This window comes from Cyprinodon tularosa, unplaced genomic scaffold (assembly GCF_016077235.1).
Source record: "Cyprinodon tularosa strain WSP-4 unplaced genomic scaffold, ASM1607723v1 ctg97, whole genome shotgun sequence".
In the NCBI taxonomy this organism is placed as follows: Eukaryota; Metazoa; Chordata; class Actinopteri; order Cyprinodontiformes; family Cyprinodontidae; genus Cyprinodon; species Cyprinodon tularosa.
Genome location: NW_024039751.1, coordinates 241573 through 385751, shown reverse-complemented (window position 1 = coordinate 385751; position 144179 = coordinate 241573). Strand labels below are relative to the sequence as shown.

Genomic DNA, 144179 nt, shown 5'->3' with positions numbered 1-144179 from the left:
ATCACATGGGAAGAGCAATGAAGAAAGTGAGACGAGTAGGCAGAGGCAGGTATAAGCAGGCTGGTGAACAGATGAGCTGAGAAACTAATTAGTGGGACCAGGTGGAGATAATCTAGAATGGGGTGGTGTGGCTGGAGGGATAGATAGATAGATAGATAGATAGATAGATAGATAGATAGATAGATAGATAGATAGATAGATAGATAGATAGATAGATAGATAGATAGATAGATAGATAGATAGATAGATAGATAGATAGATAGATAGATAGATAGATAGATAGATAGATAGATAGATAGATAGATAGATAGATAGATAGATGCAACAGCTGAGGTGTCAGTCTGCTCATGAAACGATGTTTAGTGATAAAGTATCAAATGAAAAGCCTATTTTAGAGATATTTTTCATTCAAAACGTACATAGTCTCTTTAAAGTGTGAGGTGTTAAACTCAGGGTAGAGTATACAGTAGGTTACAAGGCCCTTGATGTCTTTGAGTCTAGTACTTAATTTATCTGCTGTTTTGTAAAATCCACATCACATTTTTTTTCAATATGCTTTTTTGAGTGACATTGTAAATGATAAAGCACTTTTATTGAGGAGGGCTTTCAAATAATACTGAGTGTATCTTGAGAAGTACAATCCATCGGCCTTTTAATAATAATAATAATAATACATACAGTTACTGCTTTTCTAGGGATGGCATTTTCTAACTGTGTAGGTTTGTCAAAATCAGTGTGTTTTTTTAACATTTTAAAGTGTATATGTTTGTACTGCATTTTAAGAACCAAGCAGCATATAGACACTGCATGCTTATTACATGGTAGTTAACCAGATGCTGTGTTTTGAGTGTTTTTGATAAAGTTATGGCAAACTTTATTCAAATAAGGGTTAAAACAAATATAAATAAACAAATGTAAATCCCTTTATAGTCCCACAATGGGGAAATTCAGGATCTGCATTTGACCCATCCCCTTGGGGAGCAGTGGGCTGCCATTGTGTGGCACCTGTGGAACAGTGTGGGGTCAACGGTTTTGCTCAGGAACCCAGAGTGGAGGCTGAGGGGATTGAACCAGGTAATTGCAACCTTCTCAGAGTACAAGCGCACTGCTCTAAACCCATAGGCCAACACTCCCTTGTTACCATTGCTACAATATGTCAAAAGAGTCATTTAAAACAATTCTCATCATTTGCTTTGCTAGATCGGGTTTGCACATGCTATCAAGTTTGCACGTGTTTTTATACACTAACAGCTTTGAAGAATTAACCTTTACAAAAGCCAAAGGTCACCTGCTTGAAATATATGTGTTGGTTCTTGTATTTCCTACATTGTGGGGCCCATTTATTGGAAAATAGCATATTGAGGTGACCAACTGCTCATTGTTGGGCCAGATGTCTGGACCCCACAGGGAAATTGCTGTTTCAGGGGCCATGGTTAGGACTAACATGGTGAATTGAGTTTAGGTTGGGGTAAGGTTTAGGGTAAGGGTCATGGTTAGGCTGTAGAGATGGGTTAGAAATTATTGGAAGTCAACAGAACGGCCCCACAAAGATACTGAGGCAGATTTGTGTGTATGCTCCTGTATTTAATACATTGTTGGACCTCTTACAGGGAGAATGGCAAGTTTTGGGGAAGGACTGCTCCTTGTGGGGCCCAATGCCTGGACCCCACACTGGGAAATGCTGGTTTAGGGTCAGGGGTCACGTTTAGGACTATGGTGGGAATTGAGTTTAAGTTAGGTTTAGGTATCAACCTGTAATGGTTATCTACCATATTTGGTGCAGGTGCAGACCTTTTTGTTTTTACAGGGTTAAAATTGATGTTCATCATTCTGTAACACCAAATCAATGCAATAACACAGAATTTTAACTGCAGACATGAACTTCCTCTCTTTTGTCGTTGTCTCACCCAGCACATCTTCGCTACCTCTTCCCTGTGCAAATTGGCAATCTCCTGAAAGGAAGCTAATGACAAGTGCCCTACCACATTACTCTTTAGATTCTCATTATAAGTCTCAATCACTTGCAAAGCTGACAGGACTGAAATTGTGCTTGTCTGTCGTGCTACAATTTTCTGAAGTTATCCTTGCCCCGAGGACATCAATCAGTTGTCTTGATCATTTTGTCAAGATGTCAAGCAATCAACGTCCCTGCTGTAAACATAAATATTTTACTGGCTCCTGATTGCCTAACACAACATTGTGAAGAGAGTAAAAGACCACAGTGATTAGGATTTCCTGTAAATATGCAGAATGCTGTTACCATGATGATTTAAGTTCTTTTTAAAACCACTGTTCTGCACTGTTCATTTCTCTTCATTTATATTTATCATGCATTTTTAAAGATGTGTTTGCAAAGGAGAGTGAGCTGGTAGTTTGGGGAATGTGAGGCGACTTACCTACCTTCCGTACCTATACATGAATGAAGGTGAAATATGATTTATACAAAAATAAAATTTTATAGATTTTTATATGCGATTATTTTTTTTTTTTATGAATATTATTGAATATTAATACATAGTATGATCATAGTGGTATAAACCCTAATCACTCTTCATCAGCAGTTTATGCGACTATAACCAGAAATGTAAGGATAATTATAAAGTAATACAAATACGTTTTAGAGAAACATTTTACTTAATCAATACTTTGTAGCAAAACATCTTCATGGAACAATAGGTATTTGGGTTGTTGAAGATCAAATGTGAATGACGAAGTTAGAGTGACTCCCCCTTATGTCATATCTCTGCGACAGAGATTATTTAATTAGCCAATGTCCAGAGTGGTGTCTAAGCAGCACAGCTCACCGCTTGCTCTCCCGGCTGCATGAGCTTAAGTTTGCCTTGATATGATGTTTCAGCTTTAGGTCACGCGTTATTGGATGGCAGGATGAATGTTGCTAGTCTGATCAGGAAGTTACCACTGACAAATTCAGAGTCACAGTGGTAATCTCAGCATACTTTTCAGGGTTTTCTGCAATAATTTGGAGAGACCAGCAGAGTTGAAACTAGGCAATAGTCTTGATGGTTCACAAAGAGAAGGTGATTTATGGTCCTCCTTGGGCTTCTCTCCTCAATCCTCTTCTGTGTTCTTATTAACATGTCCTCTGCAATTAGACTAAGCCCCATTCTGCTTGACTTGTATCCTTAAATATTCTTCTGCTCAATGAAGCGCCTGCTGACTGCATGTAATCTGTCACATACACTAGTGTTTCCAAATCTTTTTTGACTTGAGTAACCCTTCGGGCATTTTGTCGTACCGTGAGTCTCCCTCTCAGTCTAAAGTATTGATGATTGCCCAAAAGTGGAATGTACAATTACTTATTATAAAATAAAAAGTACTTTATTTAATCTTTTCAACTTAAGCATTTAATTCTTTGGCATTCATTCCAATATAAATAGTTGCCCGGAAGTTAGTAAGGAATTAAAATAAAAACAAAATAAAATCATTTTATAATTCTGCTCTTGTAAAACTGGAGCTCATCTGAATAACTGCCTTATAACACACATTTAAACTCCAGGAATTGGGAACAAAATACATAACAAACATTATTGTCAGACTGACTCCATTGATTTTACATTGTTTTATCATTGATGACACCTCAACTGCTTTGATGAGCTTAGGTGTGGAAAAACACCTAATCCCAGGCTGCTCTCTACATCCAGTCTGTTCCTCTGCTTGGTTTTGTGTCAGGAACCGAGGACAGATGGGCCCAGTATTCAAGGAGAGACAGTCAGTAGGAAAGTTCAAAAAGGTTTATTAAATTAACAAAACAACACAAAAGCGGAGCTGTGGCTCACGGATACTGCAGGTGGGGGGGCGGGGCACCACCCAATCTCAGACATTCTGGTTTAACAGTCCAGACCAAGAATGTCCCCAAGTGCTGCAGTCCCAGAGGTCATGCTGGAAGCCGATCCTGGTCAGGGATCCAGAACAGACAGGAACAGGCAGGATCCAGATCAGGCAGGAACAGAAACATGTGGCAGGATCCAGACTTCCAGGAATCCACAGGCTCCCAGGAGGGTTCAGAGTCTGACTGGGACCAGAAGCATGACCAAGTGGTCATCCACAGGAGCAGACAGGATCAGGTGCAGACATGCAGGCTCAGTGGAAGAGGGTAGCCGAGACAGGACGTGGAACCGGAACTTGAAGCAGGACTTTAAACTGGTCTCCTCCCTGGAGCCAGGCTTACTGGATAAAACTGAACCTCCCCACATATTGAGCCAAAACCAAGAGGACTCAGCGGGGGAGGAACAGTGGACGATCAGGAGACGAGACAAACACAAAAACCCTCTTTCCACTGGCTGCTAGGATCCAGGACATGAACCATGAACTAAAACTGAACAGACAGACTAACAGAAAAACAGTTAAAGCTACAGTGTGTAATAATTACAGGGATATACAGTCAGAAATGTAATATATTATACATAACTATGTTATTTAGCATCATCTACGAGCTTAGCCTCTTAACCTTAATATTTGCGTTGCCTTAGAATTCGTTATTTATAATTACATAGGAGCGGGTCTCGCAGCCATGGGGGCAGGCATCTTTGCGCTATGGCAGCGCAGAGCCAACAAACTAGCGATTGCAAGATCGCCCATTACGCTCGATATTTATTATCTTAAAGCTGAAGTCTGTAAGTTTTTAAAAATCACTTTTTTGTCATATTGGCTAAAACTGTCCCTATGCCCAGACAGCAGTACATGTGATATGTAACCTGTGAAAAAAACTGCTTCAATTGGTACCGCCTACTGCCTGTATTTCAATCTGGAAAGAATAATTCGGGACGAGTCAAAACAACCAATCACAGCCAGAGGAGCGTCTGATGGAGTGTCAATCACAGCTCACACACGCTGAATCCCGCCCCCCTTCTGGTCGCGTGCGGTAGCCGCGCAGATGCTGTGAGAGGGGTGGAGCTTGGAGGTGGGGCATGAGTGAAGCAGAGAGGGTGGGGGAGTGGCATGAAACCTGTTTTTCTTCAAATTTTCAGTCGAAGTCTGCTCTCTTCTCAATGTTACAGACTGCAGCTTTAAGTCTACATGAAATCTATACCCTACACAGACTAATTAAATACTATCTGTAAAATTATCTATGTAAACAAACCTCATCACTTGAGAAGGTAGGTGATGCATATGTCATGGAAGACATTTTGTCCCGTAACGCTCGCCGTACTGTTGGGGGGGAGAAGCGGTGGGGGGGAGATGTTCATGTTGCTGCGGTCTGCAGTCTGGACGTTATATGTCGCTGAAAATTACACACTGTAGCTTTAATGATCTGGCACTGAATGCTCAGGCTGAACTGAATATAAACCAGAGGAAACAGGTGAGAGGAATAAATTATAATTGAGGCAGGGAGGGAAAACGACAGGTGAAAGGAATTACTAATTAAGGAGAAGCAAACAGGCCAGATCATGACAGACATACACCTTCTCATTACACAGACTTGAGCAAATAATAGATATTCAAAGGTCCAATCATTACATCTATGCTGCTATTCCAGATATATCACAGATAATTCTCATTTCATTACTTTGTTACTGTCTTGGCATTTTACAAAAACAGACGTACTTAGACATACTTCCTTTAACTGTATCAGTAAATGAAATTTAGATTTCTTTTCTATTCATACAACAACAACAACAAGTAGAGATCATTCACTCTTATTTTAATTTATGTATTTACATTAAATGAGCAAGTTTTTAAATAATTACTCATGTGTAATGAAACATGGCTTGATTGCAACTCGTATAGTTTGGTGATACCTCGACATACCATTCGTTCATGACTACATAAATGACTTGAGTGTAATTCAACGTTTTTTGGAGTCTCAGCTTAAAAAAGTGCCCCAATAGAGAATTTAGCATATTGTTGCATTTTTATTAGAAGAAACTGTTCTTTTTGCCCTCTATAGCAGGCATCCCCAACCTCGGTCCTGGAGGCCCGCTGTCCTGCAGGTTTTAGAGGTTTCCTTGCTTTAGCACAGCTGGTTATAACGATTGCAGTAGACAAAAACCCTGTTAATCAGCTTTCAATTAAAATCAGCTGTGCTGGAGCAAGGAAACCTCTAAAACCTGCAGGACGGCGGGCCTCAAGGACCGAGGTTGGGGATGCCTGCTCTATAGGTTGGCAAACATATTGACCAGTGCCAATGTTCTTATTTTTAATCAGCAGATTCTTTAGTTTGTGTATTTCTGGACAACTTTATCGAGAGTGCCATCTCCTTGGCTATGATGAACAGGCAATGCATTCTACTGTAAAAGAACAAATGTCATGTTTTTGTGTGCTACTGATAAATCTTAGAGCTAAAGCATTTTTGCATCTTGGTGTTGTGTAGGTTACTGTCAAAATTACCCAAGGACAATACAGTATTTATATCTGTTTTTATACAGTTTTCATGGGAAGCTAAATACAGGTAGAATATTTCTTTTTCTGATGCTGGGGTCAATTTAAATTAAACTGGAACAAATATGATTTAGGCTTTTTTTCTGCTTTTAAGCTCTGTTTCAAGTCATTATGACCCAAAGGGAACAGGGTTAGGGTTACAAGCTAAAAAAGTGCAACTTGGATGGCATGTCCCCTTTAAATGCAGAGTAAAGTGAAATGTGTGGATTTCAGTATTATGGTGTCTCAGTTTTTCTTTCTTGCAAATGACACTAGCAGTGCAGTGAATATAAAGCGTCCTTTAGGACATCTCAGGGGGACAGATTCACGTTTCAGTGATCCACACTCTGTGGCACCTAAATGATTTCTGTCTGTCTAGTATTCAAAGAATCAAGGCAAAGATCTGGCAGCTTTCAGAGGCAGATTCCTCAAGGGGTGGAGGATGTGACAAATGCACATTCAGAATTCCTAGAGAGTGAATTCCTCTATATCCATCAGGTCCGCATAGGGACTTTCTGTTGCATTCATCTGTCCTCTGACTTTTTGTTTGGTCAAACTAAGGAAAACCTACTTATTAGGGTATTTTACATTTTATAGAGACCAGACAGTGTTTCTAGCTTTTACAATCTTTGTCAATTGTGTATTTAGGAGGCTAATGCTGTCTTATTGACATATTGATATTAGGAAAACAAAAAGAGGAAATTACACATTGAAATGTGGAGAATAGATATGGATTAATGTATACTAGTCATTATATCAGTTTTTCTCTAAAGCTTTCCGTTTCCACTGCCTTTCTGAAGGCCAAATTCTAAGAAAACAAAGTATTCTTAAACAGAGTTTTAGCTGCAATCAGTAATGTCTTTATCTAAATCTTTAACATTTAAAGAATTTGGGAACCTTATTTAATTTGTTTTGCTTTGCATTACATGGGTTTCTCAGTTATTCTAAAATTGACATCAAATACCCAGATATCAAAGTCTGTCATTTAACAGTCAAAGGTTTTCAAATGATCAACAACTTGAGTGCTTTCCTCAGAAGAGCTCCTTGGACAGTTTCCAACCGAAAATGACTCTAAACATTATTTGGTGACCAGTTCACTTTGTAATCGCTACAGTTGCTTGGCAACAGACATCTAATGAGGCTTTTATTGGTGGGTAATAAGACAAGCAGCACCTGAAGTGACAGCTGGATGCGTGGTTTCTGCTCTGCTGCATAGCAGCAAGAATGTCCCAATCAGGTGGGTTGTTGTTTTTTTCAGTCTATCAGTTTCATTTAAGTTTAGCATCTCGTTGTCAGTTGCAATAATTTTTTTCTGATAACCTCCTTATTCTAGACAACTTAAATGCAAAACTAATTGTTTATGTAAACAAAAAATCATAAATGTAAAGTTAATCAAATAAACATTAGCTTCTGCCCATTTTAAACAATTAACCAACTACAGCAGTTATAGCCTCTTAGTCAAGTGAGGCATTCTGGTAAAAGGACTGAGATCTTATTAAAAACCAATTCTATATTATATTGTCCTGTTTTAAACTATAAATCTTAGTAAAGGGAACCTTGCTCCACTGATTTATGGATGTAACCTTCCATAGATCAAAGATGATTCTCGGGTTTATCAATGCCCTTGGCAGAGATTCACGGCAAACTCCATCAACCAGCATCATCAGATATTTTCTGATGAAAGCCCTATTAAGTCTGAATTTACAAAAGCTTTAATCACTCTTTTGTAATAGAGGATAGGATACAGTAAACATAATTAGATAATTTTACATATGATGTCAGTAATACCATTCCTAAGACCATGTTTTTACAGCATTAAATTCTTCAAACACAGCTTTGGCAATCTGTGTTAGCCTAAACGTTTTATGTTTTTCAGTATTGTTGAACAGCAGAAAAGCAATTAAATATGTTTCCAAAACAGATGGTACAACATTTTTTCTGGTAAAAAAAAAAAAAAAGATTAAGAATCACTTACTTATGGCATTTAGAAACAGGGTAGAAAGTAAACACCATTTACAGTAATTTCTATTCTTGCACTTAGTTGTTCATTGTCCAGATTTCTTGAAATACATAACTTGGCTGGACCCAGATGTGATAAATACAAAGATACATTAAAGAATCTCTTTTGTCAGATAGGTAAGTCCCAAGATGGCGGCGTCAGAAGAGGCATTGGCTGCAGAAGCTCTTCAAAATATGATGCATAGCACGCTACAAGCTATGCATCAATCCTGTATCTATGAACGCCAGTGCCTGCTCAACGGTCAAGTTCAAGCTACAGTCATCAAGTGTCTTTTTTGGCCTCATAAATACAGCCAAGCTGAATTAGCACTTTGCACTCCGAAGCTTTTTGAGTGCTATGGGCAGACACCAACAGAGCAGCAAAACCAGCGAGCAGACCACGCCGGGAAAAGAGCAAGCGGAAGCTGTGTGCAAGGCTATGAAAGCGAGGCTGCAGAGGCTGGCTAACAGTGAAGTTAAAAACAAATCGCCACAGACCAGCACTCCCTTCAATCCTGCTCTCTAATGTATGTTCACTAAAGAACAAAATGGATATTCTTCAACTCAAACTTTCTTCAAAGAAGGAGATTCGTAAATTCTGCGCCATCATCCTGGCTGAGTCATGGCTTAACTCATCAATACCAAATGCCGTTATGCGCTCTGTGTATACAAAATGGCAATAAAGTTTGTCTAAGTCTAATCCTAAGTTTTATTTTTTTCATATTTATTCAGCCTGCTACCTGATTAAACCAGTCAGTTTTAGGTGTCCTTACTGTGGCCCAGAGAATTTGCCTGGTATGGACCTGTTTCCAAGCAGTGCCTATGTCCATCACAGTGATTTACATTCTTTCAGCCCTATACCATGATCATATTTGTTAACATCGTTTCTTATAAGGAATATCGACTTTATTTTATATTAACAGTATTATCTTGATGTTAAGCACCAGATGGGTTGCATTGCACAGGCACTAATGCCTTGGGGATTGTTGTAGAAATAGAAAATTTAAAAAATGACAGAAACGTCTAATTTTGAGCACCAATAATTTTGTTCCTGTGTTAGCTACTGAAATATTTCATCCTTACCAACAAATCATCCCTTATTTTCATTGTCTTACTGTCATAATAGCATGTCTGTACCTCTGCTATGCTAACAAGCCACAAACATCAAAAGTGGTAGACACAGTTTCCTATGACAGCTGGGTAGCTGCTGGTGGAAACGAGCAGAAAGAAGAAACATAATTTTTGAAATATTTCTCTATCTGCACAAACATGGATGTAGTTGCAACTATGTAAAGTTTTTATAAGAAAAAGTACTTAGGGAGATGTAAAAGGCAGCAGGAATGGAATGCCTTTTATAAACAAATTAGTGGCTTCATGTTAACATTAAGATCTCACATATTTAACATCATTATGTTTTGATTTTGGTGTTATTTTTACGTTGTTTTGTGGCTGCAATGTGGCTTGCCACCGCCACTTTGGCAAATGTGTGGGTGAATGGGTGAATGACTGAATGTAGTGGAAATCTCTTTGGTCAAGTCCTCTGACTTGAAAAAGGGCTATATATGTGCAGGTTATTTACAATTTACCATTTCTTTAGTCTACTTGCAGTTCCAGCCAAAATTGCTAATAATGTTAGCCAGCGGCATAGGAAGCGGGGGGGGACGGGGGGGACATGTCCCCCCCAATATAAAAGCCAGGTGGATATGTCCCCCCCAAAAATTGTACCGCAAAATATTAGATTTTGACAATTTTTTAACTATCGTGCTTTTATTTTGAAGGCGCAGCATAGCGTTACGTCACTGTACTCCCCCTCCCCTCTGTGAACTGTTGAGTGTTTGAGCAATCAGAAAGGAGGGAAACAGCGATACAGAAAGTCAGAAACTTGTGAATGAGGTAAAATGGTCTGTCGGGAATGCTGCTATGAATATTGCTTATTTATAACGTCTTGTTGTCAGTTCACTTTCATATATAGAAACAATCTTTTTGGTTTAGTCATCTTAGTCTTGTAGGAAGAGGATTAGGGCCACTGAAAAAAGTTAACTGATTTTTAATTTTTTTTAGTTTAACATGGGGGAAAAAGTCAGAATTCTGACTTTTCTCAGAATTCTGACTTTAATCTCAGAATTCTGACTTTTTTCTCAGAAATCTGACAGATGATTAATGTTTCTAATCAATTTACAGTTTTTTTTTGGTGGTGGTGGTGGTGGTGGTGGGGGGGGGGGGGGGGGGGACGGGGGGGGGGGGGGGTACTATACAGATATATAAAAACAAGAAGGTCTAACTAAAAAATAACCAGAATATATGTTTAGAGTAAAGATTGACTACTTGTGTTTACACAAGCACACAATTTCAAATCTGCTGAGCTTGCTGTGCAAGAAAATGTAAAATATACGTATAAAGAAATATAACAGGAAGTACTGCTAAAACAAACTAAATGTGAAATTTTTTTTCTTAGCTCTAACTTTAACGTGTAATCAATCACCTGCATCCAAGGCCAGCTCTGTGGATGCCTGCCTAGACACATTACAGGTGGTTAAAGAAACGATTCCTTCACTTAACGACTACTTACACCTCATCTGCGCAAAGGGGCACTACCACAGATCCTTCCAAATTTTCAATAACTCCATTATTTACACAGTTTTTATCTGATCCAAAGTGATTTCTGAATTCAAGCTGTTTATTACATGGCATTTTTTCTGTAAATTAGTTGCGTTTTTTCTTTTAAAAATGTGTATTTATCAATAAATTAGACTATGTCAATGTTTTAATAAATGTACCATGTTTTATTATTTTGAGTTGGGTTTTCTTCCCTTTGTTCTAAAGTGTATTGTAATCTTAGATTTTAGATCTCATTTATAATTTTCTCTGCCAGGTTTACTGAAGCCTCATTGGATGTCATATGCTGAATCACTGATGCAATAATTTCTCCAAAGCCTTTGGTTATGCCTGTATTGTTTAGTCAACGGGAATATAGCCTACAATATAGCTCACACGTGTTGCGTTTATTGTATATCGGATACAGAGTAGTTATACACATTGTTGCTGGATGAGTGTGTTTGTGTGAGCACACGTTTAAGTTAGAGAATGTGTATAAACAGGAACACAGAGCCAGACCGAATGCTGCTTTCAGAAAAACGGTTCCTTATAATCTCCTTTTGTATTTGCAGCAGCAGGAAGCAAGATCAAAAATACAACAAAGCAAAGAGCCGCAACCGGAAAAGTGAAACTAATTTCTGAGGTTAAAAATAAATCTGAGGCACATTAACACATACACTTACAGTAACGTACGATACAATGGCCCCGTGTTTAATATTAACACAGTGGCAGATATGATTATCAGCGTTTAAATTTTATGGAAAGTGCTGGTTACTATATAGTATAATATGAGATTAATGTCATGTTAAAACCCATCTACAAGTCCACAGTAATATCATCTGTATATATTCTAAAGTTTTTGTCTGAAAAAAAATTGATAATCAGTTTAAACTCAAAAGCAGGGAAAAAAGTCAAATCAAAACTTTTTCAATTCTAGGATTTTGCACTTGTGGATCTAATAAAATACATACTGTCAGTAAAAAACAAAAAGGGGAAAGCTTGGAGTGTAAAAATCAAAGTAAACCCTGTGATTCAGAAGGTAATTGAGCCACATTTAGCAGCAATTATTTGAAGTAGCCACTTTCTGAAATCATTATAGAAGAATCACAGCCCACTTCATGTAGCAGTGTTACTTCAGTTAATTAAAGTTTACAAAGCTTGTTTTCGCAGACCTCTCTTCTAGTACGGTCTCTGCATTTCATTTTGGTTAAGATGTGAACTTTACCAGGTTATTGCTAAGCCTGGATTTTTTTTCTAATTGGACTACTGTTGCAGATCTGCTGCAGCCTTTGGATCTTTTTAGTGTTGCTGACCTGGCTATATAAAGATACATAAATGTATAAAATGTTCTGTGTCAGAAGATTTAACAACTGCAATCTATGTCAATGGGCAACCCTCCTTACACTGCATTGAAGCCCCAAAGATGCAAGAACAAGTGAATGAGAGAAACACTGACCTGGGAAATAAGACCATGGCTTAGATGAGAATCTTTCAACGCAAACACTGGCTAGCAAAGTTAAGTAAGGTGCTTCCAGATGATGTAAATACAGAACTAAGTAAGATACCTACAGCGTTCATCACAGAAACCAATGAGCCAATGGATATACAGTAGAGCAGAGGTCACGGATTAGCGGACCACAAACAAGCTCCTGTGAAGACACGGCATACCTCAAACAAAGACTCTCAGATATGAAGAACTGGAGAGCAACAGGCCCAGATACGACCCACACCTACTAGCTTAAAAAGCTTACCTCTATCCATGAACACCTCGCAGCACAATGACCAGGCATGTTTAAAAAGGGGACCTGGAATTGCTGGGTGAGGACCAAACAGTCCTGTTAAAGAAATACCCCAAGAAGGGGACACTCCCCACTAAGTATCACCCAAAAACCTCTCTTCACAACATGTAAGCTCCTGTCAGGCATCATAGCAGCAAATATAAATGGGCACATGGATCAGCACTTGAAAATGCACAGAAAGGCATTGGTAAAAACACCAGAGGTTTTGCAGTTGCCCAAAACTGCAAAACTAGACAAACAAACCTGTACAGGGCCTGGGCAATTAGAAGAAAGCCTATTACTCACATGGATCCTGGAATGCCTGAAGCTGTAGAAGATCAACATCACTCTAAGAGCCTTCTTTGAAAGTTCCATGGGGGTTTGGAAAACTACACTTCCGGCGAACTGCAAACATCTCTATAAAATGTGGAGGGAGGTTGATATTAATACGTCTGTATTGCCAAATACCAAGGAGATGATCTGCCCCCCCGCTGTTAGGCCTCAACTTATCAACCAAATAGTCAACAAGACTGGTAACAGATACCAACTCAGAAATGGGGCCACTATCAGCTGCATAGTATGTGGATGACATCAAGCTGTACGCTAAGAGTGAAGGAGACATCGACTTGCAGATCCACGCCACCAGGATCCACAGCATCTACAAACATCAGAATATCTTTCAGGCTGTAGAAATGTAGCCGGACGGTGACAAGGAGATGGAAGATCCACACAGACAGGATCGCACTCCCAGAAGGTTTAATATCAGATGCGGAAGAGAGCTAGAAGTACCTTTGAAAACCACATGCAAGATGTAACCACAAAGATGTCAAAAGGAAAGCAGCAACAGCCAAATACCTGCAGTCGAGTTCTGAGAAGTCAGCTCAATGGTAAGAACATTCTTTTTGATTAAAGTCGTAGGGAAGTGGCTGTTCCAACCATTGCATTTCCGAAATCTCCCGAGTGGTGCACGACTTTAAACGAGTGAATAAAGTGAATGTGATTGGTCGTTTATCAAAAGGGCGGGATTTTTGTGGCAGAAGGTTCGCAAGCCTTTTGGTTGTGGCCGGTGTCTGGGAAAAATCTTGCTACCCGGTTAGCAACTTAGTGCTAGTAGGTTCTCAATTACATTGGGACCGAGTAGCACTGAATTGGTGACTTACGCTATGGACAGTAGAAACATGCAAGAGGAGGAGAGTTTTGTGGATGAGTCTCCTCCGTATTGTTGTGAAAGATGGGCGGCAGAAGCTTGGTTTGATGGAGAAGGCTTTACAGCCGTACATGTTTGAGCCCTTACCTCACAGCGCTGCCAGTTCTGTTAGCTCTATGCCTGCCGAAGACACAGACGTCCATTCCCGTGAACACTTGGACGTAACTCAATAGTAAAGTAAATTATTCTTATTTCTTATTTCAACCGTTGCATATAAGATGTGACATTTGAATCAAGATGCTATGACCGAAAAAATTAGATTGACAGATGACCGTTGATATATGATTGGCCGAATTTAGGTGCACAAGCTAACATATAACTAGCTGGCCTGCATAAGATAATGCAAAAGAAAAAAACACAGATTATAAGACACTACTTTTTTTTATATATACATTTTCGAAATTTTGGGACTATATCGTCTGATAAAGAGGAAATTTATATACATGTTTAAGACAGAATGATTCGATAGGTATATATGATTTCCCTACGACTTTAACATTTATATAGAAGGAGACAAATATTCTAATTGAAATCAATGATTCATAATTCAGCTTGAATTATAAACCAAGTTCTTGACACTTACAGATGGTAAAGACATCTTAAAATTTTAACAGCCAGTTCAAGACTTCCAGCCACAAAAGTAAGCGGTTAATAACATCTGCAAATTGATTTATAATCTTGCTCCCACATACCTACCCCCTCCCTAATGATCTTCTTCTTCCATCCACCTTGTTGAGCCTCTGGCCAGCCTGATCACTATGGGATTCACTCCGACTTTGACACTCATCTGTTAAATACTGCATACCTCACCTGAATACCTCTAGTGTTTATAATACTGTGTATTTATTTAAAACTGTGAATTGTTGATTTTTTCTGTTGTACATTCCATTGGGTGTCCTGAAATGGGCTTTAAATAAATTGCCTTACTAAACATCAATCAAAGTACATTTTTTTCATTGTTTAGCTTAAGTCTTTGCTTGCAGAAAGATTACACACATCAAAATAATCTTATTGTGCAAATGTGTTAGTCATGAGAAGAAATAAAGAACAACAAATCTAAATGTAACTGTTGAAACTCCTAAGGTTGTCTGTGTTTGAGGAAAACAAGCAAATTACACCATTAAATTAGTTAGTGTATACAACTGAGACCATTTTATTTCTAAATGTGGGATCACAGAAAATAATTTTTCTCTATGGTAAAATGCAAGTCACTGTAAGAAAAACACAAACTAAACTAATTGTATTCCTCAGTCATATCCTATGGGAAAAAAAACTTCAATATCTTTGGGTGTGTTAAACCCACACATAGATTTGCCAGCAATACATAACTTTGCTGCTTATGTAAATGTGCTGAGTCATGGATGAGCTGCTCACACATATTAATGCCCATTTTCCTTCATTTCCTTCTGCACTAGAGGAAACTGAAAGCTTCCCCCGCAGCTTGGATTATAGTTTTCAGCAGCAGGATGTACATACACAGCTGAGTACCAACAGGGAAGAAGTAACAAGATCAAAAGTTGTAAATGTGTCGGAAGAATCTAACGAGATTTTCCCCAAAACTGAAAAATTTTCTGAATCCTTCATCCTTCTCATGTCCATCAGGAGGTTGTTAATATTCACTGCTCATCACAACAATGACCCAGTTCTTCGTAGGAACTCATCAACAAAATGAGAAAAGATTAAGCTTTTCTCATATACAGAGGTTACAAGGTTTTTCAATCTTCAACTGGGATTAATCAACAACTTATTTCATTTTTCTAAAATCCTTTTAGAGCTCTGCACCTAAATATTGCTCTCAAAAATGCACATATTTCATCAAACACAAAGTCTTCAGTTGAAAACTTTTTTTTTTTATTTCAACTTCCCCCTAAATTTAGCATTCTAAATCCTTCAACTCTGTAGGCATTAAAATGAAACCGGCTGATCACAGACTCTACACCTTCCCTCATTTGTGCAGTTCTCTTTTGACATCATTCTGACCACACTCATCTACTCACTCTACCTTCTTCCCAGCCTAAATTGTCCTTTCTTTTTCAAGACATCATTTACCTTGTATGCCATTCTGTATGAAGGGTGACATTCAAAGCCAAAATTCCCACTTTTCTTTGTGTTTCAGTGTTATTGAAAGAATTTGAGAACTATAATCTGAATTAAGACAGGAATAAAAGTACCAGCTTTCTGTAGCTTATTAAACAATTGCTTAACAGGCAGGGTTTTTTTTTTTTTTGTTGTTGTTGTCTGTTTTTGTGTTTTTCTTCTTTGCTTGTCCTGTCCTGCTGAACCTCCTATCAACGGTTTATAATAAACTGAGTTCCAGTGGCATAAAAGTGATTGGTTCTTTTCCATCCACCAGATAGTTGTCAAAGACAATGACTTTACAAACTGCACCTCACTGTAACTAGGATCTGATAGCTGGGTACATCATTTTGCTAGGCACTCCCTGCGAACAAAATATCCACACGGAGCATCTAGGAAAATTTGTATGCAGATGGATCCGTGTAGAAAACATTACAAGCAAGCAGAAGCTCCTGCTGGTGAGCAGTTTCTGTAAACATGTTGGGACATCCCATTATTTAGCTCATAAATATCACCAATATCAATAGATGTTGGAAAACCCCAAGTATGAAATTACTGAGACTCTAGAACAGCATGAAGAGTTGTGAGAGAGTATGTTTACATTTGATCACCATGTTTACAATTTATCACTGCTGCAATTTAGAAATGGAAATGTCTTTGGAGCTGCACTTAACAAAATTAGATTTTGTATACCCTCTTTGTATACAAAGGGGCAGCCAAAACTCAACAGTCCAGGGGCAGAAACAGGTCAAGGTCAGGCAGAACAAACACACACAGAAAACGCTAGAATTAGACTCGCTGGAAGCTCGAATAATCTGGCACCATGGGCTTGGAACAGGTGGCATAAATAGAAGAAACAGGTATATCTGATAAGAGATAATTGGGCCAGGGAGGAGCAAATCAGATAAGAGGACAACGGGTAAAAAACAGCCTATGGTGCCAAGATCATGACAGTTTGTGCTGATTATGCCAAATGTCATAGTCAGAAGTGTCAAAGACAATGCCTGGTCAAGAAGTATAAGTTTAAATGGTTAGTAACCCTACGAACTGTAGTAAAAAGTGTTACTCTGGGCAACAAAATGGCTCACATACTGTTCAAATCCAAGGATGGTTAAGGTAACTCCAACCTTCATCTGTCATACGTGAGCACAGGTAGTTTCTTTATAGGCACTGCATCTAGTTTTAATTGCCTATTCTTTATTGTATTGTGTCATATTGGTAACTTTTCGTTGTTGTTTTGTGTTGTTTTTACCTCCACTTAGGGAGTTGTTTTTTTTGTGGGTGTGTCAGGTTATTTTTTTGTCTTTGTGTCCGTCTCTGTACAGGATAACTTGAAAACTTATCAAAAGGATTTAAAAAAAAAAATTTCCTAACCTGCACCTCAGTACAAGGAACAATGCTTTCTGTTTTGGTGATGATCCATGTCATAATCCGGATGCAAGAATTTTTTAACGATTCTTTAACATTATTTTACAGAACAAGTAGTTCCTTCTAAACCAGGAGTGACTATTCACAGCTTCATCAACAGACTCAAAAAGTTCAGGAGTATTGTCCTGAAGACAAAAACTAAGGAAAGATGAGCCCTGCCTCGCTCAAAGTCTCAATCTACTGATCAAAGAAGTGAATGAAGATGAGAGCAGAACAAACACTAGAGGCTGCAGGCACACTCTGTGTCTTAGGAATTAACTTATGAAAGGATTTTGAGGAAATGTTGCACCAAGGAGAAATTAATTAGAATTGTCCCAATTTTAGCTATAGGTGCAAGTCCCAATATGGGGCAAAATTTTCTGCTTGGCAGAGGTCTGCTCTCTAAGAGTGCTTTTCTAGTTATAGATGTATTTACTACTTATCCCTGGGATTCTCCCTCTTCTGTTATGGTTGGTGTGTTGTCTATATTATTCCTTTTTTCTCCTCTTTCTTCTGGTGTAGAAGCAGACTTTTAGATATTTTTTGTGTTTTATTTCTTCTCATCTTTATTCATTCTCTGTTTCTCCTTCTCTATCCCTCTCTCTCTCTCTTTCCCTTAATTCGTATCCTCTTTTCCATCCTCACCTCTGTTTCCGTCTCTGTGTGTATTGGATATGTTTCTTTTATTTTATCTTCCCAAAGGCACTTCAAATAAATTCTGATACAAAATTATCCGGTGAAACCATATGGCAGCAGCAATGATGGTCCACTTCTGACAGCAAATCTGTTGGGCTGTTATCCAGAACTGGGGCATCACTTCATAGTCCTATTTTGGCAAGCAGGAAAAAGAAAGGAAAAATAAACTTGAAAACTAATGAATCCACCCCCCAAACACTAGACATTATTTAGTCGTCGGTTTTCAGGCTAAATCTGGTCGGTCCATCATAGTTTTGATTTACCGTATTTTCATGACCATAAGGCGCACCGGACTAAAAGGCGCAGTCTCAGTTATGTGTGCCATTTCTGTATTTAACACTATAGGGCGCGTTTTTTATATACAGGTACATGTCCTCTCAGGTGGATTTTCCCACTTAAAAACATATTAAAACTACTTTATTCCCACTGATCACAGCAAACAAAGCTGCAAGGTGTATTTATTACAAAGTATTATTCAAACCTGGGAACCTGCCGTGAGAGACACATCGCTGATGACACAGGGCTGTGATTACTCCTCTGATACAGTTTATTGACGCATAAATTAACTTAAAACATAGGCAGGATAATAATCTGGATGAACTGACTGCAATGATTAAATTTTCAGGTGGACTTTCTCACTTAAAAAGATTTAGATTATTTAGATGAAAAACACCTGCGGAGGTGAGCCCGGATGCGCCGCGGCCCAGAGGCTGCTGTTGAATTAAGTTTTCAGGTAGAAAAATAGAGCGGGAGCAAAACTGAGTATGATTGTGCTTTATTCAAGTATTTATTACAGAGTATTAATCAAACCCATCAAAGTCATCATCCTCTGTTTCTGAATTAAACAGCTGCGCTAAATCAGACATGCCAGTTTCCCCTTCTTCGTTTATTGACGCATAAATTAACTTAAAACATAGGCAGGATAATAATCTGGATGAACTGGCTGCAATGATTAAATTTTCAGGTGGACTTTCTCACTTAAAAAGATTTAGATTATTTAGATGAAAAAACACCTGCCGAGGTGAGCCCAGATGCGCCGCGGCCCAGAGGCTGCTGTTGAATTAAGTTTTCAGGTAGAAAAATAGAGCGGGAGCAAAACTGAGTATGATTGTGCTTTATTCAAGTATTTATTTCAGAGTCTTAATCAAACCCCTCAAAGTCCTCATCCTCTGTTTCTGAATTAAACAGCTGCGCTAAATCCGACATGCCAGTTTCACAGCCAAGCACAACAGTAAACGACGCCTTTTCATACCCCGTTGTGTGTATCGCTACAGTGCTGGTCCCCTTCTTCTCCACGGTGTGATTCACCGGGATGTCGAAAGTGAGCGGCACCTCGTCCATGTTGGTGATGTGGCTTGGCTGGATGACTTTGTCAGCGATGTGTTTGCTGCAGAAGGAGTGGAAGCTCGCCAGCTTTTCATCATAATCCGCCGGACGTCGCTGAGCAACTGTAGTCCTGGTCCGGATGGAAAAATTGCACCGTTTCATAAAACGGAAGCACCACGATGGACCTCCTTGAAAATTTTCAATTTTCATTTCTTCCGCCAGCTTTACTGCTTTTAGTCGAACAGTGACCGTTGAAATGCTGGCCCCACTCGTTCTTTGCTCCACGATCCACCGCTCGAGTCTTTCCTCCAACTCGGGCCACCTCGCCTTATGTCCGCGGAAACTCAGCTGCGTCTTCTTCAACAGTCGGAGTTCGTTTTCCAGCTTCCTCCACTTGCGAACCATCGATTCATTTATATTGAATTCTCTCGCAGCTGCTCGATTTCCATGTTCCTCTGCATAGCTGATAGCCTTCAGTTTAAACTGGGCTTCATAGGCGTGTCTCTTTGCCATTTCCAGGGTTGTTAAGACAACAATGTTCTGCATAAAGCACATACCTGTTCTTTTATACACAAGCCACGCCCACACTTCCCCCTTTAAGGTTCTCACATACTCATGGTGGTCTCAACAACGTCCGCAGATAGGGCGCACCACACCATAGGGCGCACCCCACATTTTGAGGGAAAAAAAAGACGTTTAGGTGCGCCTTATAGTCGTGAAAATACGGTAGTCCAGAAAAAGTTGTTTAAAATTTCGGCTGCGTTTGGTCGGTCTGATTTTGTCCCAATAATAGACGTTAAAACGATGTTGCAAACCCAGTTTTCCATGACCTTTTTATGATCTGAAAATTACAGCTTTTCACCTTTCACTTTTCATCAAATGTACACATTGTCTGGACGTAAATCATGTCATCTTTTCAATGTATTTTCAACCCATTTTTGCTCTGTGAGAAGGCTATTGCACAGCACAGAACTACATGACATTGCATCTTCAAACCTCTGGACATTTTGATATTGCATTAGAGCCTGAAGAAAACTGGCATCCAATTCTCTAACAGACCAAAAATGTCAAAACCTCCCACTCCTTTTTGCATAATTGTGAAATTCAAATGTTGCAAAAGTGCCTTGTTACACAGACTTCAAGCCTTTTGGTACTGCATTCTAAAAAGGGAAGTTTTTTCGAAAGGCGCAAGATCTCATAGCGATTCCTCTTGCCAAGCTGCCTGATCCGGTTGTGTTTGAGGGAGGAGGATAGACAGACTCAAGCTGTGTGGTGAACTTGCCAGAGGCAGGGGAGTCCAGCTAAACAGGGGCACAGGGATCACTGGGGGAAAGGAGAATGAAGAAGGAGGGGGTGGAAGAGAACGGAAAACAGCAGGAAGGTGAAGGCAAGAGAGGGGATTAGAGCAGGATGTAAGAAAGTGTCAACAAAGGAGGGATGAGTGAATTGTGAAATAAAGACTTCAGGAGAACAAAGCCATAGTCTGAAATACTTATCAAAACATCTGTCCTTCTTTGGCATAAAAAGGGTATTGGAGAAATCACTCTGTCATTTTAGATATTCACAATTTCCTCTTCTACATCTGTATAATTGAAAAAAAACAATACAGTAGATTATTTCCTGTAGCTCAATTTTCAGCATCATTTACATTTTGGTCGAGGAGTTTTAATTTCTGCATTAAAATCTCTAGTCACACTGAGGTGAGATAGGCACTTCCTGTTGCCTGTTGTCATGTCAAATCGGAGCTCTACTGATGATGGCTTTTTAAACTGCAGAGATAAAGGTGTAGTAGGAGATCTTTTCAGATACATTTTCTTCCATGTAGCTTGAAGATCTCCCCAGAGCCACGTAGCAAGCAGTGAAATAGAAGGTCTGGAATTGAAACGGGGGAAAAAAATGGTTCCCACTACAGTGTGAAATCAATGAGTAATGCCCACCAATCACAAAACACGGTCCGTTGTACACTATTGGTCCGTTGTACACTATTGGTTCCACTAGTCCCTGGCCTGCACGAACATGCAGGCCAGGGACTAGTGACGTAACGTGAACTCAGTCACGTTACCTAGTTCAAAGCCACAGTCGGTCTGCAAGTTACTTAGCTAATCAATTAGGAGAGTTACTTAGTTACTTAATCTTAACGTAGACGGAGAAGAGGAAGCAAAGGCTGGAAGCTAGCCATGTTGGTGTTACCTCGTGTCACGAGGACTAAGTCTCGGCTTGTTTCGTTCTCGATCTCGGAAACATCCAAACACCTCGACTAACAGCATGCACGTTCATGTGTAGTGAAGGCGTGGTTTCGAGGGTTGGTCTGAAGGAAGAGGCATGGCTGTGTATTTTCAGAAATATAGCTTGGTGGAACCGTTTTTCCAAGATCTCCTACGGCATCTTTAAAAGCATGTGCTTAACTCTGAGGACCTGCTTAGAGTTTATTGACTAACTAATAGCAGCTTTAGTGAAGCTGAAAACTCCCAACTTTAGGCTAGATCTATTTAGAGTTGCCTGCATGCAGTAACAGTGGAGAAGAAAAACTCCCCTTTAACAGGAAGAAATCTCCAGCAGAACCAGGCTCAGTGTGAGCGACCTTATTGAGATGACATTTTTGTTTCATGTTTATAATAAAAAAAACATAAGGCAAATCAGGTGTTTTAGAGACGTGTTTTAGAAATGTGTTTTAGAACTTAATGTTTATGCACGTTTACATTCTTTAACTCATCATTCCGAAAAAGTAAAAAAAAAAAAACACTTGCCTTTGCTTTCCAAGTTTGAAGATGTTTCGCTTCCCATCCAGGAAGCTTTTTCAATTCAAAATGTCTGGATTAGCGTTGAGTTCCAAGCTTTATAGAGTAGCCAAACAAAGTCTTGTTATGGCTTAAAAAAACATGCAAATTAAACCAAAAACCAAGTCCACCCCTCAGTAATGGGGAGTCATTGAGGTAGTTATTGGCCTGTGTCCTGGATGACTGACAATCTTCACCAGCATTCTTTAACTGGCTAAAATAAGTTAGGTACGATGCTGAAAAGTTATGCCTTCCAATTATTTGACAACAATAAAATCTACTTTTTTATAAAATTCAACAGAAGTCAAAAGGCAAAGCTATACATATAGTATTTCTTTAAAAATATATATTTTTAAAAAGGTGTATTATGCAGGTAGCAAATCAAAGTAACATTTAGCCTTTCAGTGAGTACTTGCACTTTAGGAACGCTTTCACTGGAATGCATCCCCACAGTATTATACTGCCACCACCTTGTTGCACAGAGAGTGGGAGCAGGTTGAGTTGTTTTATGGACTTCCTGCCTCACAGAGCATTTTGCAAATGTTTTAAAAAAGTTGTATATGGATATTATCTGACCGCTTGCTTGGCAAAACGGACCACTGCCAACATGCAGCAAATTGTGCCCCATGTTGTGACTTCCACCTACAAAAAATTCACTAAACATGCATGTTAGCTGAACTGACAACTTTAAATTAAAGCGGAAGTGTGTTGGTTTATTTTATCTTTAGTAGAATGTTTAATTTGTACTACAGCAGCTCACAGAATCACTGACTAAGATAAAATAAGATAGGGTGATATCAGAAACACTGACGTTAGTCGCTGTACAACTGTGGTTTATAAAGAGGCACTACGTAGTCCACAAGTACCCATAGAGAGTTGGAGTCAGTCTGAATGCAAACTGTAGATATTAGTGTTTGATCTAGAAAGAACATATAATTTAAAACATTAACACCAACTTAGCACCAAGAAACTGTCCTCATTCTATACTCAGCTGACCCACGAGATGGGGCTGCACCAGTATCCTCAGGTCTCTCTAGGGCTGATCCAGCTCAGGGCTGCTGTCCTCCTCCACAGAACGTTCCTCTCTTCCCCTCATTTCCTCTGTCTATGGTGAAGATGATGGAGAGATCCTCCATACCATACCATGGCTGTCAATCACAGCCAAGACCACAACCAGTTACCCATGCTACCCCCATAACCCCCGCCCCCAAGAAACACGCCTCACCTCACCGTAACCCTAACCCATTGACAGCTTAGCCCTAAACCAATTAGCAAAATAGCATGTGAGGACCGGCAAAATGTCCTCACTTTGCAACAACTGGTCCTCAATTTGATGGTGAAATCGAGGCACAGACACACCATTTATAATACTTTAGGCACTTATACAAGTAAGGATTCATTAGAAATGTCAACAATCTGGTCTTGATTTACTGGAAGTGGAGAGATGGCTTATATTAGTTTACATTAGTAAGACATGACTCCAAGTTATTACAGTAATTCCCAGACATCAAAATAAATGTTAAAAATCTTTAGAAAACATATAAAGTGTTTAATAATATCTAAGATACAAGCATTCATGTTTTTATTTATCTCATAATCCATAAAAGTAAGTGACGACACGGATAAGGAAGATAAACTCCTTCTATCCCAACCAGGAGAGGATTATTCCCATGACTACTGATAGGTAACAGTAAAATAGTTGGTCACATGACATTTAAAACATAAGCCTGGAAGGAGATATTTACGATGACAGAGAAAGGGAGTGGGAACTCTGGTGGGTGAAAGATTGAGAGGATGTCCTGTTTGGGTAATGCCCTTCAGTGCTTTTTACTGTGGGAAACTTCATGTGTGAGTGCCCATGTGTGTGCGTGTGTGTGTGTGTGTGTGTGTGTGTGTGTGTGTGTGTGTGTGTGTGTGTGTGTGTGTGTGTGTGTGTGTGTGTGTGTGTGTGTGTGTGTGTGTGTGTGAGAGAGAGAGAGTGTGGTCCAGTTTAGCTACTTCTGAGAATTGACTTCAGAACGCTTAATGCTCTTGTAAGGAGATATTGGATCATTTGTAGTACAGTAACTTGTGGAGAGGTTACTGTGGTTGTCCGTCAAACAACTTTCAGGAAACCCTGGTAAGTTGCGGCACATCAGTCTGATGTCTTCCCAGAGGCTGTCTGCTGTCAGTCTATTCGAGGATTGTTTGTTTTGAGTGGGTGGAGAAAAACCTCCCACCCTTTGGGCCTCTTTGGAAAAACAGAAACATTCACGAACATTATGATAAATCATGAAATTAAAACATGTTGCATTAACCCCTGCAAAGATCAGTCATGTGGTTTACTTTAAGTGAAAACTAGGAGCATAACTTCTTTTTGTTTATTTCATAGAACAGTTCAAATCCTGCATGGAGCATATACATTTCACTGCAAAAATGGTCTAGACATAAGTAAAAATGTCTTAAATCAAGTGTATTTACCCTTCATTTAGTAGGTAAATAGGATGATTTGCCAATGGAATGAGTATTTTTACTCTTAAAATAAGATTATTAGATAATATGCACTTGAAATAAGACAATGCGGTGGCTTTTTCTTATTTTAAATGTAAATTATCTTGTTCCATTGGCAAAGTATCTCACTTAACTCCTCAATTCAAGAACAAATGCACTTATTTTAAGAAAAATTGACTTATTTAGATTCCCATTTTTTGCAGTGATATATGTGTATAATAGCTTCAATTCATTTTTTATTTGGAATACTAATTGTCTTCTTCAGGTAATATGCATTTAGAAAATGAATTCCAAGAAAACAAAGGTGGTTTGGTAAAAAATATCAAACCTTTATATTGTATTTTGTAATTTCAAAGATTATGCAACCCAAAAAGTCCTAAAAAGTTTTAATTTTACCCAGGAATAAGAAAAATGCTAAAACGCTCAAAGAGAAATATTAGGTTATATTTATGATTATTTTATAAGTCTAAGTAATGTTTATTAATATGCACTCCAAATTAGTTTGGGCTGCTTTTGAATAAATAACTGCATGAGTGCAAAATATGGTAACATGGAGGTGATCAACCTGTGGTTCCGACACATTCTCAATCCTAACTTGTCACCCAAAAAGCCCAGCTGTAACTGATTTTTCTTATCATCTGCAATGTTTTAATGACATTTTATAGATTCTCTTAGGGATTTAGGTCAGTTTGGTAACCACTCAAGAAAGGTGACACCATGGCCATTCAACCAGCCTTTGGTACCTTTTTTTGACTGTGTGGGAAAGTTCCAAGTTCTGTGAGAAAATGAAATTGGCATCTTTGTAAAACTTTTAAGTGGGAAAACAGAAGAAGGCGCTAAAGCTCCACAGTCTCCTGATTGACGGTTGTGTTGACTGTGCGCTTCAGAAAGCAAAGTAGACCAACACCAGCAGATGGCTTTGGTCGGCCATCACTAACTGTGAAAATGTCACTCTGGACATCAAGTACAGATTCTGTGCCTCTCCACTTTTCTCTGGTCTGTGAGACCTTGATTTAAAATAAATATGCATCCCTTAATTTTATCTCAAAATATTATTTTTTGACCACTAAACCAAAAATCTAGTTTCTTTTTCGACTTTTACCCAAGATAATATATTTTAGCTTATGTGTGACTCATCTGTGCGGAGTGGCTCTAGATGCACTAACTCTAACCTGAGTGCACTTCTTTTAAAGCCCGCCAAAATTCTTTCACTTTTTTTTACTTGACAAGTATTTTCAGCCCTTTTGCATTATCCTTGTGTGTCTTACCCTTCTTATAGATGGTGTCATTGACTTTCCTCTCGACATTTGTCCAATAGTGTTGCTTATGATGGGTTTTCCTAATGACTCAGACAGAGATTATTTAGAGGCTCAGTATTCACATTTTCTGACATATTGAATTTTTACATAGTAATCACAATAACAAGAAATAAAGATTGGGAAATCAAAAGATGTCCAGAAGAAGCAATCAAATAGAAAACAATAAGTTAAATTCATTAACTGTGAATCATCTGAAAACCTTTATGAAGCCAGAATGAGAAAAATTATGCCAGTAAGTTTCTTTTTTTCTATTGTATTTCATTACGCACAATGCTTAGTGTATGACCCACTGTTAAGATGGAAAAAATGTATAAAAGCAGAATAAAATATTGTCTTTGTTGTTTTCACATCCCTGTAAACCACACGGAAAAATGAAAAAACACCAGGGCAGTAAATCCTTAATAAAAATCACATCTCCCTTCCTTATTTGGATAAGGAAATCTGTTTTATGTAGAATTAGGACTCTATTAATGTCAGTAACATTGTAGACAGTAGTTCAATTTATTTCTGCACAGAATACTCACCACTCTCTACTCCTGCACTAAACAGTTATGCTGAGCACAGTATTGGCTTCTGGATAAGCCCACAGTAATGTCACACAAGCCTTAAGGCAGCATTTATTAAATTCAGAACCATTACAGGAAGCTCCATGACATCTGGCTTTATCTATTTAAAAAAAAGTCCTCATACATAATGGGCTCAATGCACAATTCCACTACTTGCTGAATTTAAAGCAGCTATTTTTGTTCTGTCTTTTTCTACTGAATGAACTGATCAATCCAGGTGTGCCTTATCCAGGTATGAAAGACAGCAGAAGAGCGCCTTAAGTTTGGGTGGTAGTGGAGTTGTGCATAAAGCTCTAGCATGATTGTCCTGCTCTTTAGTCTCTGGATTTGAAATTAATTTGGCAAAAAGGTTTAGGTGGTCCTCTGTCTCAATTCGTCATCCCAGTCCTTGTAAAAAAAAAACAATATCAAAAGAAAGATCCTCAGCATAGTTCAGCAACTAAGCTTTACAGTTGGTGCAGGTGTCCTTTTTTTATTTCTTTTTTTTATCTAAACTGCTCATCTTGACTCCTCTAGAATAGCTTCTTTTCCCGGTCTCCATCTCTTCAGAGCAAAATATTTTCCTCCAGAAGGTTTTGCCAAACCCATTTTTCTCAGGAGCTTTGTTCAGTTATGTTTGAAGGTGTGTTTTTGAAGCAAAAGCTTCTTTCTTTCTGAACAGTCACTCAGAAAAGTACTAAAATGTCTTCATTTTAGAAACAAAAAAGTTACTGGGTAGGTTCTGGTGAGCCTTTTTTGGGCTTAAATTTCAAAACGAAAATTTTTCATCTGGTAAAAAGTGGGAAAATTGTCACAACTGGGTGTTCCAACCTGACAATGATGACAATAATAACAAAGACTTATCAAATCAGCCTATTTAAAGGTAATTAATATTACTACTTTTGGTCGATTAAACAGGAAGACCCTCCAGCGCATTGTTAACACAGCTAAGAGGATCATTGAAGCACCACTCCCTTCCCTGCAGGAAATATACACCACCCGCAAAGAACTAATGATTGTCAAGGACACAACCCACCCTGCACACGAACTGTTTGGCCTCCTGCCCTCTGGAAAGAGGTACAGGAGCCTCCATTACCGCACCACCAGACTTGCAAGTAGCTTCATCCACCAAGCAATCAGGATGCTGAAGACTCTACCCACTCTCCCATCACTGTTTTTTTGATATATGGTCTTTATTTCAGTCTTGCATTTAATGTCTTTATGTGGTATTTCTGTAGATATCTATATTTTTTTTTACTGTCTATTTCTAAAGTACGTCCTTGTCTGTATTTTAAAGTATGTCTATGTCTGCAAGGGAAAGTAAGAAACGTAATTTAAATTTTTTGTATGACCAGTGCATGTAAAGAAATTGACAATAAAGCCGACTTGACTTGATACCAAACTTGTACATTAACTTCCATTTCTGGAAGGAAATTGGGTAATATTTCCAGCCTAAACTATTCAAGTAGATTTTTGATGGTTGTAAAAGCCTAAGTGTTAAAAAAAAAAAAATAGTGAAATATCTATACTTAGTGCTTAAACCCGATGGGACAAAGAAACGGTGGCTCTCTTAGATCATCATTTATGTTTGCAGGTGTCTCAAAATGGAAAAGAAAGATCATTGGTTCCATCCATGTCTGTTGAGACTGCAAGTGTTAAAACCCATCACTCTGTCCCCATCATCTCTTTTTTTAAATTCTATTTTTATGTAAGAGCACTCTTAGTAATACAATGGTAGAAAATCAATATCGGCCTTGAAGCACTATTTGTTTGTGCTACCAGCATCTTATCTGTCACAATAGAGCAGGGCTGCTTGAAAGCCTGGCACTCTAACGTTTCCTGCGCTGTTTTTGGTCAAAACCACTGGGTCAACCCACTTCCCTGTATTCTTCTGTCAACTCTGGGAAAAAAAAGCTTTAATATCCTTCCTGTGAGCAAGATGCTGGCTGTCTAAGCTTTGTGAGCAGCCATCCTCATGGATAATAGCACAGCGTTGAGTCTCTTTCAGCACGGAGTGAACTTTTGTCTCCTTTGTTTGCATCTCTAAATGCCCTTGTTTTGCAGTAAAGAAGAAACAGAACAGCCCTTGCATTGTCTCCTGGTCCGCATTGAAGAGAGTAAACTTTGCCTGATATCATGGCATTTGTTTATTTGGTAATGACAGTGTAATTGTTTTGTGGTGAGTGAGTTTTGTTGCTGCCAGCTTTGTGCCCCGTTGGATGATCTGACAGCAGTGTCAACACCATTGAACATCACCCAGTGACAGCATTGTTTAATCCTGAGTTTATTTATACGATGCAGAGATAAGATTTATAATTGCATGCTTGATGTTCTCTGCATTGTTCCAAAAGTTTACACAGACAGATGGAACATCGGCTTGAGATTCAGGGGTATGGCTGTTTGTATAGTTGCAGATAATACTGTTATCCTGATAAAAGGATAAAAACTGAAAGCACACACATCCCTGTACAAGAGTGACTTTCCCAGGGTTCTGAATTATTGGTACCCAGGCAAATGCTGCTTCTTCTTTAGTGACATTAAGTTGACATTTGATTAATGCAATCTTTACTTCAATAATCTTTTTTCACTGTTATACTGTAATATTCTCATTCAGTTTTGCCCACATTTGCAAAAATTAACACGGCAAAAGCAGAAAGTTACACAGGAGATGACACTAGATGTGTTTCATTAGAAGAGATTTAAGGAAACAGTAAAAGTCAAATCAACTTACTAAATTCTTAAGGGATTTTGGACATTTTAAAAAGCAAAAATGTGCTTAAAAAGAGTTTGAAACACATTTTCTAATATTAACTTTACTCTCTATGTCCCTGAATTGCATCTGTAATGGCTAATTCTAGTTGACATTATAAAGTAGCTACAGCTGCCCCAACTGAAACTCATGCAATAAAACTTCAGCCCATCTGTTGTCGGCTGGTTAGCTTGCTGCCTTTAGTCCCTGTTTATTGCATCCAAGACTACCCTAAACATATAAGGATGCTATATTTTGCATCGCTTTCTAATGAATGGAACAACGTCCAATTCCTATTTTCTTTTTTTAGCATCTTAAATATTTGCAAAAAATTTCCATCCCATTTGAGCAAAAACACGACTAATGACTCGAAGCAACGTTCATGGATGGGGTTATAAGTAGTCCACTTACAGGAGCAAGGCGCTTCAACAATTACCTCATTATCCTCTCCTCAAAAGTATGCAAGGCATTTATGACCAATCACCATCAACTTCAGAGAGTGGGCTAGTCCTTTTTAAACTACTTTCTACTGTCATAAAAAATCAAACCTATGAACAAGGTTGCAGAAGTGTCAAGTGACAAAGTATAAATACTTCATTACTGTACTTAAGTACACTTTTTAGGTATCTATACTTTACTCCATTACTTATTTCTCTTCCTACTTCTGACTCCTACTCATTACATTTTCACACAAGTATCTGTACTTTCTATTCCTTACATTTTTAAAACAAACGTTACTCGTTACTCTTGGCTTCAGCTTAATGTTTATAAATATTTATGTCACTTCATGTGTGCCATCTAATGCAGATCATTGGCGCCATCTACATCTAGTGAAAACTAGTGTAATTGGATGAGTCATATAACGCAAACACTTATTGGTTAGCTAAAGGAAATCATCAGAAGAAAGCAGGTGTTCTTCAAACTGCAAACATGAATTGTCTATGCCATGCTACAACGTCGGATTCAGAAAAAGATGTTGAAATGTCTGAAAGGTCGGACACAGGCGAGAGCGTATCGGGAGATGGAGACCAACAAGACCTCCCTCATCTTTGGCCCTATCTCAAAGAATTTTTCGAAATAGTCGAAAAATTTAACTTTCAATTGATATAGTGGCAACTGGCTGTGTTTTTTTTAAAGGTTACTTTATACTTTAAGTAGTTTTTGGAGCACATACTTTTTCACTTTTACTTGAGTAAAGAGGTCAAGTTAAAACTTTAACTTTTACCAGTGTTTTTAAACTGCAGTATCTAGGGATGCACGATATTGGGATTTTGGCCGATATCCGATATGCCGATATTTCAAAACTCATGTAGCCGATAACCGATACAGATACTGATGTTAAAGCTGGATAAAAATAAGTAGTCATTGAAAATAGCAGTTTTGTTATCCATTTCTGACACTTTGAAAAATAATATACTCAAATATATTTTCATATGCTGATATCAAATTGATTTTTAAAAACGCGGTATCGATCTATTTTACTTTCAAAATCTCGTGAAATTTCATTGTTCTGTTACAAACTTTTTTAGATTTTGTTAGTAAAAAAGATCGATACCGCGTCAATATATCAACATATAAAAAAAATGGCAAAATTTTGTGAATTTTCGGGGGATTTCGTAGCATAATGATGACATATAGAAATATTTCATTAGTAAAAGAGATTGATATGGTGTTTTTAAATGGCAATATGTCAGCATATGAAGATATTGTGATATTTTAATTTATCAATGTTTTTTCCCTCGTCTTAAGAAGTTTTTAAGTCTGTAAAAAAGAAGTTTTTGAGGAAGAGGAAGAAGTAGTATTGTTTTTTTTTATAGACTTTAGAAACTCAGAAGCTGATCAAATATCGGGTTAAATATCGGTGGGGTGGCCGATTTCCGATATTCAGCTTTAAGGCCGATACCGATAGGGGGCCGATTATATCGTGCATCCTTAGCAGTATCTATACTTCTACTTAAGTAACAAATGTGTGTACAGTACCTTTGACACCACTGCAAGGTTGTAACACAAAGCACACCAGAACAATTTGTGCTTTTGTAACCTCAAGGAGACGTATGCCCTTTCAGCTGCTCGCTTAGGAATCGCCAAAGCAAAGCATTAAAACATAGACTTATAACTAAAGAAATATGCAATAAATAAAAGGTACTAAGATAGACAAACACACGGACAGAAAGACAGAAAATGTTTAAATCAAAGCATATTAACTAAAAGAAATTGCCCGTTCAAAGTTTTATATGTAAATCTGTTAGATAACGTGTCAAAAACCCGACAAGAAAACGTGTAATAAATGTATAAATACTGTAGCAAAGCACTGAGATTGCTCTGTGTGATCCATAGGAAATAAACATCTTTAGTAATGGCGGAACCTCTGCTGGTTTTATTCACATTTGCTCCAACCTGTGATGTTGTCTCCTTATTTTATTCATGCTGATATGACAAATTCATCCCATCAAAGAAGTCATTTGAACCATTTCATATAACCTCAGTTCTTTTAATTGTGGACACATAAAGCTGCCGGACACATTCTTGAAAGTAATGTTGCTACACCTGGAGGTATGTGTGTTGTTATGACATGAGAAATTTAATTTCATGCTTCTATGACAAAGTAGAGATTGGATAGATCAGACAGTGGATGTGTCAGAAGCTTGAGGTAATAGAGACAGTATTTTAGGCCTGGTCTCTGGTTCACTGGGCAATTTTTGAATCCTGTGACAGCAGTGACACATGGTGAATTGGAACCGCATGGACAGCTCTGATTTGAGTTCAGCCAGAAAGTAAATAACTCATATCAGACCCTTAAATGAAAAAATCAACCCTCCTCTTTAGAAACAAAAAAGTTGTCCTTTAGTAAGGGAGTGTTACCTACACTTAAATGGAAAGAGTGGGTCCTTGGCATCCTCACTATATAAAATCTTTTTAATATGATGATATACTGTAAGCCATTTATTGACAAATTGAACCAAAGCAGATCAAGTGCCAAACCAAATACTTACAGTTGTTACCCATTTTTACTAATAACTTATCTTATTCCTGGACATTATATTTTCTATCTCAAGAAACAAAACTCATATTTGTTTAAAATATGAATCAGCATGCAATATTTGAAAAAGAAATGGCCTTTTGCTGCTCTTACAAATAAGTAATCTCTAGCTTTGGATGAAAACTAAAAGGAGACAATTGAGACATGAGACGTTACAACATGACTTAATTTATTTATTTCAAAATGAAATGAGACATGTTTTTTTCTCCTATACGACTCCTTCCCGGTTCCTCCTCCACCTACTTCTTTCATGTGATTCTAAAACTAGACCCCAAACACTATGTTCCATTTTTTTCAGTTCAAATTGTTTCATGCAAGCTGTTTGAAGGCAAATTAAGTTAGTGGACCTCATACATTATATAGTGAATGTGGAGAGACTTATCAAAAAGCAAAAGGTCACTAATAGCAGATTTACAAACATTAAGTGTATACAAGATATAAATAGATATCACATCCCAAAAGTTACATCAAAAATTTTATTAATTTTAAATTTACCACATCAGCCAATGATTACAAGCAACATCTAAGTTTAAATACTATTATTGAGAAGTTTTGCCTTCCATTAGTTTCATATTTAAGATGTGTACAAGACATTTATTAAAGTTGACTTTTGGGGAAGTTCTTCCAAACTCAAACAAAAATGCCTTTGTGTCACTTAATTAGCTTAAGGTGGTTCTTTTATTTGAGAAATGTCCATAAATATGACATGAATAGAATATCGGAACGGAGGGAGAAATTATGGCTAATGCTACAATATTCTGAATGCTTTACTTTTTCACTGTTTAAATAAAAAGTCAAATTCCACACAGTCTATGTCAGTCTACGGAGAAATGGTGATGCAAATTTAGATATTAACAACATCAAATTCAGAGCTCTTGAGCATGGCTAATACAGGACTAGGCTAAAATACAAGGGTAAAAGCAAATGTAATAAGCTTTACTGTTATGTTTTGAGATTAGGTAGTTTTTTCATCTTCACTTTTTTTTGCAAATGGTTTAGATACAAACCAAACAAAAAATGTCTTCTTTGCAAAAAAGACTTGTTAATGTGAACAGGACCCATGAGGCAAAGAGTCTGATCTTTAAAACATGTTCGAATTTGATAGCATTCGCAAAGCTGGTACTGGTTTACTAACCAGGTGAAAAATCAATACAGGGAGTCTGAAATATGTCAAGCAGTCAATGCAAAACTTTTAGAAAGTTTCCCTTCATCAATAGGCAAAAATTTGTTTCTTTTACAGTTAACCTGCTGCTCACCCTGAGAGTAGATTATGGTATTTCCTTATTAAGGTCCAAACCAGTTTTGCACCAGTTACCCAATGCATTCTTTGTAGATCACCCACAACACACCCATTTTCTTTTCCCCCAAGTAATTTAGCGCTCCTTATTTGGAATCTTTGAAGATCAGGTTCAAAGTTTGGCTTGTTTGTTTCATCGGTGGCTAAATATTCTTACCTGGGTCATCATGCCTTATCAAAATCTAATGACAAAGAAACGAACATTCTGCTTTATGATTTATCAGATGTGCAGATCCATTTTACATAAAGGAGTTTCTAAATAAAAAAATGGCTCCAAACATTTGTGAAACAGAGTGATTCTAAGCTAAAACAAATAAAGAAAACTGAATTGTCTTAACTACATTTCATTAGAAGATAATAAAAAATTGTTGGTAACATAAATAGTTGAATTTCTGGTCAAAAGGCATGGTTGTCATTAACTTAAAACCCAACATCACCAACCTGGTCATAAAAAAGGAGGCTACAGTATTCGCAGCCATACCTCGGTTGGACACATATCAAGGTTCAACCTCTTAGTAACCAAATGGCTGTTTGTAAGTGTAAAATCCAACGTAGTTTATATTAGTAAAGTAGGCTAGCTCTGAGCAAATTCTAGTAAAATACAACTATAATAGCTTGTCTTCTAGCAGGGAGGAGGGTATGTATCAAAAAGTAAATTATAGACATTAAATCTAAAATCTATGCCATACTTTGTCTTAGAAGCTCTAAAAAACATTTATAAAACTGCTGAGGAAGCAATTCTTCTTTCCAAGAACAACAGTTCCGACCTGTATTTATATAGTGCTTTATAAAGTGTGGAGAATCCCAAAGCTTTTTATACTACATTCACCCTCTCATCCTTACATTCACAAGCTAATAGTGGTGTTTTACATTGTAGCCACAGCTACCCTGGGGCAGACTAACAGAAGTGAGGCTTTCATTCAATCAGCGTCACCATGATCCCTGACCAGCTGACAACCGTAACAGTAGAGCTTAATCCCCTGCATATTATGCTGACTTTATGATAATAAAATGACTCTGTTGAAAGCTTTGGGAATGCATGATCTTAATCTAGATGTATGTTCCAAATATCCCACAGTCAAAGACATGTAAATAGACCTCTTTGAAGAAAAGTGATGATGCATGAGTCATGGAGGAAGCATGAATCTAAAAATGCTCAGGAAGTCCAATTAACCCTTGCTTGTTCTTGTGCTAAACAAAAAGTGTCCATTTCCTTCTATTTGGAGTAACAGTGAGAAACCAACAAAGATACAGTAGACTGCACAGACAGATATAGACCTCTACAGATAACTCATCTTTGTGAGGACTAGTATATTAACAGCAATATCTTATAAGTTACACTGCTACAAAACCGACTTTTGGGGATCAGTCCAACTGGAAATTCAAGTCTCCAAACATATAAATCCGAGTGTTTCCTTGTCTTTGTAAAGTTTATTCTTTCCAGTGGTGAAGATCCATTCAGTCATTTAGCAAGACAAAACATTACATTCCTTGAAACAGTATAAGTTCCAACTTTGGCTTCCTTCCATACAGTGTGGGGATAAAATATTTAAATACAGCTTCCTCTGTGACTTGGATTTCCCATCAGTGTGGAGGTCAGTCACTGAAGTGGTGAATACTTTGGCCTTCAGCAGTGAGACAGCGCTCCGGCAGGAATCTCACAGGTCAAAAGTCTGTATCCAATAGATTTCAGGAATGCTTTACATAATTATCCTCCAGGGAAAATCAACCCAGCAAGTGAAGACCAATTACACAACCCACATCCTTGGCATCTCTAAGGGGTAGATGATTTAAAATCCCAATGTTGAAAGCCGTGTGGCTTTTAGCTTAGTAGAAAGACAAAGGAAAAATAACAGTCAGAATAGCTAAAAAATAAATTCTACTTAATACATCTGATTTTGTTTAGTCTTTACAAGCGGGTACAGAAGTTTTAAGGAATTGTTTTTTGAGGGACAAGTTTCAGCCCCTTTATAAGAGAGAAAATGTACATATTTTCAAGTCAAGTCAAATCTCATTTAATTGTGAGTCAAAGTAAAGTGAAGATGAAGGTCAAAGTATCATCTTCCCACATTAGAGATACAGTATAGTCTCCATAAAAACAAAATAATTCAGATAGGTTGTGAATTCCAATCCTTGACTTGTACTCTGTGTAATATTACCAGGAAAAATTAAACATTGGTCCACACTTCAATAACTCAATAAGATTTATGATCTAATACCTACTAGCTTACCCTGATTACACAGGATAAAACTGCTTCATGAGACTTAAGTCCTAGACCTTAAAGCCCTGAGTCATTCAACAGGTCTAAGTCTCAAGATTATTATTTATGCAACCCAAGAGACTCTGTCTGCTGTTGTTATTTCTTATAAAAGAAGAAGGTTGTTTATTGTATTTTAAATGGGGCCATCAAACCAAAATAATTTACAATATAAAGTTAATGAAGAGGTTTGAGCCTTAGTTTCAGTCTCTCTCTCTCTGTATCCTTCATTTTCATGTCCTATGCCAGGAGATCACTCCTTTTGCTGCACCAGACCACCAGAGCAATCATGGCCAAAGTGAGGAAAACCGGTATGAGAATGAGAATGGTGAGCGTGTCGTCCGGTGGGTCCCCCCATTTCACGCCCTCCGTGGTGCAATTGGAAAAAAAGTGCTTGTGAATGCGGATGATGTAGCTCTCTACCAGCGGGTTGGGCCAGTAGCAGTCGACATTGTGGGACTTTGTCTCTGTGCAGAGGGTGAAGATGTGATACTCACTGTGGAGAAAGCCAAAAAAAGGTTATTAGAAAAGACAAAAGCACATAATTTAAGTGTAAGAGTGACATTATGCAGAGATACATTGGTTGAGACAAACTAAATGTGATAGACAAACTCCCATTTAAACCGTACTGTTGTTTGGCTAGAAATAACCTAATGCTACGTTCAGACCGGACGCTGCAAAAGCAGCAAAATCGCGTCTGCTGCTTCATTTTTGCTGCTTGTACCAGTTAGTTCTGACGCGCGGCTGAAGCAGCTTTGCTGCTCTTGCTTCGTGGTGTGATCAGTGGGAATAAAGTAGTTTTAATATGTTTTTAAGTGAGAAAATACACCTGAAAACGTAATCAGTGCAGTCAGTTCATCCAGATTACAATCCTGCCTCCCAATGTTATTTCTGTCGGAGCCGCTCAGACCCCCACATACCAGCGGTGCGCCGACAGAAGGAAGCCCTTCAACAGTAGCCTCTGGACGGGTCGCCTCCTCGCGGTTTACCGCGGCGGCTGGTAGGTGTTTTTCATCTAAATAATCCGATCTGCAGGCACTAGAATAATAAAAGCCAACATATTCTGCCGGCAGATGTATATATTTTAAGTTAATTATGCGTTAATAAACTGTTTAAGAGGAGTAATCAGAGCGGTCTGTGTCATCAGCGCTGTGTCTCTCTCCCAGCCAGCTCCCAGATCAGCTTCTCTGATTGGTTGACGCGGCGCGTCGAGCAGCAAAAATTAAATTTTTCCATCTCGAGCAGCAACGCGTTTGCGGCGCGTCACGCGCGTCAGATGCCAAAACGCGCCCGACGCGCTGCTTCAGCTGCTCAGACGCGCTGCGCTTGCTGCTCGAAACGCGCCGCGGGACCTTTTGCTGCGCCTTGACGCGCGTCAACCATTGACTTTGCATGTAAACTCGCTGCTTCTGTCGCGCCAGCTGCCCCCGGTGTGAACGCAGCATAAGCCTTTAGGATTTGGTTAGTAATCCATCATTGTTACCAAGGATATACAGCTATTTAATCTCTTTTTTAGACCAGTAGCTTCCTCTTCTGCAACGTTACTCAGAGATGCCCTGAGGCGAGGAGCTCAGCTTTGATTAATTACATCTAGGAATTCCTAATCCTTCTTTCTCTGGTCTGAATTCTTTATCCTGAAAGTACAACTTTTTTTCTCATATAACCCAGGAGCCACTGTTTTTCCAGGTGAAAACTGAGTAGTAGCCTTAGAGCCAAAGTTTAGGATAAAACCTCTTGTCTCCATCTTTGGATCAGAGTAAAGCTAGAGGCGGGGAGATACAGGTGCTGGTCATAAAATTAGAATATCATGAAAAAGTAGATTGATTTCAGTAATTCCATTTAAAAAGTGAAACTTGTATATTATATTCATACATTACATACAAACTCATATATTTCAGATGTTTATTTTGTTTAATTTTGATGATTACAAATGACAACAAATGAAAATCTCAAATTCATCATATCAGAAAATTAGAATATTACTGAAGACCAATAAAAACAAAGGATTTATAGAAATGTTGGCCAACTGAAAAGTATGAACATGAAAAGTATGAGCATGTACAGCACTCAGTATTTAGTTGGGCCTCCTTTGGCCTGTATTACTGCAGCAATGCGGCGTGGCATGGAGTCGATCAGTCTGTGGCACTGCTCAGGTGTTATGATAGCCCAGGTTGCTCTAATAGTGGCTTTTAGCTCTTCTGAATTGTTGGGTCTGGTGTATTGCATCTTCTTCTTCACAATACCCCATAGATTTTCTATGGGGTTAAGGTCAGGAGAGTTTGCTGGCCAATTAAGAACAGGGATACCATGGTCCTTCAACCAGGTACTGGTAGCTTTGGCACTGTGTGCAGGTGCCAAGTCCTGTTGGAAAATGAAATCTGCATCTCCAAAAAGTTGGTCAGCTGCAGGAAGCATGAAGTGCTCTAAAACTTCCTGGTATGTGGCTGCGTTGACCCTGGACCTCAGAAAACACAATGGACCAACACCAGCAGATGACATGGCACCCCAAACCATCACTGACTGTGGAAACTTTACACTGGACTTCAAGCAACGTGGATGAAGTGCCCCTCTTCTTTTCCTCCAGACTCTGGGACCTTGATTTCCAAAGGAAATGCAAAATTTACTTTCATCAGAGAACATGACTTTGGACCACTCACCAGCAGTCCAGTCCTGTTTCTCTTTAGCCCAGGCAAGACGCTTCTGACGCTGTCTGTGGTTCAAGAGTGGCTTGACACAAGGAATGCGACAGCAGAAACCTATGTCTTTCATACGTCTGTGTGTGGTGGTTCTTGAAGCACTCACTCCAGCTGCAGTCCACTCTTTGTGAATCTCCCCCACATTTTTGAATGGGTTTTGTTTCACAATCCTCTCCAGGGTGCGGTTATCTCTCTTGCTTGTACACTTTTTTCGACCACATCTTTTCCTTCCCTTCGCCTCTCTATTAATGTGCTTGGACACTGAGCTCTGTGAACAGCCAGCCTCTTTAGCGATGACCTTTTGTGTCTTGCCCTCCTTGTGCAAGGTGTCGATGGTCGTCTTTTGGACAACTGTCAAGTCAGCAGTCTTCCCCATGATTGTGTAGCCTATAGAACTAGACTGAAAGACCATTTAAAGGCTTTTGCAGGTGGTTTGAGTTAATTAGCTGATTAGAGTGTGGCACCAGGGGCCATCAATTTTGAACCTTTTCACAATATTCTAATTTTCTGATATGATGAATTTGAGATTTTCATTTGTTGTCATTTGTAATCATCAAAATTAAACAAAATAAACATCTGAAATATATGACTTTGTATGTAATGTATGAATATAATATACAAGTTTCACTTTTTAAATGGAATTACTGAAATCAATCTACTTTTTCATGATATTCTAATTTTATGACCAGCACCTGTATCTATAAAGCTTTGCTTTCTCTCAGGTGTTGTATCAGAAGCTAGAACAAACTTTGGCAAAGACTCTGCATTGTATTTCTTTAGGGTTTCCAGAAATTCATGGTTAAAAGGTATATATATATATATATATATATATATATATAAATATATATAAATATATATATATATATATATATATATATATATATATATATATATATATATATATATATATATATATATATATATATATATATAAAAATTCAGTATTTTCAGTTTTTTAAATCTGTAAGATTGTGTTGCCCTAAAATACCCATAGAGATGGCCAGGATGTCAGGTACAGCGTTGAAAGCCTCACTGAGTATAAAATGCTGCAAATGCTGTGTTAGCAAATTCCCCTTTTGCTTGAGCTCATTGATTGCCATTCCATTCACCTAAACTGTTTATGAGGTATGTTTTGAGCCTCACTGCTCTTTTTAACCCGTTTCTCTCCCCTCTCCACAGTGACCAAGGCTTTCAGAGGGTCTATCCGTGCATTAATATTCTTCCTGCTTTTTGCAAAAGGTCCTAGATAAAGTCAGCAGGGGACTATTTGTTTTATATTATTTCATAATTTTTAACAACACACAAAGGCATGGAAAAATTGCTAATTGCTGAAGTTATGGTGGATTCAGACCAAATGAGTTCTGGGTATCATGGAATCTGATTTACTAGTAGGGGTAATTAGTGGAATGTGTGATGCGATACAATACATGTCACGATACTTGGGTCATGATAAGATATTATGACAAAGTGCAATATCGCTATATATTGTGATATTTTACCCAGCTATCGAAATGAATGGTATAGAAAAAAAAAAAAGTTCTGTATATGTGCATCAGAATCTATGTTGTTTAGGGTTTGAGTCAGTACATGTGTTCTACTTACTGCCTCAACTACAGAAATGGTGCAGATAGCCTTCACTCAAACTGTATTACACCTCTTTTTTAAGAATCAAATCTCTTCTGGAGTCTCAACTTATTATGACCTATATTTGATATTATTTTAAGTTTCTTTCACGACCTAAAGTAGCCAAAAGTAGAAACGATCTCAGTCCTGAAGGAAAGTACTACGTTCTAAGACAGAGTGAGCTCTGCCATTTGAGAAGGTCAATAAAGAAAATATAAAATATTCTTGGCAACTCTGGGTGGATCAGCAGTTCAGTATTTTTTTATTTGCATTCACATAGTAAATGTTTTTGAACTGTCATCCAAACAACAGCCTGAAACAAGAAATATTAATCTCCCTCCATATAATCATAAAGTGTGAAATAACATTGCTGGGTGGAATCACCACATAGTAACTCAAAAAGAAAAATCTATTTATGTAATTAAGACCTTATTCAACTATGGAAAAAAATAATTCAAAACTTTTATTAAAGTTAATAATCTTTAACAGACATATCTTAAATATGGATATATATATCTAGTCACATATGAAAGCCTTTATTTTTGAAAGTTGTATTAATATTCAGCAAACCACAAGTAAGGATTGATCCACAAATTAGTATTTATGAGATTTATTTCATTTTGACTTTCTTTCTCACTGTTGGTGAGATAAGCTTGGAACATCATGCAGCCCTTTTTAATTCAGTTGCCAAACTCACCCAGAGCCATAGCTCTGTTGAACCTTCCATCCCACCTGCTCTTAGCAGTAATGATTTTATGGGATTCTTTATAAATAAGATTGATTTTGTCAAAAATAAGATCATAGCCACCCCTCTACAGTAAATATGATTGGTTTATCTCTGGAAGGTGAGGCAGCATCTGAGGTAACCATAGAGTCTGAACAGGGTTTGGACTGTTTTTGTCTACTTGAGCCTTCAGAGTTAGCAAAACTATTATTATCATGCAAACCTTCAACATGTACATTAGATCTAATTAAGTTATTTAGGGAAGTATTCCCTCTATTTCCACCTCCATTTTAGATGTGATTAATCTATCCATATTAAAAGGACATTTAAGAAATAATAAATTAATTAATACATTTGTGATAAAATAAAAAATAAATGTGAAAAAAAAATTGAGAAAAAGTAGTTTCGTCAAAATATAATTTATTTTCTGCTGAATGAATGTTCTCAAACTAAAAGGTAGATTAGGCGCGAGATTACACAACATATATATATATATATATATATATATATATATATATATATATATATATATATATATATATATTTATATATTTCACAAACAAATTGATTGGGAAATGTGTTTTGACCAAATCCTTTAATAAGTAAATTATGAAGTTCTTTAGCTGACCTTAATATTGCACACTGACAGCTAATGATAATTTGTTATGTGGTAATAAAGGGAAAGTACTTTAGCACAAAAATATCAAATCTACCTTAAAAAATATGAGTAACCTATCATCAAACCAAATCTTTTTATTTCCCGCCTCAGTGGTTCTCCTTTAAGCTATGAGGCAGTATAAGTCCTGAGCAAATCCTTTCAGGCAGTCAAAAGCCTCCAGAGTCTGTCAGGTGGTGATGGACATCTGCATGTAGGGTGAGATGCAAAACAAAGCCCACACAAACCCTTAAAGCGCCTGACAGGAGTTTACTGTTGAGTAAGACAAATGTTGGATCCGAAGCCTGATTTACAAAGATAACATCTCTATAATTACGCAAAGCTGCAACTGATTTTATAAATGTTCTTTCAGTTTGTAAATACCACACTAATAGAAAAAAAGAAGCTATGACCTGAAGTCAGAGAGTAATTACATTGACTGAGACATTAGACTGATGTCCTCTATATGACCTAAAAATGTAACTCTGACATCAACCTTTGACCACTGCTTTCATAGAACCAGAAACTCATTTCTGTCTGTGGTTCAATACATGTTTATTCTTGATTAAATTTAGCGGTATTACAACTAGAACCTCACATTCTGGAGACGTATGCGTGACCTTTAAGATCCTTGATATAAGCTATCAGTGTCATGTTTGTATTTTGCTGAGGGCCCAAATTAAGGATGGCTTAAGTATGGTGTAAAACCTGAACCAATTTGCCTGGAATGGACAGGAAAACACAGAGCGTAAACAACAGAGAATACTGTAGGACATGGAATAACTGAACCAAGGAGTATCTGTACTGTGGACTTTTATTTATGGATGCTACTTATCTGGATGAATTACCAGATGGGGAACAGCTAATAAAGACCAAAACAATGAGGCAATGAGGTTTAACGCTATCAAATTGCAAAAATGGTCTAAAAATTTGTAAAGATGTGTAATAAGGGTATTAATACTTAATTTGAGAAGGTAAATAAGATTATCTGCCAATCGCATGAGTATTTTTTACCCTTGGAATAAGATAATTTAGGCATTATGCAATTCAATTAAGACTGTACAGTTTATTTTCTTATGTTAAATGTAAATTGCCTTATTTAATGGGCAAAGAGTATCACTTACTTACTTAATTAAAGAAAAAAATCACTTATTTTAAGAGAAAAGTTACTTATTTAGATTTCAGTTTTTTTTGCAGTGCATATAAAAACAGTAATAAAATAAAACATCCTGAGATCAATATGTGGCTAAAAATCCTAAAAGAGATTTTTTTGCCGAGCAGCTGCAAGTCATTTCCAAGATCATAGCATAAACCCTATGACCCAATGCTTGTCCATTTTTTCTTACAGTCTCCCAGCAACAGGCCTATATAGACAATATACAGCTGTCTTTGCGTCTGCAGGTGGGAGCCCTGTAAAAATGAAGTGTGGGGAGCCTCATCCATCCATGCAGGATGGCAAGTGTGCACAATGGTTGTGCCAAATGCACCACAATAAAAGAGTTAGAGCTCTACCCGCCCTGTGGAACAACAGTTAGTCTGACATGAGTCCAACAAGACAGGATCTTTTTCAAATTTTGTGATGACAAATCCGCACCATGGGCACCATTTGCATTCGGGCAGACTTGAATGCCATGTTTTAATCTTACGATATTATTGCAAAGATTAAAAGTAGTCACTGCTAAGATTTGGTTGTTGGAACCTCAATGATTATATTTTTATTACCCAATGTGTTCCAGCCGAAGTATGATGAAATGGCACTCTGTAATAAACAAACAATAAAATCATATGTCTCCCTTGTGTCCTTGTCAAAATGCTGAGAACGGGCTGCTTCTTTGCATGAGGCAACATATTTCACCGTTGTTCAGTCAACGCTTCAACTCAAGGGACCTGAGAAAAGAATAATTGTATTATTATAAAGTAATTGCTTCTGAATAATGACAGTCCTTGAGATCTAGACAGGGAGGCGTTTCTTTTCTGTGTATTGTGTTGAAAGTCATTGAAGTTCAAAATGTTCGAATCAAACCGTTTTGAGTTTTGGTATTATTTCAAAAATACTTAAGCACTGACAAACTACTTTAAAGGTACCAGTTCAAATGCCTGTTTATATAAAGAGTAAATGATTCAATCCGTTTATCGACTGGTTGTATTAAGACTTTCTGAGAACATCTCCCTAAAGTTCAAGCCCTATGTTAAAGTTAAAGAGAGAGTATTTCAAACTGCTGATTAATTTGGAATCCCCACTAAACCTTCCCTATGGTTTACAGTGAATGGTTTACAAAATGAAAAATTACCAAATGTTGTACTTTGTTGTACTTGTGTCCACAAAGACATGTTGCTAATGTCAAAGGCAGTAGGAGAATTTGTGAAGTGTCTCACAGAAGAGCAACAGACATTGATCGAACAGACAAATTAAAGGGCAGATTAGACTTCTGCAACCGCACACATGAAATGTCGCTTGGTTCTGGTCGTGATCCAGTTTTGCTGGTATGCTTCTGCACCATCGGTCTGGAATTTCGAGGGACGCACAGCAATTTCTCGCCAAAGCACAAGGGGGAGCCTATTCCAGAACTTGCAAGAACTTCGGCGGATGGTCACGAGAACGTCGGCAGCACCGACGGGAATGTTTATCTTCAAAAACAACAATGGAGAGTGTGCAAGATATCACGTTAGGGAGACACATAGGTTGTCCATTGTAGTTGTTCCTCGGTTTTTAAAAATAGAGAAGGACGACCACACAGACAGTTGCAAAGGCATACCAAGGACCAATCACAGCTGCTTTTTGTCTGCGCAGGTTTGCGACCGTCCGACACGTAGTCAGGATTATTTTTAGGTGCGTGACGACGGCTGCAGAACCTCTCTGCGGGGGGCATGTTTCGCACAGAGACCGATTTGACAGTTGCAGAGGCTATGCGTCAGAAGCATATAAATTGGCCTTAACTCTCTGACAACCTAACACTTAAAACCTTAAAAAAGATGAGTAACAGCAGGGCTAAACCACAGAGTTACCCCTTTGGCTAATAGTTGAAAATTAAGGGCACATTTCTTCTGAAAGAAATGGCTGTTGGATTATTTGGGGGGGGCGCCCTTCCGAATGAACCCTAAATTAAGCAGCGACATTCAAACAGTAGGTTTATAATTGGGGCAATTTTCACTACAACCATGAAAGCTTGGCTGTTGATTACCAGCCCATACTTGCTTAAATGTCACAGCCTTAGAGGGGATTGTAAGGGCCAAGTCCTTCCCTTAATAACCACAATCTACCAATCTTCTGATGACTACTCTCAACAAGATAAGACACCATGTCACAAATAACATTTAATCTATGAGCTCAACAACCACCAGGGCTCAGTCTAACCAAAAACCTTTGGGTTTTGGGGGAACGATTTATATAATGGATGTGCAGCTGGTGTATCTTTAGAAGCTGCACGATCATGTGATGCCAATATAGACAAAAATCTCTCAGGAACATTTCCAATACCTTGCTTTATCTGTGCCACAAAGAATACAAGCAGTTCTGAATAAAAACAGGGTTCAACTCATTACTAGTAAGGTCTGCATGATAAACTTGTTACGGAGCGTATGTCATAATTAATAAGCATATTACAATCACACTATTGTTCTCTTAATCTTGTGCAATTTTCCACTTGCATAACCTAAATGTGTCACTTCCAGAATTTAAGTGTTATCTGATTTTTCTGCTCATACAGGTACAGAAAAACCAAGATTCACAATTTGGTGTTAAGGTACTTGCTTTTTTTCCCACCTACAAATTTGAAAGGTTAAAACAAGCTTGACGCAGTGTTTTGTTCCCACCTGGACTGACAAGAGTTCATATGCGTTATTAAATAATGCAGAACAGCAGTGTTTCTCCTCTGTAGCTAATGCGTGTGCACACCATTAAAGCTTGCTGCTCCAGAGCTGTGAACTGTTCAGCGAGGAAAATCAATATGTTATTTGATGCAAATGATGAAGCAAATAAATCAACGCACACCTTCTCAGCGGTCTACCCATAACCTTTTTGGTACCCTGACAAGCCGACACTCATTTTAAACAACACTGGAGTGAGTGTTAAGCTATCAGGGATCATTACAGAGAGCCACAACTCATTTGTAAAACAAAGGAAGCCCTGAAGGGGTCAGGGCTTGTTTAAACATGATACCCTCCACTCTCACAGCCTCATCCATCTCATCACTCTCTGCTTCTACCTTCTCTTTTCACTCCTCCTTTCCATTATAGTCCTGGAGAGGCAGTCACATTCATGTTAATGACGTTGGAACAAAATGTTATGAGTTTAATTCTCTGCGTTTTCTATTGATTTTGTTTTTATCTGGTATCCACCCACAGTCAGGTAGGCTTGTCCCGATCCGATCCACGTATCGGATCGGGACGCCGATATTGGCAAAAAAATGCGTATCGGCAAAGCATGTAAAATGCCGATCCAGACTGCCGATCCAGTTTTTAAAAAAAAATCTGGTCCGTATTTTCCAGTTTCGCCGATTGAAAAGATCCATTCCACTATTTTGCGCCAGTGTTCCCCTGTTTTGCATTTTTTTTAAAACTTACAGTAATACTTGCACCTTTAACTGTTTACGGTTTTACTGCTCACTGTGCAATTTCAGATTGCTATTCGTAATTTTGTCCAGTTTGTGTTTATCTCTTAATAAACAGGTAAGTTTGTTGTTACCAAGCATTGTGTTTTATTCAATCTCACCTAATTTAGCTGGCTAGATGTTATCAAAAGTACTAAAACCCTTTTCAACATGAGTCTTACAACTAAGGCTAAATACTTTAACTTAAACTTAAATACATGCTCGGATAGGCTGGTATCGGCCAGTATCGGTATCGGATCGGAAGTCCAAAAACAGTATCGGTATCGTATCGGAAGTGCAAAAACCTGGATCGGGACATCTCTACAGTCAGGACACATACATATAAGGAAAATTAGATTTGAATTAGAAATTAGATCTGAATTGCCCTTCGATGGTCAGACTCTTGCACCGCTTGTATAGAGACTATATGGCCCCTAGTGAAGAACTTGTTACTTCGTACTCCAGAAGTGCCCCCCCACAGAGTACCATGAGCAACAAAGTGGAATGTGTTCTCCAAGTTTGCAAACCACATGTGGACCCGTTGGGTAAACTTACATGAACCCTTGACTACTTTGCAGTAGGTATAAAACTTGTTCACTGCTTCATGAGTGGGACTAAAGTCCACACTGTTCCCCCTGAAGTGGAGGTTCATCTATAGTCCAGACTCTCCTCTCCAGCACCTTAGTGTAAATCTTCGCAGTAGACTAAGGCCCCGTCCACACAAAGTCAAAACGAACATGAAACGCTAATATTTTCCAGAATGTTTGTCGTAAAGACGGAGACGTAAAATAAATGTGATCGTCCACACGGATGCATGAAAACGCTGCAAAATGTATGCCAGGCCTGTAAGTGGCGCTGTCGTGCCAAAGCAAAAATAGGCGACGAAATGTTGGGCATGCGCACTAATATTTATACATGGCTGCCCTGCGGGTCCATTTTTGTGGTTCAGGCAAATTCAGGTGCTGAACTATGTCGTCGATATTGCTCTGTTCTTCCTGGAGATATTCCAGAAGAAGAAGATTCTGTTGTAAGCCCGACAGCAGGGTGAGTAGCATGGGCAGCAACCATTCAACACAGTACGGCGCCATTGTTGTTGTGATACGCATGCGTGTTTAGAGGCGACGCTATGACACATGCGTGTAAAAAAAAAATGCGGTTAGAGCTTAAAGATGGAAACGCGAAAACGGCGTTTCAAAATCTTCCCACTCTGAAGGCTGAATAAAAAAAACATCGTTTACAGACCCCCGAAACGCCGGCTTCGTATGGATGAGAGGCTGGTTTGGTGAAAAATTTGTGCGTTTAGGCCAGGGTTTGACTTCGAGTTAAAAAGATAGCCCCCAACTTTTTTTTACTTTTTTACCCATTAAATCCATTAGCTTGAATTGATATATATATATATATATATACATGTATATATGTATATATATTATGCACACAAAATGGACCCTAATCAATAGTAGCTTAAGAGCAACAAAAATGCTAAAAGGGGTCTTTATCAAAGGTTAATGTTAGCATATGGGGAGGAAAAAATTGGCCAAATTGGCTCTAAAACAGAGCTAATTTGGTGCAAAAAAAGTCTTAATGCAGCATCAGGCAGGTTTAATTGTATCCCTAACAGGTGTATGGGGCTGAGGACCTGTCAGAGTGTCAGAGCTAAATCTGAAAGGACCCACAGCTGAAGTGTTTGGATCAAAGGGGAGTGGTGAGCAATTAAGGAGGACAGACTGGTCTGAGGATTTTATTTTATTTTTTTATCATGTGAGAGGCAGCTTGTTCTTTTTTTTTTCATCCTTCATTTTTACTTTGGGAAGAGATAGCATCAGAGTACAATATGAGATGATGGGGAAACAACAAAGGCAACATGCTGCTTTGTACCAAGAGGTACTTCATGTTTTAAACATGTCTCTGCTCCAAAGACTACTTTCATTCTTTCAGATATTGACATGCCTTTGATACCTAAAAAACTAGCCCCTTTTATCACAAAGAGACTACCTGATGGGGAGAGGCTATTTAAGATGTGTAATCCCCCTGCTGTGTAAAAGAGAACAAAACAAAGTGTCCAGGGTAATGGGATTTTTAGTCAGTCTGCCTCTAAATCCTAATCTAATCCATCATCAGCAAGATGTGAAGAAAGTACTTGGTGCTTAATGCCACTGTTTAACATATCAGAACTATTATATCAATTAAACAAAGTTACATTCTACTAAAACCCAACTATAAATGCAGTTTACCTCATGAAGTGTGTGAGGTTACACCACTGCAGCGGGTCTATGTAAGCCATGACCCGCTTGAAGTCTTCTCCACAGACCTCCACATCCCACCGTAAACGGGATTCGTTGCATAATCTCCTCTGCCAGGTAATAGTGGGCTCTAAGTTGAAACTGTCAGAGGCTGACAAGAAATAAAGAAAAGGCAAAGCATTTATAAGCCTTATGCTGTTCTGTATGAGCCACTTTGAACAAAAGGGGGAGAAATCTAGAAGGAAATGAGGCAAAGGTGGAAATGTAGGTGTGGGATGAAAGCTTCAGATCAGTAGTACTTTTTTGTTAATGCGGTTATGGGATGGATGGATGGATGGATGGATGGATGGATGGATGGATGGATGGATGGATGGATGGATGGATGGATGGATGGATGGATGGATGGATGGATGGATGGATGCGCTTACCTGATGTCCCACTCAACATCCAGGTATTAACTGTAAATAAAATGAAAAGAAAATAGTTAGATTCTTATTACTCTTAATTCAGAAAGAAAAACTTTAAGTCCTTTCATCACAGGCTCTGACACATTTTATTTGACTTGTGCACCCAACGTTAAGGCAAATTGTTGTTACCTTTGTTTGTGAAGACCTAAAAGTTAATAACCTGACAACAGCCAGATCAGGGGTGCTCAAGTCCAGTCCTCAAGAGCTACCATCCTGTAACTTTTAGATGAATCTCTTCTCTAGCACACCTGAATCTAAAGCCTAAATCCCCTCCTTTAGCTCAGCAGAGGCGTGGTAACAAGCCACTCATTTGATTCAGGTGTGTTAAAAACGGTTACATCAAATAGTTGCAGGATAGTAGCTCTTGAGGACTGAACTTGAGAACCCCTGAGCCAGATGCATTATTGTTTATTGTATTTATTTATTGTATTTTATTTATTAATGAAAATTTTTCTGTAGAATTTTGGAGTCTTTGTTTTCATCCTTGTGGTATCGAAAATGGTATCAAGTATCGAATAGTTTCCTTATTATCGGTATCGAGTTGAAAAGTTTAGTATCGTGACAACCCTACCTCAGACTGTGAAGCATTTTCATTAGAATGGTCTGTGATAATTTGTATTACTAGCAAAACAAACAACAAAGACTCAATTCACAGAAATCATGGCTTGCAGACTAAGTTTGAGTTTGAGTATCAGAACGAAAAGTTGCCCTGGGATTGATTTTAATCACAAAATGTATGAATTTATTCTTCTCTTTTATTTTTTTCAATCAATGAAGCTATATTGCCTGATTTACATTCAGGGAACAGCTTCATCACAGAGATATGCTATTAGCTTGACAGTGCATCTTTTGAAGCAAATCCCTCCATGTTAGAGGTTCTGAATTAGAGAGCAAAAACTCTGGATTGCGACTATTTTGCAGAGGCAAAGATATTTTGATGAATTCTGGCACCAGACCTAGTGGGGTAAGGGAGAAGATTAGCACAACAATACTGCTCTCAATGCAGAAACACCTTTGAAACAGAAAATGTATTTTTAATCTATGACGAATACTGCAGAGCGTGTGAATAGGGGAGGATCCTAATGACATCCAAATCTAACAACGAATATTAACATTGCGTCCTTTTAATCAAGAGGATAACAATCAGCATTGTGCTGCGGATTCAATCCATAAAACTTTGTCTGAGACTATAAAACTGAGCAGCTTGTCACTGACAGATATAAGAGAATGAAGACAGCTGTGTCCAGTCAAAATATTCCCTAAAAGTAAGATTTAAAACTTGATTTTATTAAAAGGTTTGTGAGGATGAAAGCCTAACCACTCCTAGAGTTAGAGCTCTGTCTGTTTTATAAGAATATACAGGTTTATGAAAGGTGACGTCAGATCATATCGCTGTCCTCTTTAAGAGATTAAACCCTTTCTGCCCTCTTCAAAAAGGGACTAGACAACTGTGAAGATACCCAGAGACAGAGCCGCTTTTTTCCACCCGATCCTCTGAGCCGCCAGAGCATAAAGAAAAGAAGTCCTTTGTATTTGCTGATCAATACATCAAATCAAACGTCAGGGTGATGCACCGTGCACTCAGATAACTGCTTTCTTTTCCCCTACTCTAAACTTGGCGTTCAGCCTCTTAGTTCCCCAAGGTCTGCTCTTGAATTTAATTCCCCGTGGCAGTAAGCTTCAGGCAGACTTATCACAAAATAACTTTTTTTTTAACCATTCAATCTAAACACCAACATCTGGAAAATGTCAAAGATCAGTTTTTTTTTCAATAGACTGGGCTTTAAAAAAAGTTTACATAGTTAAACATGTTAAATATTGCTTCCTAAAGAATTGTTAAACTGGAAAAACTCAAAATATTGTAGCTAAAATATTTGATCTTACTTTTTACATCCTTATATATAAATATATGAATATAAAGCCCCCTTAAGACCAGATGAAGACCACTACTTCCAGGGTCCCAGAGGTTGTTTGAATATGGTTAGATTTAGGGCTGAAACAATTAATCAGATTAATTGTGATTAATCGAGTATTGACATAATCATCAACTAATTTAGCAATCGATAAATCGTTAACTGGAGTATAGAGACTCTAAAACATGCCTTTAGCTGATAGAGAAACCCATTTAGAGCAGCAATTATATCAAAATTGTAAAAATATATATATATATATATTAGTGCTGTCAAAATTATCGCGTTATTATCGCGTTAACGCGAGGCCATTTTAACGGCGATAATTTTTTTAACTTGAGATTAACGCTATGTGGTTTTATGGTACAATTTTCCAAGTACATCCCGCTGCAGCCTGCGGGAAGGCGGGGCTGTTTTCCCCCAGTCTATGCATTTCTCATATGCTTCGAGAGCGGACCTCCTCAAGGGAAAAAGACGATCATACACTGGGTAGCGCTAGTGCCTTTTCTTTAAGCCCCACCACCAACAAACAAGTTGAGTGTCTGGTAACGAGTAGCAACCTGAAATACGCTGAGACAACAGATAACTGAGGTGAAATGGAATCTGCTACGGCGCTCTTGCTGTCTGTGTACGCCACAGGTCGGTATCGTGTGTGTGTGTGTGTGTGTGTGTGTGTGTGTGTGTGTGTGTGTGTGTGTGTGTGTGTGTGTGTGTGTGTGTGTGTGTGTGTGTGTGTGTGTGTGTGGGTGGGTGGGTGTGTGTGTGTGTGTGTTCTCATTTTTGTTAAGAGGCTGAAAAGTAACTTTCTAGAGCATAGACTCCATCTAGTGATGTCGGTCTATTGATTTTGATGTATTGATTGAAAATTGTCCATTATTATCTTGGTTAATTAACATCTAATGTTAACTCTACTAAATTTTATAGCAGTAGGGTAAAATGCTTGTCTTTGTTCAAAAGACTGTATTAACTGTAAAGACTGTCTTTTACATCAGCCTGTTTTCAGGGCCTTTTTTTTGGCTACATATTTGTTATTTTTTGCTACATGCCTCCCCATCTTCTTGCTAAGTGTGTTTCTATGGCATAAATCAGTATCTGTGACCTGTTTTCATTTTTAAAAAAGAACATTGGCACAAACCTAGCCTGTATGTATTTTTTTGTATGTCATCGAGAGTATTTAAATGATTTTCAATCAGGAAAAAAATGTGCGATTAAAATGCGATTAATCGCGAGTTAACTCAGGCATTGATGCGATTAATCGCGATTAAAAAATTTAATCGATTGACAGCACTAATATATATATATATATCAACATGTTGCAATCAAGATAAGTCAGTAAGGTCTTTCCAGAACTCCTTAAGGGGAAAAGTTTGAGTTTCACCTTGTTTAATTTCATAAGTCTTCTTTAAGAAACTTTTAGCAGTTTGGTACCTTGCCGGCTTGTTTTGTTTGTATGACTGCCATTGTGGAAAACGCTAGAAGGTGTGCAAGAACGCTGGGACCCTTTTTCCACCTGGATCCCCGCTCTTTTTCACCTTCATGTCCCCCCGTTGACGCACAAACTTGCCCCCACTTCCTCACCGCCTCGGCCGTATCTAGACCCACAGCTAGTTCCTGATTGTCCCTCTTGCGTTGTGGCGTGGAATAACATAGCGCAGACCACGCTTCAATACTGGGCATAATTCAAAAATCTCTGTGTCAAGCTCACATTCGACACACTGCTGGGAGAGTATAACCAGCCGTTTAGGAGTTAATTTCGTTGCTCTTGACGTGGGAAAAAGTATTCAACTATTCATCCTAGTTAAATAAACGGAGATCGATGGATTTCACTCAGTCGGCACATTTATTAATATCTTTGCAAAGAGAGAACAGTCATCATACAGCCATCATGGCATAGCATTCTGCTCTGTTCTGATCTGGGCAGGGTTCGTCCCCCCCTACTTAAGCAGTCAGAGTCATAACAAATTACACACACTTTGGTTAACAGTAAACCTTGAGAAAGAATCTGGATTGTTATGGGAAGAAGCAATGTCTGGTCTACAAATACCAGCCTGGAGAGAAATGTGTGGCCTTGAGAGAGGAACAGACTGAGTGAATTCTTTTATAGTGAGTAATTATGAATATTAATATATAATAGAAGAAAGATAAAAAATTTCCCACAACACTCTGCACAGAAAAAAATTGTTTTCCCTTTGATAAATACAAATAGACTTAACAAAATGGCCAAATAGAATGGTAGAGCTGCATGATCCTTCTATTGCTCATCAGAGAGCTCATCACCCTCTCTCTGAACACCTGACCACACTTAAGAAACAGAGAGGTTTGATCTTTTACTTGAGGTGACAAGAACATAAATACCATCCTTTTTGAACAGGATCATTTCATACATTTAACAAGGATTCAAGGCCAAACCTCCTCATATCTCATCTCTCTCAGAAATTAGGACTTAAACAACAACTCTGATGTATTCATTACTTAAATAATCATCAACTAATTAAGTAATCGATTAATTATTAACTATACTGACTCTTAAATAAGCCATTCCCTTAAAGAAAAAAGCAACCCAGGGCAGAAATCCAGCCCTAACTGTATAAAATATAGAGTACTTTGGATTTCAGATGAATGACCTTCTTTTTCAGTAATGTTCTCTATGCAGAATTCCACAAAAGTAAAAAAAAAAAAAAACACTGGCATTTTTTCCAAGTTTAAAGAATTGCGCTTCCCTTCCAGGAAGCTTTTTCATTTCAAAACGTCAGAATTAGCGTTAAGAATTTGAGGCTTTATAGAGTCTCTATCCAGAATTTCTCCAGAGCCAAAGTTTTAGCTTCACTTTGTACAATTACTATTTAAAAAAAAACATGCAGAACAATAATTATGTCTGAAAGACAGAGAAAATTGTTCTTTGCAAAAAGTCTACTAGGCTTACTGTAGGAAACAGGTTTAAACTCTCATAAACCTGATCTGATTTTATAAGTCACCGAGTCACTCTCTGACTCAGAATATTATTCACCCAAACACAATGAGATTCAGTCTGTCCACCTCCACCTGTAAAATGTCTCATGAACACCTAAAGATTAATTGGAACTCCTCCACTGGAGGCAATGACTGACCCCAAAATGGAAGGAGCAATACCCAGTGACTTTTAGAAACCAGATATAGCAAGTGTTAACAGTTAAATTTTTGAATTCTTAAGGTTTAACAAAAGAAAATAATGTGAATATTCTCAACAAAATGTAAAGCCGTGTTCGGCTCTTAGTAGGAACTGCGAAGCCTTTATACCAGAATCTTTGGTTTTGGAGAAATACCTGGCAAGGTTTTACACACATATACCACATAATTTTGACATTAATCAGAGCTTTCCTGACCATTTTAACGATATAATCAGGCCACCAGGGATTTTGTGAACAGGGAAAGAAAACGCATGTGAGTATCTAAAGTGTGCAAAATTAACATTTTAATAATGCATTAGAAGTGCTTTGGCAATAAAGATGAGATCTCTGTTTGGTGTATCATCAATCTACAGAGCAATGGCAGTGTTTGAAAGGCAGAGATGGAAAATATAGACATAATAACCCTAACTTAATTAAGTCCTGCATTCAATATTACAGGGATCAAAGAAAGACTCATTCTGGTGCATTTTCATTAAGTTCTATGCATGTGAGCATTTAAAATGAGCAAAACACTAACAGGCAGCAATTAGAAACTTCTTAAACAAATATATAAAGCAGAATTTGAGCAGACCAGTATTAGTATAATGTGTTAAGCTGTGATCATTAGCCTCACAACATGCTAGCCAAAATGGGGCCTCTGCTCTTTGTACATTAAAGACCAATTAACAGAGCAGCTTTCTGAAGCCCAGCGGTTGTTTTAGAAATATAACAAGAAGATTATAGTTTTTAAATGTTAGTTTTCAACATCCACATTTCTCTTATTATGTCATCCACTCACTGTTACACTAATTTAGATTAGATTATAGTTAAAATACTAGACACGATAAGCCATCATAAACGTTTCAGTTATAGTCAGATAAAAAGCTTTCAGGGTTTTTTAACAACCTGTAGCTTGTTAAGAAATATCACATTTTTCAGCATCAGTAGCATAAAATGGAGGGACTTCTAGAGAGCATTATATTAGCAAACTATAGTCAAATTGGATTTAAAGAGATTAGTGATAATCCAAATTACAAGCATTGCTCTGGTTTCTATGTCTTTATAATACTAGAACAGAAGTGGTTAAAATAACTGATTATCTTCCTATTGTAGAGAATTCAGTCGTTACCTCCACCTCCTTGAAAAGCTATTTTATACATTTTTACCAAAGGTGCACATCAGTCTTTTTTTCGATGATTCTTTCACATTATTTGTCAGAACAAGCAGTTCATCCCTAAACCAGAGTGATAGCTGTGACTATTTACTTCTTCAGACAAAAGCACAGAAAAAGGTGAGCCATGTCCCGCTTGATGTCTTGATCTGCTGATCAAACAAGAAAGCAGAGTGAGTGAAGAAGGTGAGAGCAGAACAAACACCAGAGGCTGCAGTCACATGCTGTGCTTTATTTATAAATAGGGCTGGGGGAAAAAAAATCAATCTAATCGGTTTTGAATCGATTCCTTTACATTTTTGCAAAATCGATGTCTAGGGAATGAGATCGATTCATTTTATATTGACGCGCATGAGGTTTACATTTAAATAAGTAGGAAAGATGCACTCAAGATAACTTCAAGCCAGATAGCTGCAAATATACCCAATAGCTTGACTGAAGACATTAACAAATGGAGGCTGACCAGAAAACACCTTGTAGTTGTTACAGACAACGCTGCAAATATGGTTTGTACAGTGAAGATAATGCAGCTCATGCATGTCTGCTGTGTCACGTCTGCTTTCTCGAGTGAGGCTTCACTTTTTCACTTTTCTCAAACAAGTTTGTACTTTTGAGACAGTTTTGTTCACATCTCAAGTTTAAACTGTCCGATTTACAAGTTTGTGTTTAATGTGACAGGAAAAAACAAAATAAATGAGTATTTTGAAACACAGTTGAATCACTTTTATTATTGTAAAAACAGATCCAATCGAAATTAATCGATTTAGAACTGTATGAATCAAAATCGAATCGATTCAGGACTTTGGTGAAAAATACCCAGCCCTATTTATAAATGTTTAAAAGGATTTCAAGGAAATTGTAACCAGAGGTGCTCCTCATGCCAAGGAACAATTAATCAAAATCTAGTAATGATCCAGATCATGTGTGAGCTTCAGCTATAGGCGTAAGTCACAGTATTGGGCGAAATCTGCTGCTTATCTGTTCACTACGCAATGTCTCTCTGGTTTCCTGCACATACAGATGCATCCATCCAATACATATATATATATATATATATTAGTGCTGTCAATCGATTAAATTTTTTAATCGCGATTAATCGCATCAATGCCTGAGTTAACTCGCGATTAATCGCATTTTAATCGGACATTTTTTTCCTGATTGAAAATCATTTAAATACTCTCGATGACATACAAAAAAATACATACAGGCTAGGTTTGTGCCAATGTTCTTTTTTTAAAATGAAAACAGGTCACAGATACTGATTTATGCCATAGAAACATATGGCAAGAAGATGGGGAGGCATGTAGCAAAAAATAACAAATATGTAGCCAAAAAAAAAGGCCCTGAAAACAGGCTGATGTAAAAGACAGTCTTTACAGTTAATACAGTCTTTTGAACAAAGACAAGCATTTTACCCTACTGCTATAAAATGTAGTAGAGTTAACATTAGATGTTAATTAACCAAGGTAATAATGAACAATTTTCAATCAATACATCAAAATCAATGACCGACATCACTAGATGAAGGTAGTCTATGCTCTAGAAAGTTACTTTTCAGCCTCTTAACAAAAATGAGAACACACACACACCCACTCACCGACACACAGACACACCCACCCACACACACACACACACACACACACGATACCGACCTGTGGCGTACACAGACGGCAAGAGTGCTGCTACGAGATTCCATTTCACCTCAGTAATCAGTTTTCTCAGCGTATTTCAGGTTGCTACTAGTTACCAGACACTCAACTTGTTTGTTGGTGGTGGGGCTTAAAGAAAAGGCACTAGCGCTACCCAGTGTATGAGCGTCTTTTTCCCTTGAGAAGCTCCGCTCTTGAAGCCTATGAGAAATGCATAGACTGGGGGAAAATAGCCCCGCCTTCTCGCAGGCTGCAGCGGGATGTACTTGGAAAATTGTACCATAAAACCACATAGCGTTAATCTCACGTTAAAAAAATTATCGCAGTTAAAATGGCCTCGCGTTAACGCGATAATAACGCGATAATTTTGACAGCACTAATATATATATATATATATATATATATATATAGAGTTAATCTTAGATAAATTTTACAGTTTCTAGTTCACAGTTCTGTTACCATGTGGGCCAAACCTTGCAATCATGTTGCTGCCTGATTCTAAGATCCCCTTCCAGCCAAAGTCTGTTTACTCTAACTGTCCTTATAACTGTGTTTTGAAGCAGTTGTATATGTTTGAATTGCCACTAATTTTTAATTGTTGTATTTGAATGTTTTAATAGTCTTCTATAAATAAAATGACCAGATATGGAAGTTGTTGGACTGTGGGAGGAATCCGTTTCCTGGAGGGGAGGGGATGCATGAGATGCACACAGATTAACTCAAGCTGGGATTTACAGCAGCAGTCAACTCTCTGTCAGGCAACCAAATACAGTTCTGTCCTCCTCTTTGAGCCGTAGATGCTTGTTGCTTTGTCTTAGTGCTGAGTAGGGCATTGTTTTTGGAGAGACATCTCAGGGGAACCTTACATGTTCATTGTAAGGCCTAATAAAACCCACAATGCCAAAGGAAGAAGGGTGCACTGCAGTAAGTTAATAGAAGCTAATAGACAATACCAGCAATTATTATTTTGTTATTTGTTTCATAATCCTCTTTGATGCTTCATGTGGTATCCTTTATAAATACTCTGCTTCTGTTTCCAATCAAACAAATCTTTAAACTTTATATTTGCAGGTCTTTAAAAAGAACAAAATAGTCTGACAGCTGCAGCTCATTTAAATCCCTGAGGTCTGAGTTCTGACCAGCACAGGAAAAAGAGATAATGTCAAAGCAGCTTCAAACTCACTGAACTGGCTCCAAGGATGGATGTCTTGGTCTCTGACTTTTTTTCTGCCTGGAGAAATTTTGCAACAGTTAAATAAATAATAATAAAAGACAAATCTTCGCCTACAGTGGCATTGGATGTTGGAGTTTGCCCTGAAATCGAAGGGTTGACGGTTCAAGCCCCGGCTCTGACTTTCATTGTCATTGTGTCCTTGGGCACCAGCATTGTCTACTGATGGTGGTCAGAGGGCCCGGTGGCGCCAGTGTACGGCAGCCCCGCTTCTGTCAGTGAGCCCCAGGGCAGCACCATCAGTGTGTGCGTGAATGGGTGAATGAATGTAATGTAAAGCGCTTTGGTCAAGTCTCCTGACTTGAAAAAAGGCGGTATATAAGTACACGCCATTTACCATTTTCTTTAGAGCTTAGACCATTTCATTTATTCCTTTCTCTACAGGTATGATCGAGGTTTGGGCATGCCATCTTCTTCTTCTTATAATTTTGTTGAATCAAAACGATAATAAAAAAGATCAAGTTAAAAGTTACCTACTCATCTGCTGCACCCAAATGTCATGTGCCCTTATCTTCTCTATTTCTGAACAGTGGTTAAAAAAACTCTGAGCTAAAGATGAATTTATTTTTTTCCATGTGTCTCCGTTGATTGTGGCCATTTGACCCTGGTCATAACAAAATGTTAGGTTAAACCAATGGTTCCCAAAGTGGGGGTTATGCTCTCTGGGGGGCTGTGAAGTTGAAGGAAGGGTAAGGTACTGTAGGAATAATTTGAAAAAAAAAAATACCCATTCACATTTTTTTATATTGATAGTAATGTTGAATACTTTTACACAGAAAACAGTGAAACATCATACAATTACACTTAGAAGAGGGTAGTTTTGAGGTCTAAGGGAGATGACAGTTACAGTAAGTCAAAAATTAAGAACTTTTTATTGCAGTTGACATTTCATTGTTAATCTCAGGTGAGCTGGCCATCATAATCCATGCGTAGCATTTGTTCATCTTTTTCTATAAAACTATCCTTGGACTGTTTTCGCCCTCATCCTTTTGTCTCGCCACAGGCTACGCTTGCAGGACTTGACCTATTTCACTGTTCCATTAGTGCTGTCTGAACATGGAAAAACAAGAATTCTTCTTCTCTGCTCCATCAACATTGAATACTCTGCAACAGGATCTGAATATTTCAACCTTGATACCCTTAGGACGATTTAAGTCTCTGTTAAGACATAATACAAACCTTCCTTATCAAACTTATTCATGTTTTTAGCTCATTTTATTATTTACTGAGTCAAACCTTTTAATTGATTGTTTTGTTGTTGTGTTTGCAATTTGATTTGTTTTTATTAGTATTTCTGGTAAATTAGATCTCCGATGTCAATGAGATAACCTTTACATATAAAGGTAAAAAAAAAAAGCACAAGAAAAAAATTTTTGGTAGAAAGTACTTTCCCAGGAAAGCTAAGACATAATTGTAAATATCTATTAGGTCTTGCTCACCAGCTGATCGATGGTATTGATTGTGTTCATGTCAAGGTTACTGTGGCCATATAACAACAGGAGAGGATGAGGCCCACCAATGTTTTTATAAAAACTGTGGAAACAAACAGGACTAAACAAAATACTATGCTCATTTTATAGGGAAATACAACTCAGCATGAGGCCTAAAACTACTGGAGTGTTTAAGCCACATAACCCTCTGAAATAGTCTCACAAGCCGAAGAAAAACACATGATGCAATCAGAATCAATGAGAGGTGACATAGCCATCAATTGTTTTCTTTTCTTTACCTTTGGAGTAAGGAAGTAAATGACTTCTACTGAATTTATAGACATCTCAATTTTTTTTCTTTAAAAAAAAAACACATTATAGTCTGACTAAGAACATTTGGTTTGTTTCTTTTTGCTCTCAATCTGAGAACCTGCTGTGAGGATTGCAGTGATTGATGTTATCTGGTAAGGGGGAAAAAGTAAGATAACCAGAGACATGTTTTTTTTTAACAGCCCTTGACATCTATCTACAAAGAAAACACTTTAAAAAGTCAGGGGGGCAAGAACTGTGAAAAGGGAGTTAAAGAGGATTTCTGATCGAGGGCTAGAACCTGCAAGGGAGTAAACAGGGAGTATCCGGAGATTAACTTTACAGTCGCCATATTAAATATGCACCGGACACAATCATGAGCAAATGTAATGTGATGTATTTGGTGCTAAGAAAAAAGAAAAGCTGACTAACAAACATCTAAAATATCCCCCTGCTTCCATCTGAAGTACTGGTTTTACTTTTTCATTCAAACTGATAGAGACAAAATTTAAATATGTGTTTTGATTAGATCAGATTGGCATGTTGGATCTATGATCTTTTTCATGGGGGTAGCAATACGCTACATTTTCTAAACAGGGATGGTTGAAAGGACACACTTACTTTTTGGGGGTCTTACATTAACCCAATGACAGTAACAGAGGAAGACAGAGGAACAGACACGATGTCAGTTGCTCTTGTTATCAGCAGAGCTCCCTGACAGGAAGATGGATGACCTCCCAGCAGCCAGCTGATGTAAGTGGTCACTGCAGTGTCCTTATGTGACAAAACAACTTGGATAGGATCTTGTTGCAACATTAACATGCGCTGCTTAGTGTTTGTGTGACGGCACAGGGCAAAAATTGGATTACTCCTTGTTCATTGTTGCAGCAAAAGAGATTGCTAATGTACTGAGTTTTGCTTGGTGAGAACAATTCAGGGCAGAACGAGACCTGCTTTTAGGTCTGCTTTTTCTGTTCAGGAGTACATTGTTTAAAATTTCATGTAAACAGGAGGTAGTTAAACCTTTTTTTCTTTGGTATTAAAGTGTTTAATTAGTGGCTTATTCTCCGGCACACATACTAAAATGTTCCTCTATTTGTTACACTTCAAAATAGGTTTTCCTCTCAGATGCAAAGGAAGTCCTCAAGTATTCAAAGGCCGGAAAATTAAAAAACACCAATAAATACCAGCATGAATGATGTCTCAATGGATTTATACTAAAGGTTAAAGCAAACTGTCTGGAGAGACACTGGAGTTTAAGACCAGTTCACCTCATACTGAGACCATCCAATCGTTTTAATGTTCCTAGAAACTATTGCAAGTCCGCAAAACACTGTATACACTTGAAGTAGAGCCTGAGTCTACATCAAGAGTGGTAGTGAGGATATGTTTGTTTTTTTCATGCAAATCAATCTCTTTCTACACCTTCACCATTAGTTTTTAAGGTATTATGAAAATGTATTGAGTCAATAACGCAGCATTTTTTACCTGGTACATCAACAGTGTGTTTGTCTTGGCCATTAAGGTCAAAACTAATCAATAATCACAGGATCTTTAAACCAACACTAAGTAACTTTTCAACCTTCATAAGATATTTTCATAACTTTTGTGATTAGATATCAACTTACAACTAGATAAATTATACATCTGTCATGGCCCGAGGGGATCTGTATCGCTTTAACCGACACTAAGCAACTTTGAAGAGGGTGGCAGTTAGGGCTGCAACTAACGATTATTTTAAAAATCGATGAATCAGCCGATTATTTTTTCGATTAATTGATGAATCGGACAAAAAAATTTTTTTATATTAACCTCTTTGTTCCAAAATAAACATTTTAGACAAAACAAACAAGCACACAAGTACAGGTTGCTCATTAACTGTACTGGTGCAATATGAAAAATAAATGTTTGTGTTAAAACTACGCAAACTTACATGAGAAATGTAGCTGTACATCCACAAAATATAGGGTACTTTGTTTCATAAAGCGCAAAAAAAGACATTTTTGTTTTTAAAAGCCCCGAAGGGGTTCAAACAATAGGTCCCCCCCATTTCAACAAATGAGTTTTTTTTTAGACTAGAAGAGTTCTGCCTTTTAAGACAGGAAAGTATAGCAGTTAAAGTTGCTACTTGAGAAAATACTGAACCATAGAGATAAAAATAGCCCTGTGATTCAAATTATAAATTGTATTTGGAATAAAAATGAGAGAACTAGGGGTGCTAAAAAACACATCCTCCAAAGACAGATATTTACATGGGAATGTGGCAGATAATTAATTGATATATTACTCATCTTGCTGGATTTTATTCAGCTTTACTTCCATAAATTGCAGGATCTTCTTTACTTTATATTTGCCAGAAGATTTAAACGCCTTGCCCTCATAATTTGCAAGTTAATTTATTTATAAAGTAAATGTAAACGCTGCTTAAGCTAATTCAAATGAAATTAAAAGTAAAATAAGTAGCCAACCTTATCACTGTCTGTAACCTACTAACACGGTAAGGAAAGCGTCAGATGAGCTACCTGAGAAACTAACGTAACGTTTCCCCTCTTTAAAACCAAACAAACATGGTGGTTCCGTGCCATGTTAATTTCTTTTGACAAAAGTTGCATGTTACGACTTTTTTCACTTTACAAAGCGCAGGCTATTTTAATTATTGTGATCAATTTGCGCCGTCAATCCCGGTGCATGCGCGCTTCATTTGCAGTCTGGATGCTAAAGCTCTGACTGCAGCGCTGAGAGGGACTCCTCTCAGTGGGTGGGGGAGGCGCCCCACGGCAGAGTAGGAACGATACATGCTTTCACGTAAGAGTCTCCAAAAGCCGCCAGTGACACCGAAAAAAGTCGCCAGATTTGTCGCTAGTCGCTTTTTTTGAAAAATAGTCGCTGGAGGGGTCTGAAAAGTCGCTGAGTTGGCAACACTGCACCTGCGGCGCTGGCTCGCTCTGCCGTATTTTTTTTCTTCCTCTTTCAGTCAAGAGGCAGGGATGACGGCGCGGCGGATGACGCATTAATCGCGCGACACAACTAATCGATGATGAAATTCGTTGCCAACGCTTTTAAAAGTCGATTTTCATCGATTTTATCGATTCGTTGTTGCAGCCCTAGTGGCAGTATCCCTGCAACACAAAATAACTGCAAATGTGTAGACTGCATTATGCAATATGTCACTTCCCCCTTTCCCTATTCTTTATAAAGACGGATGTCAGTGCGACTAAGGCTACGTTCACACTGCAGGCCTTGATGCTTAATACCGATTTTTTTGTGGAATCCGATTCCACATTTCTAAATATATGAGCTTTGTATTGATCTCCTGTGTGAACTGCAGTCATACAATGCAAGTGTCCCGCATGCGCAGTACAGGACGTAATGATGTCACAAGCCAGCGTGCTCTGTGTTTATGGAAGTAAACATGGATGGTAGTGCCGAAGCGCATCTAGCGATCTTTCCCAACGATAAAACCACAATCTTTTAAAGATGGTTAGACATAAATACTGCTCTCCGTGTCATCGTCTGCCATGGTTGTTGTTTTCTTGCTTCTTCTTCATAGCAATACCCATAATAGTTACCTTTGTCGGTTACTAATTGCGTTCAGGACGGATGAATGCGGCCTGGCCGTTCAGACACAGGTCGGATTTGAAAAGATCAGATTCGTATCGGATTCAGGACCACATAGCCAAGTGGCCTGGGTTGCACTGGAAAAATCGGATCTGTGTTGTTCAGACAGCATTGAAAAGATTAGATCCAGGTTGCATATGGGCCAAAAAAATCGGATTTGGGTCACTTCAGGCTACAGTGTGAACTTTGCCCAAGTTTCTGTGAGACTGTATAATTGTGCAAATTGTGGAGGGTCTATATTCAGACAATGCAGAATCTTTTTGCTGGGATCTATACATGTGTTTACTGTGAAATTATCAAACATAACATAATATTTAAATGTTTCACAGGTCTAAACTGGTCATAACATCAGGAGGGGGATGGAGGATTGGCGCTGCAGGAATACGGTACACAAGCAAAGTTAAACGTTTCTTAGTTTCAGCATCATCATATGACATTGTATCACCTCAATTAGATTAATTACCTCATTGCTATTCATCTTTCACAATGCCACTGGAAAGAGAAATGAAATGTAATCTAACTGAAGGGGACTGGGAGATCAGGATTTAGCCTACCACGTAATGGCCTTTACCACGCAGGTGCTTATGGGAAATATTGTCTTCCTTTAGGCAAAACGATATAGATTTTGTCCACTGGGGGGAGTCAAAATCGACCAAAACTGTAAATTCTTTAGAAATTATCTCTGTCAGCTGAGACTGAGCCAACTATAGTCATGCTGCAGCTGTTGATTGTTCCTCCATCTGTTTCCTACTCACGGTTACATATAAGTCGTACCTCCTAAGATATTCCCTCCTTCTCATGCTGCTTCTATCAACTACGTAAACCCATGTGACTGTTTTCCTGTCTTAGCTAATGTGATAAGGATGATATACAGTGTGTTTATGTTTTCATTGTCTACAGAAAAGGAACCAGCTTAAAAACAGTATTAACTTAGTCAGAACTTGTTATTTTAAACTTTTTCTTTCTCAAAAACCTCAATAAATACATAAACAGCATGACATGTATGGGATGGACTTAAATGCAGCTAAAACAAGCAGTATTTCTAATTGGGCAATCTATGCACAATATGCAGTTGGCAGCCCTTACACAGGAAGCAGACCCCAGACCATTTCCTGGCTTTAGGTTGCATCCCCATGGAGTTGTAGGCCATGTCCATAAAACCCTCACAGCTTAAAATAAATCAAGCTACCTTGTGCATTGTGTTGGTAAGAAAAGCTTGGATTTATTAAAATTCCCTTATGTCGAAGCAATGGAGGTAGAAAAGCTACCAAAGTTTCTACTAGGCTCCTCGAAGCACAGCACATAAATGAGGCACGCTACTGAACCCCCATAATTTCCCCATGAGGTGTTATGTACCTTCATATAATTTGCAAAACTACTCTAATTCAACATAATTGAATATTGCACCCCAGAAAACTTCTTTAAGATATATTTCTAACATTGATATGAGGATTTAGTTAAAAATTAGTAAATCATTGGATGAGAAATTGACAGATTATCTTGTTATAATATTTAATAATATTTTATTGCTTTTTATTGTAATGTTTATATTTCATACTTATATTTATCTTACCACTCTTACCTGTCATGTCCCGCACTTTGTCAGTTTTTTTAAATGTCAGTCTTGTATATTTCTTGTATATTTGTATATTGCAGAGAGTAAATGTAATTTCATTTCCCTTGTATGTCTTGTACATATGTAGAAAATGACAATAAAAGCTGACTTGACTTGACTTGACTTAAATAATGAATATTTGTATACAAAAGCCGGATTAAAGTAAAAGCACTTTTCCATCCCATGTTTTCTCTTATTGTCCATGAGTGTTTTTCTGTCATTTAAAATTATATGAAAAGAAATAAAATTCTCTGTTAAAATAAGAATACACAAACTTATTGTTTGAAAACAACCAGTTACCAGACAATAAGACATAGTTGAAGACTTTGACGTTTCATCAGTTCCACAGATATTGCTGACTTAATCTTGCCACTTAAGAAACAACCAGATTTGATGCTTGAGTCATCAAGATTGAAGAAACATTAAGATGTTTATTAAAACAAATGTATTCATCCCTAGCCACAGGAGAGACACTCATACAGTGAGACTTCTTCAAAATTAATTCAGTTTGGCTTAATAAATTTTGTCAAGCTCAATTAATGATCAGCTTTTTAGTCAAAAAGCTAATATAACAGAAAATCTAGGCACTAAAATCAGATTTAATGCTAATGGAGCTCTCTTCACAACAGTCCATTGGGACTCCCACTGAGGGATATCCACTGTGCTCGACTGCTGAGAAGCAATCGTTCCCCTACCAGCTCGTGCGCCAGGAGAAGCGAACAGAATCAATTCTGCAGACCTGACATCAGACTCCACAGGACAGATAGAAGAAGATAAAAAGGCCTTACTCAACCTGCTTTTACACTGTTTCTTATCATTGTCATGTTTGTGGTAGAAAAAAAAGAATAACACTCTGAATATAGAAAATAGTGTCTTTTAAGGAATATTTAGTACATCCTTGTACAAGAAGTCTGTATTTTACTTAAGATTTCCCCCATTTTGTGTTAGTGTGTGTGTAAGGGTGAAGGCTATAAAATGTACATAGTGGTACCTTAGGCAGGAAATGTTCCTTTTCTTGTAATATCAGCACATATTTGTCCTATTTCACTAGAAGGCAGCATGAGCCATCTCACTAGTTTGTCTGAGCAACAGCTTAGGAGGATAAATAAGCCAATCAGAAAGGCAAGCTTTGTCTTAGGAAGGGCCCTGGACCACTGCTGGACAGTAAAGGATTGATTTATGCTGTCCATTTCTACTGTAAATGTATCACTGTGTCAAAGGTAAAGTGTGACTTAAAAGTTTTGTGCACTTCCGTCTCTTTGGACACCTCTCCACACACTCTCCCCAGAACCTTCCATTATTTTCGTAACATTTCTTAACCAGCAGACTCACATTCCCACCCAGATCCCACCATAAATGGCCAGCTGTCATTGGGGACAAAGGTCAGCCTTTCTGTTCAGCCACCATCGTTTGTTGTTATCCGACTATATATGGTCTAAATGGGGCACAGCTGTGTACAACCCCTTAAATAGCTTACAGGAACAACTGTCTAACGTTAACCTTGTTCAACATAAAATTGGATCTCTGTCTGTTGGCCAACCTTTCACCTCAGCCTAATCTACTTGTTAAGGTCAGTTGTAAATACTTGTGAGGCAATGGAAACCTTTTCTTGTGAAATAGCATAACTCAATATGACAGACTAATACAGTCATCCATAAAAGGGGAATCAGGGGTCAAGGAGGAGGTAAAGGAAAACAAAGCTGGAGATGATACAAAGGTGCAAGACAGAGGGGAACTCTGGGTAACTGGCAAACAAAAGCAGGAAGGAGAACGGGAGGGAAGTGAAGGATAGCCCTTATGGATAGAGACAGAAATAAAATCCAGCAATGGAGAGAAAGGGAATCCATGACTGGTGCTTTTTTGGAGAAAAGCGCAATGTGAGTGTCCAGATGACTTCAGCAGAAGTGGCAGTGAGATGCAGCACTATGTCATGGGTGAAAGTGAGGCATCACGACTGGCTTTTGGTCTAACAAGTCTATATACAGTCCTTTACAATGTGGAATAGAAAATTACAGCCCAAACCAAAGCATTTCAATGAACATAGCTTTGGCAAATGTTACAAAGCACAAACAGCAAAGTATTCATATGAGAATTAGGGAGCTCTGTCATCACATATGCAAACAGGAGGCTGCTGGAGATAGATAAGAAGCAGGGATGGAGTTCAATCGCTGAGTTAGTATAATTAATGGATATATAAAATCCAGATCTTTAATATTTTAGCCAAGACTATCAATGTAAACTTGTCTCTTAGAAAGGGAATTCAGTGTTACTCCAAATGCACTCATCTCCACCCTTAAAAAAACTAACTTAAACTTATAATTCTAGAAAAAAAGCTAACATTAAGGCCAAACTTTGCTTGACTGAGCTGAAAAGTCCTAGAAATCTAGGTGTCTCAGTGACAAATGGAGCATAAACGCTGCCAGCAGGCATCATCGAGCTATTGCCTGGCCATGGCATCTATACCACTCCAATAGAGGCTTTGTGTATGTGGTGTGTGTGCGGGGTGGGTGGCATAGGGGTGGGGGGTGGTTATTGTTTGCCCTACCTTCCTGGCCTAATCTTATAAATATATATATATTTCATTGTATTTTGAGGGATTTAATAATGCATATATCATCACCCATCATCACAATCATATCTTGGACTTATCATATCTTGTGACCATATGAGCACACAGAGAATTAAAGAAGATTGGAAAATTCAAAGAAGGTGGGTTGGGAGTGCTTGTAAACAGCAAATGGTGCCATCCAGGACATGTTACTGCAAAGATTTTTCACTGCAGCAAAGATATTGAACAGTTGGCAGTTGGTTTTCAGCCATATTATTTGCCTAGAGAGTTACCGGCATTCTGTTACTAACCAGATCCACCTTCTGCTGTTGCAAACACTGCATGTGAGGCAATCATTTATGTTGTTGCTAAGCTGTAGACACAAAAGCCAAATGCATCTGTGGCAATAACAGGTGATTTTAATCACGCCACACTTTCTCCTACACTGCCATCGTTCCAACAATTTGTAAGCTGCTGCACCAGAGAAAACAAAACTTTGGACTTGTTTCATGCAAATGTCAAGGATTCCTCCATATCAAATGTAAGATTTCTTGGGAAATCAGATCACAATGAGTTTTTTTTCTCTGCTAAGAGTATAAGTCACTTTATAAGAGACGACATGCATTAAAATTAACTGAAGATGCTCACAGGAGGAAGAAGAAGCCATTCAAGATTGTTTTGAGCCTACAGCTCGGGATGCACTGTGTCAACCACATAGAGAGGACATCACTGTGTGGCTGACTACATTCACTTCTGTGTAGATAACATCATCCCAACCAGAACAGCGTAATGCTTCTCAAATAATTAACCATGAATCACAAGTGATCTGAAGTGGTCAACAAGAAAAACAAGCCTTGAAGAAGAGTGACAGGGAATTAATAAGTGGTATACAGAAGCAATTTAAGGCCAAGATAAGAGAAAGTGAGTCATACAGAAATAGTATAGAAAGCAAACTCCTGCTGAACAATGTTAGAGATTCTAGGTCAGGGATAAGGAAGACAACAAGCAGAAGGATGATCAGACAGATGGAATTCTGGACAGAGTACATACTTCAATAGGTTCAATTCAGGAAGAAGCTCAGGATCCTTTTCTCTTGCCCTCAGTCACATGGAGACAATAAGTTCTTCCAGGTCTGAAGACCTGGCCAACGACGGTGCGTCTTCTCCCGACTTAAAGTCGGTATTTCAAGAGGGGAGCCACGCTTATAGCTAGATAGTGTCAAGCGCTGTAGATTGGCCTGAGCAATCTAAAATAACTCATATGCGTCAACTCTTTAGGTGACAAAAAAAAAAAACAGGATTAATTAGAAGCTCCCTTAATGTCTTCGTTTAAATTGATGGGAATTTCCTCTGCTTCATCCTCAGGACGAGAAGACTAAAGGCTGATCTAATCTGCATTTAGATATCTTGTTTAAGTTAACTGTACAGAGCACAGGCTGAAGGATGTCATAGGAAAGGCCACTGGAAATTCCTAGTGGGAGAAACCTTCTTGTTTCTTGTTTCCTCTTGGACAGTCTCAAGACAAACACATCTTTCCTTGTGCTGTTACATACTCCAACATACAGCTACATTTATCATTTGATCCTCTGGTGGTTGTTAATCCCAGTCTTTATTTTACTTCATTTTGCTTGTAGCTGTGGTGCACAGGCCTAACTTTCTAAAGGACTGGTGTGGTGTATCCCCACCAACTTTGGCAAGGCGGGGACAGTCCCCACCAATAATTTTCACTTTTTTTCCCCCTTTCTGTTCATTTATTTTAGCCAAAGGTAACAAAGGTTGAGTGCAGCTAACTATGTTCAGAGCATTTTGAGTCCGTGTTTTTTCCCTCTCTCGCTCTGCTCCCATGTCTCGCCTCTTGGTGTAACATCATCAGATCTGTTGCTTTGAGACATCTGATTTGCAGTCGTATTTCACTGCGTACATACAGTAGTAACTAAGTTGAGGAGGAGAAACACATAGCAGCATTAAATGGGAGCTACTTCGATATACAGTATGTTTAAGGAAAAGTTAAGAGAGGGGTTGGTTAAAAAAATTAGAGACGCCACAGAAAAATATTTTGTTCGTTAGACATACAGAGCTAAAAATGCCAACAGATTGTACGTTTATACACGCCGTTAATATAATGCAAGAAGTTTGAGAAAACAGTTTGTTCTTCTTTACTATTGAAAAAAGCTGGGCTTCTCAGAGGACCATGACTCCCCGTTACAGGTTAAAATCAACATGTTTTCTTATTGTGCAGACAGAATCAGACTGCAGAGCTTCTACATGTCTTGAAATTTTGTTTCTGGAATCATTATATTAGTAAAGAGGTTGATAAATCTTTTTAAACAGAGCACAGAGAGAAATAGGGGGAGCTGCAGATTAAAGGTGAAACAAATTTACTGGGATATGCAAAATGCAATAAAATAGATCTCCAAGATTACCAGAATGTTTACATGAACTAAATATGCTATTTTTGAAATGCAGCATATCCATATATAAATAGTACTGTATTTTACTTCTCTTGTGTTCTCAACAATAGTAAAATTGTTCAATAAATATATCTTTGAGTTCATTTTTGGAAAATACAAAAACCTAATGAAAGAGTTCGGGTCCATCAGCCCCCACCCGAGTGTCCCCACCAACTTTCATCACAATGTTACACCTTTGCTGTGGTGATGCAGCTGAAACTGTTTGGGGGACAATAAAAAAAACTTTTTTACTGACACAATCAAACTAGGCTGCACGGTGGTGCAGTTTGTAGCACTGTTGCTTTGCAGGAAGAAGGTTCTGAGTTCAATTCCCACCCCAGGGTCTTTCTGCATGGAGTTTGCATGCTCTCCATGTGCATAATTGGGTTCTCTCTGGATACTCTGGCTTCCTTCCGCATTCCATAAACATGACTTTTAGATTAATTGGCTTCTCTAAATCCTCCTTAGGTGTGTGTATGGTTGTGTCTCTGTTTTGCCCTGCAACAGACTACAAACTCTCTTGGTTGTACCGGTGTCATCCATAGACTGCTGAAGATAGGCACTGGCTCCACCACCCGGTCCAAATAAGCAGGGAAAGATGGATGATGGATTTTAAAAAGGTTCAAAAATCAGTGGAGATCATATCATGCTAGCAATTAAAACATTTTATTCCCAATTTTTAGACTTTTGAACATCATTCCCCTAGGGATCGTTAAGATTTTCTACATGAAGAATTTTAATCGAGGGAAACTGGCTATCCCTTTTGACCTTTGTCTGTTTGCAATGAAATATGTCTCAGGGAACTTGACTGTCCCAAGTCTAGTCCATTCATCTCTGACCCAGTGCTCTGCCTCTGACAGATGAAGCTGCATAAGTGCTTCATCTGTCAGATGAAGTGCTAAAGACGTCAAAGGTCAACTGCTAAAAGGTCGACTGCTCTGAGAAAAGTCTGTCTTTTTAGCTCTTGGTTAAAGTAGTACAATGAAAATGGTGCATTAATAATGTTAGTAAAAATGTTATTATTACTTTTCATTAAAAGCCATTGTTATTCCATTTTATGTTTATGGTCTTTTTTTATTTTGTGTAACTTTTTTGGTTAAAAAAAAACATTTTTTGTCCCTTTCAAGAAACGGATATGTTGCTGGGAAAGAATTAATAAGACTATGAGCACATTTTACTGTATTATTATATTTAAAAACTTATACAAGTATTTGCTCCAACAAAGCCCCTTTCAATTGGGACTTAAACAAAAGCAAAGCATCAATTAGACACTCTTGTTATTGGTTTAAGGAACACAGACCCTAGAACTCTCTAAAACTACATACTGACATTATTATCTTTAATAGAAGCCTAGGAACTTGCTTAAGCCTTTGTATACCTGATGGTGTGGAAAAGTTTGACAAATTTCACCTTTCATCTGAAAATAGAAAAGCCTCTTAGAGACAGGTTTTGAAAAATATCTTAGAAAAAACTTGTCTGGTTTATGCCAAAATGTCTGCAAAAAAAATAATAAATAAAAAAAATAAATAAAAAAGACTTGACTGGAGACGAAAAGACAGAAGTTTGAAATAAGCAGTTTGTAGTCAGGTATCTGCTGAAACACACTCCAACCAGCACCTTAGAGTTTGGAGCTGCAGCAGAGAGTGATATGAGCTGGAAGGAGACAGCTTTTAAGCCACCTCTGTCCCATTAATCTTTAAAAGAGGTTTGAAAGATTCATAATGCTCATAACACACTTTCCCCTCCATTGTATGACAGCTAAAATGTAATAATTTCAGGGAATCAGCAACACTTCCTACCTCAAACTTTGACCAACCTCTGACACCAAACGTGTTCACAGCGGTGAAGCTCAGGAAATGTACTCTACTGTGTTTAAAGACACACGTATCACAGCATGTTATTACCTGTTATTACAGCATGTTAGTTACTATTTTCAGATTCAGCGTCAAACAAGGTGTACTTAGACAACAGAGGAAAACTAAATTACTAATAAGAATGACTGGAAAACAGAATTACTTCAATGCACACATCTTTTGGCCACTAGGGGTGCTAGACCTGTAACTGCCCATATTTTCCTTCTGCTAAATATCGAAAATAATAAAGATAATTAACTCTATACTAGGAGCAAAGTGTTAACTTACAAGTCTAACAATAAAGTTGATAAAAGAGAATCGGTTTTACATTCGGCTTCTTCTTTCAGCCTGCGCCAACGAACATCTCCTTCACAAGATCGACTCTCTTTTTTCCTTGTGTATTATCCCTTTTATGTTTTCTCTTTTTAGTCTCCTCAGAAGGTTTACAGTTTTCCTTGCTTCAGCCATGACCAGTAGTAGAGCAGGCGGAAAACTAAAGCAATAAGTTCTTCCAGGTCACTTCAAAAAATGAAATCGTCTAGAGCTGTTTTAAGCTAAATTTATCTTTGTATACACTCCTGTATACAAAATTACAAAATAAATCTGTAAAGTCTAAGTCTCTAATTTATGGTATAATTTTATTTTATTTTGATTCCTTACTAGCTTCCAGGCAATATATTTATGTTTTTTTTTTTTTGTTTTTTTTTTTTTTGGGAGTTATAAAGAATATCATGCCAAAGAATTTAATGCTCAAGTTAAAAACATTAAGTAAAATACTTTTTATTTTATAATTAGTTATTCTACATTCCACTTATGGGCAGTTTTCGATTCTTTTGACTAAGGGGCTTCTCATTGTAAGACAAAATGCCCAAAGGGGTACACAAATCAAAAAAAGATTGCGAAAAAATTCTGTACAGTACCAAAAAAAAACTGATTTGTGTTGGTTTTTAAGTCCCAATCTGTCATGTCAGAGATGGCCAAACAAACTTAGGTGGTTTTGCAAGAAGATACTTTGACTTAAAAAAAGGATTTTTTTCCCTCTTCTGTCTCCAGTTACATGCTACGTTCATGAATTCTGAACTCATTATCTAAATGCGATCTGCTGGTTTTCCTCAGAAAACTTTTAACCGCTCTGTCTAAAGGTTTTAAATGAAGTGTGTAAAGAACCTTAAAGGAATAGTACACCCAAAACATGATTAGCCTTCATTTTCTACTCACCCCCATGCTGAACAACACTCTGGAGTACTTTTTTGATATCTCAAATGCATCTGGAGATCTGGGAGGCTTCTTGCTGTCTGCTGACATTCAAATAATGGAGGTCTATGGTGACCGAGGCAGAAAGGTCCAGAAAAGTCCACAAAAAACGTGTCAATATTCCTCCATACTGCTCGTCCAATGTATTCCAAGTGTCCTGAGTGGGTAGCGTCCATAATTTACTCGAAACGAAGTCATTTAGAATGTTTTTAGAGCATAAACAGTAGTGTATAGGATTTCCTAAAAGCGCGCGCCTGTGCGTTCACGACGCTACGGAAACCGCGGCAGACCAAACCAGATGAAAGTGCGCATTTAGCGTCTGCTCTGCCGATAATGCAAGCGTAGAAGAAGAAATGTGCTGTTTACCTGTGCAAAAAAAGAAACAACGAAAGAAAAATGTCTGAGGACTTCAGTGTTGAGGAAGAGCATGAGTTCTTTGCCGAGCTGAATGCGCACTTTCATCTGGAGACAGCAAGAAGCCTCCCAGATCTCCAGATGCATTTGAGATATCAAAAAAGTACTCCAGAGTGTTGTTCAGCATGGGGGTGAGTAGAAAATGAAGGCTAATCATGTTTTGGGTGTACTATTCCTTTAAGAAAAACAAATGTGTTTAAGTTTAACGTGACTAAATGTAAAAACTCAATGTGCATCAATACTTTTATAATGGTGCTTTAAAAATGTTTGCACCTTCAACACTTATCAGAAGGTTAGGGGAAAAAATAAGGCATGCGGATATAAGTGATTTTCCAGTCTGAAATCCTTCTTAAGATCAATAAAAACACAAAAAAACATGTTTTACAGCTTGTTCAGATGGAAAAACAGAAAGAGCCCCAAGGCACTTTCGTTCTTCACAGGAGTGTCTGAGTTGCTGTTAAAAGGGGGTGAGCAGATGCTTCACAGTCAGAAGGAATCACTCTTTCTCTGCCGTGCAGATGGAGGTCCTCACACAATGCTGCAGAAACAGCACTTGCCCAGCATTACGTGCAACAAATCAACGTGACTCACTGTGTCATGTTATTACTCTTGTCTGAACGCACAGCACCTGGGGAACCCAATGAGAAAACATTTCGGTCTAGACGAAAGTTAAGAGATGGAAACGCTGCAGCATCTCTGCACAGCATATGACTCTGCTATGTTCTCTTTACCCTGCTGCAGCCTGCTCCTTTCTTCTGTAGAGCAAAAATAAGACTCAGCATAGATTTCTTTATAAAAATCTACACTTCGGCTCACAAGTAGAAACTCACTTGTCATGAAAAGGAATGCCATAATTCAGATCTTTTAATGATGCATTGAACCATTTTTTCCAAGCTGTAATGATGATACAACAAATTGTATGAATATATCATCTCACTTAGGACCAAAGTTATACATACAGCCCTTGAACATTCCAGAAATATTTAATCACTGTTTCATAGGTTATGCTGCTTAGCCCGGCAAGCTGGGCTCTGATTCATAGTCCATTAACTTTTAACAGTGTTGAGTTTGGAACATTTCCAGAAGCTTGACATTAGAATGCTTTATCGTCTGTAAACCTGTGTTGGTGTGTGTTTGGAGTCACTTTCCTGTTAGAACCACTAATGCTGTCCAGGTTTCAACCATCTGATCAAAACTGTCCTCATCAACTTAGAGGAAATTGGTGAGAATGTGTTGAATGTGCTCACACACGCAAAAAAAGAATGAAACCGCTTTTGACATTTACTTATCATATTTAGTGACTTTAACACAATTGTTTTATGTCATACCCTGCTAACATGAGACAGTTGTGTTAAAGTAAGTAAATATGATTAAATAAATGCCAGAAACGGTTGCATTCGTTTTTTCATTGCAGCAAAGAGAAGGGAGTTTAAGGAATCAAGGAAGACTGCTTAAATTGTGAAGTATTGTAGATCAGGCGACCTGTCCAGGGTGTACTACGCCTCTCGCCCGTAGACAGCTGGGATAAAGCGTGATAGAAAAATAATGGATAGATGGATGTAGACCAGGCATGTTCAAAGTTGGTCCTCGAAGGCTGCTGTCCGGCAGGATTTAGAGGTTTCCCTGCCTCAGCTCAGCAGACTTCCACTGATTAACAGTCTTTGGCAAAACTGCAATCAGAATTAGCTGTGCTGAAGCAGGGAAACAGAAAACCTGCAGGACCGACTTTGCACATTCCTTGTGTTGATAGTATCATGTTGATCGTCCTTCTTAGTCTCAGCAGTGCTGGTGTGATACACAGACTGGATACTCTAATGGAGAGGAGGACTAGCTCCTAATCAATTAACCTCTGTTCAAATCAACCATTAGACAATTGGAATTTGGCTAAAATAGTGTGTTACACAATAAACACTCATCCCAGCTGGTGTAAGAACAGACAAAAAAGGCGAACCAAGAGCTTCTGTGAATCTCAACTTCATTTAAAATTAAGACGCATTGTTTAAAACCTGATTTTGTTTAGGAAAAGCAATTTCTATTAATCCACTGATATAAAAAGCATGCAGTTTCTCAGCAGATTGTTAAATGTATTTAGGAAAAAGTCTGTATGCACATTAAAGGTGTACTTATAGAAATATTTGAGCCTGTGTGGATCTGACAGAAAACTTTTTAAAACACATCCTGTTGTACATTCTATTGACCGGTGAGTCACCTCAAAATGAGCAAGAAGACAATTTAAAGATGTCAATACTATAAAACATGTCAACAATGAGTGTTTTTAGACATCTGACCAGAACTGTTATCAAAGAGCCGTGGAAAAACAGTTTGGGGAGTTGAATCTAGAACAGATTACTAGAGAGGATCTAATTTAGTCATTACTATTTAACCAACCATGCAATTTATGGACACATTGTCCTTAAATTCCGACGGCCCAGACATACCACCAAATCTGTCTTTATCTGGACATCAAACTGTAAATAAATCCAGAAAACATCGATTTCCCATTCCTGATTGTCCACATAAACTTAACCAAACTGCACCAAAGGAACTACTGTATAAAAAAAACAGTATCTATCATTTAATGCTGATACTTGACTCACAGACTTCACCATTTGCAGGTAAGAGAGGCCTTTAGCTGCTTAAATGTCACATAATGTTATCTCTTTCAGCTTTGGAGGGATCTTTATTAAAGCACTTCTCAGGAGGGCAACAATGGGTTTAAATGTCATCATTCTGTAGCCGATCCGTCTCACAGAAAAATGCCTTCCTAGGTGGTTTCATAACATTTCTAACATAAAGACAATGGAGATCTGTTTCTCTCTGGCGCCCATAAATCTGTTGTTTTAATGCCATTGTGCACTTATGGAACTGGTGTTATTGAGTTAAGGCACTGATGTATTGTCTCTGTTTTTAAATGTCACGATGCCCACGCAAGCCAGCTTGTTATCCATTAATGAGAAACATCTGATGCTCAGTTTGAGGGTCTCTCACAAATAGAGTGTATGTTAATGAATCCTAATTAAATGAGCAGCGTAAGCAATCTGTGTTAAAATATTATTACTTTCTGCTAATAGCTCAAAAACACGTAAGGGCCAAAATGATTAGCATCAACCCACCAGTTTAAAGTCAGTAACCGCAAACTTTGAAATTGCAGTCCTGTGTCACCTGGCCAATCCACTGAAGGAAGCTAAATATTTCCAGACAGAGCAGGACCAGATGGTGCATCTGCTATCCACGAGCCCTCATCCTCCTGATAAATGCTGTTTTTACATCAAGGTAAAGGTTATGTTTGACAACTACAGGTCCTTTAAATTCATCCTTTGATTTGTATCAATAACTGACAGGGAGTGCATCTGATAATGAACATCCATGCACTGTAGACATGTATTAGATAGATAGATAGATAGATAGATAGATAGATAGATAGATAGATAGATAGATAGATAGATAGATAGATAGATAGATAGATAGATAGATAGATAGATAGATAGATAGATAGATAGATAGATAGATAGATAGATAGATAGATAGATAGATAGATAGATAGATAGATAGATAGATAGATAGATAGATAGATCAAATGAAAATACACTAGTTAAAATGGATTTAACTACATTTTATTGCTCGCTATTATTTGCTGTTAGCTTTGTAGAAGATATAGAAGAGGAGCTTCATCACTGACAGCCTGAAAGAGGTAGAATTATCAGCATGATTTTATCCAAGCAGCTAATGAGAGATCCAGAATTTCCCATTGGACATAATATAGGTCAGGGCTTTTTATTGGGGTCAGATTAGTGTAATTCTACTTTAGTGCATGCTCTATGATATGTAACTGATCCTGCTCTCACTTGCTCATTATAAACATTTTAAAGGCCAACTAGAGAAATAAAATAAGATGCATTCTTTTCTTTTAACATAGAAGCAGTTCTAATATTTTACAGTACTTGCAGGGTGGGATTGTCTCTAAAGGCTGCATCACTTAATGAGTGGAGTTTCCCGCGGTGGATGGAGGTGCTCTGATAATAATAAATGTGGAAGTAAATTACACTTACCCAAAAGAAAACAAAATAAAAGTTTCAGTGCGTCGAAGTGGTTTGAATCCATCACGCTGAGAGGAGCGGGATCAGCTGCGGGGAAATGAGATCCTAAACAGAACCATCATTGAGATCTTCTCAAACGTTATAAAACCCGAAAACACGTGACAGGTTCAAAAGAGAGACACAGGAAAAGAAAAAAGGAAAATAAACAAAGAGAGAATATCAGATCCAGGAGCGCGCCTCCTTCCAGTCACAGAGGCGGTCGCGGCTCTCTGAGCCGTCTGGAGTCACAGCTCAGGTCCTGCATCTTCTGACAGCAGAGGCTGCAGGGGGAGGGGAGGATGGCTGGGCTCCACCACAGCAAACATCACTGGAGTTGAAAATGAACACCCAACAAAATGCAAGTAAAAAAAAATAAATAAATATATATATATATAATATATATATATATATATATATATATATATATATATATATATATATATATATATATATATATATATATATATATATATATATATATATATATATATATATATATATATATATATACGTATATGTATATATATATATATATATATATATGTATATATATATATATATATATATATATATATATATATATATATATATATATATATATATATATATATATATATATATATATATATATATATATATATATATATATATATATATATATTCAGATTACTGCACGGTATTGATCTTTGTAGAAACATTGTACAGTACAATATTTTATTTTCCAATTTTTATTTTTCCATAACGTGGAAACACAATGTGGAAGCTCATGTCCAGGATCATAGCGGCTAAAATAAGCGGGCACGTGGATCAATACATGAGCATAGCTCAGAAGGGAATTGGCAAATACACCAGAGGTTCCAAACACCAACTCCTGGTAGATAGTGTAATGGTTTCTGCACTGATTCTGGCCTGATCACTGAGTCCTCGCACCTGCTCTGCTCCACTCATCTGCAATCAGCTCTGACTGGAGTCACCTGCTTCCAGCACTTTAAAAGCCCCATCAGATCTGTCCTCTGTGCCAGATTATCTCAAGCCAACCAGCTACGAATAATCCAGCATCAAGGAAGAACCTGACCGCCTATCTGTTTCCGACCCGATCTGCCCCCCGACTCCGAGCCTGCCCGAACCGTTTGAATCTGCCTGCCTGCTTCCCCCTCTCTGGATCCCTGACTCTGAAAAGCTCCGCCTGACTGCCTGCCTCTCCGTCCTGGATAAAACCGTCTCTGTCTCATTACAGAATAATCTGGCCAACATGGATCCATCTCCAGACGATCAGTGGCGTGCTGGCGTGGAGAGATCTATTTCTCAGTTAGAGGCTGGCGTCAGTGAGATCCTCTCTCATCTCCGCGACCAGGCTCCTCCAGCCGCCTCACTTCCGCAGGCGTCAGCACCTGTCACCGCATCACGCTCACCGCAGCTGTCAGAACCACGCCTGACCCCGCCCGAACTGTTTAGGGGCGATCCGGACCAATGCCGAGCCTTCCTCACACAGTGTGAGATCCAGTTTGAGTTACAGCCATCCGCATACCCCTCTGAACGCTCCAGGGTTGCATATGTAATTTCCCTGCTGACCGGTAAGGCAAGATTGTGGGGAACTTCTGAATGGCAAAATGACTCTGATATCTGCCACTCATATGACGATTTCTCCCAGGAGATGATCAGGGTTTTCAGCCCCGTGCTACCATGCCGTGAATCCACTAGGGGGATAAGTCAGTTTCTGAGTATATCATTGACTTTCATCTCTTAGCAGCTGAGAGCCGCTGGAATGAGCATGCCCTGATGGATGTTTTTATTACTGGACTAAATGAAAAAATTAAGGATGAACTTGCCACCCGGGATTTCCCACGGTCACTAAAGGACTTGGAGGATCTGGCAACCCGGATTGACCTTCGACTTATGGAACGTCGAAGGGAGCGCCAAGCTGCTAACCAGTTTCTCCCCAGGTCGTTCTCTACTCCAGCAGAGGCTTCACCCCTCCCAAGCGCAGCTGATCCTGAACCCATGCAATTGGGCAGGAGCAAGCTGTCTACTGAGGAGCGTCTTCGCAGGCGTAAATTAAACCTCTGCCTGTACTGTGGAGCCGTGGGTCACTACATTGGCACCTGTCCAGTAAAAGCCAAGGCTCAGTAGGGGGGGGGAGATCCCTCCTGAGCCGCACTACACTCTCTGTCTCCCCAGACCTCTTGCTTCCTGCTACCTTGACCGTTTCAGCCATAGCACATAACCTGTCTGTTCTTATTGATTCTGGGGCAGACACTGAATTCATGGACGAGGGGTTCGCCAGAAGTCTGAACATTGGACTCCTCCCGGGCCCGTCACCTCACAGCGTCCTCGCCCTGGATGGCCACCGGTTGAACCACTCCCACCTCGTCACGGAGCCGGTGGAACTGCTAGTCGGAGGTAACCATAGAGAGACTTTGACCTTCATAATCATTGACTCCCCTCAGGTTCCTGTTGTCCTGGGTGTCACCTGGCTCCGGAGACACAATCCCCTGATTGACTGGAGAAGAGTGGAAGTCATGGGTTGGGCTCCCTCCTGTTCTCAGTCCTGTTTGTTGTCTGCCCAACCTCTTTTAATTGCAGAGAATGAGGTGGAGGAGGTTTACCCTGACCTTTCTAAGGTCCCCGCAGACTACCATGATCTAAAAGAGGTTTTTAATAAGTCCAGAGCCACAGCTCTACCGCCTCACCGCCCATTTGAGTGCAGCATTGAACTGCTTCCGGGAACAACCCCTCCTAGGGGTCGACTCTACTCTCTGTCCATACCAGAGTCCCAGGCAATGCAGAAATACATTAATGAGTCACTCAGGGCAGGGATAATTCGTCCTTCTTCATCCCCTGCTGGTGCTGGGTTTTTTTTTGTGGGGAAAAAGGATGGGTCCCTCAGACCTTGCATTGACTATAGGGGGCTCAACGAGGTGTCTGTTAAGAACCGTTATCCACTTCCCCTTATGAACTCGGCCTTCGACCAGATCCAGAGGGCCAAGATCTTCACTAAATTGGATCTGCGGAACGCTTACCATCTGGTCCGCATTAGGGAGGGTGACGAGTGGAAGACTGCCTTTAACACTCCCTCTGGCCACTATGAATATCTGGTCATGCCTTTTGGCCTAACAAATGCCCCAGCAGTTTTTCAGAACCTCGTTAATGAGGTTCTCCGTGACATGATTGGGCAGTTTGTTTTTGTCTACATTGACGATGTTCTAATCTATTCTGAAAACCTCTCAGCCCATAGGGAACATGTCCGTGCTGTCTTACTTCGCCTTCTCCAAAACCAGCTGTTCGTTAAAGCAGAGAAGTGTGAATTTCATGTCACATCCATGACCTTCCTTGGCTTCATGGTTTCCCCAGGCCAGATTTCTATGGGAAAAAGAATCTATATATATATATATATATATATATATATATATATATAGATTCTTTTTCTTCAGATGACAGTATTAATATCTTTAAAAACATTGTACAGTACAGTATTTTTTTGGTTCTTTATTTTTCTAACATTTATTCTGTTAGTTTTATTCACTTTTTAAGGCCCATATTTGTGTGATCATTATTGCTGTAATGCATTTGCTACTGTAACACAACAATTTCCACATTCTGGGACAATAAAGGGAGTTTCTATTCTATTCTATACTTACGTATGTGTGAATTAAAACTATTATAAATGTTGGAAGCATTAGTAAATGCTTTTAAATGTAATTTAACCAGAATTAAATAAAATTAAACTTGCCCATGATGTACCATGATACAGTTTTATGTTTAAATGATAATCCAATAATTTCGACTTCAACTCGCTTTGAACATATACAACTGTATCAGTAAACCACAGGACCACAGGACCTTCACATTCTTACAAAGAACAACACTGACCTCTTGTGGTTGCACTCTCCATTACATATTCTTAAATCTACAGATACAGCTTTGGGCTTTGATGTTAATTCAGAGGGCCATTTTAATATTCTAAAAGTAAGGATCTGTTCTGTAGAGAGACACACTATTTTCTGGAGAGCAAATTAGAAGTGGCATAATGTGTTGTTCAGTGATAGTTACAGTTAGACTCCACCAAGGCTACCATTTTCTACACATTCTGACTAGTGGTTGAAGGTAACAATGTACATTTACTTGATCACTCTCCTTAGGTAATTTTTTGAGTATCTTTACCTTACTTGAGTGATTTTTTTTCACTCCACTACATTTCAATTTCAAATATTATACTTTCTACTCAACATGACATTCCATAAAGCTGAGAAACTCAGTGTGGATATTATTTTTAGTTTATACTTTTAATTAGGGTGTTAGTTGTTGCTATGGGACTTCCAAAACAAAGTAAAAAAACAAACCACTGGACTTTGTTTTCCAAATTTTAAGACATTTCACTTTCCATCCAGAGAGCTTCCTCAATTCAAAATGTCTGTATGAGCCATAGGCTTTCATTGAGCAGCCAAACAAAATACTTTTTATGGCTTAGAAACATGCAAATTGAACCCCTTTGTGAAAGGGAGTCATTAAGGTCATTGTTGGGATACAAATTAATCGAAAACTGGCCCATACCTCTGTAATGGGGAGTTGTTACTGTTGTTATTGGTCTGGCAATGAGGATTGAGACAGTGGTGAAGAATCAATTCTAATGCAGCGTTATAGGTTTTCAAGAGCTGAAACTTGAATCCACCCCCTCTGTTTAAGGTTGGTTTTTCTATCTTCATGTAAATGGCTTCCTTCAAACCCCTTTCAAACCACCTCTCTTCTTTGTCCAAAAGAAGAGACAGGTATGCTATGGAACCAAGTTCTTCAGTAGTATGAGTTGTGTTCTTTTTTTATGGTAATAGATTAAACCTTAAACCTCTATTCTATTATAAAAGTGTCAGGAGAATCAAGACGATCCTGTTTTGCTTTTGCTTTGTTTTTAAATAAGAATCAATAATCAAAATAGCTGTCCTAAATTGTTTGTGGAATTTTATGCAAAAGTTCTTTACAAGTGGTCTAGAGTTTTTAGCAGAGTAGCTCTATGCATCAATACATCAGGTGGTCTCTGAAAGTTACAAGGTACTTTAAAATTGCTCTGAAATTAAACTGAAGAGTACACAGAAATGTGCTGATATTAGAAAAATGTATTCGTACTTTTGAACACAAAAGTACTTTTAAATCCATGTAATTTTTAATACTAAGTATTTTCAAAAGTGAGTAGTTTGATACTTTAACTTGAGTAGATGTTTGACCTTGTCACTTTTACTTGTAGTTTAATAAGATTTGACTATGAGTATCAGTACTTTTACTCCAGTACTAATATAGAGTACTTTATCCACCACTGGTTCTGAGAGTGGCGTGCACAAGGTCCCCTCTCTTTTGGCCCAAATGTGGAAACATGCATGCTAAAGAGCCTCTTTGGGAGCCAAAACATGCGTTTAAAGCTACAGTGTGTAATTTTCAGCGACATCTAACATTCAGACTGCAGACCGCAGCAACATGAACATCTCCCCCCCACCGCTTCTCCCCCCCAACAGTACGGCGAGCGTTACGGGACAAAATGTCTTCCACGACGTCCGCATCACCTACCTTCTCAAGTGATGAGGTTTGTATACATAGATAATTTTACAGATAGTATTTATTAGTATCTATAGTCGTATTTAGTATCTATTGTTCAGTACCGTCTCAGTTCATCTCTCTCAACTTGCCGTAGTTACTTTCGAGCGTAATGGGCGATCTCGCAATCGCTAGTTTGTTGGCTCTGCGCTGCCGTAGCGCAAAGATGTCTGCCTCCATGGCTGCGAGACCCACTCCTATGTAATTATAAATAACGAAACGCAAATATTAAGGCTAAGAGGCTGAGCTCGTAGATGATGATAAATAATATAGTTATGTATAATATATTAAATTTCTGACTGTATATCCCTGTAATTATTACACACTGTAGCTTTAAGTACTCCTTAGAAGCCAAATAAGCCTTTATTGTCTTTCTGCCCATGCCCTTCGAAAAGTTTGTGCTTGCCAATGGGTTCTGGTAGCAGTTCTCTTGCACAGGATCTAAAGGAGGGAGAATGAGGTCTTGTTTGGGATCTTCGGTTCCATACTATGTTGGATGATGGGTTTCAGTTGGAATCTACAAGCCACAGCCTTGAGTTTGCTGAAAGCAGATAACAGCTGAGTGTGAACCAGCCAGTATGAATGTCAACATCTCCGGATTTGAAGTCAGGGTTGTCACATGGAAAAAAGGTGTTTGTTTTTTTTCTTTTCTATCGGAATCAGTTCTTATTTAAAGCAGGGGAGCTAAAGTATCTAACTAATCTATTCACAAGGACCACATGGTAAATGGATTTGGTTGCAGGAGTACTAGTCCATAGAAGATTGATGATCTTTTGCATATTTCTGTTCTCATCTATAGCCATGAGGTATAGGTCATAGTGAAAAAAGATGAAAGGTGATTAAACCTGCCAAAATTAGCTTCCTCCAAAAGGTGACCTAAAGGGCTTAGAGCTAAAGTGAGAAATTCAGTCATCCAGCAGGAACTTCTTTTCCTGTTTGGCCTGGGAATGCCTCAAAAAGCCCACAGAACATACTGGTTAGCAGAGTTCATGTTGTAAACGAAATGATTAATGCGTGAGAGAAACTTTTGTTGAGTCATATACAAATTAATCTAAGGAATCAAACCAAGAAACTAGTATCAAGAGGTCTGGATACTGTAACTGCCATCAGATGCATAAACTGGTGGAGAGGAAACATTTATAGTAAATTCCTGGCAGGTGCTTTAGGGAAACAGCAATCTTGTGAGTTGGAGCATAAAGTGAGGTGGTGCGAGGTTGAGAGAAAAAAGGTGAAAGATCATAGAAAATACAGAGTCACTCCAACAATTATAAATGTTTTTTTTTTTTTTTTTTTGGTTCTCCCATTTCTTATAAACACAGGCTTGTTATAACAAGAGGTCAAAATGGCTAATGGGGGACAAACCAGGACCAAACGAGACTTGTTTTAAAATGTCTAAAGAATAAAATATTTGGGAATTTTTTTTGGAATCAAATATAAATTTTAAAGCCATCTGAAAAAAAAAAAAAAACACTTCTGGGTGTGCTTTGGTGCCGCAGTGGTTATCGCACACGACCCATATATGTAGGCCTTAGTCCTCGAAGTGGCTGACCTGGGTTCGAATTCGACCTGTGGTCCTTTCCCGCATGCCTCGCCCCATCCTGTCCATAAAAATAAGTGACTAGTGTAAAAACTCAAAATAAAAAAAAATATTTAAGTCTCAGATCATCTCATCAAGTCTTTCTGTAAGATTTACTAAGATAACATTAAACAAAGGTCGATTTTGTTCACAATTAACCATTTCTATGTTGATCAGACCTTGTGTTATGGATTTTCCGCCTTTGTGAAGATTTAGTGATGGATATTTTGAAGTATACCTTTATTTTTTCAAATTATCCAGGAATTTCAGAGTTCATTGTGCAATATACTCTTAAGGCCTTTAGAATAAATTTGATGCATCAATCTAAAATAAACCAAAATGGAACAGATCAATCAACTTTTGCCATTGGTAGCTTTAACAACAATCCCAGGATCCAATTAGAAGAGAGTCCACAGCATCACAGGCACTACCGTTTGAGCTAACAATATAAACTTAACTACTCATTTCAATTTTTTCAAATCCTACTGGCTGTAGAAATAAGAAAGCTAAAATGGTTAATTACCCTCATGGATTTGGGATCTTCTGAAGATAAAAACACATCTGTCTTACTTGAGAATTATCTTCTTTTTTCTTTCCCATTTTTAAGAGTAACTAAAAGAAATAGTGTCTGGATCATATCATACTTACTGTATACTTCAGGGCCAACCCGTGCCAAGTACAAAAACAGTTTTGATGCACTTTATCTGGTTTTAAAGGGTTCTATTAAATGTATATTTAGTGTTTGATTTCCCACTAAATACCTTACACTAAATTTGAAGTTTTGGGTGTTTTTTTTTTTGTTTTTCAAACTAATTTTTAACCATATTTCCCTCATAATTTTAATAAAACAGGTTTAAATCAACATCAGTCCCCTACCAGTCATAAAATTTTCCAGTTGTTGCTTCCTAAATTGGGCTGTGGCTGCTGATTACTTTCTCCCTAACAAGCGTTTCCTGCATTCCAGTGGAAAAGAACAGTGTGTGGAGGGAGGCAGGAAGAGGGTGCTGTTTTCCCTGCAAAGGCTCAGCTCAGAGATGTGAAGCCTCAGATCAGGTGGCGATGGAGGGTGTGGAAGCCATGAACAAAAACAAACCAAAACAGAGGAGAAAAAGGGCTATGAAGAATAGGTGACGTTTGTTACCATATATGGCAGAACATTCTTCAGCACCGTTTCTAGTTCAGATCCAGTTCAGGGCTGAGTGAGGCCTGAAGTAGATTTATGATTAATCGTACCCCTTCATGACACATTGAACTGACCACAGCAACACTTTTTTTTATTTTGGAGTTACAATAATTGGTTTAATAGAGAAAACGTGTGAATTTTGAGCTTATTACAGAAAAAATATGTTTAATAAATGTCTATCCAGATCTTTAGGAATTCTTTGTTTACAGTTTTTGATAATAGTATTTTTATAAAGCTTTCAAAATAACACAGAGTGAAAGATTATATATTGTATATATATATATATATATATATATATATATATATATATATATATATATATATATATATATATATATATATATATATATATATATATATATATATATTTACTAAATAATATAAATTCATTTTCTTTTTCTGTTCATCCAATAAATCAGTGGTTTACAGTATGGTTCACTCATAGCAGGGGCACAGGGCAAGGTATCAGCAAGTTGAATAAATGTTGTCAGGTCATTTAAAAAGAATTGTTAAATCCTGTTACACATAGAAAAAAAAAATCAATTAAACCTTCAGTAATTACACTGTAAATTTTAAGAATGTTATATTAAAAGGCATTCTGATTTAGTTTCTTTGCAATATGTCATACAGTTGACTTTTATTTGTTCGACTGTTAAAAAGGGTTGTTGACAGGGCCCATCAAGAAACCACCGCCATAGTCAATGGATTCAATCAGTGGTTTTAAGAAGCTGATTTCAAAATAAAAAACTTAATTAGGAATAATTAACGCTAAAGAATTGCCAACACTACATTTTAAAGATTCAAACCTGTGCTTTTAATAAAATATAAATTGTGCCTGTTTATGTTAAGACAAGGAGCCATTTACAGTACAAACAAAACAAGGTTTATGAAATGTTTTCCAGGTTTAGAAAAACAGAAAATCCATCAGTATTAAGAATACGTAGACCCAATTGTCTGAAAATACAGGAAATCTGAGGTACTGATAAAGAAATTGTGTACAGCATGGATATTTGACAACAAGTCCTACAAGATTTTATGTCTCTTGCAGTGTTCTTTTGTACCTGGTGGATTTATATTTAACTTAAAGTCTTATTAACCTGTACATATACATGTACATGTAAAAAGACATTTTGTGTGTTTTTCTCCCTTCAATGAGATGACAAATTATAAATGTTAATGTTACTAAATAAATGGAAATGAAGGTAAAATATATGTTGTAAGAGCAGTTATAACTTCATAAAAACTTACACTGTGACTAGCACTGGGGTGATGCAAAAACTCCTTGGCGGCTGTTTGCCAACACTGCAAAAATGTTCTGAAAATGAGTAAAAATTTCTTAAAATAACTTCATATGACTTGGAAAATAAGATGATCTGCCAATGGAACGAGCATTTTTACCCTTACAATAAGACAATTAGATATTATGCACCTTTTGGGAAATAAGAGACTGCAGTTGTTGTTTTTTTTCTTATTTTAAATGTAAATTGTCTTGTTCCATTGGTAAAAAATTACTTACGGTAGATAAAAAAATTTTGCAGTGTAATACAAGTGGTTTGTTGCTTATTAGCATCAACAGGCATCAAAGGGTTAACAAACATAAACAGTGATTTTTAGCCAAAGCATTTGAAACATTTCTTCTAGTCTTCTCTGGTTCTACTCTATTTAATTAACATATTGTTCATAACATAAATGAATTTATTAGAAGGTCAGATAAAACATTAGAGTTAACTTTTCCTCTACTGGTTTAGGATAGTTAGTAATTTCTATTTACAAAGTTTTCTCAGTGCATTACTAAGGGATGAGTTGGTGCTAAGAAAAGATCTGCAGGAGAAGGACTATGGGACACTAGGCAGCCACCTTTTCCGGCTATCTGTCCCAGCAAGTGTCTCCCCTGCGCTCACCTGTCCCTTTCCACTAATGTTGAACTTTAACCTGACGCTGCGTCTAGTTGGCCTTCGTATTTCTCAGTAAGTTCCCAGCGAATTCCGTTGTGCATTTTTAAGATTCTGTGCACTCCCAGTGAGAATGCTGAGGTCTTCTTGAACCGGTTAAAATAGGATGTCAACAAGTGACGCAGCAGAGCAGGAGCTTAGAGTTGGAGGAGGAGGAGCAGGAGGAGGAGAGGCTGCGAAGGCTCAGTGCGCCACAGCGGGATCTGCATGGACTACAGCTGCAAGGTAGCTGGAAACCACTTAAAACTCACTTTTACCAGATTCTGTGTTATAACTCTGTGATGCTTTGGCTTTTTATTCGTTTTACACACGATCCTTAGCACTTCTTAAAGCTGCGCGGCTTTTAGTAGCGATTCTAGACGGCTTTGCGGTGATGGTAGACGAGCGTAAGCGAATCCTGTTACGAAAACAGCGGATTTAAAACCTTACGGGATATCAGGTAGAAATATAAACTGTAATATAAAAAAATTAACTTTGACTGATTGAGTTTTTCCTTTAGATGAATTCGGCGTTAGAATATTTCTTCAAGCTTACTTCTTATAAGTTATATATCATCTTGGATGTTGTCCAGAGGGTTTTTACGCAGAAACAATGATTCCTCAGGGAAAACAACGTGTAAATTTGGATAACAATTGCTTTGTATGTAAATTTCGCGTTTAGATGAAAGTCATTATTTAAATTCCATGTTTGTTTATTTTTATTTAATTTATTTTTTTGTCGTGCTGTGTTGTTTTCTTAGCGTTCTGGTCCATTTTAGATTAGGTATAGTTTCGTTTAGTGCTGTTCTATGGAAGAGGATTAGGGCCACTGGAAAAATAAAAAAAAGTTTTAAAAAAGTTTTTTAATTTTATTTCAGTATTATTCTGAATTCTGATTATTCCAGAATTCTGACTTTAATCTCAGAATTCTGGCTTTAATCTCAGAATTCTCACTTTAATCTCAGAATTCTCACTTTAATCTCACAATTCTGGCTTTTTTTCTCAGAATTCTAGCTTTATCAGAATTCATTCAGAATTTTGAGATTAAACTCAGAATTCAGATTTTTTTTCTAATACTGAAATAAAATGTAAAATCCAGTTAACTTTTTTTTATTTTATTTTTTTTTTGCGGCCCTAATCCTCTTCCGTACTATTCTGTTATTATAGAATTTATTCAATAAATTCATGTTTCCTTTGTTCATAAACACTTGAAAATAACTGAAACTTTTGCTCCCTTCTGCAAGCGCACTTCAACATCCTAAAACTTTGCAATAATTTGATTTTTAATGAGTTACTTTGACTGCTACAGAGACATTGATTTAAAAAAAAACTGACAGATTAGATACATTAAAAACATCCCACACAGAGTTCATAGATATAATCTAAATAATCTAAATGTCTGATTTTTGTGATTGATGGGGACTTAATTTTTCTCTTCATGTTTATGTCATGACATATTGGATCATATATTCAGGTATTTATTTCTACTTTTACTTTAACATTGACACTTTTAAGTAATCTTTAATCTATTTATTGAATTTTGGCACTTTAACATACCCATACTCCAGTGTGGCTGCATGCATCCATGCATCGGTTTGACTGGAAGCATGAAGCAGCAGCATCGGGTTGTGCTACTTCAGGGCATAGTTGTTCGTGCTTTACCTGACGAGCTGGTACATGTTCACCAAGCTCTGCACTTCAACAATCTATATATGCACAATTACTGTCTGTGCACGTTGAAGCTCAAATGTATCTTATTCTCCTCCTAACTCCTGCTAAGCCGACATATAATGTATACCAGCCTAAAGTCTGCAAAACAAACAGTCTTTCTATACATCTAACTTGCAGGGAAGGTGTGGCAGCAGCAGAACAAGTCTCACTTTGTCCTGGTCCCCTTCTTTGTTGACACCTGTGCAAATGTATCACTAAACCATTAAGTGGAGACTCATTTGGCAGGATATTAAGCGGGATTTTAAGGAGTAAATCATTTGCAGGAGTTGAGCCACTGCATATGCTCGTCAGAGCCGAGCGCGCACACGCCCACACTTTAAGTTCAGGCCGAGTCCTCGCAGTTATGTAAGCCATAACTGGCAGCTTGCATACACACCCACAGAGAAGCTGACCTCATGGAGGAAAAAAGGAGGAAAACAGCAACATCTTTTAGGCACATAATGGTGCAGCCAAAATAAGCCTCTCAGTTACTCATCCGCTTACAGACCATCTCAACAAAGAGAGCTTCAGATGCTTGTCATGATAACTGGCTCTTTGCTTATCAGCTGTCAAACAACGGTGAAAGTTTGTTTTCCTCTGTTATAAACAGCAGGTTAAATGTCACTAATGGCTTTAGGTGTTTTTCTTCTCTAGTGTCTGAAACCACAGGTTTGAGTCAAAATTAGGAAAATCCTTTAGTTTTAAAAAAAGCAACATTCTTCAAGGTCTCTATAAAAATTATAATAATTTAAGACATAAATGAAGACAGCAGCAATGTCTGTGCTCTATTTAATAGAATAGAACAATGTTTTATTATTATTATTATTATTTATGCATCAATAAATAGTTAAATATGACATATAGCTGGTTTCCAAATTTTCTTGGGAAATTTGTGAATTTATTTTGGTTCTATTTTTTAGCAAAGTATGAATTAAAAGTATTTGTTATTAAGAAGCTGTATTTCCAAACTTGATTAGATTTCTAAAAATGAAAAAAAATCTGCATTTTTCCATTTCACTGTTTGAATCTTCATTATAGGATTTTAGTGGTCAGTATTCAGGATTCTGAGTCATTTAGTGGAAAAGGCCTCATTGGATCAGGGTTTTTAAACAGTGTTTCTGTCTGATCTGGTGGTCGTTATGATGCCAAGTTGAAATTTAACAAATGAAGAGTTTATTGATTGCATCTTTAAAGAAAAGATCTAAACAATTTCTGTGTTCTATGCAGGACTAATAAAGAAACTCTCGTGGCAAACAGAGTGTTTAGCATGGAATTTTTTCAAGTAAAATGAGATCATAAAAAATTTTACACCTCCCCCCCAAAAAAATACAAAATGTATGGAAAACTGTGGAATTTGCAAACAAAAACTTGAGAAGTCCAAACAATACAGCTGTTATTTTTTAGAAAAACACTGACATGTTGCTCAATGATCCATTTACAAATAGTCTTCCTGGTGAAATCCTGATCAGTGGTGCAGCAGGTGTTTCCAGGTCAAGATTCCTGATCTGAGACAGCTATGATCAGGAAAATGATCCTTATTCTGAAATAATTAAATTGTAGAAAATATTAGTGTCTTTAATAAAGTTTTTAAAATATATGTTTGAGGTTTTTAATTCATAATTGTCAAAAAAAGGAAAAAATAAATGACTTCCTGTTTCCTCGGGGCATCATTTTGACACATAGACCCATTCGTCTTACAAACTGTGAAAGGCAAGAGAACAGTAGGACACAGAAGATGTGTGTGAAAAAAGGACTCCAGCTATAAAGTTTCTCATCTAAATACGTCGATGTGGGATTCTGATGCTGATAGAGATCAAAGCAGAATAAACCTATAAGTGCCTCACATACAGAAAGAAAAACTTGAATCTCTCCCCATTAAACCACATCAGCTTTAGTCGCTGATGAAACAACAAACACATTTCTATACAGCCTCTGTTTGAGCTAATTATGCTGGTCTGGCCTTAACAGCCCACCACTGCTGGGACTTGGAACCCCCATTGGCCCATTTAGTCTCCACGGCAGTAAGAAAAGGTCAGAAAAATGGCATAATGGAGACCATTCACAAAGAATGGCTGATGAGCATCGGGGCCCTTTATCTCATCACCATTTCATCTGGGAGTCTCTAAACCTCCTGATACTTGTGCAGCTTTGATCTCACATGCACGCTTTAGGCACGTTTGTTGCACTGAGGTATCTTAATGCTCTGACGATGCAGGATTAATTAGAGAGATAAAGCAATTAAGCTCTCATGCCAGAGAAAGTGAACACACCCGTTGTGTGCTCATGTAGTTCCACCACCCAGAGGACCAATTAGGACAGAAAGGTGTCTCGCTTAAGGGGACTGTAGTCCCAGGACAGCGCTAATAATTACCTGCCCCGCCTTACATATTTGCAAGATGCCTGACAAGCAAACTTGACAATCTTTAGTGACCTTTGAATTATTCGGGTGGAGTCATTCTCTTATAAAGGACACGGTACTGATTAATTTGTATAAATGGCATCCTGTTCCACAATCCCAGAGTGGTTTTTTTTTCCCCCATGGAGCCCCCCCTCAGGTTTACAAGCATTAGTATCTTTGCCAAGTGACATTTCTTCAGATGCCTGAAGGAGAATAGGGCTTAAAAAATGCACCAAAGGTGTGCTATCCAAGGCCCTCACCCTCCTTCCTCACTTCCCTGTCTGTTCCTTGCTCTTATCTCTTGTTCCAGCAGGCTTTAGTGCAGATTATTCTTGTTTGATGCCAGTAAGTCACCCCTGAGGGCAAGGGTGTGATTCTGCTTTGTTAGGAACATAGAAAATAAGGCACAGGTATACTTCATAATGCTGCATTTTAGGCATGTCTATTAATAAGAAGGGAGTGATAATGTCCTGATTCTAATGTTTGATCAGGAGAGGTTGCAGAGAGTTGATGCACATGCAGAGGAGCGCTGACCTCTGCTGCACTGTCACTGCAGGGGCCAAGTTTGGCACAGCAGCTGCGGGTTGCAGCCGTTGTTACGCATTTGCAAATTTTCAGTGACTGTGTGAGTGGGCGACTCCGCTCGGATTTTGAGGGTGAAGGAGAAACGGTTTGGCTGTTACATAAGCTCTAATTGGTTTCATAGTTTCAGCGAGAAGTGTGGCTGTTTACCTTTGGCCTTTTCTTCAGACTGGTCCCATCCTGCAGACATTATGACTGCAGAGACATGCGGAGCGTTAATGATTGATGAGAGAGTCGGGATTTTTTCTTCTGATTTTATTTTTTAGGCTCCGGTGATAAACCAACACAAATGAGATTGCATTTCATCAGTACAGGAAATATATTTTTATTTTATTTGGACATTTTACTTCTACCGTAAACAGGATAAACAAGCAACAATTTCAGTTATCTTTCACCCTAAACGTATGGAAGTCATGTGGCCTTCCTGTTATCCAGCTTTCTAAAATCCAGCAATGTGTGTTTTAGGGCTGCAACTAACTATTTTGCAAAGTGATTAATCCGTCAATTCTTTTTTTTATTAATCAATTATAAATCGGATGGGAAAAGGTTTCTTAAAGATTTTGCACAGAAATTAAACAAAGTGAAGCTAAACCTTCCCCTGGAAAATTTTGAAATTTAGACTCTCTGAAATGCTATTTCTTGCATTTTTAATTTTTTTATATTGTACAAATACAGGAGAAAAACCCGGTATACAATTTGTCGTTTTTTCAGTAAAGGCTGTACAATGTATGCCTGTACCAATGCTAGCTAAAAGCCTGTTTTAGAACTCTTTTCAACAATTAATCGACTAGAAAAATAGTTAATGAATATTTCAATAACCAATTAATCTTGATTAATCCGATTCATTGTTTTAGCCCTGCTGTGTTTATACGGTTTGTTTTTCTAAATTGTACGGAAGCCCCAGAGCTCATCGGCGGTATAATTTTTCTCATGCAACACTCCCAAAATTATTTTGCTGCCAACAGAAAACATGTTGCTATATATTTTCTTGTCATATTATTAAAATATCCCCACATCATAGGATACTTTTCTTTCTTGGCTTATATTAAAGTATGTCTGCAGACAGGGTTTCTCAACTATTTTATTCGTAATGTTTGTGATAGTAGTTTGTTTTGTTTTGTTTTTTTTAGCCTTAACCAGCAGAACTAAACAAGCTGCTTTTTCACATATCTATGATTATCAATTCTAATAATAATTGGACTTCTAAGGCTACGTTCACATCGCAGCATGAAGTGACCCAAATCCAAATTTTTGGCCCATATGCCACCTGGATCTGATCTTTTCATGGCTGTCTGAACAACGCAGATCCGATTTTTTCTAATCCAACCCAGGCCACTTGGCTATGTGTTCCTGAATCCGATACGAATCTGATCTTTTAAAATGCAACCTGTGTCTGAACGGCCAGGTCGCATTCATCCGACCTGAACGCAATTTATACACGACAAAGGTAACTATTATGCGTCTTGCTACGCAGAAGCGGCAAGAAAAACAACAACCATGGCAGATGATGATGCGGAGAGCAGTATTTATGTTTAACCATATTGAAAAGATTGAGTTTTTATGGTTGGAAAAGATCGCTAGATGCGCGCCGGCACTACCATCCATGTTTATTTCCATAAACACAGAGCACGCTGGCCTGTGACGTCATTGCGTCCTCTACTGCACATGTGGGACACTTGCATTGTCTGACTGCAGTTCACACAGGAGCTTACATACAAGTCGCATATATTTGGAAATATGAATGGCAACGCAAAAAATATCGGATTTCACACAAAAAAAATCGGAATTGAGCATTAAGGCCTGTTGTGTGAACGTAGCCAAAGTGTCTTGTTGGGTGGGGGTTTGAGAGGACCCAAATGCAGAGAATGAAGCAGGAGGTGGTTACTTGCAGATTTAATAAACAAAAAGGGTAACAGAAGTAAATATCATAAAACATAAATACACAAAAAAACTGAGAACCAGGAATACTCACAACAATGAGCAAAGAAATGACGACACAGCAGCAACAGTGACTGAGCAGAAGGTGTATATATGGGAGACAGAAACAAAGACCAGGCTAATCAGCCGATTGGGAGCAGGTGTGAACAGAGGGAAAACAGGAAAAGCTTAAGAACTCAAATGCAAAAAAAAAATAATAACTAGAATAACACAAAATAGAAATAAAACCAATAAAAACTAAAAGATAAAACTTAAACAGAACCAAAACCATGACGCAGAGGGGCTGCAGTCCTTGTTTGTTATCTTCTGTATATTTTCCAGTTGTGTAGCAGTAGCTGTCTGCTTGTTTCCATCTTCATCACTGCAGCTGACAGAGAAAACATAACGTTTCCAAACTTTAGCCTTTAATTATTGTGGAGGAGGTGCTTAAGCTTTGGTTTGTTTCCAGTGCTCCATCATTGTCTGGTCACTTGAATTCACATGTTGAATTTTAAATCTTGTGCAGTTTAGACCGGCTCATAAATCCTCTGCATGTGCAAAAGTTTAAAACACTGCATTTGTTCAGTGCATAATCGTACAAAACCGAAAGGTCCATACAAAAGGGTTTCAAAACAAATGATATACCTGTTATTATTATTATTAATAATAATAAAGTTTACCTTCCATTTGGGATTAATAATGTATTTTTAAAATTTGCATTTAATTTAATTAGATGGACCTATTACTGAGAGCAAATATTCTGATCCAGTACTTTAGATTAGAAGTAATTAAGAGCTACTGTGAAACATAAAGGGAGTTTTTTAAAAGCAAATACATATAAGCTTCCATTTTACTTTTTGAATTGTCCAGTACATTGTTTTGATTAGCTTGGATTATTGTGCGAAACAAACAAAGCCTTAGTTTTCAAACCTAGTCCCACAGGATGTGAGTAAGCATCCTGACGCGGCCACAGCCTCTCAAGAGTTTGACTAAATATATAAAAAGTTGCATAATTATTTATGGTTTTAGAACAACCCAGACAAACGTGGCGACACATACAGACGTGGACTCAGTGAAAGAAACGCTACACGGGACGTTTGCTCATTTCTGCATTCATATGAGAGAAACTCATATGAAACTAGAGAAACTCCATTTTCAAAAAACTTATACTATGTGAGAAAGACTCCAGGCCTGCTTGAACTGTTTTTGGGTTGATTTAACTGACTGTGTTTGTTTACAATTCTTGTCTGATAACATAATTGATTATTGATAATTCTATTCAGTCAGGGTTTTGTGAGACAGGCACCGATCATAGCATCAAACATCAAAATTATATCATGAATTGACCATTGTTTTAGTGAACGACACAGCAAAAGCAAGCGTTTTTTAACTAAAATGGAAGCTAGAAAAGATAATGTTGGCAGAGGATGATGCGGGAATGCTCTTTAGAGGTTTTTAGGTTGTTCTTAAAAAAGCAGTTTGAATTTAGTACTAGAAGGACTGTTTCGTGGTCCTACATCAAGCGGAGACATTGAACAGCAGCATCTTTCTCTCACTGCTCTGCCGCTCTGTCTGCCTCAAACACTCCCCTGCTGTCATTTTCACCCTCTAGAAGCTAGCCTCTTGCTGCTCACTCACCATGGCATGCTTCTCCAAAGTAATACTGTCCTATTCTCTGGCAACAGAAATAAATTACTCAATAATACAATGCTTAAAATTGGTGCTCCTCATAAGGACCGGCTGGTTGCTGGTCGTGGCCGATCACAGGGAAAATCGTCCGATTGACCGATGCTGAAGTTTAATTCTAGTTGCATATTTTTTACATTTGCTTTTATTTTAACTTAATTGTTTCAATAAAACTCCTTCAGATGGAAACACAATTATACAATTCAGCTAATTTTCTTTTCATTTTGCTTCAATTTAAGACACAGTGGTACACAGGGTGCTTGTCACAACGACTTATTACATATGCAAAAGGAGAGACTCTTTGATTTGGTTTTATTACTTCTTTTCAACACATTCTTGACACATTTGACTGAATTGTGGAAATAATAAGATCAACTTTTATTTCCAGCTGGATAGAGGATTACATTTCTGGGTTCTATGTTTACAATGAACCCAAAACAAAAAATACTTTTACATACATTATTAGTATTGCAACATTTACCATCTTTGTCGCATTTTGCAGGTTTTGCTAATATTGTGCAGTTGATGGTCATGGTGATAAAGGAACACTTTATTGATCCCACTTCTGGGAAATTCACATTACAGTAAGACAAAATGGACATAAAAAGCCATGAAGACAGTAAAAGTGTCACAATATAAACAATCGATACTGATTTAAAATCTCATATAAAACAGATAAAGGCAATTAGAGTTGGGTATTATTTTTTTTCGAGCCATGTTAGAGAACATTAAAACTCTTCTCTGTTTTTTCCCCATCTGTTGAACCAGTGTACCCTTTCTTTCATCATCTTAAATATCAAATTAGCAGCATATCTTGTTTTTATTGCTTGTTTATATCAGATTATTGCTGATTTTATCTACCCTTGAAATTCCATTGCTTATTAATGGCATTATTGCTGTGTAAGCTTTAGCCGATAAAACTTTAGACTCAGTGTGGACTACATCTAGAGGTAGATATTTTAAGCATTTATCTTACAACTAAAAAAAATATGGAAACAGTTTCTAAGAATATATTATTTTTAATAAAACTATACAAAGATGTTCTTTATACGGAAGCATGAGGTGGCTTCACACCAGGAATGTCACATTTGTAAACCATCTCCTATAGATGTCTCTAAAATGATGAGGCAGTCCATAGTGCAGGAATTTGCTCCTACTTCCTTAATGGACTTTGCTTCACAATAATTTCAGGGCTGAGGTTATCTTTATTGCATATATTTGTCTTTTTATTCCACACTTTTACCTTCTAATTAACTTTCCATTTGTAGAGGCAGTCAGCTTCTTGCTTTGCCCTCCTGTAGAGGTGGGACAGTTTGTGTCTCTTAAACAACCTGTTGGCAGCTTTTCCTGCTTATGACAGCAGAGGCTTTAACACCGTAACATGGTTTTATTTATTTCAAATCTGCGCTACGGAAAATAGATTAATTAGTTCATTATTTTATGATGAACCAGTAGTGTAGCTTTATTTAAAATAAGAAATGAAAGGAAAAAAATACACTTTCTGTTAAACAATCATCATGTTTATTATTTATGTAGCCTTCAAGGCTGCTAGATTCCTTCAGCGCTGAGCGTGAACAATGTTCCAAGGAAAATAATCAGGCAAAACCAGTTGGTGGATCAGATAAACTAGAGGTAGAAAAACCACATCTAACTGAAAGGAACCTGCGGAGGCTTTTAATCTTTGCTTTGGAAAATCCTCAGTAATAATAGAGCACTCTGATTAATGTTTTGTTTTCTCTTTATATCTCATTAGTGAACACCGGGATAAAACCTTTGTGGGCCGATTCAGTCAAGAGAACCAGAATTGCAGTGAAACATCAGCTGATCAGCACCCAGCAGCATTCAGTCAGGAAGAGCTTGACGAAGGTAATGTTTGGATCTGACACACAATGCCATGAAAAGACAAAAAAACATGAGCTGGACTTCACCGTTCAACTCTAAATCTTTTGCAGTACTGACGTTAGCAGCTGACAGCCTCAGGAAGGACAAGGCTCATTATTATTGGGGTCATTCTGAGGTCCAGATTGAAAGCTCTGCTGATTCCATCTTCGTCACCAGCGTCTTTCTTAGACTCTCCGGACCAAAGCAGAGACCGGAGAAGACTTCAGAGCCATCAGCGGGTCAACATCCCAGGTATGGAATGTTTTGTTTTACAATATCTGCCAATAAAGGTTCATTGAGCCATTTAAATCACATGTTTTCTATCATTTAGTCAAACAGTAACTTTAAACCTTGTTTTCTCCCCCTAATCTGTGATGAATTACCTGCTGCCAGTGAGCACCTGGAAGGTCACTGAGAGTCTTAAAAGTTAATACTAATCACTGGAGTGGGCTATTTTGTTATTATGATTTTCAAAAATATCATGGTAAAACTCTTAAAGTCGTAGAGAAATCATATTTAACTTTCAAATCCTTGTGGCTTAAACATATAAATGTACTCTTTATCAGACCATATTGTCCCAAAAGTTTAAAAAATTTCTATTAAAAAAAATTCTCACTTAAAATCAGTTTTCTTCCCCTTATTTTATTCAGGCTATTTAATTATACGTCAGCTTGTACACCTAAATTCAACCAATCATATATCAACAGTCATCTGTCAATCAAATGTTTTCAGTCATATCATTTTATTCACATGTCGCCGCTAATATACGCAACTACTGAAATAATAAATAAGAATCGTTTACTTTCCCATTGAGTTTACGTCCCAGTGTTCACAGGGATGGACGTCTGTGAACTGGCAGCGTTGCGAGGCAAGGGCTCAAACATGTACGGCTGTAAGCCTTCTACAGCAAACCAAGCTTCTGCCGCCCTGGCGTCCTCTTCCACAACAACTTTGTTCCCGGTTTCTTCCTCTAAATAAAAAATGTTTGACGGAGGAGACTCGTCCACGACCTCCGACACAAAACTCTCCTCCTCTTGCCTGTTTCCGCTGTCCGTAGTGTTCCTTGACAGTGTCTTTGCTAAGTGCTACTTGGTGTTAAATTTAATTTCCCATTGGGAACCTACTAGCATTAAGTTGCTAACTGGTTAGCAAGATGGTTCAAAGACACCGGCCACTACCAAACTTGCTTGCCAACCTTTCACCACAACAATCCCGCACCCTTGCTAAACGACTAATCACATTCACTTTATTCACTCGTGTAAAATCGGGCACCACTTGGGAGAATTCGGTAATGCAACGGTTGGAACAGCCGCTTCCCGACCACTTTAAAGCTTTCATATGTGGACGCACTGTATATACTGTACATATCCCATGCACCTTTTTCTTCTTTTGGCACCTTCTTCTTCTCTTTTTGACAATTTGAGCTGATGTGAGGAGTACGTTTCTCCACTGTGAGATCATTAAAGTCAATTAATCAATCGATAAATCAACTTTGAGGCATCTTTCTGGAAATCTAACTCTACATTCTTAGATTTCATTTGTCAAATAGCTCAGATCCCTAAGCTGTATTCCACTGAAAGATACTCTTTGATGATGCCGTGGACTCTATACACACTTTCATTTTTCAGATGCATGACTATAAATCATACTAGTCATAGTTTTTTTTTTTTGTGTTTCCTGTTTTGCCAATATAGCTCTGGGAATAGATGTCCCAGAGCTAGCTGATAGTTCAACAACTTTGCTTTCACAAGCAGACCATTATGAATGTTGCCATAAGGTTCCACTTGATACTTATATATGAACTATACTGAACATTATTTAGTGAGTAAAACCGTATACTACAGAGATGGAAAAGGAGGTAAGAGGAAAGAGTGCATAAAAAGAGACAACAGATATACAGTAACCCTTAGAAGTCTGCTCCACATAGGTAAAGAAAACAGGGAACTTAACAATAGCAAAAACTAGACATAGTAAACAAAAAGAAAAGCTCAGAGAGCAGCGGGAGTCCCTTAGACATCTATGTGTGTTGAAGGCAAGTCCTATGGTGATAAATCAATATTATTCAGGGTGGTATACTTCTGTTGCTGCAGCTTGGTATTTAGTATTATTAAGTATCCGTCAACACATGGAAACAAACTCTTGTGGTATGTATGCATGGGCTTGCTCGTGTATAAATGATTTACAAAGCTTCTTTAAAGGGAAAGTATTCTTAATAGCAGGTGTGGGCGGCCCCAGACTCACACTACAGGGCCCTGGATAGAAGAAGAGGCGACACAAGCCCCAAATATTCAAAGGTCCCCCAGATCACTGGGACACAAGGAGGACAGGCATAGGGACAAAGTTTTATTTAAAATGCATCATATGTGGAGCTCTGTACATTTGCTCGTCACAGTGTGAGGAGAGTGTTGTAGTCAAGACCAAGAAGTACCGAGACCAAGACAAGGCTAAAACCCTATATGGTCTTGGTCTTGTCTCTGCACTCCTTGGTCTCAGTTGGTGTGGTCTTGACTACGACACTAGGAGGTAAATATAACTGCGATTAGCTTTTCAGCTTAGGTACTGTGTTCTACCTTCACTTTTACCCTCTTCTCTTTTTTGTCTTCTGTCCACCCTAAATCACATTAGACTGTTATTCCCTTATATAGACATCTCTAATACAGGGTGTGTGTGTGTTATTGTTGTTATACTTGTGTCCCGCCTTATATTAAAAGCTTTGAAAGTGCTCGGCTGAGTGTGCATTCTGTACAAAGCCGGAGTTCATCTGACTCTGGGAAAGCTGTTTAGAGTAGAACGAACGAGGCGAGGAATGCCGGCGATCCTGTTGATCAACATTTTCTTCAAAATTGTTGGACATGTTATGCATCTAATGTTGTGGTTAAAAACATTACAGTAGACAAGGGAACCGCTGGGTGTGTCTAGCAGCATTTAATTATTGTTCTAACAGTTGTGCAGATTTGCTTGCTGTTGTTAAGAAAAACAAAAAAAATACTTTTTTCTCTCTTTTTTTAATAATTAGATAGAGTAAGTATTTAATCAATTATTTCTTCTGTGTCTTTCTGGTTTTCAGTTTGTTTGACCCACAGCCAGCTGAGAACAAGCACAGCACCTTGCAGGTAAAGTATATTTCATCACAACCAATTACAGATTATATTTCCACATTATTCGTAATGTTCCCACTCTAATCATGGAGTGACTTCAATGCTTTCGGTTCTTTAAAATCAGGTGACTGTGTGCTTTGTTGGGATCTTTGAGTGACACTTAAAAACATTTTAGATTGATGATTATTTTAACAGTTAGAAGAGAGACAGGGTGTGTTTGTGCTTTCTTGTCTTTGGAACTCTCTCATGCCTTTCACAATAACCTGTTTGTCTGAGCTTCAAACTCTTAAATAGCGATCTCATGGGAACAAAACTTTAGAAAACCTCCTGCTCATGTCAGCGTGATATTTAAAATTCTGATAGCATGTTTCCTGCTGTAAAAGCCTGAGAGATTTCTCTATTACTGTTTAGGAATTTGCATTGGTAAGATAAGATAAGAGTAAGTTGACTTATGAAAACAACTAGGCCGTTCTGAAACATTGATCTATCATAACTGTAGTTAAATATAAACTACCTTGCAAAAGTGTAATTTCACTGAAATATTTTTAACATGTCACATTACAACCACAAACTTTATTGTATTTTATGCAACAGACCTATGTAAAGTGGCACATAACTTAAGAGTTAAAGAAAAACGTTACACATCTTAAAGACATTTTCACCAATAAAAAAAATCCTAATTACTTCATCTTACATCCTCATTTATATTCTGATATAAATAATCTGCCTTCATAAGTCACCTTTAGCAAACATTCTTCAACAAAAAGAAGAGTGGAGAACTGAAAAAAATCACATAACAGAGATGTTTAACACTGGATATGTTATTTATTATATTGGATATTGTCACGTAACTCTGGGTCAAAACAAAATTAAACATTAAACATACATAGCAAACTATGTAATGCTGAAACTAACCCTGTATCTCAATCTGCTCACAATGAGGCGTAATGGTGGGAGCATCATGCTATGAAAAATGGGGAGTTAATTTGATGAAGGTTGTCTTTTCTATAAATTACAAAACTTGAAAAGTCCTTTAAGGGGTTGCATAAGACTTGAAATTGGTGCATGGAAATCATCCAGTTGTACAGGGGTTCCAAGCATACAGCCAGAGCTAAAAGAGAATTAATTGATTCAAAGCATGATGATGTTATATAAGGAAATGATTAAAGACCAGATCTAAATCTTGTTGAAAATCTTTGACAAGACTCGAATATGTATTCTTTTTTACAGATGCTCTGCATTCATTCTGGTTGGGCTTTGGTTACTCTGCAAAGAAAAAGGTCTTATTAGATTAAAATATTTAGATCTTGAAAGCTGGTTTATTGTTAGGCCTGTAAAGTAATGACTTAACTTGCTGAATGCAAAAGCTTGCTAAACGGTCTAGCATCTTAGCTTTATAATAAAATTAATGGTTGTAATGTGGCAAAAATGTGAAAAGTTTAAGGAGTGTTTATGCTCCCCACTGCGTTTAAAAAGGCAAACTACACAGTATATAATTTGTAAAAAGAAACATATTGCAGCTATATTCAGGCAATGGCAATAATTTTTCTGTATCTTGACAGGTTAATGGGAAATCCTCATCCTCCCCTATAGAAGAAACCAGCTTGTGTCCATCTTCGGAGACTGTCCCATTATCCCCCAAGAAGCCAGAAGAACTCAGAGCTTTTAACCATGATCTAGGACTTACCAGGAACCCAAGCAGAACTCACATTCTTTCTAAAGACATCACTGGAGCATGTGAACACAATGGATTGTGTAGACCTCTATGTGAGACACACCCAAAACATTGCCTTGGATCTTTAACTGGAACTAGAACAGACATAAAGCACGAGACAAACCTTAAAAACTATTCTCCTTTTGGGAACCTTTCTGATGAACCTGTACCCATGTTGTCTTCCACCATGGTGACAGTTCTGGCTTCTCAGTGGAGTAGCCGTCTAAGACGGACCAAAAGGTTTGATGGATCTGGATATTCAGAAGCTCAGGTGGATTTGCAAGAAGCAGCAAATACTTTACCAAATCAACAACAAAGTGTCCAGGGGCATGTGGACCAACATGGTATAAAGAATGTACTGACACATGGGTGCAACATTCCAAGGAGAGTCCCGTTTCTTAGCTCCAGGAGTTATACAGTTGGCTGGTCAAGTAAAAGTGATCCTTCAAGCTTGGATTTTACTACTAGAAAGGACATTATTCAGACTGTTTCTTTTGATTCGGGTGCTTTAAGCCCTTCAGCATCTTCTGCAATGCCCTCGTCCCCCCTCTCTCTTAACTTGAATGAAACGAGGAACCCCCAAGAACGACAATCTTCTCTTAGCTCAAAACCAACAACTAGCACTGTTCTTCTGTCTTCTAGAAGAATCAATCTCAATGAAACAAATTCATGTCAAGCTCCTGTTGTCCCTGAGGTAAAGCCCACCTCTCTGAGCAGTTCTCACAATAGCAATGGACAGGAGAGATCAAAGACTCTCCTCTCTCCCTCAACTCTTTCTAGCAGGACAGTTAGAACTGGGCCAGTTGTCAATCCAGTAGGTTCAAGTCACAGAGAGAATAAGTTTTTATTTCTAACTTCACCAACAAACAGAAGTATGAAAGAGAATCCCTTTACCCAACAGTCTCAGCCAGTACACATGACCCAGACTAGTTTAAGATCTTCTGAAGCTGCAGCACCGGGTAAAAGTAACCTAGAGAGGCACCAGGATTTTGAAAATGCAAATATTGCAAACTCCCTCCAAAAGAACCCAATTTCTACAACCAGATACTTTCATTATGATCTCTCTGCACCTTTAAAAACATACACTCCTCCTAGGCGAACAGACATGAAATCAACTCACTGGTGGAAACAAGTTTCTCAGGAAAGCAGTTCTCCCCTCAGTGTGAAAAACAACATAGGCAACAAAAAAGACAACCTAAACACAAACTATCTAAGTGCTACAGACAACAAAAGGCTGGCTAGTTATACGCAGAATAACAGCGATAACAAAAACACACAAGAGTTAGTTTGCAAAGTTAACACGAATCTCTCTTTGAAGACGCAATCAACTGAATCAGAGCAGGCTGCCACCCAACAGTATGGCTTAAATGTAGACAAAAGGGAACCACAAAAGCCTCAGAGTATGCCTGACTGTTGGTTGCCTTCTAAACTTAGCACAGTTCCAGCACAAACGAAACTAAGGCACACCAATGCTCCAGACAAGAATGATGAAAGAAATACTTTGTTTATAGCACATGAACCTGCCATGACCTCCAATCCACCTGCAGACAGCTTTGGTAAATACAATGGTTCCCCACCCAAAACCACACTTGCTAGTACATCTCAAAACAAAACAAAACTCCCTCATTATCATGAGTATACCAGCATTTCCAGAAGTCAGCCTTCTCTTTCTCAAACAACATCTGAACACTCCTCCGTCTCAAACACAAAAAACACATCTTCTTTCCAGTCTGGTCAGTTTTCATCTAACACCAATATTTACTCCTCTGCAGGACAGACATCTGTATTTACCAGTAAATCTAATGTCTCACCTCTTGGCTTTAAAAGAGGTTACGTCTTCCTTCCTAAACCTTTCTTCTCTAAACCTGCGACCAGCCTTAGTCCAACTGAAAACACAAACAAAATGAGAGCCAGCTCCATATCCGCCAGTCCAACCACATCTTCTGCTACCCCCCAGCATAGTCTGTCCACCCTAAGCCCTCCTGTCCCTTCCACCATTACATCTCCTGTTTCTATCACTGCTTCCTCAGTTCTAACTCCCCCTACAACCCCTGTAAATCCTAGTCCCACCTCAGAAACTTCTCCACCCAAGTTAAAAGGCATAGTTTACAACAGTTTAGAAAGAGATCCCAAAAAGAAAGGTAAAAGAGAGAGGCGGGTTACATGGCAGGACTCAGTAGATGTAAAGTGTTCAGAGTCAGTCAGTGTGGACAAGCCAGATCCTGTCCAGGTCCAATCAAACTCTCCAGCCCCCACAAAAGTCTCCCAAGGATCCCCTATCTTCTCATATCTACAGTCAGGTATTGCAGAAGGGGGTGGATCTCCTGTTTATGCCTCTGACCGAGGGAGCTTAAAAACAGAAATGGGAAAAGGTGGGAATTTTCGCTCCTTCTCAACTGATTGTGTTGAGGTAGAGACCAGTGAGCATGACAAAAGCAAGCATAAAGTTGGTGATACTATGATTTCTGACCAAGGAAAAAAGGGCCCAATTACAACCAAGCAGGAGCCTACGCTATCAGTAGAGTCTGGTGTAGTTCAGCGTCGTTACTCTTCTCCCCTTTCCCTACCTTCTGACTTTCTAAGTGGTTATAGACATCGCTATAGCACCCCACCTTACTCTTCGCTCAAGTCTACTAGGCAGACACAAGGAGAGTTAAAGACCTCACCACAGATGTTTGTTGTTTCCCAATCATCTCCACAGCCTTCATTAAATGCTGAGTTGTGTGTTTCCTCATGCAAACCTCATTTGTCAACCGTCCAGACATTTTCTATGCCCCTCCAAATTGAAAGCCCCAAGCAAGAGAATTTAATAGCCAATGTTTCAGACACCGATGGGGTCAAAATTAATAACCCTCAGAACCACACCCAGGAACAACCAAATAACCAAATACACCTTCTTGATAACAGGTTTCATGTAAGCTCACAGTCTCATGAGGATGATGGGGAACACAGCTTTTCTTCAACGTATGTAACTGAAACACTAGTTTATGGAATTAAACCTAAAGCAGATACAGCTACAGAAACACCAAGGAACACCGCACCTACATCTTCTCAACATAACACAAACCCTTTGGTTTCTGTGAATACAGAATTTGATCAACAGTCTCACTCAGTGCAGAGTACGGAAAGAGTTGAACAGTCGTGCATGCTCACTAATAATAGCTGCAGTGAAAGTAGATCAACAAAGAGTGAACCTAGTCTTGATGAAACCAATAACACAACCACAAAGGGGAGTGTGCAGGCTAAAAATAGGTTTTATTCAGTTGAGATTAATAATGAGCAGATTCCTATGAAAAGCCGATTTAGCTTAAAGAGAAGTGTCAGCTCACCAAGCTCTAGTTTAGCAAAGACGGACTCGGAGCGGGTAAAAAATTACAACAAAGTGGACCAGATGATCAATAAACTGAAACAAAAATTCAACCCGAGACGGGCTGAGGATGAATTGCCCTTCCCATGGAAATGGAAGCGAAATTCCCTAACACCTTCTGTCAGTGGATCAAGCGACATTAGTGATGTCAGCACAGACAGTGCCAAAACCCTGGAGGACCAGACACAGGAGAAAGAGACGTTGCTAAAACATAAAGCTGTCAAAATGGTGGATACTAAAAGAAAGACTGACAACAGATACACTCTTGTGCAAGCACCATCAGTTGGAGAAACAAAGGCAGGAAAAGATTTGTCTACTTGTTCAGAAAGTGTTGTTCAAGAAAAAAAAAGGGATGATCCAAGTTCTTGTGCTATACCTCAAACTAAAATGCATTTGACAGTCCATGGACCAGATGAACAGTCGAACGCAGCATTGGACAACAGGGCACAGCAAACTTCTACAAGCCAGTTGCTGTCCTTCTCGAATGATAGTATTGATGGGAGCCACAGTCCTAATACTATTTATCCAAATCAGTGCAAGAAGTCTACACCCAGCCCTAGGAGTCCCTTCTCTCCATTTTCTTCTCTCTCTCCTGTTTCTCCATTATCCACTGCAGAAGTGTTTGATGATAATGTGTTCTATAGCCCAAAGCCTCCTCGCCGCGGGGAACCCTCATCTCCATTTCAGCCTGGAGAAGGAATCAGGTTAGGAAGTTCAAGAAGGAGCCGGGCATCTACTGGTCCACCAACTCCGAGTCCAGGAAAGGATAAAGAACCTGTCCCATCTTCTTATGCAGATTTAAAGTATGGCATTGAACCAGGGAGAACCTTTTCTGTAAGCTCTGTCCTGTCCAGTCGACCTGCACGGCCCGGACGGATTTCTACTGGAACCAGGTTCATGAGCGTGGGTGATCTTTCCCAGCGAGCTTTGTCTTATGCCAGTAATGGCAGGGAGTTATGTCAGGATACCACCACTCCATATGAGGAGGGACCATTTCATTCCCAGCCTAATTGTGAACCTCACATGTCATATTCCGCTTATGATGCTGGAAAGTTGCGATCCAGATCCCTTCCTCGATCTTTGACTCAGTGCTTGGCAAAGTGGAGCTCAGGAGTTCCCCCTTCTCAGTCTAGCACGGGCAATCCCTCAAGGCCAGGTCTTGCTCGCAGCCCCAGCATGAACATCTGTCACTTTTCATGGGATACAGAAGGTCCACCAACCCCTCCTCCAACCCCTCCCCTCTCACCAGTAACCAGACGCATGTCCAAAGCTCCCAGTCTTCCGTCCCCCGTCTTTACCAGCTCACCTGACGCAGTGCACCAAGCAAACAGCCAGTCGTCCAGAGCGCTTCGACCCTCCATAGGCTACGTATCCAGCCTCGACACTTTCGATGAATCCTCAGACAGCAGCTCTGACACAACAACAGATGATGAATATTACATAGACTCAGATGGGGATGACGAAAAGGAGACAGAACTGTAAGAAAAACCTAGAAAGGAAGATTTAAAGAAACATTAAACTAATTGAAAAAGACTGGCAATTTTTTTCATTTACTTCTTTTTAAGTTGACTTGTTTTTCTCCTGCTGGGAGAGCTGCATGGTCTTAAAATGTGTGTGTGCGTAGCCATGACAGGAAGGGGTATTACTGCATTACAAAGCAGATATGATCAGCATAGTTTTAGGTACAATGTACAGTATATTGTATTTGATCAAAGCTCAGTAAACTCTAAATGCCAAAAGGTGATTGATTTTAACATTAAAGTGTTGTGGCATGGTTGAGGTGTCCAGTACTTCTAAATATAAATATGTGGTTGTTGTTGTTTTCAAAAGAACAAAGCACTCAGTAAATTTAAGGTTTTAGCACAAGCTCTGTCTTCAGCTTTGTATTTCATCCTGCAAGGTGACAGTAAGTGTAAAGTTTAAGTGCACTAGATGCTGTTATGTGAGGTTTCATGATCTTGATTTTATTTTGTAATAGAAGGGAGAACTGTATTTTCTTAAATATTTGAAATGTTTGTAAATATAAGAATTGTACACTGGAATGGAACTCATTAATATTTTCCGGCTAACATTCTGCTTTTATTTGCACAATGACAATCCTAAATCTTAATATATCTGTTTTATAAATAAATCAGACTTTTCTAACAAAGCTTTTTGGCCTTGCGGCATTATTTATGTTTGGGTGTGTATGATTTTCTTCAGTTTAGAGTCAATAAAATTTAGGTGATTGTAAAGATTAAGAAAAATAATGCCTAAGGCATGATTCCTGTTTGTGGATTTCCCCCTAACCAGATGAATGATTGAGTTTCTAGGTGCCACCTACTTTTAAAACTGTACTGTCGATGAAACAACCTCCCAACATACAGCTGGTTTCTTCCCGTCATTGCTCGTTGTGGCAACCAGTACACTGCTGTTGTCACGGTTAGATAAATGATCCTTTGACCTGCATGGTTAATCAAAAATCCACTTTTGGTGGTGCTGTACTTTGTGCCTTAACTTTCCAAGATGCTTTGACACCAAGGCAACACATTCTTGCTCAGATTATAAAGTCATGACATCATCTGGGAAGGGCATTGCTGCTTTACAGCATATGTCATAGTCCTGAATGAACTGCCTTCACATCTGCTTTTCCATTGTGCAAAGCAGTCTGATTTAATTATATATATATATATATATATATGTGTGTGTATTTAGTTCCTATTAAGCCAGTTTCAGTTCAGTTCAATAGCTTTTATTTGTCCCAGTATGGGCAATTTTTGTGCAGTAGTATTACACCTCTCTCTCACACACGTTCACATTTCACAAATAAAAAAATAAAAGAAGAAACATAAAATATTTTAAAAATATAAAAGTAAGGTGGATAAAAGAGATAAAAGAATATGTGCAGTGCAGGGGATAAATGAGAGCATAAGCCTATATGCATCCAACATATGGCTATCTGCTTTTCCTAGTAGAGTTTACCAGCTGAACAGCAGAGGGAATAAAGGAGTGTTTGTAGCTATTGGTCTGAGCTGGTGGATATTTAAAACGGGAACCAGAGGGTAGAGACTGGAATTCCTTATGTATGGGATGGGTATAATTATCCAAGATGGACTCAGCCTTCCTAATTACCTGAACTTCATACATTTCAGTTATGTTTTTCTGCTGAACACCCATGATCTTACTGCACACCTTAATAATCTTAGATATGGCATTTTTGTTCTTTACATCAAGAAGAGCAGATGGCAGAGAAGGTAAGTATGGACTCTATAAAAGATCTATAGAAAATGGTCATAGAGTCTTGTCAACCTGAAATCTGGCCAACTTTCTTAGGCAGTATAAGCGCTGCTGCCCTTTCCTACATAGCATGTCTGTGTTGCTGTTGAAAGTTAATTTGTCATCTATAATAGACCCAGGATATTTATACTGATGAAGAATTTCAATGTCTTGCCCGTAGCAGTAGTTTTTTGCTTTTTATTTTTTATATTAGCCTGTGAATTTTTTTCTTTGGACATTGAAAGCTTTTTGAATCCATTTAACAAATATTTAAGCATTGAAAAACATAAAGAAAATAAGGGAATAAATAAGCCAGTGTTTTATCAACCTTTAAACATAATTCTTTAAGAAACATCGATTGTTCAGAAGCATCAGAACACATTATAAGCATCAACTTTAAGAAGGTTTTTGGTTTTGTTTAGTCACTTTCAAAAATGCCCAAAGCTTAAGGGATTTAAAGCAGTACTTTTCTTTTACATGCATGATATTAGTAGCATGGATTTCTCAAGTTCTTTGTCAGATATCTATGACCTGCTTTGAACTGTTTACAGGTGCTGGTCATAAAATTAGAATATCATGAAAAAGTAGATTGATTTCAGTAATTCCATTTAAAAAGTGAAACTTGTATATTATATTCATACATTACATACAAACTCATATATTTCAGATGTTTATTTTGTTTAATTTTGATGATTACAAATGACAACAAATGAAAATCTCAAATTCATCATATACGAAAATTAGAATATTGTGAAAAGGTTCAAAATTGATGGCCCCTGGTGCCACACTCTAATCAGCTAATTAACTCAAACCACCTGCAAAAGCCTTTAAATGGTCTTTCAGTCTAGTTCTATAGGCTACACAATCATGGGGAAGACTGCTGACTTGACAGTTGTCCAAAAGACGACCATCGACACCTTGCACAAGGAGGGCAAGACACAAAAGGTCATCGCTAAAGAGGCTGGCTGTTCACAGAGCTCAGTGTCCAAGCACATTAATAGAGAGGCGAAGGGAAGGAAAAGATGTGGTCGAAAAAAGTGTACAAGCAAGAGAGATAACCGCACCCTGGAGAGGATTGTGAAACAAAACCCCTTCAAAAATGTGGGGGAGATTCACAAAGAGTGGACTGCAGCTGGAGTGAGTGCTTCAAGAACCACCACACACAGACGTATGAAAGACATGGGTTTCTGCTGTCGCATTCCTTGTGTCAAGCCACTCTTGAACCACAGACAGCGTCAGAAGCGTCTTGCCTGGGCTAAAGAGAAACAGGACTGGACTGCTGGTGAGTGGTCCAAAGTCATGTTCTCTGATGAAAGTAAATTTTGCATTTCCTTTGGAAATCAAGGTCCCAGAGTCTGGAGGAAAAGAAGAGAGGCACTTCATCCACGTTGCTTGAAGTCCAGTGTAAAGTTTCCACAGTCAGTGATGGTTTGGGGTGCCATGTCATCTGCTGGTGTTGGTCCATTGTGTTTTCTGAGGTCCAGGGTCAACGCAGCCACATACCAGGAAGTTTTAGAGCACTTCATGCTTCCTGCAGCTGACCAACTTTTTGGAGATGCAGATTTCATTTTCCAACAGGACTTGGCACCTGCACACAGTGCCAAAGCTACCAGTACCTGGTTGAAGGACCATGGTATCCCTGTTCTTAATTGGCCAGCAAACTCTCCTGACCTTAACCCCATAGAAAATCTATGGGGTATTGTGAAGAAGAAGATGCAATACACCAGACCCAACAATTCAGAAGAGCTAAAAGCCACTATTAGAGCAACTTGGGCTATCATAACACCTGAGCAGTGCCACAGACTGATCGACTCCATGCCACGCCGCATTGCTGCAGTAATACAGGCCAAAGGAGGCCCAACTAAATACTGAGTGCTGTACATGCTCATACTTTTCATGTTCATACTTTTCAGTTGGCCAACATTTCTATAAATCCTTTGTTTTTATTGGTCTTCAGTAATATTCTAATTTTCTGATATGATGAATTTGAGATTTTCATTTGTTGTCATTTGTAATCATCAAAATTAAACAAAATAAACATCTGAAATATATGAGTTTGTATGTAATGTATGAATATAATATACAAGTTTCACTTTTTAAATGGAATTACTGAAATCAATCTACTTTTTCATGATATTCTAATTTTATGACCAGCACCTGTATACTGTACATGGAACTGTACAAATGCTGTGAGCCTTTATCTCAATTATTTTGGTAATCATCAAGTATCCTTTGTTTTTTATGTAACACCTCTTTAGGAATAATTCTGATGGTGCTAAATAATCTGTGGTATTGTAGACCTTTATATTTTAAGTTGTGCTGTTTAAAACAATGAGCCAAAACGACATAGTTGATTCAATCTAAGGATGTCTTTAAAGCATGGACCTTTCTGCCCTCATCATGCCTGATGCTCCCTGAATAGTAGGATCACTACCAAGTATCTAGATCCACTATGGGAATAAAATAAAGCAGAATTCTATCCAAATGACCAACCATGTTATTAGCATGCACTCCACCTGGAATAGACTTAGACTTAAAGAGACTTAGACAGACTTTATTGTCATTTTAATAGGAGGGTCTATCAAATATTGCATCCACGCCATCCATTGCAAGTTCCATATTGATAGATTTATAATGCTTTTTTATGTTTCGATTCTCCTTATGGTTGCATATTCTTAGCCAATTTTTTTCATGCAAAATTAAAATAATAAAAGGCTTAAAATGAAGTGATATGTGACTATTGCACAGCTTATTCTACTAAAAAGAAAAAAAGCATGAAAAACTGGTTATACACAGGGCATCTCCGGCCATTATCCCCCTCCTGAAGCTTCTTCCAACACAATAAGGAAACTGTTTGTGTTAAAAGGCCAGACTAACTGATAGACAGGCAGAGGGAAGCCTATCTAGTATTGTGTAACATGATAAAGGTCAAAGGTGTTTAACACACTGACACTGTTTATTTTATTGGGAGCGTTTCTATAGAGTTTGAGGCAAGCTTGGACTTTGAAATGTCACCGGGAATGATCCCTGACGTCTTTGTTGCCATAATACATGCAAGCTCTAAACCTGCACCATTATTAATTAAATACAAGATGTTCACTTTCCTTTAAAAAAGAAACCTCAGGTGAGACTCAAGATTGTAAAAATCTTCTGGGATCATTTCATAACCATGTTTTTAGGCTGCAGGCTCTCCTGTATCAAGTTACATTTGAATAGAAAAAAATTTCTGTTGCAGCATCAAATGTACTGAAGAGGTGAAGTCAAATTTAAATTAAAAGCTTAATGAATTAATTAAGATATAACCTTATCTAAATACAGTACAATACTTTAAATACTCAATATATTCCCATAATGTCATATGTGAAAAATTATCTAACCCATTTGTTGAGCCATCAGTAAGTCATGTTTACAGGTTATAACATGGCAACTGTTCCCACAAAAACTTTTCAAAATAAAAGAATTATCTAATTTTTTTTTTTAAAGTTTGGAACTGTAAATATAGTCTTTTGTTTATATTACTATTTTTTTCTTTTTCTTTTTTTAATGTTTTTATTGTTGTTTTTCAAGGCTGCACTTTAAAAAATGAAATTGCTTAGAGCGGTTTTAAACGAAATTTCATTTCATATACACTATAAATCTGTCTAAGTCTAATTAAAAACTAATAATTTAACAGTTAGTGAAGTAATTTTAAAGGAAAAACATTCCCTGTTATTAGAGCCATTTAAAATGAGTTAAACTTCAGTATTAGTGCAAGTCTGCTACCCTCTAATGGACTATTGTAGTAGGCACCTTCCTTTATCTTCTTTACTGTTTTGATGTCATAATTTAGCAACAACTGCATTTTCCAACTTACAGTTGCATTAAAAATTTTCCATTCATTTTTTCAGTGGTACAGATATCCTAATGATTGAAGGCTCTTGATTATTTGAGTGAACTGAGGGGTGGCCGAAAGTTGATAGGCACCAGAACCTCAGGGTCAATCTACAACAGGAGAACGAATGGGCACAGCATCCATATTTTCTAAATAAAGACTAACTATACTTTTCTACAACCTTTGCTTACAAATAGACGCAAATATTTAAACATCTGTGCTTTCTAGATAAAAGGTAGAGAGAATACAATTCTTTGAGTTTTGGGTGAACATCTTTTTGATTGTCATCACTTACCTACTTTTATCAATAATCATTCTGCATAACATTTATATGTTCTTGCTGGTTTGTAAGGTCTGTTTTAAATGGGTCATTTGCCTTGCACTGACCTTGCTTTTAAGCATGATTCCCGTTTTAGTTGTGTTCAGCTTGAGACTGTTCCTGAAGCTTAATGTAAAGCGGTATAATTCATTACACATCAGGCTTTGATCAGCAGTAGGGATCAGAGGCAGCTGTCTCCAAGCTTCAAACAACTAATTAAGCTGAAGAACTATAAGGGGATCCTCCATATCTTAATTATTTCATCTGAATTTTACCGGTTCCTATGGAAACAAGGCAGCCCCATAGCATGATGCTACACCCACCGTGCTTTTTAGCTGTTAGAGCATTCTTAGCCTCACCTATAAACTCATCCAAACATTTGTGTCAACTGTTGCTTCATCTCGCCCTACATGATATTTCCAGATGATATTTTCCTTTCATATGCTAGTCTTTATTCTCTGTCGGACTCCTACTAATGTAAAACATGCTTTAACTGAGACAGTGATATAGGGGGTTTTCCATTGTAGGCTTGAGGCAATGATTCCACATCCGAACTGACTGTAAGATGGATAAATGGGGCAGGAATTAACATCAGCTGCTTTATTTTCTGATTCATCTGTTCTGTCTAAATCAAGCTGCCTGCAATCATCCTCTAACAGCTCATCCCCAGCTGCCCGTGTCAGCAGCCCATCAGAGCCAAATTCTCAGAATTGATGCCAACACCGCCTTTTTTTTTATCCAGAAACAACATAAAGAAATTTTGAAATATTGTCCTAGTGCCTTTTTTAGTGTTGCTCTAACAGTCTTTTAATTTAAACCAAAGAGAAACAGGTGGTTCGTGCATAATCCATTTATTCTTTATTCCGCTCATGTTGCATGGAGGATAAAGAACAACTACAATGCTACAGCTAAACTACATGTAGGGATCCAGCCGGTGGTGGTTTCACTCTTCATCGTGAGATTTCTGTAAAATAGAATCAAGCCCTGATTATCACTAAAATGATTCAGAGCAGAAATGCTGCAGGTTAAACGCTGAGAAGCTTTCCCACCTTCGCTCCAGCATCTCGGCTCCTCGTTCTTAACTTGTTGACCTGAGACTCTGCGATGTCGGCCCTCTCCTCCGCCTCCTCCAGCTCGTGCTGTAATTTGCGCAGCTTCCCCAGGTTTGCATTGGACTGTTCCTCCTGAACAATCCAGATTGGTTTGGTTTTAATACAGTGTTATCAATGTATGAAACAAAAACAAAAACAACATTTGTCTGTGGTGTTAGGGCTTACGGCCTCCTCTGCCACCCTCTTGTAGGATTTCACTTTCATCTGAAGTTTATCCACCAGATCCTGCAGGCGGTGCAGGTTCTTTTTATCCTCCTCTGTCTGTTTAATGCACAGACCATATTAGCAATTTGGCATGTTTATAAGTCGATAATTGTTAAAAACAGACAAGGTGTAAAGCTAACCTGGTAGGTGAGCTCCTTGATGCGTCTCTCATATTTGCGGATCCCTTTGATAGAGTCACTACTTTTTCTTTGTTCAATGTCTACCTCACTTTCCAGCTCTCTGACCTTAAAACAAGAAAGGATGTCCCATTTTTAATAAACCTAAGAGGCATAGTATTTTTCAACAAGGCTGTGAAAATTGGAGATAATCACCCTGGCCTCCAGCTTCTGGATCTGCTTCTTGCCACCCTTCATGGCTATTTGCTCTGCTTCATCCAGGCGATGCTGCAGGTCTTTGATGGTTTGCTCCATGTTTTTCTTCATGCGCTCCAAGTGGGCGCAGGTGTCCTGCTCCTTCTTCAGCTCCTCCGCCATCATGGCTGCATCGGTGATGGCCTTCTTAGCCTTCTCCTCTGCATTTCTGCACTCCTGCAGGGCGTCCTCCACCTCTGTCTGAAGCTGAGGGATGTCTCCCTCCAGCTTCTTCTTCTGGTTCAGCAGGCTGGTGTTCTGGAAGATCATGTTGAAAAGGTAGCATTAGAAATGAGCCAGTGGAGTTTGCATGAACGTCACCTTGAGGGAGGGTAGGTCCCTAAAACTGGATGTCCTGTCAATATGTTATGTGTTCATTAACTTACCTTTTTCTTTTGAACACAAATTGAAAAAAAGGGGCTAACATACTGGAGATTTTTTTTAAAGGAAACATTGTTTGTTGTAGAGCTGGCAAAAAAGCGTTTTAGAACTCATGCCCCCCTTCTATGCTGTGCAACCCTGGGTGCAGAGCCCAGTCCCTGATGTTTTGGTTAGAGGCTGTTCTGTGCTGGCTGTTGTACCTGGGAGTGCAGCAGCTGAACTCTCTCGCTGACGTCCAGCAGCTCCTGCTCTGCCAGCTTACGGCCTCTCTCTGTTTGCTCCACCAGAGACCTCAGCTCGTCAAGCTCCGCCTGCAGCAAGCTGTTACGTCTCTCCACAATAGCAATGTTCTCCTTCAGATCATCGTTGCTACGGAGAGCATCATCCAGCTGCAGCTGGGAGTCCTGTCATGATGGAATATAAATATATTCTGTTTAATTTCCTTTTAATAATGAGTCTTAAATGGAAGGTGATTTTTTTGTGTTCTTAGGCTTCACCTTTAGGTGGGCATGAACTCCCTTGAGCTGTTTCTGAGCCTCTGTTGCCTGCCTGTTGGCCTGGCTCAGTTGGATCTCCATCTCATTGAGATCTCCCTCCATCTTCTTCTTCAGCCTGAGGGCCTCGTTCCTGCTGCGGGTCTCCGCCTCCAGGGAGCTCTGCAGGGTGTCCACCACCCTCTGCTGGTTCCTCTTGGCCTGCTCCATCTCTTCATCCTTCTCAGCCAGCTTGCGCTCAATTTCCGCCTTAATCTGATTGAACTCCAGCTGGGTTCGAAGGATCTTACCTTCCTCGTGCTCAAGGGAAGCCTGCGCCAAAACAAAAATTTAGTAGGATTCCTTCATGTTGTGCTAAACGCATGAAGTAGCAGCATTTTATCACCTCTGCTTCCTCCAGAGCTGTTTGTATCTCGGCTTTCTCCTGCTCCAGCTGTTTACGGATCTTCTCCAGCTCATGGATGCTCTTTCCTCCCTCACCAAGTTGCTCAGTCAGGTCAGAAATTTCCTCTGTTTAAGTCAAAATCATTCAGTTTTCTATCCCCCAACCAAAGAAGGTTGAAGCAAAGATCCTTTAAACAAGAAGCCTACTCACCCTGAAGATTCTTGTTTTCACGTTTCATGGTCTCCAGATGGTCCAGAGATTCTTCATAGGAGTTCTTCAGTTTAAACAGCTCAGTGCTGAGGGAGCGCGCCTCTTTCTGAGCGCTTTCCAACTCCGACTGAGACTCCTCATACTTCTGCTTCCACTCAGCAAGGACCTGCAAGTATCCCATATAAAGAAATAAATCACAAGTCTTTCTTTTTCCAAAGGGACAATTCAAATGTTTCTTTGATGCGTCACCTTGTCAAAGTTTCTTTGTTTCTTGTCCAAAGCTGCAGCAGCAGCATTAGATCTTTCCACATCCACCATGAGATCTTCGATTTCCGCCTGAAGCCTGTGTTTGGTTTTCTCCAGGGAAGAGCATTTAGCATTGGCAGCTTCAACAGCTTCCTCAGCATCCTGCAAGCGTTGAGCTAGCTTTTTCCTTAAAGCCAAAATGGAATCATTTGATCAATTCAGAGACTAATTTTTTTTGTGCAATAAAGCCAACTCTGCGAAATTCTTACTTTGCTTCTTCCAGCTCCTCAGTCCTTTGGATGGCGTCAGTTTCGTACTTGGTTCTCCACTGAGCCACCTCAGAGTTGGCCTTGGATAAACTGCGCTGGAACTCCGCTTTAGCTTCCTGCTCCTCCTCATACTGCTCCCTCAACAGATCACAGTCATGGCGGGCGGACTGCACTGCATGGGCAAGTGCATTCTTGGCCTTTAAGAAAGTAATAATAAAAATTAACTTTTCTGTTAGAATCTCCTCAACAAAATGAGAGGCTTAAGCTTCTGTTCACTGTTAGATGATGTATCTAAAAATTTCTATAAATGTGTTAATTTGCCCTTAATTTAAGCAGGTAAATAAGATGATCTGCCGATGGACTGAGCACTTTTGCCCTTAAATAAATAATCATCTTGTTTCATTAGTAAATTGGCTCACTTCAGCACTCAAAACAAGGAAAAATACTTTTATTTCAAGAAGAAATTGACCTACACTGCAAAAATGATCTAAAAATGAGTAAAAAAGTCTAAAAGTAAGCGTATTTACCCTTAATTTGAGTAGGTAAATAAGATGATTTGCCAATGGAATGAGTATTTTAACTCTTAAAATAAGATCAATAGATATTATACACTTGAAATAAGACAATGCAATAGTTTTTTTCTTATTTTAAATGTAAATTGTCTTGTTCCATTGGCAAAGTGTCTCACTTACCTCCTTAATTCAAGAAAAAATGCACTTAATTTAAGAAAAAATGACTTATTGAGATTTACATTTTTTGCAGTGTAGTTATATTTCTTTTGCAGTGTTACTTCTCTAAGAAATCTACACCTCCATCTATATCATTATGGCTAATAAAGTAGTGTCTAGAGTCTGAAAGGCAGCTCTGTAAAATGTACCCCTAAGTGGGAACCTTTTGTAAATTACCTTGAATCTTTTGCATAATTTATCTGAACTATTTGTTGTTGTTTATAGGTTTACACGGTTTGTAACTTATCTGATATGATGCAAACAGAAATAATGATGATATTGTGTCATAAAAGCAGCAGTTCTTGAAGTTACACTTACCTTGACCTCCTCCTCCAGCTGTCTCTTGAGGTCTTCTACCTGCTGAGTGTAGGACAGCTTCCCTCTGGTTAGCTGGGACACCAAAGAGTCCTTTTCCTCCATCTGCCGCGCCAGCTCCCCTGTAAAAGAAAAAGTCTGTAGAATGTCCTATAGCCTTAATGAGCAAATACTGAGCAGCGTTCAATAATTCTCTGGATTTTAACTGTCAGTAATGGCGAACAATTTTATTGCACTATTTTGTTACCATTTTCAGTTTGCAGCTTTGCTTTCTGCATGGTGAAGTCACTGATGGAACGATGGGCCTCCTCTGATTTCGTCCTGTACTCGGATACCTGATCCTCCAAAGTACGGCACATTTTCTCCAGGTTGGTCTAAAGAAAAATATCAATAAGTGATAAATTTATCAGATCTAATCAGAAAGAACTATCATATGTGTCCTATTAATTGCATTAGTTACAGCTATTTTATTGCTTGCTTTTTGGTGCTGCTATTAATGTACATAAAGAAGACAGTTTATGGGAGTTTTCTTGAAAATAAAAAGCTTAGAAAATAATGAAACTAAAGATTATTTAAAGTAAAAACAACAAAAGTGGTTAGGGCATAGAGCTTGGAATCATGAGGTTCTGAGTTCGAACCCCACTCCCACAGAGTGAGCAAAGACACTTAACGCCACACTGCTCCCCGGGCGCCCCACGATAGCAGCCCCCCGCCCTCCAAGGGGATGGGTTAAATGCAGAGGTAAATTTCTCCAATGTGAGATCAATATAGTTCAATTATGTATCATGAATTTAGCCCTTAACTGGGCTGCTCAGTGGTTCTCCCTGAGCATGTGTGGGATCCCTATGGGTACTCTGGCTTCCTCCCAAAGACCAAAATTCTAAATGTTTGCTTGAATGGTTATTTGTCCTGTTTGTCTCTGCGATGGACTGGCGACCTGTCCAGGGTGTACCCCACCTCTCGCCATAGACAGCTAGAGATAGGAACCAGCACCCCTTGCGACCCCACTCGGGATAAAGTGTGTCAGATAATGGATGGGCCCTTAACTGAGTTAGTTTTGAATGATATCAGTATGTTTGATGCAAACAGATTTAGGATGTGTAATAATGTAATGAAGGCAGAAGCCAATGTGATATAATAATAATTATGTGTATGTGGATCTAATGTGGAAGTATCTCAGGCTGGACACGTAGTGAATGGGTCTGGGTTGACTAAATACAGCCAATATCAGAAAAAAACAGTTGTGTATAAAGTCTTGGCTCATTTCCTTCACATATAGACACAATATTATTTGAACGCTGGAAAAGTAGGTTTCTAAATCGCTGCTTCATAAGTTTACAGAGTAATACAATAAATGTGTGCAAGGGTTCTCCTACTTGGAAAACAGTCAAGAAGTTATCTGGAAAATTTCCTAAACTAAACGATTGAACTTAATTTTCTATAATACAAATATTTTGTCATTGAAGATGTCTTACTTTAACCTTGGCAATTTGTTCCATATTGGAGACCACATCATCTAGCTCCAGCCGGAGCTCACTCTTCTCCTTCTCCAGCTTCTGTTTGACCCTCTGCAGGTTGTCGATCTGCTCCCCCAGGTCAGCCACGCTGTCTGCGTTCTTCTTCCTCAGTGCAGCGGTCGTGGCTTCATGCTGCAGAGTAGCTTCTTCAAGTTCTCTGCGCATCTTCTGAAACTCTGCCTCTCTCTTCTTGTTCAGCTCGATCTGGGCTGTGGTGGCTCCTCCAGCCTCTTCTAGCCTTTCACTGATTTCCTCCAGCTCCCTGGACAAGTCAGCTCTTTGCTTCTCCACTTTGGCACGAGCAGTCCTCTCAGCCTCCAGTTCCTCCTCCAGTTCTTCGATTCTGGCCTTGATGGAAATCACATGATATTTAGGAGAAGGATTAATAAAGATCGAATGGAATCAAAGGAAAATACCCGCTGATGACCTCACCTGTAGCTCCTTTAGTTTTTTGTGCAGCTGAGCACCCATAGCCTGTTCATCTTCAATTTTACCGAGCTGTTGGCTAATTTCAAAATCTTTCCTAGATTCAAAGATGCAGAAAATGTTACTATGGATACCGGCCATAACATCCCATCTGCTGCATTGTAAAAATGGAAGTTAATTTTACTTTTTGAGCTTCTCCTCCAGCTGCTGTTTGTCGTTCTCCAGATCCATCACATTTTCCTGGGTCAACTTTAAGTCCCCCTCTAACTTTCTCTTAGCTCTTTCCAGATCCATTCTGACTTTCTTCTCTTGCTCCAGTGATCCTTCAAGCTAGAAAATCACATTGCGAACATTACGTCCTTCTAGGCTATGAAACATTTATCCTCATCACAATGATCAATGGGAGCACTCACGTCATCGACTTGCTGTTCCAGCTTGACTTTGGCCTTGGTCAGAGAGTTAACTTTGTCTTCCTCGCTCTGCAAGTCATCCAGCGTTTGCTGATGAGCCTCCTGAAGAGCTTTCTTCTCTTTGGTCAACTTTGCAATGATTTCTTCCAAAGCTGCCATCTCTTCTGTCAGGTTTTTCACCTTAACAAAATAGACCAGTGAGTGGAAGGGAATTACTCCCAGAGGTATTCTGTGACACAAAGCCCAACTAAGTGGGTTAACATTAAGTGTACCTTGTTCTCAGTGGCATGTTTCTCCTTCTCAACTTTGGCCAGAGTCAGCTCCAGATCATCAATGTCTTTCTTAATCTCTGAGCATTCATCTTCTAGCTTCCTCTTTTTGGCAGTCAGCTCTGCATTCATTTCCTCTTCATCCTCCAGTCTCTCCGTCAGCTCTTTGACTTTGGCCTCCAGCTGGATTTTGCTCTTGATCAGACCTTCGCAACGCTCCTCCGCATCTGCAAGATTGTCTTGCTCCTACAGAGAGGAAATTTACAGTAATCATTACGGAATTCAGAAGTATCTGCCTGAAGCTGTACAAAGCTAAGAGATTGATCTTACAGATTGCCATTGGAGCTGTAAATCATTCTTCTCTTGGAGAAGAGTGACCATCTTTTCCTCAAGCTCTTTCTTGCGGGATTCGGATTTGGCATAGGCTTCTTTGAGCTTGGTGAACTCCTCTTTCATGTTTGCCATCTCCTTCTCAGTCTCAGCTGATTTAAGCAGAGGCTTGATCTTGAAGAACATCTTCATCCAAGGCCAATTCTTGACACCCATGAAGGCACGGATGTTCCACTGGATCACCAGCAAGGAATCCCTACGGAGAACAACATGGTGTTTGTTTGTTGTTGTTTTTTGTCTTAGTTCTTGGAGGGGAAATATGCAGTGAACTCTAACCTGCGTTCGACAATTTTCTGGAACTCAACCCTGGCAAGAAGTCCTCTGGATCTTGCCTGAATTCCTGTAATGATTAGAGCCAGACGATCATCTCTCAACTCCTCCAGCACACCCAGTAGGCCAGCTTTGAAGAACACCTGGTAGAGACAAAAATTTTTGTGAAAGACAGAGAACATATTTCCCAAGCTTAAGCTTTTGATCCACAGAACCAACCTTTGTGTGTCCCAGCTTGTACTGCTCATGGTCAATATCCAAAGACCCCAAAAGTTTCTCAGCTGCTTTTTTATTGTCAATGAACTGCCCTTCGGGTATGGCACTCGGGTTCAAGATGCGATATCTGAAACAAGCAACAACCAGCATAGTTAAAAAGATTGAATGAGGAACATTTTCTAAATTTTAATTTAAGGTTTAAACACATTATTTTGTTAGTTCCCAAATGGGGAATATATATAATATATATCAATCATCTTTACATGGGTGTAAATGTGGAGGCATTACATTTGGTTTGTGGAATGTGTCTTATTTTTAGATTTCTTCTGCGTACATATACTAGCTAACGTAATTCATTGACCATTTAAGTCACATGCTTGTTGCAGTGTTGCTAAATTGTTTTCTCTTTTCTTTCTTTTCCAATACTAAGCAGTTGCCTGACCATCTTGGGCTGAAAGTTAATTCCTTTACAGTTTCTTAAAATCTCCCGTTCTTATAATATTGTATAATAAAATATAACTATTAACTGAATTAAGCAGGCCTAATTTGTTAAGTTTTCTGTCAGCTGAGTTAAGTAAAACTATTTGTACAACAAAACATACTAATAAGATTTAGCTTTGATGTAAATTCATAGCAGTCGTGTCTTTGTCTGCTAAATATTGTGGTTTGAGGTGAGTTTACTTCAAAAAGGATCATACTACTATGACAAACCTACTGGGGAAACATCAACAGCATCATATCTAGTAAAGTCACAGTTGCTGAAAAGATTGTCTACAATCACACCTTCTGACCCACCCGCCAGACTTGAACATGAACCTGAACCATTAAGCTCTACTCTAGTGCCTCAAATGATCATTCAAATAACATGAATTGTTTATTTTCTTGCCTTTGCTTGAAATCTCCATACTGAATCCTATTTGGGAATCCTTTTCTGCAGATCCTAATCCCTTCCAGCACACCGTTGCAGCGTAGCTGGTGCATGACCAGAGGGTTCTCCATAGCCCCAGGAGTCTTGGTCTCATTGGGGATGATGCAGCGTACAAAGTGAGGGTGAGTTGACCTTAGGTTGGTCATCAGTTTGTTTAGATTTTCCTGTAATTGCAAGATGTCGATGGTTAACATGTTGGACACAGTAAAGACAACCTTGAAAATGTTGTAAAAAAAAATTTCTACCCTGTGCAAAGCAGACACAGTCTGAAAGGAAGAACCTTTTTTCTTCGCTCCCTTCCCTCCCTTGCCTCCTGCATCCTGGGCTGTATGGGGGTTGTAGAAATTAAACGGCGTTACTAGGAATGACTCCTTTGATCAAATTAAAAACAATAATCGGCATAGTAATAGCGATCTTACCTGACTCAGCACCAGCATACCCAGCAAAAAGCATAGCTAGTAACTTCAGGTTGGACTTCTGATAAAGTCCAACTACTGTCTCATTCAGAGGATCTTTGTTCTTTACAAGCCAGTTGCCAATGTTGTAATCGACAGTACCAGCATAGTGAACCAAAGAGAAATGTGCTTCTGGTCTCCCTTTAATGACTCTGGGCTTTTGGAAGTTGGGGCTTTTGCCCAGATGGTTGTCATACAGTTTGGCTTTAAAGGTTGCATCACTTGCTTTGGGGAACATGCACTCCTCTTCAAGGATAGACATGATGCCCATTGGCTGTGAGGAAAGATGCATGGAAGATTAAACATCATATACGCCATAAGTTTAGAAATACTTTGTGTCTGAACAGTAAAACGAGCAGCATACGTATACATTTCAGTTTCTAGATAGCTTATGGCAACATATGAAAACCGTTTATTCAAAGATTTTAACCTCAGACGACACCTAATAAGATCTTAGATTTAAGATATACCAACCTTTTCAATGAGTTCAATGCAAGCTGCCAAGTCCATGCCAAAGTCAATGAACTCCCACACAATGCCCTCTTTCTTGTACTCCTCTTGCTCCAACACAAACATGTGATGGTTGAAAAACTGCTGCAGCTTTTCATTTGTGTAGTTAATACACAGTTGCTCAAAGGTGTTGAACTAGAAGTCATAAGCAAAGACAGATTGACATATTGTATAATGCAGCTTTAGTTATTATCTGAGGTAAATAAAAGCCTTAAAACTTACATCGAAGATTTCAAATCCAGCAATGTCCAACACACCGATGAAGTACTGCCGAGGTTGTTTGGTATCCAGGGATTGGTTGATTCTCACCACCATCCACAGGAACATTTTCTCGTACACTGACTTTGCCAGAGCACCAATAGAGTAGTATACCTATAAATGAGGAGGACACAAGCTGGTTTTTTTTTTTGTTAATTTTGTTGACATACTTAAAATTAAAGTGACATGCTTCTTTTGTTCACCTGCTGCACACTTTGGCCTTTGGTGACCCACTCATTGCCTACTTTTACTCTTGGGTGACACAGCCCCTTGATGAGGTCTGCAGAGTTTAGGCCCATGAGATATGCCACTTTGTCCGTATCTAGAAGCATTTATTGTGTCAGTCTTTTGGGTCAGTCTTTCTGCAGTTACTGTAATATCAGAGTATCGCCTACCCTCTGTGCCATCAGGCTCTGCTTGCTCTTCTCTCTGCTTTTGCTTGAACTTCATGTTTCCATAGTGCATGACGGCTCCAGTCAACTTATAAATGCCATTCTTTTCCTCTTGGGTAAAGCCAAGGACATCAAAAGCATCCTTTAAAACAGCCAGAGGTTTAGACGATTTAGTGGAAACAGTATGCGCTTAATTGTCAACAGTCTGTGTCAACTTACGTCAGTAGCTATTAGCTCCTCTGCATCGTTGATGGAAGCTACGGTTGTTTCTCCTTGAGAGATGAACGCGTAGTCATAGGGGTTGTTGGTGATCAACAGCATTTCTGTTCAAGGAAAAAAAATGCTTGTTTATAAGGACTTAGGAGTTTTTCTAGGATTGTTCCAGTCTTTGTGCTCTCACCCAACAACTCTGGCTTCTGTTGGGACAGAATCTGATAGAAGATGTGGTAGTCTCTCTCAGCCTTGAGCTGATAAGTGACACGAGATTTTTCCAAGAGATCTAAAAAGAAGGACGATTGGTAATACTTAAAATGGATAAGGACTTTTATTAATGCCCTAAAACAGTTTTATTATTATTAAGGAAAGGATAAACAAATTTTAAGCTTTAATCAAAGCAAACTTACATGTTTCAATGTCAGCTGAGGACAATTTCCCACTGACCCCAAAGTGAATTCGAATGAATTTACCCTGTTAAGAAAAATAGAATTATTGAAAAAAAAAGATTCATAATGATTTTTGTCATTTCATCAACTCATTGTTGGTCTTCTTAAACCTAACTCTGTACACCCTTCAGATAAAAAAACAAAACAAAACACATTGTACTCATTTTATGATACGCACAAATCTGGAGGAGTTATCATTTCGGATGGTCTTGGCATTTCCGAAAGCCTCCAGAGCTGGATTGGCCTGGATGATTTGATCCTCCAGGGTTCCCTGTGTGGAAGCCAGGCACAAAGGTTCATCACTCAAGCTGTAGATTGTGCTTTTATTATTGTGTAAAACATTTGTTGAGTCAGATTAACCTTTTTCTCCTGACTTTGGTCTTTCTTTCCAGAGACAGCTGCAATGCTGGCAAAGTACTGGATGACTCTCTTGGTGTTCACAGTCTTTCCTGCACCAGATTCTCCACTGGGAAACAAAAACAAAAACAAGAAAAAACAATCATCTTTTGCTATTATATGATATAAACCAAGGGTGGGCAACTCCAGTCCTGGCGGGCCTGTATCCTGCAACTTTTAGATATGTCCTTGAACTAACACACCTGAATCAGGTAAAGAGATAATTAAAAGGACAATGGAGAAATTGATTGCATACTGGGGAGGTAATTCAACCATTTGATTCAGGTGTGTTGGACCAAGGATGAATCTAAATGTTGAAGGAAACCAGCCCTCAAAGAGTGGAGATTTCCACCCCTGATATAAACATGTAAGAGATTATATAAAAAGACACAATAAAGGCATTAGGACCGTATTTGACTCACGTGATGAGGATTGACTGGTTTTCTCTGTCTACAATATGAAACAGTAAGCTCCATGTTAGATCTCCTGCCTTTTAGTGTCTAGATTAACAATATTTACAAGCTGCCACTGCAGAGAACTTACCAGACAACATGTACTGATAGGCATTGTCAGAGATGGAGTAGATGTGAGGAGGAGCTTCACTCCTCTTCTTTCCTCTATAGGCGTTCACCACAGATTTATCGTACACCGGGAGCCACTTGTAGGGGTTGACGGTCACACAGAAGAGCCCCGAGTAGGTCTGAGGTCAGACGGACAGCAAAGGAATGACTTATTGGGGTGTTTAAAGTGGTTACTGTTTGGTTGTTGGTGGTCATAACTCACGTAGATCATCCATGCTGCGTAACGCTCTTTGAGGTTAAACAGCACTGCAGGCTCATGGAGGAAAGTGAACATGGCCATGTCCTCGATTTTATCGAACTTTGGAGGGTTCTGGGGATGGACATCTGACTCCTTTACTGTTACAGTCTGTAAGGAATTTATATGGAGAACATCTTATTTAGACTGATTTAAAAGCTACTAAAAGTTGTGTTTGTTTATTAACATAAGAAAATCTCCAACTTGTAAATATGCATGTGTGTTCTTCTTACCTTTCCCTTTTCAGTTTCAGCGGTGACTTTGTCCCCATCTCTGCTGCTAATGACGGCCTTAACATACTCCTCGTCTGGGTCTGGAACAAAACAGTTCCTCTTCATGTCAAAGGGTCGCGTTTGGGCCTCCAGGCGCTCCTTGTCGGATTTTCTCAAGAAGGATGCCGCAGGCCCAAACTCCGCCATCAGGGCGTCGCACGACATGTTGAAATCTGTGAAGTTGAAGATTGGTATCAAAAGATTTAGTATGTAAAGTAATAAAGTCTGAAGAAACCCTGAATTTAAATGAAAAACACAAAAGTTGGATAAAAATCAGTTAAAAAAAAGACTGCAATCATTAAAAAACGACAGAGACCAATTATCAGGAAAAACCTTACCTACACTGTGAAGAAATTAATACTATAATCAAAAACATTCAAATGACTACATCTTCTAAATTCAAAAAGGCGAAATGAAAGTTGTAGTGAGAAATGATGGAAAGTGATCTTAAAGCCTGCATGAAGGATTTAAATCACATCACAAGATCTATGAATCCCTGCTGAAATGCAAAATTAAAAGACATTTTAAGAGTTGTCTACTTGGTTTATCTTTCGGTCAACTGGTTAATTACTAAATTGGTTCATTATCTAATAAAAATGGTATAATAAGGTATAATAACATGTTTTCCCCTACTCAGTGTCATAATATTCTCTTTAATAAAAAATTTTATTATCTTAAATAATTTACTTTTTTCAAAAATTTTGTCTGCTCCTGATCATTATTCCTTGTTGCTTCTAAATATAATTTTTTTCATCTAACATAAAGACTTTCTTGTTAATATGTGTTAGAACATGTTTTATTTTTAATTTTTTAGGGTAAATAACCCTATAAAAGAGACTTTTTTAAAGTACCATCAAACTCCTTACCTGATTGACCCTCCTCTTTAACTTGACTGAATGGATCTGTTGGGTCTATAAGAGATCAGATGTAGAATTAGATTTTAAAACTTTGACTTCATAAAATAAAAAGAAGTTGATGTTAAGAGGATGGTATACTGACCTGCAGGTGTGGTGTTCCTGTCTTCTCTGCTGTTTCAGATTTTCTCTTTTTATACATCCAGTAGGCAGTGCTTTGCTGAAGCAGCACCTCCCTACAAGGACAGAGCAAGAACACAAAGGGAACATCTGCATTTAGAAATAAAGGTGTGGACAATGAGAGTGATCATCTTACCATTGGCTGTTACACATAAAGCCTATTAGAAGGTCTTAAAATCAGGATCTATTTTAGTTTTGACCTTCTTGCGATAGAAGACAAAGAAATTATGAAAAACAAACAAGAAAGACGCTTTTAAGTGAAGGATGGTTTTTATTTTCAATTAGAACTAACTTTTAGCACTTTACACTAAAATGTAAAGAATTATTTCTTTTCTTTACATCTTGTGGTAAAAATTGTGTGATAAAAATGTCTGTGTTTGTGAAGAAACTGTATAGAAACATGTCTGAAGACATTTTCTTAGTTTTTCTTTGCTAAACCATTACTTCACCCACACTGCTACAATAAGACCATGCATCATCCTGTCAGAGTCTCTATTGTCCAGATTCAACTGTCCTAGAAGACAAAGATAACCTTGTGAATATTTTGGATTGGATTCTCTCTCTGAGACCTTCCTTGGCTCCCAGTGGACCTCAATTTACCCTTCTCTGTCTACAGTAAAAGGCTGGGTGGGACAGCTGTCTGCTTACAAAGCTCTCTGTGCCATGCTTGAAATAAATACATTCACCTCGGACAGAACCCTTACCCCGCCTCCCCAACAATCTCCTTATCATCAAGGACAGGATCGATGTTGATAATAAGCATCACATTAACAGTGGACACTTTTAAGTCAAGTGTTTATGAAAGGGACCACCTTAAGACCTCCTGAAGAAACACATCGGAGTCCTTTTGACTGCGAGGATTTCACACGTTGGAATTCAGCAGCCTTGTGGGCCTCAATAATTGGCTGTGTCCTCATGGTGTCACACTTCTCAGCACATCAAGGCTTCCATTCTCAGCTGTCTTTGGTATCTTTGACAGACTTCAACAACTAACTTCAATCCTTCGTCCATCAACAGGAGACCCAATACATCAAACCAGAACAGAGACTCGAACAGCTATAGACAAATGAGAGTTGTGTTATGTTTGTGAATAAACACTTAATTAACAGCAAATATAAAATCTGATTGTGTAGTATGTATGTATGAATGTATTAAGTATGGTGTGCATAAAGTGCAGCTAGTGCCCTCAGAGTCAGTGAGACAGGCGGATGGTCACACTAAACAGTGAATGTCACATAGTTCTATTAAAGTTTTATATTCAAATTTCGGAAAACTGTGGTATTCATGTATTCAGCTGGTGTACGAAATTATTGAAAAGTCCAACTTCATTCATTTACATTTTTAGGTATAAATCCAACTGTTCTGTGATGGGTTCAGACGTTTGTTAGAGAACAAGCCATGTAAGGGACATAGGATATAAGTGTGCGACAGTGCCATCTGGTGCAGGGGTTTGCTTGGCATTCGGAGGGTTGTTAGTTCGACCCCAGTAGTGTCGTCAGTGATGTTGTGTCCTCGGGCAAGACACTTGACCCACATTGCCTACTGATGGTGGTTGGAGGGCCTGGTGGTGCCTGTGTACGGCAGCTTTGCTCTGTCTGATGGTGGCAAATATAGTTTGCCACCATCAGTTTGTGAGTGTGTGCATGAATAACTGAATGTAAAATGCTTTGGTCAGATCTCCAGACTTGAAAAAAACGCTATAGAAGTACAGGCCATTTACATGTAGAGGAAGATGCTAAAGTCCAAGAAAATAAAATAATGGAAAGTGTTGGCACCCATGAACACACAATTCTTCCAAGTGTTTCTCCCAGAAAGTTTATGCCATTACTCATGTCTTAGTATGGATCTTTTTTATTTATTTTTTTGTTGTTGTTTGTTTATTTCCTCTTGTGTATATGAGGAGTGTGAGTGGGAACAAAAAAGTCAAATTTAAAATCATTTCCCACAAAATTCTAACAATTGAAATTATTGGGACCTTCAACTTAATATTTGGTTACTATTGATTCAAAATCAATAGATTTCTAAAACCACCGAAAGACTCCTCGTAATTTGATTCAGTTTAGTTTATTTATATAGCACCACTACTAGCCTGGTAAACTAGCCCCACCCGCCAGAGGCCAAAATCATTTTTGCCTGCGAGTGGTCTAGCCTCGATCAATGCCCTAAGCCCTAGAAGTGGCAGGCCAATCACAACGCAGATATTTGTTTTGAATTTCTGCATGCAAAGTGGGCCGGGTTTTGTAGGCGGGACGACAAAGCTGCGCCACGCTGGAGAAAGCACAACAAGGAAGATGGCAACAATTATTGAACAGTAGCATGCACTGCAGCAGCAGCTTTCAATGGAGCGCTCCATTGAAAGTTAAAAGTTTTCTTTTCTGTTGTTGTTGTTCAATAAAGGTACGTTTTAAGATCATTTGAGGTGAGAATATTATACTTTAAAGTGTCACTAAATTGTCCATTTATTGATCTAATGCGTAATTTAAAAAAAAACAATTTCCAGAGTTGAGAGGACCGTGGCAACCAGTGGACCTCCGTGGCTAACGGCAGCCAGGGCTAACCTAAGCCCTCTCTCAGCATAGTCATGTGTGAAGGACCGCTGGCTCTGATGGCGATGTTTGACTAAGCTTTGGAATCAGTTTTGGAAGGATTAGACTTGGGGTTTTTGTTGAAACGTAAGCAGGAAGAGGCTCTACCCTCATTAATTTTTAAGAAGGACGTATTCGCCGTTTTACCGACAGGCTGTTTGTTTACACTCCCCCACCAGGACTACACTGAAAAGCTCTAACATCTATAAAAAAAACAAAAAAGGCATTTATGGCAACAGCACTGCTGATATTTCTCTCCAGGATGGTGTCACTCCCAAATAGGAACAGACCAGATGAAGCTACTATGATAAGACAATGCAGAGAGAGCGTAGTGTTAGAGATTGAACTGCCAAATACTACAGAATGGGAGAATAGAGATAACTTGAATCAGAATGATTAAAATGGGTCCCTATGTCCTCCAGCAGTCTAAGCCTATAGCAGCATAACTATAGAGATAGCTCAGCATAACCTGAGCCACTCTAACTTCTGCTGTAATTTTTAGACCAGTCTTTTTTGTAAACTGCACCAGCTCTGTCATATCTAGCATGTGCCTTCTCACGAAAGCAATTTTTGCTTCCCTACAATAACGTTCAATGAGAAATCAATCCAAGGTAGAACTGTTAGCCTGCATGACAGCTTGCATTTTTTAGAGGTTGTTTGAGACTGCCTCTACACCAATAAGACTATCCTATAATTCAAAAAAATCTTCCATCAACTTCCAAAGAGGTTAGCTATAGTGGCATTGGTTGCATATTTCTTAATAATGCTGTGCATTGTAGACAAAGGAATACAATCTTTAGAATTAGACTTGTAACCTCGATATTGTTTAGTATAGTAGGCACAGACACAGAATACAAAGACTAAGTGCAGATCTCTCCTTTTTATATAATGACAGGTGTGATTTTGAGAATGCCCACACTTGTTACTTGCCACAGGTGAGATGAAAAGAGCATTAAGTGTGTAAAACACAGTTACCAATACCAAATTATTTTGATCAGTTTTGTATAAAACTATGTAAATATGCCTTTTTCCTCTGATATTTTTAACTATCCCAATACAGAAAAAAATGAAACATGCATGCAGTTACCAAAATATGTGTAACTGCACTTTGACTTCTTAAAGTTCTTGAAGAAATACTTTAATGGAAACAATATTCTCAAGGGAAAACATGGTGGGGGTGGTATCATGAGGTGAAAAGGATTTTCTTTCGAGATGCAGCGATCCAGTTTTTCCAATCCTATTCATACCTAAGCTGAGTGTAATGGTCGATATCCAAACCAGTCTGATTTAAAAAGAATAAATAACAGTTCCATGTAAAGTGTACTGGATTGGATCTACAATATCAAGCATAAAATCTCTAATATCTAAGATAGCTGATCAAATTTTTCAATATCAGTACTGATCTCTGATCCAAGTATCAGATCGCTCTATCTCTAATTTTTTATTTTAAGTCAGAGTTATGGGCAAAGAACATTGCGTGGATGTTTAACCAAGATGACCTTCTCAGAAAGTGCTTCTCAAGGGGGAAATGCTCAACAAACGATAAACTTTCACAGGTTCACAGAGAAACATATGCGGATTATGTTGTGTAGTCTCATAAAGATTTTTGACATGTTCAGATTTAAATTTCGGACCCACATGCAGGATCAACTCAGTTCAAATTTGGAAAACGGTTTATTTTGAAAAAATAAGAAACAGACAATTCTTGATCCTTCAGTATTGAGGAGGAGGTTCCGTGAACGGTGGCGTCTGGAATGAGAGTGGAGTTAATGGTGGCCAGAAACTTTGTAAGACAGCTTACTCCTGAATGACTGGAAGATGGCCAGGGTCCCATGTGGGGACGTTGATGATATTTCTCTGGTAGTCAAGGTGGGTGGTAATACAGCGAACCAGGAGTCTGATGGAGCTGGGCAGGAAATGATGAACAGCGGAGCGGGTAGGTAGGTAACTTGTGAGTAGATCCACAGGAGGTGAATCAGTGGAACTGATTCCTCTTGAAACCTAGACAAAGCAAACACAAGGACTGAGCCACTTCTGGTAAATTCACAGAAGATAGCAAACAACTAGAAAGGTTACAACAATGGAAGACCAGAGAGACTACCAGTAAACGTTAATCATCCAGCAATGAGTGAAGGCTCTGCTTCACTTTAAATCCCAGCACTCTGAGGAGACTGATGAGCTCCACCTGTCTGGGCTGCCCAGGTACTCCACCAAGATCCTCTCTGGAAAATATGCAACACGGAAACACACACACACGGGAACCCTGACAATTTTAACTGCAAATGGTATCAATGAAAATACACATACAGAAGGTTCAAGTTTATCAAACTACGGCTGTGCATGAATTTCCTCCCTAATATAGAGCACTATATAGGGGCTACGCCATTTCATATGAGTGTCCAAATGTAGTGGACTTAAATTTTCCCACAATGCTCCTTGAAAAGTGACGTACATCGATGGTCCCTAGATGAGCAGATATATCCCAGAATGCTTTGCAAGAGCGCTCCTCAGAAAGCATGGGGTTTTGTTTTTGTGGTCGACAAAACAACAAAGATGGCGCAGGTACCATGCAAGGAGGAGCGAAAAGTAATAATAACAACGATTTTAATGAAACATTTTATTTTTAATTCACTTTACATTTTAAAGGAAATATTAAAAAAATGAGTTTAAGAAATAAAAAATCAACAGACAATAAAAGACCATAAAGCCAAAATCAAAACCATGAGTGTTAAAAGGCTGTAGTAGTAGAAGTGATCACCTGTCCGACTGTCAGTAGAGTCACTATGTAGTCATCTATATAGACCCTGCTCTATAAAGGGATTTAGAGGTATGTGTGGATCTTTTTTAATTTTTGAATAAATTAGGCAGTTTAAATCAGCCAAAGATCTGGGACTGAAATGGTTTATTATCTTTTTTTCTAGAAAAACACCAGCTTCCACCTTGCATCTGCGACTGTCTGCAGTTTTCTGGGTGTCATAGATTCATGAACATGATGCCTCCAAAATAAAAGACTTAGAGGTGTTTATGAGACTATGTTTTTTTCTCTTCTCCTTCTTTAGCTCTGAGATAAACCCAATGACTTTTATAAAGCCAACAGAAATGTCAATGCTGCTCTGAGAACAAAGGCCTAGTGACCTAGTGTCCCAGCAGTGCTGCCAGGCCTCACCCGACCTCCTCTGTGTCTATTATCACTTTTGTTCTTTTAAATCTTATTTCAACCTACATTCTGGGTTATTTAAACTGGACTTTGCTTTTTACCTTTCCTAGTTTAAGTTGTGATGTTAACGCTTTATACCCCAAAGCCACCATCGTAGGCACAGCTGTTGCTGGGTGACCACCACAGCTTCAGGGTCTGACAGCTACTTCATGCTGTAACTCCACACTGTGCTCACATCTTGTTGGAGCCACATTGTTTCCTTCCATGTAGCGTTGAGGACAAAAATAAACCTGTGAAATAGTTTCAAGATTCCCTCTGCTGAGCTTAAGTGGAATAAGGCTCCCTGCCGTGTCATTGGTCCTCCTCAGCTGTGACACCTTCACATAAAAATAACACCTCATTGTTTATGTACCCCATGACTCAAGACTTTTTTATTTCTTAATATTGATCTGGATTTATTATCTAATAAGATAAGTTTGAATAAATTCCTGTTGGCTCCTGTATAAAGAAGACAAAGCAATTGTTTTGAGGAAGTGATTAAAATCAAAGCTGTTGACATTGATCTCAAGGATCAGATGAGCTATTTCTTTAGCATGCAGAGGGCCAGCCTGCCTGAAGGGTGATAATTTGTCTGAGACGTGTCTGGAGAATGAATCTTCACCTCCAAGACCTCTGCTCCGTATAACAAGACTCTTTCATCACCAGCTCCAGCTCTCAGCCTTGAGTGGTCTTCACATACTGTAACTCTGTGCGTATAAATGGTCAGGTGGAGGACAGTGAGAAGGATTTTCTTCCTCATTTCATGATAATTGGGTATTTAATTTTATTCAGTGATGTGCATTGATCAAAAATGTGACATTTTGTAGTTATTCACTTGTTTCATCCTATGACATCTTAGTTTGAAGGGTTTTTATCGAGCTCCATTGGCACTGGCATCCATACGATTAGTATAGCTGCAAGACTATATGGTGCACTGCAGAAGTCTGGTAAGTCATGTTTTACATGTTTTTTAATAAATGTGAAAGCTGTATTGTGGGTTATGTTCAGCCGTCTCATCAACACTCTGCACAACCACCTTTAAACTGCGATTACAGCTGCTGATATTCTACCATTGGTTTCCAGTTCTTCACAGCGACTGTTTTTCTCTTTATTGTCCCACAATTTCCCCATTGTGGGACAATAAAGGGATTTTTTATTCTATTTGTGTGGGTTTTTCTATATAAAGGCTCAATTTCATTCAGACTGGCTGGAGAATAATGGTTTTTCAAGCCTTAATGATGATGAACTACGTCATAGGATTCATGTCTAGGGGTCCAGAGCAATTATTTATCTCCAGACTTTGACTGGATCCCATCCATCCTTCCATCCATATTCTTCCGCTTATCAGGGGTTGGATTCTATTAAATGTCATGGATTGGCTTTACACCCGTTGCGTCTACCAGGCTCGTTTGGTGGGGTTAACATTAAAGGAGACCACACAAGTATTTTCTTATTAACTGAAAAATGAATTTATTAAATTATACTCAAGAAACAAAACCTGAAAAAATTGATAAATAAAATGGGAAACCAAAAATGGATTAATGCAAAACCTATAATTAAACATAAATAAGCAAATGCAACCAAACCTAATGAAACCCATTCCCCTGTCTCCCTCTGTTACAAGCCTTGGGGTCAAGCTTGACAATCATGTCACCTCTATCTGCAAAACGTCCTTCTTTCACCTCCGTAATATTTCCAAACTCCGCCCCTCCCTATCCCTCCCTGCTGCAGAGAAGCTCATCCACGCCTTCGTCTTCTCCAGGCTGGATTACTGCAACGCTCTCCTCATCGGGATCTCTGGCAGGAGCCTTCAGAAGCTCCAGTACGTACAGAACAGCGCTGCCAGGGTCCTGATGAGGGTGAGGAAACACCAGCACATCACTCTCATCCTTCAAACTTTGCACTGGCTCCCTATTCACGCCTGTATAGAGTACAAGATTGTTCTGCACACCCATCACTGTGTGCACGGTGCGGCCCCCACCTATCTCACTGAACTGCTCACACCACACACCTCTTCCCGGACCCAGTCAGGCCAACAGCACCGCCTGGCCCCACCCAGGACACGGCTAAAAACAATGGGCGATAGGGCCTTCGAAGCCGCAGCTCGGTGGATTGTTTTAAGAATGGACTGAAAACTTTCCTTTTTAGAAATGCCTACAATTGTTGATTTTAGATTTTTTAATAGGCTACGTATGCCTTTGAATGTATTGATTTTAATGATTGTCTTTTTACTCTGTTTTTAATGTTATGGTCTTTTAAACTTGTTTTAATTTTCCCTTCTTTTTTAAATGTAGCACTTTGTAGCACTTTGAGATTTGAAGTCAAATGTAAAGTGCGTTACAAATAAAATTCATTATTATTATTATTTAAACCCAACCATAGGATACAAACCAAACCAAATAGGGTTCTGAGGAGGAAAGAGGGAGAAGCCTCCTGTCTGCTGCTTGTATGACAACTTAGTAGATGAGCACCAATTAGGGCAAAACAGAACACCTGCAGAAGGCCTGCCTCCAGAACCCTGCAAAGAAAAGGGCAGAAACCCACTGCAGCCATAACACACTAAAGAGCACTGGTTTTATGCTTAGCGTTTTTTTGCAGGGAGGTTTACCTTCAAACCAATCTCAAGTCCATCTTTTATCATCTTTACAACTTCCTTGTTCCCCAAGTTAAAAGGCATGATGCTTTCCCAACCACCCTTTATGGTGAGGATCCTGTTTTCTGTACAATATGCAGAATCTTAATTGTGCAATGAAAGTTCCACTGGACTTTGTTTCCAAGTTTGAAGACGGCTTAGAAAAACATGCAAATTCAACCGGACAGATGGATCCGCCCATTAGGAATGGGCAGTTGTTTTGGGTTCTTTGTTAGCCTGAAATACCCAATACCTGCCTATGTCTCTGAAAAGGGGGTCGTTAGTTGTTGGCCTGGCTTAACAGGTGAAATGTCAACTTTATCAACTCTATTGCATTACTGCATTGTAGGTTTTTGAAAGCTGAAATCTGAGTCCATCCCCTCTGTTTATGGTTGCTTTTTCTTTCTTAACATTGATGGCTTCATTCACACCCCTCTAAAACCACTTGTCTTCTTTGTCCAATGTGCAATGAAAGCTACTGCCTGCTGAAGGAGCTTACACCCTGGAGCTTTGATTCCCAGTTCTTGGCCTGTAGGTGATTACTGGATTGAACCCAACTTTAAATAACATTTATCATTATAGTTAATTAATATAAAGCAGGGCTTAGTAGGATCTCTGCAGCTCCTCCAGTGACCATGGGGCTCTGCTGCATCTCTGAATAATGTTGTCCTTGTCCATACTGACAGTTCAGGTGGACAGCCCCATTTTTCTTTTTACCTTTTTATTGATTAGGGGACATCCAAAGGCAGCTGCTTGCATTTGATTTTATTTAAAGTTGTCAGAGGAAAAAGAACACAAAGAGGAACGTGTGCTTGCACCACAACACTGGCAAAACACAAAGAATAAGTTTAAAAAAAAAAAAGAAATGTACAATATTGTTACTCTCCATTTAATTTGTAAATGATGAATATACAATTTTCTTTCATTAGAAAGCTATTAAGTATTTTTTGCTATATTATCTCAATAGCGCATTGTTAGTGCATTGGGAAACTATAAATTAGAATAGGACTACTTTTTTAATGACAGAAACCTTTATAGTTTTCTCTTTGATTATCACCCATCCCATAATGACTAAGATAAACGGATCATTCTGTCCAAGGAGCGATAATGTGGCTGTGTATAGCAGAAGAAAGAATGCCGACCCCTTTCTGGCACATTTCCCTCCTCCATTGCTCCTCCATGTCTCGGATTTCATGCCTCCCATTCAGAAGGCCCACTCTAACCTTCAGGGTTCTGTTGTGCTGCTGGGCTGGAACATACCGATGTGTTTTGATCCATTCGCAGCTGTCGTCACACCGTCTGCAGAGCTGATTAAGGGGACATGAACAACAGCGTCTGACCACCTGTTGCTTCCTTAAGAGGTTTCCCTGGAGAAAGTAAAAGTCACAAAGGGAGGAAAGACACTTTCACATGAATTATTAAAAAATATCCACTGGTCTGGTTCTTCTAGACGAGACGTTTTCTGTCCAAACTAAATGTATTATTCATGCCTTTAAAAGTCTATTTATTGATTAAAGTGCATTAAAATACAATTTATGTTTTAATAATTTCTTCTATTCTTGCTTTTCTATCAAGCTTATCCAAATGCAAAACAGTTTCAAAATAAGATTTTATGACTTTTTTATGGTCAAAGATCTCCAAATCAAACTTGACTTTTGTGTAAAATAAGAATTTTTTTTTCTAACATGTGATTACATGTAACACCTGCTTAAAGGTTATTTTAAAGTGTTGGTGACACCATATTGACATTTTTTAGCTTTTTTTTGTAAACCAAAACGGTGAAGCATCTCAGAAGTTGGAACATTTGGTCGTAGCTATTGCAACAGTAGATAGATAGATAGATAGATAGATAGATAGATAGATAGATAGATAGATAGATAGATAGATAGATAGATAGATAGATAGATAGATAGATAGATAGATAGATAGATAGATAGATAGATAGATAGATAGATAGATAGATAGATAGATAGATAGATAGATAGATAGATAGATAGATAGATAGATAGATAGATAGATAGATAGATAGATAGATAGATAGATAGATAGATAGATAGATAGATAGATAGATAGGTTAATATAAGAAAAATGTGTTAACAAAATTCAAATGACCTCTAATGTTTGCATCATCTCCATCTTGTGGTGCGATCAGTTCAACTACACGTGTGGTATTTACATATGCATAAAGACCTGGATCTATGAGGGTGTTACCTACTTTGCTCTGGTGGAAAAATAAAACAAAAATGTTTTTGCTTATTGACAATGGAGTTAACCGATGGACAGCCCTGAGAGGCTAATATATCTGTCTGCCATGTGACGCCCAAGGACAAGAGGTGCAAATTAGATTCTGTGTTAAAGGATTCCTTTGTGGGATCTTAACATGCCTCTTAGACGCTCCTTGAATGTCATATATTGACCTCACTAGAAGGTAACCCCTCAATAATATCTGGAGTCCAGGTCTCAGCTTTAGCTCAGAGGCTTTAATAATGGGGTGGCTTAGGAGAGCTGCAAATTCACAAGCAATATGAAGAATAATGTATGAATTTTTTTTTTACACAGAAAAAAGTGTTTATTCCCTTTGAATTTCATAATCTGTTGATTATCCCAGCTATGCAAATGCAACAGACAAAAACAATAAAACACGAGCAAAGCTATAAAAAAGTTGTAGATTTAGGGGAGCAGCATGTTGCTGGTAAAAAGTAACGAGGTCTCCTGCATGAAAGTTTTGGTGAAAGTTTGGGAAATGTCCATCTTTTCAGCTGTAACCTGTAAGCTTTGTTTTAAACAGACAGTTCATTGAAGGTTTCTCCTTACATCCCAGTAACTGTTAGCTGCTGTGATTTACTGGGAAATAAAAAGTTAAATTTTGTGAATGATGTGTAGGGTCACAATGTAAGCTACAGTAAAGGCTTCTCTAGAATTCCCTACACTATTCCTTTGCTGCACAAGGTTCAGAGAATCACTGACATACAGGGATTCCGTGTGTAACTGAAAATCATTAAAAGTCTTTATATTATTATTTTCTTAAATTAAGGCCTTAATTTGCTTTAAAATTCATTAAATGTGATTATAGTGGCATTTAAAATGCTTTATTAAAAAACAAATTTAAAACAATTTCGTTAGATATATTATATCGCAATATATTTGCACAGAACTGCTTCTGGTTGATTTTAAAGTCGTTTGTTTGGAAAAGAAGCTTGAGGCGGAGAAAAAGCTAGAGAATGGGAAAATGCAAATGTTGATAGCATTAAATTAGAGTTACTCATTACTGTATAAACCCTGGAAATAGCTTTTTCAAGGATCTCCAAAAATTTAGCAGTTAATCAAATGTACGGCCAATGATAATCACTAGTGATAAAAGCTCAACGGATTTCATGTGGATTTTATCCATAACCAGAAATTATTAATTTAAACAGCACTGATATATGAATATGTGTGTTTATATACTAGGAAGTGCCCTCATGGAAATCTAGTGTGTCATCTGCTATTTATTTGGAAAACACAGATGTTCTAGTTGATTTAATTTTAAATATAGTGTAATTATTGTAGATTGACCTTGAACTTGTTCTGATTGAGGTGCACCTCTGGTAAAAATTCCATTTAAATCTGTTCGTAACTTTTAAAGTAATTCAGCTAACAAAAAAGAAACACAACCGAATACATATCCTCCTTGGTTGAGTTAAAATAAACAATTTATTTGTTCTTTTTCTACTTCCAGTTGATGCTTTTATAGCTATATACTATAGGTATGCTTTACTAATCTTATTTTTATTGTTTCTACAGGATAATAAGTCGCACAAAAAAATTTATAAATGTAGATTAGATGTTTAATTTTACAAAAAAATAATATTTCTAATTATATGCAATTATTTGCCTATTTTGAGAAATGCTCTTCACTGTGCAAGATTCATTCCATATTTTTCCCCAATTAAAACTTAGTACAAGAAAAAAAAAAAATAATTGGGGGATTCTTGTCAGTGGATTGATGGTAATCTAGGGCCGTTATATGAAAACTTTCACTCTCATCTTGCTTTACATTTAAACTGACACATACACTCACTGGCCACTTTATTAGGTACGCCTGTCCAACTGCTCGTTAACACTTAATTTCTAAGCAGCCAATCACATGGCGGCAACTCAGTGCATTTAGGCATGTAGACATGGTCAAGACAATCTCCTGCAGTTCAAACCGAGCATCAGTATGGGGAAGAAAGGTGATTTGAGTGACTTTGAATGTGGCATGATTGTTGGTGCCAGAAGGGCTGGTCTGAGTATTTCAGAAACTGCTGATCTACTGGGATTTTCATGCACAACCATCTCTAGGGTTTACAGAGAATGGTCCGAAAAAGAAAAAACATCCAGTGAGCGGCAGTTCTGTGGGCGGAAATGCCTCGTTGATGCCAGAGGTCAGAGGAGAATGGCCAGACTGGTTCGAGCTGATAGAAGGGCAACAGTGACTCAAATAACCACCCGTTACAACCAAGGTGGGCAGAAGAGCATCTCTGAACGCACAGTACGTCGAACTTTGAGGCAGATGGGCTACAGCAGCAGAAGACCACACCGGGTGCCACTCCTTTCAGCTAAGAACAGGAAACTGAGGCTACAATTTGCACAAGCTCATCAAAATTGGACAATAGAAGATTGGAAAAACGTTGCCTGGTCTGATGAGTCTCGATTTCTGCTGCAACATTCGGATGGTAGGGTCAGAATTTGGCGTCTACAACATGAAAGCATGGATCCATCCTGCCTTGTATCAACGGTTCAGGCTGGTGGTGGTGTCATGGTGTGGGGAATATTTTCTTGGCACTCTTTGGGCCCCTTGGTACCAATTGAGCATCGTTGCAACGCCACAGCCTACCTGAGTATTGTTGCTGACCATGTCCATCCCTTTATGACCACAATGTACCCAACTTCTGATGGCTACTTTCAGCAGGATAATGCGCCATGTCATAAAGCTGGAATCATCTCAGACTGGTTTCTTCAACATGACAATGAGTTCACTGTACTCAAATGGCCTCCACAGTCACCAGATCTCAATCCAATAGAGCATCTTTGGGATGTGGTGGAACGGGAGGTTCGCATCATGGATGTGCAGGCGACAAATCTGCGCCAACTGTGTGATGACATCATGTCAATATGGACCAAACTCCCTGAGGAATGCTTCCAGCATCTTGTTGAATCTATGCCACAAAGAATTGAGGCAGTTCTGAAGGCAAAAGGGGGGTCCAACCTGTTACTAGCATGGGGTACCTAATAAAGTGGCCGGTGAGTGTATATTCGCATAATAAAGTCGAAATCCATGTAGTTTTTATAACCAGTTTTAATTTACATAAAATCTAAATTAAATGCATCAAACTCATCATTGAACATCTCCTGTCAGACATCTTTATATTCAAGCCTGATTAGTGATAAAAAGTAGCGCATAAGTGTTAGAGGTGTTGAGTGCAACATACAGAGAGGGATAAAAAGGTGAGAACGTTAACCACAGTGTTTCTTCAAAAACCCAAATTAACTCCCCGCCTCTCTATTCCCTTTAATGCTACAAACCAAAGAAGATAATGAGCCCATAAACAATAGCAGTCTGTAAAATATTTACTTGCTCTTGACTGTCCTTCCTGTAGCGCGGCTTTCTGAAGGAGTCAGATTACAGAAGCAACACATTTTTCATGTAAAAACTAGATTTTTTTTTAAGACTCAGATTCCCAGAGTTCCAAGTTTTTGACATTCATTTAAAAACAGGACAAATCAAAAGGAAGGAAAGAAGAAAAAAGAAAGAAAGGAAGGAAATGTAGGAGGGACACAAGGAAGCAAAGAGGCTCCAAGGAAAGAGAGAAAGTACAGGTGCTGGTCATAAAATTAGAATATCATGAAAAAGTAGATTGATTTCAGTAATTCCATTTAAAAAGTGAAACTTGTATATTATATTCATACATTACATACAAACTCATATATTTCAGATGTTTATTTTGTTTAATTTTGATGATTACAAATGACAACAAATGAAAATCTCAAATTCATCATATCAGAAAATTAGAATATTACTGAAGACCAATAAAAACAAAGGATTTATAGAAATGTTGGCCAACTGAAAAGTATGAACATGAAAAGTATGAGCATGTACAGCACTCAGTATTTAGTTGGGCCTCCTTTGGCCTGTATTACTGCAGCAATGCGGCGTGGCATGGAGTCGATCAGTCTGTGGCACTGCTCAGGTGTTATGATAGCCCAGGTTGCTCTAATAGTGGCTTTTAGCTCTTCTGAATTGTTGGGTCTGGTGTATTGCATCTTCTTCTTCACAATACCCCATAGATTTTCTATGGGGTTAAGGTCAGGAGAGTTTGCTGGCCAATTAAGAACAGGGATACCATGGTCCTTCAACCAGGTACTGGTAGCTTTGGCACTGTGTGCAGGTGCCAAGTCCTGTTGGAAAATGAAATCTGCATCTCCAAAAAGTTGGTCAGCTGCAGGAAGCATGAAGTGCTCTAAAACTTCCTGGTATGTGGCTGCGTTGACCCTGGACCTCAGAAAACACAATGGACCAACACCAGCAGATGACATGGCACCCCAAACCATCACTGACTGTGGAAACTTTACACTGGACTTCAAGCAACGTGGATGAAGTGCCTCTCTTCTTTTCCTCCAGACTCTGGGACCTTGATTTCCAAAGGAAATGCAAAATTTACTTTCATCAGAGAACATGACTTTGGACCACTCACCAGCAGTCCAGTCCTGTTTCTCTTTAGCCCAGGCAAGACGCTTCTGACGCTGTCTGTGGTTCAAGAGTGGCTTGACACAAGGAATGCGACAGCAGAAACCCATGTCTTTCATACGTCTGTGTGTGGTGGTTCTTGAAGCACTCACTCCAGCTGCAGTCCACTCTTTGTGAATCTCCCCCACATTTTTGAATGGGTTTTGTTTCACAATCCTCTCCAGGGTGCGGTTATCTCTCTTGCTTGTACACTTTTTTCGACCACATCTTTTCCTTCCCTTCGCCTCTCTATTAATGTGCTTGGACACTGAGCTCTGTGAACAGCCAGCCTCTTTAGCGATGACCTTTTGTGTCTTGCCCTCCTTGTGCAAGGTGTCGATGGTCGTCTTTTGGACAACTGTCAAGTCAGCAGTCTTCCCCATGATTGTGTAGCCTATAGAACTAGACTGAAAGACCATTTAAAGGCTTTTGCAGGTGGTTTGAGTTAATTAGCTGATTAGAGTGTGGCACCAGGGGCCATCAATTTTGAACCTTTTCACAATATTCTAATTTTCTGATATGATGAATTTGAGATTTTCATTTGTTGTCATTTGTAATCATCAAAATTAAACAAAATAAACATCTGAAATATATGAGTTTGTATGTAATGTATGAATATAATATACAAGTTTCACTTTTTAAATGGAATTACTGAAATCAATCTACTTTTTCATGATATTCTAATTTTATGACCAGCACCTGTATAAGGAAAGAAGGAAGGAAGGACACAAGGACGGTAACTAAAGAAAAAGGAAGAAGAAAGGAAACAAGGAAAGAAGATCACATTTAGACAATGAAAAACAGAATTGAAATTGGAAATATATATATATATATATATTTTTTTTAATAATCACTTTTGTTCTCTGGAAAATACCTGAAGTGTAAATCCAGACTTTTTCCAAACTATGTAGGAACCCTGTAAGTGTAACTGAGCCTGGATGAATGATCAATTAGGGCCTCAGGGGCCCCTCATCACAGAGCATGCTTATGGGCCCTTTTCTCCAGCATCAACAAACATTCAAACAGCTTTTCTCTCTTTTCTATTTCCATGAAAGAACGGAGACGCCTCTAATCCTGATTACCATTTCTTCTTGCTTGTATCCCTCCATCATCTCTCAGCTTACACTAGGGATCTAGAGAAGTATGAGAGTCTTAAGAGTTGGAGAAAACTAGCCTTCAAACATGCTGATATCCCAGTATGGACAGGAGGGGAGGGGGGGGCGGATGAATCCGTTTCAGCTAGTTAAGATTTAGCTGATTTGATTTAAAAACATAAATAATATAAATATTTCTGGCTCCAGGCCAGATCTTCTCAATGTTTTCCAAACCTTAAACAGGAAACTTCTGATTAGAATCTGATTCACAGGCTTGTTCTCTAAATTAAAATTTGTCAATTTAACTTATTATTAAAA

At 38.5% G+C, this 144179-nt stretch overlaps 3 protein-coding genes across 3 annotated transcripts; 1 reads left to right on the top strand and 2 right to left on the bottom strand.

Moving 5' to 3' along the window:
* Positions 1-34040: 34040 nt before the first annotated feature.
* LOC119776951 (receptor activity-modifying protein 3-like) lies at positions 34041-77878 on the bottom strand. Its single transcript, XM_038275613.1, has 4 exons — positions 77577-77878; positions 48892-48921; positions 48455-48614; positions 34041-36432 (listed from the first exon to the last, which is right to left on the bottom strand). The coding sequence occupies exons 1-4, from the start codon at positions 77626-77628 to the stop codon at positions 36177-36179; spliced, it is 498 nt and encodes a 165-aa protein (XP_038131541.1). The 5' UTR covers positions 77629-77878; the 3' UTR covers positions 34041-36176.
* Positions 77879-87981: 10103 nt separating this feature from the next.
* Positions 87982-108375, top strand: zmp:0000000991 (mucin-5AC). Its single transcript, XM_038275608.1, has 5 exons — positions 87982-88119; positions 97919-98031; positions 98118-98298; positions 101114-101159; positions 102707-108375. Exons 1-5 carry the CDS (start codon positions 88001-88003, stop codon positions 107705-107707), a joined length of 5460 nt encoding a protein of 1819 aa, XP_038131536.1. The 5' UTR covers positions 87982-88000; the 3' UTR covers positions 107708-108375.
* A 6130-nt stretch (positions 108376-114505) lies between these two features.
* On the bottom strand, positions 114506-127645 carry LOC119776944 (myosin-6-like). Its single transcript, XM_038275607.1, has 39 exons — positions 127572-127645; positions 127439-127483; positions 126534-126745; positions 126268-126411; positions 126028-126184; positions 125907-125934; positions 125449-125554; positions 125267-125359; positions 125050-125113; positions 124827-124925; positions 124646-124749; positions 124430-124568; positions 124238-124356; positions 123999-124148; positions 123741-123911; positions 123231-123540; positions 123057-123136; positions 122770-122975; positions 121887-122010; positions 121674-121810; positions 121338-121593; positions 121011-121253; positions 120742-120918; positions 120513-120658; positions 120335-120425; positions 119861-120250; positions 118633-118759; positions 118389-118507; positions 117343-117539; positions 117077-117260; positions 116828-116993; positions 116618-116742; positions 116236-116544; positions 115939-116142; positions 115319-115615; positions 115127-115231; positions 114948-115043; positions 114720-114854; positions 114506-114634 (listed from the first exon to the last, which is right to left on the bottom strand). Exons 3-39 carry the CDS (start codon positions 126735-126737, stop codon positions 114614-114616), a joined length of 5823 nt encoding a protein of 1940 aa, XP_038131535.1. The 5' UTR covers positions 126738-126745; positions 127439-127483; positions 127572-127645; the 3' UTR covers positions 114506-114613.
* Positions 127646-144179: the final 16534 nt, after the last annotated feature.

Excerpts from the sequence above, each read along its gene's own strand:
- LOC119776944 (XM_038275607.1), bottom strand. The coding sequence starts at position 126,737 with ATGTCGTGCGACGCCCTGATGGCGGAGTTTGGGCCTGCGGCATCCTTC. Across the intron at positions 121,811-121,886 it reads ACAAGCTGGGACACACAAAG|GTGTTCTTCAAAGCTGGCCT; the intron begins GTTGGTTCTGTG and ends TGTCTCTACCAG. Across the intron at positions 115,616-115,938 it reads TTCAGCTGCTGCACTCCCAG|AACACCAGCCTGCTGAACCA; the intron begins GTACAACAGCCA and ends ATGATCTTCCAG.
- LOC119776951 (XM_038275613.1), bottom strand. The coding sequence starts at position 77,628 with ATGGATTCAAACCACTTCGACGCACTGAAACTTTTATTTTGTTTTCTT. Across the intron at positions 48,615-48,891 it reads GATGTTGAGTGGGACATCAG|CCTCTGACAGTTTCAACTTA; the intron begins GTAAGCGCATCC and ends ATTTCTTGTCAG. Across the intron at positions 36,433-48,454 it reads AACCTCACACACTTCATGAG|TGAGTATCACATCTTCACCC; the intron begins GTAAACTGCATT and ends CTTTCTCCACAG.
- zmp:0000000991 (XM_038275608.1), top strand. The coding sequence starts at position 88,001 with ATGTCAACAAGTGACGCAGCAGAGCAGGAGCTTAGAGTTGGAGGAGGA. Across the intron at positions 88,120-97,918 it reads GCATGGACTACAGCTGCAAG|TGAACACCGGGATAAAACCT; the intron begins GTAGCTGGAAAC and ends ATATCTCATTAG. Across the intron at positions 98,032-98,117 it reads TCAGGAAGAGCTTGACGAAG|TACTGACGTTAGCAGCTGAC; the intron begins GTAATGTTTGGA and ends AATCTTTTGCAG.